The sequence below is a fragment of the Chlorocebus sabaeus genome, chromosome 10, assembly GCF_047675955.1.
Source record: "Chlorocebus sabaeus isolate Y175 chromosome 10, mChlSab1.0.hap1, whole genome shotgun sequence".
Taxonomy (NCBI): domain Eukaryota; kingdom Metazoa; phylum Chordata; class Mammalia; order Primates; family Cercopithecidae; genus Chlorocebus; species Chlorocebus sabaeus.
In genome coordinates this window covers 93,602-236,530 of record NC_132913.1, presented here as the reverse complement: position 1 = coordinate 236,530, position 142,929 = coordinate 93,602, and the positions used below count along the sequence as shown (strand labels likewise).

Below are 142,929 nucleotides of genomic sequence, written 5' to 3'. Positions count from 1 at the left end.
CCTTGCGCCTCCGCAGAGCTGAGGAAAGAAAGGTTGGAGTAGGCTGGGATCTTACTCCCTGGCCTGTATCGTCTTGGTGACAATGTTGAGCTTGATCTGAGCTCATGATTCTAGAAAACACTGTTGGTTGGAAAAATTCCAACTTTGGGGTTCCAGGAAACAGCTTACCACAAAACACAGCCTTTCCCCTTGTGATTCAGATGAGACTGTTTGTCCACTCTTTCCCATGACTCCTGTAGGCCCTGCCGATGACCCTGTTTGCCTGTGACACTGACCTTACCCATTGGACCTGAACATGCTGACAGACCAGACACAGACGTTCCAACTCCCCATTCTTTGTTTCAGGAATGATTAACTGGGATTAGAAGTTTGTCCCTCTGAAACTAGCTAGACACACAGATGAATATTTTCTGTTCAGCTGACTGAAACTTAAGTGATTGTAAAACTATTCCCAGTGTAAAGCAACTCCCCAACTTCTCTACTCCTCCCTACAAAAGTCGAAGGCAAAACCACTCTACAAAAACATTCTGTTCTTCAGCTCTGGGATGCTCTCTCTTATCGCAAAAACCTAATTAAAACCATCTCCATTATTTGCATTTTGTCTTTGACTTTGGGAAGGGGTTCTGCAGAAGGAAGAGGGGGCTCACCTGCTTCGCGAGGCCCCACCTCCTCCGGGGCGTGGACACCAGATCTCACCACCTTGAACTTCTGGAGTCCCTCCTGGGCCTCGCTGAAGGACAAGAAGGGAGGACGGAGCTTTGGCAGCCGAGGCCTGGAGCGCGCCCGCCCACCCAGCCCAGCACGGACGCTTCCTCACCTGGCCTGGAGGCAGACCTGGGGCTCCATGTGGGAAGCATACTGCAGGGGCCCCACCGACTTGGTGCCCATCGCGTAGCGAGCCTTGGCCAGCGAGAGCCAGCCCTGCAAGGAGAGGACAGCGGTGAGCCTCAGTTTACGCCCGTGTGCCCTCCTGCCCGCCCCAGGCGCCTACCTCCTCCACCCGGGCGTTCAACACCGCTCGCTTCCCCTCCAGCTCCTCCAGGTCCCCCAGCAGCTGCAGGAGCAGCGAGTCCAGGTCCGCTCGCAGGTCAAGCGCCGCCATGGACACACATTCACATCCAGACCCGCCACCTTCCCCGTCACCGCCCGCGGTTGGCAGGACAGCCAATGGGCACACGAGATCTTCCATGGAGGGGCGTTCCCAGCTGGGGATCCCCACGCCGGCAGCACCTAGGCCTCCGGGTCAGCTCCTGTAAGGGCAAGCGCACTTAGGGAAGCAGCAGGGAAGCAGCCGATCGACTGGTTTCTCCAGTTAGCCCCCACATGGATCAGCCAGCCGGACTGTCGGCCGGGGCCGCAGGTGGTTCCCAGTCCTTCCGGAAGCTGCCCAGTCTTAGAACTCGGGCCCCTGCTGTGGCGATGGAAGAAGGCGAAGCTGTGCAGAAACCATTTTGGTTGAGGGAAGAGTGGTTTTAAAGTTAATTTGGAAAGGAGCCGGCAAGCAACCTCCAGGTCAGTCGGTGTGCCATTTTTACAGCTGATGAACTGTGTCGAGCTGCTAATTATGATTGTTTTGGCGGTTCATCATCTTGAAACCGTGCATTCTGCACGGCGGTGGCGGGGGAAGGGCGGGGATGGGGCAGCCTCTGGCGGACATCTTTATTAGCTGCAGTCGGAAGTCACGTGTGACATTTTGTAACCAGTCTATTGGTTGTCCCAAGGAGAACGCGCCCTGGAACGGCCAATCGCCTTGCCATGCCCCCTCCCCCGCCCCGCCCTATTCGCCATCTTAACAGGGCATTCCCGACGGCTGCAGGCGCCGGTGAAGCGTCTAAGGGACCATCTTGGTTGAGGGCGGAAGTGAGGACTGCGTGGCGCCAGAGGAACCCACAGAGTCTCCGGGACCCACGTGGAAGCGGCGCTCAAGATGGTAGGAGGATGTTTGAGCTCCTGTTTCGGAGCTGCGGGACGCGTGAAGTGCTAGGGATGTGGCCCTGGGGCCTTGGAGCCTCGGGGGCTCCGGGGCTCCGGGGCTCGGGAGCCAGTAGTGACTGGGCCCGCTGTTCCTGCAGCTGCGCCGCGAGGCCCGCCTGCGCCGCGAGTACCTGTACCGCAAGGCCCGGGAGGAGGCGCAGCGCTCAGCGCAGGAGAGGAAGGAGCGGCTGAGGCACGCGCTCGAAGGTACGGTGGTCGGCCCCGTGGGCGTCTGCGCGGTAAACCCCCCGCACTTACTTGTGTTCGGATATCCAAGCGTCTTTCCAAATGCTTGCCGGCCGTTTTCCTTGCCCATTGGATTCTCCTGTTGGTTTTGAGGGTTCCTTCCGTGTGACAGTGGTACTTGTCGTTGACGTTGCAGTACCCGGGTTTTGCAGCTTGCCCGCTGTGTACAGTGTGTCAAGTTCGTCCCCAGTTTTAAAGGCTTTACCTTGTCCTATAGAAATTCTCTCTAGAGCGGTGGCTCACGCCTGTAATCCCAGCACTTTGGGAGGCCGAGGCGGGCGGATCATGAGGTCAGGAGTTCGAGACCAGCCTGACCAACATGGTGAAACCCCGTCTGTACTAAAAATACAAAAATTAGCTGGCCGTGGTGGCACGCGCCTGTAATCCCAGCTACTCAGGAGGCAGAGGCAGAAATCACTTGAACCTGGGAGGCAGAGGTTGCAGTGAGGCAAGAGCGTGCCACTGCACTACAGCCTGGGGAAAAGAGCAAGACTCCGTCTCAAAAAAAAAAAAAAAAAAAAAAGAAAGTTTCTCCAAAGACTATCTGGATAGCGCGGGTGCCGCAGACTGCACTGCCCATTCTCCCTGCCAGAGTTCTTCTGAGCCCCGTGGAGAACAGTGGTGCCCGAGTGCGTGCGTGGAGCGCTCTGCTCGGCAGTGGGCAGCCTGCGGCCCAGAACCCGCTGAAGCCATGCCCTTGAGGCACTGTGGGCATCATGACTAGCGGTTTTGCTGTCTTGAGAGCTTAAAGGTCTCTGGTTCACCTTCATACATACAGAACAGTCTATATTTCTTTTCAAAAGTAATTTTTAAAGTCCAGCGCCGTGGCTCACTCCTGTAATCCCAGCACTTTGGGAGGCTGAGGCTCACAGATCACTTGAAGTCAGGAGTTCGAGACCACCTTGGCCAACATGGCGAAACACCGTCTCTACTGAAAATACAAAAATTAGCCGGAAGTAGTGATGGGTGCCTGTAATCCCAGCTACTCTGCAGGCTGAGGCAGGAGAATCGCTTGAACCTGGGAGGCGGAGGTTGTAGTGAGCTGACATCACGCCACTGCACTCCAGCCTGGGTGACAGGGTTAGACTCTCACAAAAAAAAAAAAAAAAAAAAAAATCAATTTTTAGGTTTCGACCTGATTGTAAAAGCAATACAATATGTTTAGATATTTTAGAAAGTCTTCAAGTTGTGAGACTAAAGAAAATGAAGTCCTAGTAACCACTGTTTATGGGCTGGCCTGTAGAAAGTTTTGTCACCTCTATCCCTGCTGTATCCAAGCCCAGAAAGGACTGAGATATTTTTATTTCAAGCGTGTACAGGCTTGTAAGCTGTGGTGTATGGAGTGAGCTGAGGGCTCCATGCTTGTGACCCACTCAGCCCCTCTCTCTTCTCCCTGCAGAAAACCGCCTGATTCCCACTGAGTTACGCCGAGAGGCTCTGGCCTTACAGGGGTCCCTGGAGTTTGATGATGCAGGAGGTGAAGGTAACTATACAAGGTAGCCCTCCCCAACACTGAGCTGGCTGGTCTCCCGTCGTTCCTCAGACACACTGGGCACTGTCCCATCAGAGGGAACTGCTCCTGGAACTGTCTCCTATGCCCTTGTCACTGCACAGATGGCATCGCAGGGCTCTCCCTGAGTGTGCCCTGTCCCACTTACATGGCACACGTGGGCCACTGACTCTGCGCCTCGCTTGTTAATTCCCTCCCCCACCGGAGTGCCTGCCGGGGCAAGATGGTGTCCCTCGCACATCATTGGTGCCCATACGTTTAATTCACTGCATTATTCAAGAAACAAGAAAGGAATTCCAAACATTATAGATACTTGTTTTGAGGGAAAAGAGTTTGCCACTGTTCACCTTAGCAGACTGTGGACTTTGTTGTGTAATACAGTAGCTGCTAGCCCCATGTGATTCATATAGCTTAAGTGAACTACAATTAGACAAAAGATTCTGTTCCTCCGCCACATTTGTGCTCGGCAGCCAGAGTGGTTGGAGGCCGCCCTCTTGCCCGTTGTGCATGTGGAGCATTCCTATCCTTGAAGGCTTCAGCAGACAGCACCATCCTGGCGGTCTTGGCTGCCCCCAAGTTAGCATTTCATTCCCGAGACTGTCATGTTCTTGCCCCTCGTGCCCCTGACAGGCGTGACCAGCCACGTGGATGATGAATACCGATGGGCAGGAGTCGAGGATCCCAAGGTTATGATCACTACCTCCCGAGACCCCAGTTCCCGCCTCAAGATGTTTGCAAAGGTACTGGTGAGCAGGGAGTGAGGGGGAGACGCCCAGGACACACAGCCCCCGTCCTCACTGCACACTGCCATCCACGCCCAGGAGCTGAAGCTGGTGTTCCCAGGCGCCCAGCGAATGAACCGAGGTCGACATGAAGTGGGGGCACTGGTGCGAGCCTGCAAAGCCAACGGCGTCACCGATCTGCTAGTCGTTCACGAGCATCGGGGCACACCTGGTGAGGCCAGAGGGAGAGTCGGGGTGGGAGCCATCTGAGGGCAGACGGGGTCTCTGACAGCCACCTTTCCCCGCCAGTGGGGCTCATCGTCAGCCACCTGCCCTTTGGCCCTACTGCCTACTTCACGCTGTGCAACGTGGTCATGCGGCATGACATCCCAGACCTGGGCACCATGTCAGAGGCCAAGCCCCACCTCATCACACATGGCTTCTCTTCCCGCCTGGGCAAGCGGGTGAGTCTGGGGGCCTTCAGGCTGGGGCTGCGGGCCAGGCCAGGCATTTGCCACTCTCTTTCCCTGTGCCCCAGGTCTCTGACATCCTCCGATACCTGTTTCCCGTGCCCAAAGAGGACAGTCACCGGGTCATCACCTTCGCAAACCAGGACGACTACATATCGTTCCGGTGGGTCCCCAGGCCATGCCCTGGGAGAGCGTCCCCACCCTGTGTACCGCGTGCTGCTTGCCTTTGACCCATAGCTGTTTCCTCCCAGGCACCACGTGTACAAGAAGACAGACCACCGCAACGTGGAGCTCACTGAGGTCGGGCCTCGCTTTGAGCTAAAGCGTGAGTTTGAGGCTGAATCCCATGTCTGGGGTCGGGAGGCGAGGCTGGCTGTGCCAGGGCTAATGGCCATCCCTGCCTGCAGTGTACATGATCCGCCTGGGCACGCTGGAGCAGGAGGCCACAGCAGACGTGGAGTGGCGCTGGCACCCTTACACCAATACCGCACGCAAGAGGGTCTTCCTGAGCGCCGAGTGAGCCCGCTCACCACTCAGTCAGGACGTGGACTTGGAACTCAGGATGGGGCTGTCACAGACAGGCCTGCGGAGCTGGGATGCGGAACCATGGTGGGTGGAGAGCTCTGAATAAACCATCTGTGTCATGGCCGCGCCTCGTCTGAGTGGTCAGGCCACGTCTGCAGGGCAAAGCCCATCGGGGTCCCCTTGGGTGGGGACCTGATGGCTGTGGGACGTGCTTGGCCTGGCGTCAATGTGGGGTTAACATAGTCAGATATTTGATGCTGACATCCCCTCTAGTCAGGGTCCTATGAGCTCTTCAGCAGGTGCATGTGGGTAGCAGGCCCAGTCCGTGTCATGGGCAGCCCACCAACCTAACTCAGTGGGAGCTGCCAGTGTGCCAGCGCCGACGGGACAGGCCCAACCCGGTGCTCAGCGGCTGATTCCTCATGTGAGTGGCATCCTGTGGTATTTGTCCTGTGTCTGGCTTATTTCTATTAACATAATGTCCTCCGGGTTCCTCCATGTTATTGCAAATGATAGGATTTTTTTTTTTTTTTTTTTTTCTGAGACGGAGTCTCACTCTTTCGCCCAGGCTGGAGTGCAGTGGCCGGATCTTGGCTCACTGCAAGCCCTGCCTCCCAGGTTTACGCCATTCTCCTGCCTCAGCCTCCCGAGTAGCTGGGACTACAGGTGCCCGCCACCTCGCCCAGCTTTTTTTTTGTATTTTTTAGTAGAGACGGGGTTTCACCATGTTAGCCAGCATGGTCTCGATCTCCTGACCTCATGATCCGCCCGTCTCGGCCTCCCAAAGTGCTGGGATTACAGGCGTGAGCCAGCACGCCCGGCCGATAGAATTTTTTTTGTAAAAACTATATATGCCACATTTTCTTACCGATCCATCCACCAACAGACACTTAGATCGTTTTCATAGTTTGGCGGTTGTGGAAATGCTGCAGTCATCATGGGAGTATAGCTATCTTTTGAAGATAATGATTTCGTCTCCTTTTTATATGTATTCCCAGAAGTGGGATTGCTGCATCAAATGGTGGTTATTTTTAACTTTTTGAGGAACCTCCATACTGCTTTCCATAAAGGCTGTACTAATTTCCATTCCCACCAACAGTTCACTAGGGTTCCCTTTTCTCCACATCCTTGCCAACATTTTTTATCTTGTGTTTTTTAATAATAGCCGTCATAACAGGTATGAGGTGATCTCACATTGCGGTTTTGATTTGCATTTCCCTAACAGTTGGTGATACTGAGCATTTTTGCATACACTAGGTCGTTTGTTCTTTGTTGTTGACTTGAGTCCCTTATATAATTTGGATACTGCTGTGGCCTGATGGTTTGTGTCCCCCAGAAATTCATATAGTGAAATCTCATCCCTATGGTCAACAGTTTAGGGAAGCGATTAGGTCATGAGGACTCTGCCCTCGTGCTTTTATAAAAGATGGCCGCGGGAGCTCTTTTGCGCCTCCTGCCTTGTGAGGACACAGCTAGAAGCTGCCATCTGTGAACCAGGAAGCCCCCCCTCACCAGACACCGAATCTGCTGGAGCCACCATCTTGGACTTCCCAGCCTCCGGAGCTGTGAGAAATAAATGTCTGTTGTTTAAGCTACCCAGTCTGTGGTATTTTGTTATAACAGCCCAAATTGAGTCAGATAATAACCCTTTATCAGATACATGGTTTGCAAATAGTTTTCCCCATTCTGTAGATGCAGCCATCGAGAAGCTCCTCAAGATAGACATTAAATACAAAGAAGCATGGTGTGAAACGCCATGTGTAATATGCTGTCAGTGTGCAAAAGGCAGGGAGGCCCTGCACTTGTGTGTATGTTCTGCATCGTCCCCCAGAAGGCTGGACGCCTTGCTGGAGCACTGGGCACCCAGGGAGCAGGGAGGTTCTTTACCGTAATGTTAGTGGGTGAACATTTTACCCACTTCTTGACCACGGAGACCTGCTCTCTGAGTTCTCTGCCCATTTTTCTTTGGGTGCAGGTAGACACTTGGAAGACATCCTTATGATAGAAAAGCATACAAAAGGCCTGGTGCAGTGGCTCACACCTGTAATCCCAGCACTTTGGGAGGTCAAGGCAGGAGGCTCGCTTGAAGCCAGGAGTTTGAGACTAGCCTGGGCAATATAGGGAGAGCTCATCTCTACAAAACAGTTTTAAAAACACACACAAGTGCACATGGTGAAAAGTAAACCATCATCCTTCCACCCCATACAATCCATCCCTGCTCTCCAGAGGTCGTCGGTATTGACTTTTTAAAGAAGCTGGACTGGTATTTTTTATTCATAGTATCCATAAGTTTGTTGACTGTTTGTTATATTTTAACCTGAAAGGGATCACGTGCACGTCACTCTGAACCTTGCGTCTTACTCTTTAATGACAACTGGATGCCACAGGCTGCCAGGGCTGTCTAGTACCCCTGAATCTGCCTCCTTCCACAGGGTGCCAGGGCTGTCTAGTACACCTGAATCTGCCTCCTTCCTTGTGGCTACATTGTTGGGTGGCTTCGTGTTTTCATCCCCACAAACACTGCTTCAAGAGCATCATTGAACGTACCTCTGTGCGTATTTGTGCAAGTGTATCTGATGAATACATTCCTACACGGGGAATTCTGCCTTTAAAATGATAGAGGCCGGGCGCCATGGCTCACACCAGCACTTTGGGAGGCAGAGGCGGGTGGATCACCTGAGGTCAGGAGTTCAAGACCAGCCAGGCCAATGTGGTGAAACCCCATCTCTACTAAAAATACAAAAAATTGGCTGGGCATGGTGGTGGGTGCCTGTAATCCCAGCTACTCAGAAGGCTGAGGCAGGAGAATCGCTTGAACCTGGGAGGTAGAGGTTGCCGTGAGCCAAGATCACGCCACTGCACTCCAGCCTGGGCAACAAGAGCAAGACTCCGTCTCAATAAAAGGAAAAAATTAAAATAAAATGATAGTAGAGGTTGTGTCTCTCCACAGGCACCATCACAAGATGTGAGCACCTACCCCCCAGGTCAGCCCTGGGCATCATACGAGGTTTTAACCTCTCTGTCAAGCGCTAGGTGCAAAATGTTTTCCCCCAATTGCATTTGCGTTTCTTTAGTTACTCTGGAGGTTGTGCTCTTTTCAAATACTTGCTGGCCGTGTGTGTATATATTTTCTATGACCGGTCTGCTCTCCTTACAGATGCAATTGTTCACCTCTAGATTGATGGTTTTAAATCTTGTTAGTTGTGGAAAATTTGAAACATACAAGGGCAGAGAAGATGGTATAGTGAGTTGCTGAGCTGGTTTTGATATGAGCCAGTCTTCAGAGCCCACCCATCCCTGTATCCACCAGTTTATTTTGAAGTAGATCTCAGACATCACAGCATTTCATCCATATGTATTTCCATGTATATCTCTAAAAGGTAAGGACTCAACAACAACAAAAATGACATTTAAAATTATCAATGATTATTCCTTAATATCATCAGATATCCAGTTAATGTTCAGCTTGCCTTGATGACAGTGTGTTAGTTTCAACTAAGATTGACATCAGGTCCATTCATTGCAAATGATGGACAAGTCTCAAGTCTGTTTTTAAAAACAGCTTTATTGAGATAGTCAACATATTACACAATTCACAGCGCAGGCTGAACTCACAGCCTTGTGTGCCCGTCCCTGTGCATCAATGATTTTTTAAAAATCATATTCACAGGGCTGTGTAACCATCACCACGATCTAATTTTAGAACATTTTTTGTACCCCCCTGCCCCACCCCGGAGAGAAACCCCATACCCATTAGCTGTCACTCCAATCCCCTCCCTCCCACCAGGCCCCCAGCCCCTCTGGCAACCATGAATCTACTTTTGGCGAGATTCTGCTGAGACATTATAACAAGAATTTTTTTTTTTTTTTTTTTTTTTTGAGACAGATTCTCGCTCTGTCGCCCAGACTGAAGTGCAGTGGTGCGATCTCCACTCACTGATAGCTCTGCCTCCCAGGTTCACGCCTTTCTTCTGCCTCAGCCTCCCGAGTAGCTGGGACTACAGGTGCCTGCCACCGTGCCGGGGTAATTTTTTGTATTTTTAGTAGAGATGCCGTTTCACTGTGTTAGCCAGGATGGTCTCAATCTCGATCTCATGATCTGCCCGCCTCAGCCTCCCAAAGTGCTGAGATTACAGGCGTGAGCCACCGCACCTGGCCTTAGAACAGGATTTCTTTTGTTACATGAATACTTTTGGTCTCTATGGATTTGCCGTTTCTGAACATTTCATGTAAATAGACTAATGTGGCTTTTCTGACTGGCTTCTTCCACTTAGCATAATGTTTTCTAAGCTTATTCACAGTGTAACTCATGTCAGCACTTCATTTCTTTTCATTGCCAAATAATATTCCATGGATGTCCCTCTACGTGGGGCATTATTCTATGCCACATTTGATCCATCAGTTGATGAAATTTAGGTTGTCCCCCACATTTGGGCTATCGTGAACAGTGCTGCTATGAGCATTTGTGTGTTATGTTCTGAGTCTCTATAAGATTGTCTGTTTCTTTGCAGTTTACTCAATTAGGAAACTGGTTTGTCTTAATAGACCTTTCACTGTCTGGATGTTGCTGATCTCAACACTGTAGTGTCATTTAACATTTTTGTGTGCCGTCGTGTTTCCTCTGAATTAATATTGAGATCTAGAGGCTCGATCAGATATACGTTCAAATTTTTTTTTAGCAGGAATACTTGATGGGGGTGTTCTGTTCTTTCATTAGGAGTCGCAGTGCCTGCCTGGGAGTTGTTCTTCTGATGTCAGTAGGCAGTGTTATCGCTTAACTCCATTAATTTATTAGGGGTTCAAACTTGGTGCCTATTTCTCAAGAAATTAATATGGGAGCTTTTTGCATTATAGTTTCAAATTCATTAAAATGGTGTGTGGAAGTACTTAGTATATACTTTTTTCTTTTTTTTGAGACAGTCTCGTTCTGTCACCCAGGCTGGAGTGCAGTGGCGTGATCTTGGCTCACTGCAAGCTCTGCCTCGGGGGTTCAAGCAATTCTCCTGCCTCAGCCTCCTGAGTAGCTGGGACTACAGGTGCGTGCCACCATGCCCGGCTAATTTTTTTAGATTTTTAGTAGAGATGAGCTTTCACCGTGTTAGCCAGGATGGTCTCGATCTCCTGACCTCGTGATCCACCTGCCTCGGCTTCCCAAAGTGCTAGGATTACAGGCTTGAGCCACCATGCCTGGCCTACTTAGTATATTTTAAATAGCTACCTTATTAAATTTTCTTGTAAGTCCTTACAGCTTTTCATAAGAGTTTCTAAAACTTTGTAGCTGATTATGCTATATGCCAATGAGCATTTCTGATGGGCCCCTCCCTCCTTTCTCCTTGCCACCCTGCATTGCCTAGGACTTAGAACACCCTGGTCAGCAGCAGCAGTGAGGGTGCCCCCTCGTTACAGGAATCCTTCCATCGGTGTTTACACTCACCCAAGCATGGATGCACACTCGTGTCTCTCCGGGGTTACAACTGATGGGCAGACAGCCACGCACACGGATCCATGCATCCCTTTGGCTGTCCTGGGAACTACACTCAGCTGTGATCCATGGGCTGTGCCATCAGGGCCCGCAGATGGCCCTTATCTGTGCAGGACCCCGGCCGGCATTTACTGACAATAACGTGGCCAGTTGGTCTTTTCTTTTTTTTTTTTTTTGAGGCGGAGTCTCGCTCTGTGGCCCAGGCTGGAGTGCAGTGGCCGGATCTCAGCTCACTGCAAACTCCGCCCCCCGGGTTCATGCCATTCTCCTGCCTCAGCCTCCCGAGTAGCTGGGACTACAGGCGCCCGCCACCTCGCCCGGCTAGTTTTTTGTATTTTTTAGTAGAGACGGGGTTTCACTGTTTTAACCAGGATGGTCTCGATCTCCTGACCTCGTGATCCGCCCGTCTCGGCCTCCCAAAGTGCTGGGATTACAGGCTTGAGCCACCGCGCCCGGCCGGTCTTTTCTAAATAAAGCATACAGAGGAAGTGTGCTGAGGCTGGGCCAGCATTAGGTATAGAACCTGCAGGCCGAGGAGGCGGCAGCCTGACCCGCCTGTCAGTCATGGAAGTCCCAGAGTGCTACCAGCGTTGCTGTTAGAGCACTTGTCTGCCCGAGTTTATTTCCTCCAGGGGCACATCAGGGGCCTGCTCTGGGCGATGCAGATGCCCAGGCTCTGCCCTGGAGAAGTGGGGGAAAGCTGTTTTGAGCATTTTAAAGATGGGGAGGAGGCCTTTCCCCTCTACTCCCAGTGGTTTCCCCTCCTTTCTGAAGCAGAATTGCAGGACAGCTCCTGAGAGCAGCAGCCAGCCTCCACAGAGCGGGGGGTTCTGGGGTTTGGTCCAGCGCTGAGAAGGGAAAGGGTGGCTTTCTCTTTCGCCTGTTTCCCCGGCGCTGAGCTGCTGACCCTTTCTCAGGGAGGGACCAGGAGGCGTCTTCGATTCGGAACACTGAAGCCTGGCACACATGAGGGGAGTTAATGGAGATGGGAACAAAGGCTCTCCCAGAGGACTTACAGCTCTCAGGCAGCGGACAGGAAGGGGCATGGCCACGGCTTCCTCTTGCACTGAAGAGGGGTGCATTTTTCCTGTTTGCTAAATGCCAGACTTGGGGATGGACCAACAGGACAGCTCGACCAGCTTGAAGGTTTTTAACAGAACAAAACAATGGGAAAATGTTTTCAAATTTCTACCCCCCCTTCTGCTTTTGTTTTAACTTAGAGGAGGTGGGCGTGGCAGTCTGAGAAAAGGAAACTAGCAGTGTAATAATAACATTAATGGCACCAAGTGTATACTGCAAGCCAAGTGCTGTTCTATCTAAATGCTTTATATACAATGATTTCCTTAAATTCTCACAATAAAGCAACAAGAAGAGACACAGTCCTACAGAAGAGGAAAATGGGACACAGAAATTAAATGACTTGCCCAAGGTCATACTGAGAAAGTCATGGTGCCAGAATTCTGACTCAAACATTTTGGTTCCAGTCTTCTGCCCTTTTTTAACTAAGCAAAAAAGGAAGCTAGAGAAGAACTGTACTCTGGAGATGCCAGCAGTCTCCAAGGAGCTCCCCGTAAACATGCCGGAGGAACAGATGTCTGCCAGCAGTCTCCACCGTAGTTTCTCTTTTCCCCTTTGCAGCCTCAGAGCAGGCTGAACTCACAGCCTTGTGCACCTGTCCCTGTGCATCTTTCTCTCGGCTCTGTTGAGCGACCCATCTGGCCACACTGACTGGTGGGCAGGTGACAGACTGGCACGTAGCACGTGGGCTTTGGCATGCTTGGGGTCTCTGCAGCAGTGCCAGCTGCTCCCGTTGTGCGAGACGGCTGCCGGCAGTGTGAACAGGAGGGCCACCAGCAGCCGTGAGTCTCATCGTAAGAACACAGCCGGCAGTCCTCCGGGAGAGAAAAGCTGGGGTGAGCCAGGGCCTCTGGAAGATGTGGGGTCTTCCCATCCCCCACACCCAGCCTGAGCTGAACGGAGCGAACTAAGAGAGACATGACGGACGGTCAGCTGTCGGGAGGACAGGTGGGTTTAACAACAAGGGGGGCTTGGAGTGAGCGTGAACACCAGGCCAGGAAGACACTCAAAGCAGCTGGAAGTAGAAATGGCAGACCACGGCCTCAGCCACTTAATGTTCACAGGCCACAAGGCAGCATCTGGCTAGTCACTCAGATCCTCTAACAGACAAACCACCAAACACACACACACACACACCCTGGCTGGACAGACTTCCAGATGGACAGGATCCCAGGGGAACACCCAGCGGGACCAACAGACGGATTACTGACAGATGGGAAGACCCTCAGCCAGACATCCAAATAGACCTATGGCCAGAGAGACACCTGAGCCCCCCAGCCAGGCAAAGGTCAGAATCCCTCAAGGACAGGCTCCCTCCCCGAAATGGACAGAGACGTTACCCCAGAGGAGAGAACACACCACCCACCTAGTCAGCCAGACCTTCAGCTGGACAACATGCCCTCCACCAGTCAGACAGACCTCAGCCTATGAGGACAGACCCTCAACAGGATCCCTGCTGCTGGACAGAGATCCTCTAGCCCATGATGACTGCCCTTAATAACCACGTGTGCCCAAGGGACCCCAGCTGACTTCCAGTGAATTCCCTATCACCACCATCCTAAACGACGACTATTGTCCTCCGACCTCCCTTAGAATGCTCCAAGATGAAACTGAAAAATGATGACCATGGATTTCACAGCGACCCCTGCAGACCTCACAATAAATCAAACAGCCCTAGCTGCTGACCCCACAGACCCGCTTTGATCCCTCCATCCCTTAAGCCAAGGTCAGCAAACCACAGCTTGTAGGCCCCACACACACACTAGAATAATTCATGACACACGAAAATCACATGAAATTCTAATTTCTTTGTTCATAAAGAGTTTCACTGGGACACAGCCACACTGTATACTGTCTGCTTTCACGTGCCACAGCTGAGTTAAGCAGCTGGGGCAGAGAGAGCAAAGCCAAAACCACTTCCTCCCGGGCCCTTTAGGAACGTGTGCCTTCAATACTCGGATGGCTCCTAGTGAATTAAATTCACCACCTGACATCCTGCCCCTGTTGACCCTTCAAAGACTCAGGCACACATGCAGGCCCCAATGCTACCTTCAACCCCTCAAGGACCTCAAGCCAGTGTCCACGGACGCCCCCTCCACTGGCACCCCCTCTGAATTCTTCCCACTGGGCGAGGAGGGGGCTGACCTAGGCCTGTCCTTGAAGAGACCCCGGTGCCAGTCGGTTCTCTCCAGCCTCCCCTCGGCGATCCCGGAAGCCGGCTCGTCTCTAACCTCCGCACACTTTCCGCGGATGGGCGTGAAGGCCGAGCGCCCGGGGTGGGGCCGCGCGGGCTCCGAACACCGAGGCTGGGGCGCCCTGCTCGCCGCTGCGCGCGTCCATTGGCTGCCCAGGCCAGGGCGGGGGCTCCGTCTCCGGCCTCCGCCTCCCGCGGCGTCCACACTCGCGGCGGCCGGGCTGGACCTCGCTGGCCCGCGGCGCCATGAGCCGCAGTCTGGACGCCGCGCGGAGCTTCCTGGAGCGGCTGGAGGCGCGGGGCGGCCGGGAGGGGGCCGTCCTCGCCGGCGAGTTCAGCGTGAGTGGCGCGCCCCGGCCCTGGCCCCGCGGACTCCGGTCCTTCGCCCCCGGCGGGCTCTGCCTTTCCGTCTCGGCGTCCCGGGTGTCTCCCCGCCTCGGGGATCTCTCCGTGTGTCTCTCCCCAGCGCTTCTCTGTTGCTCTTGCTGTCTCCGTCTTCGCCCTTTGCCCACCGCGGCCCGGCCTGGACGGACCGTGCACACCCTCCTGGTGTCCTCGCGCGCCCGGAACAACCTGGCTGGGGCGGGGCGGGCGGGGCGGGCGCCGCAGGGAGGGGGGCGGCCTTGCTACGCCGGACAGCCCCGGCCCCGCCGCTCCTGGCGACCTGACTGTCCCCTGTGACCGCAGGAAGGAAGGGGCTGCCGCAGGCGAAGAGGAACGCGGGGGCCGTGGCGTGGTGAGGGGGTGAACGCGGGGCCCGAATCCGCGTCCGGGCCCGAATCCGCGTGTGGTCCCGGCGGTCTACCTGGCCCCTCTGGCCTCGGCTTCTCCCTGGTGAAATGGGGACATGAATGACCAAACTGGCCTGAGGATTAAATGGTGCGGGTGGAAAGCGCTTAGCACACACTGGGCGCGCACTTCGCAGGGGCCAACGTCACTGCCTATAAAGATTCTAAACGTGGGCTGGGTGCGGTGGCTCACACCTGTAATCCCAGCACTTTGGGGGGCCGAGGCGGGAGGATCGCTTGACCTCAGGAGTTCAAGACCAGCCTGGGCAACACAGCGAAACTCCTTCTCTACTAAAAATACAAAAATCAACTTTGCGTGGGCACGTGCCTGTAATCCCAGCTACTAGGGAGCAGAGACGGGGGACTCGCTTGAACCTGGGAGGCAGAGGTTGCAGTGAGCTGAGATGGTGCCACGGCACTCCAGCCTGGGCGACAGAGTGAGACCCCATCGCAAACAAAATCAAACCAAACAGAAAGTCTAAACGTTACAATACGGGTAGTGCAAGCCCAGCGTTAGGAAGGTGCACGCAGCATGCTAGGCGCTGCACACTACGGTCAATGATGTGTTTGAAATGTAATATCTTATAGCTTACGTACCAGACATAGAAACATACCTTACAAATGCATAAACTGATATATGGTGATGCATATCAAGTTTAGCAATATATGACAAATACATAAAAATAGTATAAAAGACCGTTTATACAATAAGCATTATATAACTGCATAAAACAATACAAACGAATATAACAAAGATTATAATTTATAAAATGACCAAAGTTATTTGATAACTTCGTAAGTAAATATACAATATGTAACAGATAATTATCAACCTAAGTAATTTACACACATGTAGAAACATTGTATATAAGAAACTAAGAAATGCATAATAAATGTAAAATACATAATTACACAATATAAGAATGTGTGTAACAAACGTAAACGTAATACCCATGTGATATATGACATCAGGCGACTGGGTGGGTTCTGAACTGTGCACAGCGCCCAGGGCCTCACATGCCGAAGGCTGGGTGGTGAGGGCACCCCTATCCCCCAAGCCTGCCTCCCGCATGTGCAGGAATCACTGGGCTCTTCTAGGTGTTCCCACTACACAAGGGCATCATGAGGGCTTAAATGACCCAACACACCAAGTAAAGCACTTAGAAGAGTGGCTGGCACACACTATTCTAAGTGGCATGGGTGTTACTTATCATTGAGATTATGAATACCTGACGATGATGGTAATACACAATTCACTAATTATTATTATAATCTCCCAGTAACACAGTGCCTATGGTATCTTGTACATAATATGTTATCCATTATAATGCCTATGCATTGTACATTCTCTTAGGTTTAGTTATATAACCCTTAATTTATTTCATCGCAGTTATTGCTTACAGGACAGTGTTACAGATTGAGTGTGCAGGGGGTGGGTGCCGAGAGGTCTGAGTTCGACCCTCACCGTGTGCCTTCCTGGTTGGGAACTTCCACAAGTCGCTGAACCACGTGGTGCCTAAACTTCCCCGCCTGCACAATGGGGGCCTCAATAATAGTACCCACGTCGTAGGAACCTGTGATTATTACCTGCCCTTAGCACAGAGACTGGCACAGAGAAGGTGCTCTGGGTCGCTATTTCTGTATCATTATTATTAGGCAGGCCCGGTGCCATCGGGGTCTGCACTCACCTCCCCAGGCCACTGGCTTTGTATCCTGCGCGTGCCTAGGTGGCCCGGGACTCTGACCTGGCTCCTCTCCTGTCTCCTCCCCTCCCCGGCCCACTCATGATGCTCTACCAGGACATCCAGGCCCGCTCGGCCGCCTGGAAGGCTGATGGCATATGCTCCACTAAGGCGGGCAGTCGGCCAGAGAACATGAGGAAGAACCGCTACAAAGACGTGCTGCCATGTAAGTCGGGGCTTCCGTAGGGAGCCGGTGCAGCCGCGCACACACCGCCACTGTCCAGGCATCAGTGTGCACTGGAGTCACCCACTGCGCTCTCCTCCCAGAGCCTCACCCTCTGCACTGCTCAGCAGCCCACCGGGGCACCTTGGTGGGATCTCTGCAGGTGTGTGGTCCCCTGCTGGCTTTCAGCCAGGGGGCTGTCAGACCCTCGGTCACCCTATCCTCCCCAAACTCCACGTTTCTCACCTTATCTGCTGACAGATGATCAGACGCGAGTAATCCTCTCCCTGCTCCAGGAAGAGGGACAAAGCGACTACATTAATGGCAACTTCATCCGGGTGAGGGTTGGGGTCAGGGAAGGAGGTGGACTGGGAGTGGCCGGGGGGTGGGCAGCAGAATCTCAGTAGTGAATTCGGCCTTCACCAGGGCGTGGATGGAAGCCTGGCCTACATTGCCACTCAAGGACCCTTGCCTCACACCCTGCTAGACTTCTGGAGACTGGTCTGGGAGTTTGGGGTCAAGGTCAGCACTTGGGGGCAGGGCACAATGGTGGGGTCAACATCTAAGTAACCCCTCAGCGTTTCCCTGGCCCCCTCACCCAAATCACCTTCCTCTCCCCTGACCCACCTTGTCTAGGTGATCCTGATGGCCTGCCGGGAGATAGAGAATGGGCGGGTAGGTGTCCTCTGTCCCCGGGTTTCATGTCCTCATGCAAGGAGGAGGGAGGAGGGAGGAGGGAGGAGGGATCTTGCTAGCTCCTCCTTGACCCCAGGACTCGAGGGTCCAGCTCTTGGAGTGGCCTTACTATGGCTCTGTGGGAAGCCCCATTGTTGCTCTAAGTTTCTGTTGATCTGTTATTCATCCCCCAGTGTTGGCAACCCCTCTCCTGCTGGGTTTCCCAGCCATTTCACACCTTAGACCATAAGGCCCTATTCTGACTTCTTCCCCTGTAGGCTGTGATCTCTCTTTCCACCTCTCTCCTCCTTATTCACTCCACTCTAACAACTCTGGTCTCTGCTGTTCCCCACATGTTCAGGGATGGCTCTGCCTCAGGGCCTGTGCCTTGGCTATTCCTTCAGCCTAGGACATCCTTCTCCATGGCTTGCTTTATCACCTCCTTCAGGTTTTTGCTCAAATGTTAACTCCTCAGTGAGACCTTCCTGGGTGGCTCTTCACACCATTTTAAACTCTCAGAACTTCCACTCTCCCTCCTTTGTCCTACTTTTCCTTTTTTCTTCACAGCTCTTGCAAACTCCTAACACACTGGATAATCTACAAATGTATTATGAACATTGTTTATTCTTAATCTCCCGATTTAGAAGGTAAGATCCGTAAGTCCAGGGATTTTTGTTTTGCCTGTTAACATAAATTAGTTAAATAAATAAATGCATGTCAACAATGAAGGCTGAAGGCACATAGCTTCATGTGGTTTCTACATTCTTGCCTGCTCCATGGATGGGGTGGGGGTTCCCTGGGGTGACTAGCTGATGGTGGAGACTGTATGATCTGTAGTGATGTCTCTTTCTCATTCCTGATTTTGGTAATTTGTGTTCTCTCTCTCTGTCTTTCGGTTTCATCTCTCTATCTTGCTATCTCTTTTTTCATGCTCCTACCTCTTTTTTGTAAACATGTATTAGAACACAGCCACACTCATTTATTTACATATTGTCTATGCCTGCTTTTATGCTACATTGGCAGAGTTGAGTAGTTGCAAGGTGAATAAATTATATGGCCTGTAAATTCTAAAGTATTTATCTGACCCTTTATAAAAGTGTCAGCCAATCTTTGGACTAGAGATTTTTTATTATTTTTCAAAGAAACTGCTTTGGTTGTATTCATTTGTATTCATTTTCTCTATTGATTTTTTCATTTTCCACCTTTTTTTTTTTTTTTGAGACAGTCTTGCTCTGTTGCCCAGGTGGGAGTGCAGTGGTGCAGTCTTAGCTCACTGCAACCTCTGCCTCCCAAGTTCAAGCAGTTCTCCTGCCCCAGCCTCCTGAGTAGCTAGGAATACAGGCACATGTTACCACGCCCAACTAATTCATTTTCTACTTGAATTTCAAGTGTACTTGAAAACAACATGTATTCTGCTTTGGTTGGCTGGAGTGTCCCATAAATACCAATTAGGTCAATTGACAGACTTTTTTGAAAGACACTTTTGTATCTTTACTGTGTATTTTATATCTTTACTGATTTATTTTCTCTAAATATATCGATTGCTTAGAGAAGAGTGTTGAAATTACTGATCCTCTTGTTCAATAAATATCGATTAGGTCAAGTTTGTCAACAGCACTAGTCAAGTCTTATTTCTGACAATTTTTTTGGTCTGCTTGTCCTATTATTTGCTGAAAGAGGAATGTTGAAATCTACTTTAATATTCTTTCAGTTTTACTTTCCATGTTTTGAAACTTTATGATTGAGTACATATACATTTAGGATTATGTCTTCCTAATGATTGGATCCCTTTTCTAATATGTAATGACTGTCTTTATTTCTGTTAATATTTTTTTCTGAAGTATACTTTGATATTAATATAGCCATTTAAATTTCTTTCTTTTCTTTTCTTTTTTTTTTTTTTTTTTTTTTGAGATGTAGTTTCCCGCTTGTTGCCCAGGCTAGAGTGCAATGGCATGATCTTGGCTCACTGCAACCTTTGCCTCCCAGGTTCAAGTGATTCTCCTGCCTCACCCTCCCAAGTAGCTGGGATTGCGGGTGCCTGCCACCACGCCCAGCTAATTTTTGTATTTTTAGTAGAGACGGGGTTTTACCACGTTGGCCAGGCTGGTCTCAAACACCTGACCTCAGGTGATCCACCTGCCTCAGCCTCCCAAAGTCCTGAGATTACAGGCAGGAGCCACCGCCCCCTGCCTTAAATTTCTTTAGAGTTTGCATATGTCTTTTCCCATTCTTTTACTTTATATCTATGTTCATCTTTAATTTTTAGTGTGTTTCTTGTAGGTGGTGTATCATAGGGACTTTTTTTTTTTTTTTTTTTTTTAAGAGAGAGAGGAATGGAGTGGTGCAATCATAGTTCACTGTAACCTCAAACTCCTGGGCTCAAGTGATCGTCCTAGCTCAGCCTCCCTAAGGAGTTGGGACTGCAGGCATACATCACCATACCTGATTAATTGTTTTTTATTTCTTGTAGAGATTAAGTCTCACTGTATAATCCAGGCTGGTCTTGAACTCCTGGCCTTAAGCTGTCCTTCCACCTCAGCTTCCCAGAGTGCTAAGATTACAGGCATGAGCCACTGCATCTAGCCAGGACTTACTTTTAAATCTAATTTGACAGTCTCTGCCTTTAGTTGGAATATTTAGCCTTTAATGTAATTATCAATAATGTTGGGTTTAGACCTACCTTTCTTGCTATTTGTTTTCTATTTGCTCTGTTTGTTCTTTTATTCTGTCTTTCAGAGTGAGAATTTTTTATTAATCTATTGCATAGTAATTATTCCCTTATTAGCTATACATCTTTATTTTAAATATTTAGTGGTGGCTTTAGGGTTTACAATATATATCTTTAACTTATAGTCTATAGTCAAATAATATTATACATTTCATGTAAAATGTCAGAACTTTACTGTAGTATATTTCAATTACCCCTTTCCATACTTTGTGCTATTGTTACTATATATTTTAGTTCTATATATAAAATATACACCAAAGTACACTGCTATTATATTTGCTTTAGAATATCCTTTTTAAACATCCGTATTGATTGATATACAATTCAGTCATTGAAAGTGTGCAATTCCATCATTTTTCTATATTCCTGAGTTATGCAACTATTACCACAGTAAGTTTTTGAACACTTTCATCATTCCATAAAAAAATCCAGGCCAGGCATGGTGGCTCACGCCTGTAATCCCAGCACTTTGGGAGGCTGAGGCCGGTGGATCACGAGGTCAGGAGATCAAGACCATCCTGGCCAACACAGTGAAACCCTGACTCTACTAAAAATGCAAAGATTAGCTGGGTGTGGTGGCACGTGCCTGTAATCCCAGTGACTCAGGAGGCTGAGGCAGGAGAATAGCTTGAACCAGGGAGTTGGAGGTCACAGTGAGCCAAGATCACCCTACTGCACTGCAGCCTGGCGACAGAGCAAGACTCTTGTCTCTCAAAAATAAATAAATAAATAAATAAAAATAAAGAAACAAATAAGAAAAAAGAAAAAGAAATCCTATATCCATTAGCAGTCACTCCCCATTTCCCACCAACCGTTACAGCCCTAGACAATCCCTATTTTTGTCTTTATAGATTGGCTTACTTTGGATATTTCATATAAATGCAATCATATAATATGTAGCCTTTTTTTGCCTAGCATGTTTTTTTTTGTTTTTGTTTTTGTTTTGTTTTGCTGAAGACTATTCCATTGAATGGATCTGTCACATTTTACTTATCAGTTGATAGAATTTGGGTTCTTTCTACTTTTTGGCTGTTATGAACAGTGCTACTATCAACACTGATATACAAGTCTCTGTGTAGATGTGTGTTTTCACGTCTCTTGCGTATTGCTGGGAATTGTTGGGCCATATGGAAACTCTATTTTTAACATTTTGAGGAACTGCCAAACTGTTTTCCACAGTGGCAGCATCATTTTACATTTCTTCGGCAATGTTTGAGGGTCCCCATTTCTTCTCCCCGATGCTTGTTACTGTCTTTCTGTTTTTATAGCTATCCTAGGGGATGTGAAGTGGTATGCCATTGTGTCTTTCTTTAAATGATGCGGTAAAATATACATAACATAAAATTTGCCATTTTATAGATGCTCAGTGAGCAATGTTAAAAATAATTTTGCCATTTAAACAATTTCAAGTGTACACATAAAATTTGCCATTTTATAGGTGCTCAGTGAGCAATGTTAAAAATAATTTTGCCATTTAAACAATTTCAAGTGTACAATCCAATTGAATTAGGTACATTCACAATGGATGTAACCATTCCTACTATCTATTTTCAGAACATGTTCATCATCCCAAACAGAAATTCTGTACTCATTAAACAATAACTCCCCATTCCCCCATTTCCAGGCAGCCTCTATTCTCCTTTCTGTCCCTATGAATTTGCCCATTCTGGGTACCTTGTGCAAGTGGAATCAGGAATACACTTATACAATACTTGTCCTTTTTTCAAGGTTCATCCATGTTGCAGTGTGTATCAGAATTTCACAATTATCAAGGCCAAATAATATTTCATTGTATATATATATCACATTTTGTTTATCCATTCACCTGTTGGACATCTGGGTTGTTTGTACCTTTTGGCTATTGTAAATAATGCTGCTACAAACATTGGTATACGGGCTGGGCACGGTGGCTTACGCCTGTAATCCCAGCACTTTGGGAGACCAAGGCAGGTGGATAACGAGGTCAGGAGATGGAGACCAGCCTGGCTAACATGGTGAAACCTCATTTCTACTAAACATACAAAAACAGCCAGGCGTGGTGGTGGGCACCTGTAGTCCCAGCTACTCGGGAGGCTGAGGCAGGAGAATGGCGTGAACCCATGAGGTGGAGCTTGCAGTGAGCCGAGATCACGCCACTGCACTCCAGCCTGGGAGACAGAGTGAGACTCCATCTCAAAAAAAAAAAAAAAAAAAAAAAAAAAATTGGTGTACAAGTATCTGTTTGAATCCCTGTTTTCAGTTCCTTGGGTATATACCAAGAGTGGAATTGCTGGATCATATGATAACTCTATGTTTAACATTTTGTTTTCCACAGTGGCTGTACCATTTCACGTTCCCATCAACGGAGAGAGAGAGAGGGAGGGATATTTGTAGTTTAATGACAAGGATACGGTCTACATTGTTAGGCTATCTTCTCTTTGGGAAAATCATAGAGTATACTTACACAAACATAGAGGGTATATACATTTTTTTTAATATGTATTTTTTCATATGGAAAACCAAATGTCCCAGCACCATTACTGAGTATCAGTCATTTCCCCAACTAAATATGCAATGTCAATATCAAGTGCCATGTGTCAGGTTTCTACATATACTCCATTATAATCTATGGCACCACCATCGTACATGTGATCTGTTGTTAACCAAAACATCGTGTGGCATATGACAATGAGATATATGTCACCCTAATGGTGGTTTTGGTCTTCATGTGCTTATTCGTCCATTTGTATATCTTCTCTGGACAAATGTCTATTCAGGTCATTTATTCATTTTAAAATTGGGTTTTTTGAGGTTGTCTTTTATTATTGAGTTGTAAGAGTTATTCTGGGTATAAGTCCCTTATCAGTACATGATTTAAAATGTCTTTCCCATTCTGTGGGTTGTCATTTCACTTTCTTGATGGTGTGTTTTGAAGCACAAACATTTTGTGAAATTTTAATTCCAATCTATTGTGTTGCTGTGCTTTTGGTGTATCTAAGAAGCTGTCGTCTAATCAGAGGCCATAAAGACTTACTCCTGTTTTTCCTTCTAAGTGTGTTGTAGTTTTCTTGCTTACATTTAGGTCTCAGATTTACTTTGGGTGAACTTTTCTACGTGATGTGAGATAGGGGTCCACATTCACTCTTTTGCAGGTGACTATCCAGTTGTTCCAGAACCATTTGTTGAAAAGACTATATGCTTTGCCCATTGAATGGTCTTGGCCCCTGTGTTGAAAATTAATTGGCCATAAATATAAGGGTTTATTTCTGAACTCTCAATTTTATTAAGTTGATTGATGTGTTTATCTTTGTGCCAGTATAACAATAGTTTTGATGATTATACCTTTGTAGAAGTTCTGAAATCAGGAAGTATGAGTCTTCCAAATTTGTTCTTTTTTCAAGATTGTTTTGGCTATTTTGGGTAGGTCCCTTGCTGTGCAGAAGAGTTAAACATAGCAAGCATAACTGTTTATGCTTAGGCCTTCCTGTAGACTCTTGGGCAGCCTCTAGAAACCTAGCTTTCTGATAACTGTGCTCACTATGCCTAAACTGTTAATACAAACAATATGCTTTATGCAGAACACCTGTTCTCCTGCTGGTAGTCTGACATTTTGGTACAACCTAGGCAGAGTGTGCCTACATGCTGTGCAGAAGGCGCCCCAATAAAAAGCCTGAGCACTGAGTTTCTAATGAACTTCATTATAAAAGACCGTTGGGTTTTGTCAAATTTTGTTCTTCACATCTATTCAGATGATCATTTGTTTTGTATTCTACCAATATGGTGTATGACATTGACTTTCATACACTGAAACAATCTTACATTCCTGGGATTAACCCCACTTAGTCATGGTGTTTAACACTTTGCCAGTATTTCGTTGAGAATTTTTGTTTCTATGTTTGTGAGATATTGGTTAGTAGTTTTTTTTTCTTGTGATGTCTTTGGTTTTGGTGGCAGGGTAATACTTGCCTCACACAATATGTTGGGAAATGGTTCCTCTCAGTTTTTTGCAAGAGTTTGTGAAGGGCTGGTATTAATTCCTCTTTGATAAAATTCACTAGGTTATTTTTTCAAAGATGTTTAAAATGAGAGAAATGTCTTTTACATTTAGCCACTTACTTTTCTCCCTACTCTGCTACTTTGTGTGGATCTGTATTTCCATTTATATCATGTTCCTTTTGTATGCAGAGCTTACTTATTCTATTTATGTAAGAGTTAGGGTCTCACTCTGTCACACAGGCTGGAATGCAGCGTGCAGTCCCTACTCACTGCAGCCTCAAACTCCTGGGCTTAAGCCATCTTCCCACCTCAGCCTGCCAAGTAGTTGGGAGTACAGGTGTTCCACCACACTCAGCTCATTAAAAAAAAAAAATTTTTTTTAGATACAGTCTAGTTATGTTGCCAACACACCTAGCTAATTTAATTTTTTTTTTATTATTATTTTTTAAGATACAGGCTGTGTTGCTCAGGCTGGTGTTGAAGTGGCCGTAAGCAATCCTCCTGCCTTAGCCTCTCAAATAGCTGGGATTACAGGGAGCAGCCACCATCTGTAAGCATCTGAAGAGCTTACTCTAGTATTTCTCAGAGTGCAAATTTGTTTGTGATGAATTCCCTCAGCGGTTGTCTGAAAAGGTTTTTAGCATTTTTAGGATATTATACCATTGACTTGCAGTTTCTGACAAAATGTTGCTATAATTCTTAACTTTGTTCCTCAGTATGTGATGTGCCTTTTTGTGCGTAATGCTTTTATGATTTTCTCTTCTGGGGCCGGGTGCAGTGGCTCATGCCTGTAATCCCAGCACTTTGGGAGGCCAAGGCGGGTGGATCACTTGACGTCAGGAGCCCAGACCAGCCTCGTCAACCTGGTGAAATCCCGTCTCTACTAAAAATACAAAAAAAAAGTTGGGTGTGGTGGTGTGTGTCTGTAATCCCAGCAACTTGGGAGCCTGAGGCAGGAGAATTGCTTGAACCCAGGAGATGGAGGTTGCAGTGAGCCGAGATTGCGCCACTGCATTCCAAGCCTGGGTGACAGAGCAAGTGTCTCAAGAAAAAAAAAATCTTTTTCAGTAATTTGATCATGATCTGCCTTGGTGTGACTTTCTTTAGGTTTATTCTCCCTCTGATTCATTGACTTTCTTGAATTTGTGGATTCATAGTTTCATCGAATTTGGGAAAATTTTCACCTATCATTTCTTCACATAAATTTCTGTTATCCCCACTTTCTCCTTTCCTTCTGGACTCCACGTGCACATACACTAGACTGTCTGGTATATTTCTACAGAGAACTGATTCTCTTCATTTTTTTCATTTCATTTTGAATTATTTCTATGGCTATGTTTTTATGTCTATTGATCTTCTAGTGTCTACTCTGCTATTAGTGGTTTTTTCATTTCATACATCTTATTCTTCTTCTTTATAAATTCCATTCAGGTATTTTTTCTGTCTTTCATTCCACTCTGCAGCATGTTCATGTTTTCCTTTTCATCTTTGAGTATATTTATACTAGCTCTTTTAAGATTTTTCGCTTCTTTCCTGAACTGTCATTTCTGGGCCCTTTCCTACTGACTGATTTTTCTCCTGGTTATGGGTCACAATTTCCTGCTTCTTTGTATATCCAGTACAATTTTATTGGATGCTTGATATTTTGAATTCTGCACAGGTAAGTGTTGGATTGTTTTCTTTAGAGTGTTTTGCCTTTTCAGGAACTTTTGGATGGCTGATCAAGTAGCCTCTGTTCTAGAATTAATTTAGCCATACTTCTAACGTGTGGTCATTCTAGGTTCCCTACTAAATGCCCCTTATAGTTGATAATGCCTCTACACTCTAGCTAGAGGGAATGTGAATTCTTTCTCATAGTGAGCTCAAGGAAATGTTCATCATACAGATCCCTACTATTCTTTCATGGGAAGTTATTCTTGCCTGGCCTCATGGGGTTTCATGCTGTATATATTCAGATTATTCAACCAAAGAATCAAGGAGGGGACTTCTATGCAAGTTTTTCTTTTGTTTTTATTTGCATAGCTCTGTTCCTTGCAGGACTCAGCCCTGCAAATTCTAGCTGCCTTGACCTCCTTGAGCCATGGTCTCTGGCTCAACTCTGTGGGATCATTAGACTCATGTCTTACAGCCTGGTGACACTTCCATGCAGTAAGCCAGAGTGGTCTGTTCAGTGACCACAGTACTGCAACACCTGCCAACCAGTGTCTGAAAAGAGCGGCTCATGTATTTTGTCCAGTTTCTAGCTGCTTACAGTGGGAGGGTATCCTGGACTGTATTTCTCCTGCATGGTCAGCAGCGCACCTCCATTGAGTCTGCATGTGTTTAATCTGATGGCTCTGTTGGCTGGCCTCTGTTATAGGTTATAAGTATAGCTGCCTGTGCTTACACCACGAGCACTTGGGGTGTCTTGTGGCAGGATTGAGCTAGCTCTAAAGCTGACTCCCTCTTCTCACTCCCTGCCTTTTCTCCCTTCCCTTCTGCAGAAAAGGTGTGAGCGGTACTGGGCCCAGGAGCAGGAGCCACTGCAGACTGGGCTTTTCTGCATCACTCTGGTGAGCTGTGGGAGGTTTCAAGGAAGATGCCCAGGGTGGAAAGGCTTTGGGTTGGGCCTAAAAGGATGAATGATTTAACCCACAGTCCACTCACACTGCAGGAAACCCTCTGGTGTTAGCCTGCAAATAGTTAGAACTTAATATAGGGATAGCCTTTGCTTTTTTATTTTGGCTACAATCACAGTTATCTCTGTCATGTAAATGTGCCTGGTTAGGTTCTTGAAAGTCTTTCTTCTCTTACCACTTCAAAAGAGCTTGGGGGAACTCTCAAGTCATACATACCGTTAGTACTTAATAAATACAATAGAAGTTTCAGTTTAGAACAAAATAATCTCTTTTCACTGCAAAAGGGCTTGTGTTTTTATAATAGTTCCTCTTTTTCTCCTGTGTCAAATGTTTCCTTAATGAAAGCTTTGGGGAAGTTTGGGCTATATGATTTTTTTTTTTTTTTTTTTGAAACGGAGTCTTGCTCTGTCACCCAGGCTGGATTGCAGTGGCACGATCTCCGCTCACTGCAAGCTCTGCCTCCCGGGTTCACACCATTCTCCTGCCTCAGCCTCCTGAGTAGCTGGGACCACAGGCGCCCGCCACCGCGCCCAGCTAATTTTTTTGTATTTTTAGTAGAGATGGGGTTTTACCATGTTAGCCAGGATGGTCTCGATCTCCTGACCTCGTGATCCGCCCACCTTGGCCTCCCAAAGTGCTGGGATTACAGGCGTGAGCCACCGCCCCCAGCCGGGCTATATGAATTTTTAAAATGTTTTCTATATTTGATTTTTTAATCAGGAATGCTTTGCTTTCTATAAATGTCTTTTGGTACCTGTGATCTTTGTTCTCCTCCCTCTTCTTACTTGCCCCACCCCCCTTACTCAGATGAAGGAGAAGTGGCTGAATGAGGACATCATGCTGAGGACCCTCAAGGTCACATTCCAGAAGGTACTGTGACAAGGAAGGAGGAGGCAAAGGGGTTCCTGAAAGGGGAGAGATTTCCTCCCCTGTAAAAATGGGCATCATACTAGTACCACCTCCTCAGTTATTCTCTGGTAGATACTAGTACCCACCTCCTCAGTTATTCTCTGGTAGATACTAGTACCCACCTCCTCAGTTATTCTCTGGTAGATACTAGTACCCACCTCCTCAGTTATTCTCTGGTAGATACTAGTACCCACCTCCTCAGTTATTCTCTGGTAGATATAAATGGAAGATGCCTAGAAGTGGGCCTGGTGTCTAGCAGGTACCCAATTAATGCTTTTTTTTTTCCCTAAGTCTTTTGCTCATCTTTTTCTGTGTTTCAGGAGTCCCGTTCTGTGTCCCAGCTACAGTATATGTCCTGGCCAGACCGTGGGGTCCCCAGCAGTCCTGACCACATGCTTGCCATGGTGGAGGAAGCCCGTCGCCTCCAGGGATCTGGCCCTGAACCCCTCTGTGTCCACTGCAGGTTCTGGAAATGGGCTTCAGGAGGGTCTGGTGAGGCAGAGGCGACAGGGCAGGGAGGGGAGTGCAGGGCGTGGGGCTAGTCTTGTAGTCTGAGTGCCTATTTTGAGAACCTTGCTCACCTCCATGGACTATAATTGTGAGCCCTTGTTCAGCATAGACTCAGCTGGGGAATAAGCACACAGCTGCTGCTCAACAAAATGTAAGTGATTAAAAAGGTCTTCCTTGCTCAGATATAATCTGGAGATTCTAGGAATCAAGAGGCTCTGCAAGGGATCCATTAGGACCCTCACCCCCATCCCCAAATGCCCTGTCTAAAAGGGGTTGTGGTCAGGACCTGACCAGGCACGCTCTGATTCTCTTGTCAGTGCGGGCTGTGGGCGAACAGGTGTCCTGTGCACCGTGGATTATGTGAGGCAGCTGCTCCTGACCCAGGTACGATGCAGGCATCCTGTGTGTGCAGTGTGCTGCCCATGACCTCGTGTCCTGCTCAAGTGCCTTGTCTGTCTGCCCCAGATGATCCCACCTGACTTCAGCCTCTTTGATGTGGTCCTTGAGATGAGGAAGCAGCGGCCTGCGGCCGTGCAGACAGAGGTGAACGCTGGGTCTCCTAATCTTCAGGGACAGTGGCCCGCTGCTGTCATTCCCTGCCTTCCCTTCCTGATGGTCCCTCACCCCAACAGGAGCAGTACAGATTCCTGTACCACACGGTGGCCCAGATGTTCTGCTCCATGCTCCAGAATGCCAGCCCCCACTACCAGAACATCAAAGAGGTACAGAGGCCCCTTTCCCACTCTCCTGTCCGCCATCAGCACCCTCAGAGACCAGGACCCTAAGCAGGGTCCAGCCCCCGGGACTCCTGGGAGCAGGCACTATGACATCCACCTGTGCCCTCCTCCGGGCATCCTTATCAGGCTCTGCCGTCTTAAGCTTTTTCCCATCAGGAGCCTCCCCTCCTGTTTTTCCTCAGAATTGTGCCCCACTCTACGACGATGCCCTCTTCCTCCGGACTCCCCAGACACTTCTCGCCATACCCCGCCCACCAGGAGGCGTCCTCAGGTACCCGGCTCCATTCCCACATTGTTCCCTGCCCAATTTCTCAGGCTAACCCCTTCCTCATCCTTGGAACACCAGTCCGTTCCTTGTTCACTTCGCCAAGTGCTCTCTGGCCCTTTCTTTAAATTGAGCCCTGGGAACCCACTCCAAGATGATTCATTTATCACAGTGGTCCCCTTGCCTCTGCCTCTAAGGCTTGCCGTGCCTTCTGAGTTAGACCTTTCCTGGATCCTCCAATCAAACCTTAATTCAGGTAGCTCACACCTGTAATCCCAGCACTCTGGAGGCCAAGGAGGGTGGATCACTTGAGGCCAGTTGGAGACCAGCCTGGTTAACATGGTGAAACCCTGTCTCTACTAAAAATACAAAAATTAGCCAGGCGTGCTGGCGGGAGCCTATAGTCCCAGCTACTTCGGAGGCTGAGGCAGGAGAGTCCCAGAAGGTGGAGGTTGCAGTAAACGGAGATTGCACCACGGCAGTCCAGCCTGGGCGACGGAGCTAGATCCTGTCTCAAAAAGCAACAAAAAACAATTCAGCAAATAATTCTAGATGCCGCCCTCTTGTCAGGCTGCACGTTGAGTGCTGCGGGCATGGGACTGAGCCGCCTTTGCAGCGGAGACTTAAGGCTCTTGTCCTTGCGGCCATCCTTCCCTGTCCTCTATGCCACTTCCGCACTCTCGTATTCAGTAGACACTGACACAGAAATGACCACCCCTCAAACCAGCACTGCTCCAATATCCTTTCAGGCCGACCCCGTTCCTCCTTCATCCACCTAACGTGCAGGGCGCTAGGGACACACAAGCGAGGCCCCCCACCCAGGGGCCCTGCCTCCCGTCTCCCGCCTCGACGGGAAGGAAGCCCGTGGTTTGCGCACTGAGCAGCCTCCCCACTCCCGCCCTGCCCAGCGCCGCCGTTTCACTTCCTCCCGGCCCTCCCTGCCTGCAGGAGCATCTCGGTGCCGGGGTCCCCGGGCCACGCCATGGCTGACACCTACGCGGTGGTGCAGAAGCGCGGGGCTCCAGCGGGCGCCGGGCCGGGGCCGGAGACCGGGACGGGGGCGCGCAGCGCGGAGGAGGTGCCGCTCTACAGCCAGGTGACGCCGCGCGCCCAGCGGCCCGGGGCGCACGCGGAAGACGTGCGGGGCACGGTGCCTGGCCGCGGTGAGTGGAGGCTTGCCCCTTCTCAGGGCATCACCTTGCTGTGGTCCGCGGGGCCCCGGCGGCCGCGAAATCCCCCAGCCCCCATACTAACCTGGCCACGCCCCGACGCTGACGTCGCGGCGTCCCTGGCCACGCCCCGGAAGCGCCCCCTGGCGGTCGCGGTCCGGGTCCCGGGGCAGGTTCCGGGTGACACTAGCGGGCTTGTCTCGGCCGCGCCCAAAGGCTCGAGGCTGCGTTCGGGGTGTGCGGCTTAAACGCGGCTTCTCCCGCCAGGCGCCCTCGGCCCTCCTCCTCGGGCCTCGGGGGAAGCATCCCCGCCAGGGGTGGGGTCTTGGGGCTCCCTGGGGCTTCCGGAGCTGACTCGTGTGGGGGGTCTCCTGCCCGCAGTTCCTGCTGACCCAAGTGCTGCCGCATCTGGCGCCTACGAGGACGTGGCGGGCGGAGCTCAGGCCGGCGGGCTGGGTAAGTCGGGGAGAGCCTGGGCTGCCGGGACTTTGCGGCTTTGAGTGAGCCCCGGGAGTCTGGGGTTGAGGGATGGGGCATGGAGCTCAGTCCTGTGGATGTGGCTGCAGTGAATCAGAAGCACCTGGAGGCAGGGGGATGGCCGTCTTCGTGTTTGCCAGCCTCCGCACACCTCAGCTTCGTCATGAGACCCACGGCACCCTTCCTCTCCCAGGTTTCAACCTGCGCATTGGGAGGCCGAAGGGGCCCCGGGACCCCCCTGCTGAGTGGACCCGGGTGTGAGTCTGCGCCAGCTCCTGCCCGTTGCCTCGTGTGAGCTCGGACTGCTTTGTGCAGAATGGAAACAGTGCGCCTGAATCAAAATAAAAGTTTCTCAGGGTGGGAAATGCGGGGACTTTGCCCCAGTGACTGTAGCATTCAAGGCTTGAGGCTGGAGGAGGTAGGTTTGGTATAATGGCTGGTGAGGCTGCACGGAGCAGATTCAAGAAAGAAGGTCGGGAAGGGGCACGGCCCCTGAGTTATGAAGGGGAGAATGGACAGATGAGCTTCCAGAGACTGCTCTCCTCACCACATAACGCACTAGTCCATCCTCAGCACCTGAGCCTGCCTCACTTGAACACTCAGGGGATCACACAGAGAAATGGATGGACCCCTCGCCATCCAGGCAGACCGATAAAAAGACCTCCAGATAGGCAGACAGACGGATGGACCACCAACCTGGATAGGCAGCCACACCTTCAGAGATACAGTCCACAGGTGGACAAAGGGACCCCCAGCCAGAGAGACCACCAAACAGAGCCCCCAAAAGACAGACACCTCTGCCAGCTGGACAGCCGGGTGGACCCCTAAGTTAGCCAGATGTAAACAGATCCCCAGCTGAACAGATACACAGACTTCTCAGACCCTACCCCCATCCCCCAGGTGGGCTGGCTGGCTGAAAAGACCTTCTGGCCAGACAGACTCCTAACCAACCAGATGGACTGCCAGACAGACAGACATCAGCCACATGGAATCCTGACATCCCAGCCAGCCAGTGAGACTCTCATCTTGATGGGTGAACCCCAGGTGGTTGGTCAGACGTGATCCTCCAGATTGACAGAGAAGTCCTCCAAATGAGTACATATCTCCAGCTATTCAGACAGATGGACCCCCAGCAAATCAGGCCCTATCTAGACCCCAGCCAAACAGACCCCCAACCAAACTGACCCCTTGCTGTTCACACAGCCTCCCGAGTAGCTGGGACTACAGGTCTAATTTTTTTTTTTATTTTTTAGAGATGAGTTTGCCATGTTGCCCAGGTTAGTCTCGAACTCCTGAGCTAAAGCAATCCTCCTGCCTTAGCCTCGCAAAGTGCTGGGATTATAGGTGTGAGCCACCAGGCTCAGCCCCCTAAGATTTGAAACACTTTAAATGGCCCTAGCAGGTTTTATCCTGCTAGGATAAAACATTAAGCAGCTGTTAAAAAAAATAAAAAAAAAAAAAGAAACCGCCTCTGTGCACTGGTGTGGACAAATCTCCAAGTCACTGCAAAATGGAAAAATATAAGATGCTCTCTCCTGGAACCTCAAGGGTCCCGCCCCTCTCACCTTCAGGTCTCTGGACCTCTGACTGACACTGTGCCTGCCCAGGTCCCTGTCTGTACCGCCACAGTGCCCTGGGTCCCATGTCCACCCCTGTCCTGCCTTCTCTGGGTGAGGGCTGGCCTTCCCCTGCCCCTGCCTGGCTGCATCCTTGTTCGATCTCAAGTGCCTTGGCATGAACTCCACTCTCCTGCAACCTTTAATCAGGGAATGATGGGGGATGTATTCATACCCCCACCCCCCCACCCCTTGGCCAGGTGATGCTGAGATGTGGATTTTTAACAGTTCCTAGACTTTTCCAGGAGACTTGGGTTTGGGTGCCCACAGTGGGAGCTGGTGTGATATACCTTCGCTGGCTGCCTTTCCTTCCTGTTCTCTGTGCCCCTACTTCCCACTCTAGAACTGCCCCGTTTCTCTGTTTTCATGAAAGAGCTGGCCCTGTGCTGCCTCCCACTCTCCCAATGCCCCTGCCTCTCCTGTGAGCCTGCTGCTGGTGAGGTCGGTGCTGACCTCTGTGTTGCTGGATAATGAGTCATTTATCTCTGGAGGAGAGGAAAGGCAGGTCCTCCACAGCCCTGATAAAATCTCCAAGTCTTCCAGTTTCAGGTCCTTCTCCTGGGAGGCAAACCTACTGCCTGCCCAGGTGGCACGGTCCACATCCCCTCTTCTTGGGAATAGGGGCATGGGAAAGTGACAGAAGATACTGTTCTGGCTGCTGTGTTCACTGTGAGTAATAAATTGTCCATTTCTCCGATTCAGAGGTCTGTTTTTTGTTTGTTTGTTTGTTTGTTTGTTTTTCTCCCAAGATGAAGTCTTGCTTTGTTGCCCAGGCTGGAGTGCAGTGGCGTAATCTTGGCTCACTGCAACCTGTCTCCGCCTCCCGGGTTCAAGCAATTCTCCTGCCTCAGCCTCTGGGCTGAGTAGCTGAGATTGAACGCATGCACCACTATGCCCAGCCAATTTTTGTATTTTTAGTAGAGAGGGGGTTTCACCATGTTGTCCAGGATGGTCTCGAACTCCTGACCTCGTGATCTACCCGCCTCTGCCTCATGAAGTGCTGGGATTACTGGCGTGAGTCACTGCGGCCGGCCTTGGTCTGGTGTTTTGTCCACATGTGCATGTGATGTGGAGCTGTGCAGGCCATCTTGTCAGCGTTCGAGGAGGGTTCAGTCTCTGAGCCTTCTTGGCTTCTGACTTCAGACCCAGTAGCCTCCCTCCTGGCCCAACATGGCAAGCACAGTTTCCACTTAGACATTTCCCCTGGTTATTCTCTCTGCCTTCGATACTTTTCTTCCAGATTCTGCCTCTCATATATTTGAACATTTACCTCTTAATATTGTTTCCTATCTGTCTCTCCTGACAAGATTGTAAGCTGCATGAGGGCAGGAGTTTGTGTTTGGTTTACGGCCACTGTCCCAGCTCCTAGAACAGCGCTGACACATAGGAAGCGTGCAGGCTGATTTATCTCGCACCATTTACTCCAGGCTTCCTCACTTGTAGTAAAATAGGATACCTTGTCTCAAATGTTCTCTTCCCCTTTCCGGACCCATGTCTTTACTCATGTAGATCACTGCTTCAGGCTGATATAAAAACCATTCTCTTGTTAGGAAAGCTCAGCAATGGGAGTGGCAATCCACCACCCGTCTCTTGTTAGGAAAGCTCAGCAACGGGAGTGGCAATCCTCCACCCATCTCCTGCTCTCCTACAAGTCTTTCCTGGAGGTAGTGGGTTGAATGGTGGCCCCCAGAAAGATAGGTCCAAGTTCTAACTTCCAGAACCTGTGAATGCAACCTTATTTGGAAAAAGGGTCTTCGCAAATGTAATTACAACACCTAGAGATGAGATCATCCTGGATTTAGGATGGGCCCCAAACCCAATGACTGATATCTTTATAAGAGAAAGGAGAGGGAGACGCAGAGACGGAGAGAGGAAGGTCATTGGAGATAGAGGCAGAGATGGGGGTGAAGTGTCTGCAAACCAAGGAATGCCAAAGATTGCCAGCAAACCGCTGGGGGCCAGGAGAGAGGCCTGGCCAATTCTCCCTCACAGACTGTGGAGGGAACCACCCTGCTGACACCTCAGTTTCAGGTTTGGGACCTCAGAATTGTAAGAGAATAAACGTCTGCTGTTTTGAGCCACACGGTTTATAGCCATTTATTATGGTGGCCACAGGAAACTCACACACTGGGTATCCAAGAATGCAAGGCCTAGCCGCTCCTGAACTGGGCATCTCAGGGCTGTGTTTGCAATAGGACACCCGCAGTAGGTGATGTTTCCCTCTGGATATGCCCTGAGCTCAGGGCTCCTCTTCCGCAGTGCAGCCCACTGGGTGCACCCATCTGTCTGGGCTCTCACAAACCCCCATGGGGCACCATATTTGTGTTGCTTTGTTTCTGACCCAGTAGGGGCAGTGAAGGCTCAGCTGTCAGTGTCCAAGTAGGATCGGATCTGATGACGCCTCCTTTTCACAGGAGTTAGTTACTCCTCCCTCCTTTCTGCTTTCAACATCCCCTGCCTTGACTTTGCTCCTTTGCATGGCATTCGTTTGTCTTAGACCATGACGTCCTGAGAGAAAACTAGGCCCTGTTTGTGGCTAGGTTTGTTTTCAACCCCAGGGGCAGAGAGCTGCTTTACATAATCGATGAAAACTTTGTTTCTGTTTTCTAACTCTCGATTCAGTGCTCTTTTCACATACTCCCAAGCTTACATGTCCCTGCTACCTTCAGAAACAAAACATGATATTAAAAGTTGCTGCTGGATATTGGGCAGCTGATATCTGACCTCATGCAGCAGAAGGGGAGGGTGAGGAATTGCCACTTGACATAGGGATCCCCTGAGCTTCCCTGATATTAACATGATGCGGGGGGCAGGGGGCTTGATAAAAACCAAAGCGCAGTCGGGAGCTCAGGGCTGCTGCTGAGAGTCTAATGGCTTCTCAGCCCCTGGTAACCTTACCCTTCAGGCCCTGCTCCCGCCTCTTCTCCTGCCTCCCACCCACAGCCAGTGCTCCACCAAACTTCACTGCCTTCCTGGAGTGCTCCTCCCTATTGTCTCCTCCGGCCCAGTCTCCTTCATCCCAGGAGACCCAGCTCACATCTCACCTGCCCTGGGGATGTGGGGCCTTCTCCCTCCCTCTCCAGAACTTCTCTTCCCCAACACTGCTCTGCAGAGCACTTGGTGTCCACCTCATCACACCCCTGCCCTGCGCCGGCAGGGTCCGGGGCTACAGGCAGGTTCTGTGGGTCAGGGATGGGTCTTGCTCCTCTTCATCACCTACGTGTTTGGAGCTTCCCCTGCACAGAGCAGTGCTCCGCAAATGATTGTGGATTTTAACTCAGTCAGGCTGATTGCTCAGTTGTGTACCAGAGAAATGGTCTTGTTGGAAAGAGCCTGCAGAATGCCAACTGTAGCCTCAGTGAAGATGATAGAAGACGTCACTGAGCAACGATGGCTTATAACTCGTTCAATAATAGCTAAGTTTGGCCCAAACAAGGTCAATATCTGAATAAACTATGCAGTAAGTGAAAATTGTTTTATTTATTTTATGGCATGTTTATTTTAGAATATACAAAATGGTCGAGGAGTCATGAATCCTCAAGAAAATATGAAAAAGACAAGTGTTTATAAAGCCATACCAGCATCCAATCAATGTCAGAAGCTTTAAGGGCTGAGAAGTGTCCAAACATCAAGTGTACTTGAGAAGTGATTTCCACTGGATTCCATTGCTCTCAAGTCGACCCTGGCCCTGCAGCCTTACTTTTGAGGATGACTTCTCCAAGAGGTCTGTCTGTTTGGGGACAGATGATTGATGAGGTCAGCAAGCTGAACGTTGTGACCTCTCCAGCCCGAAACCTTTTTCAGGTACCAGAAATGGGAATTTTTTTTATATTATCTCATTTAACATGCCTTGGAGAGCAGGACCCCAGGGTTGTTTTTTGTTTTGTCTTTGTTTTTGTTTTGAGACGTAGTCTCCCTCTGTCGCCCAGGCTGGAGTGCAGCGGCTCACTCTCGGCTCACTGCCAGCTCCGCCTCCCCGGTTCACGCCATTCCCCCGCCTCGGCCTCCTGAGGACCCCAGGTTTTTAAGTCTTTGGGTTCTCTCATAGGTTTCGCACTGAGTTGTTGATCAATAAACATTTTTTGAATCTAACAAGAAAACTCTTGGTGGGAAAGAGTTCTAAAGTTGAACTTTCTCCACCCTGACCTTGAAATCGGTCAAAGAGCCCCACCAGAGTGTGGGATCAGTAGCTCTGCCGCTACCAGCCAATGTTTCAAACTTGCATTGTCGTATGTACAGCGGATGCCTTTAAGTAAAGCAGTCAGCATCCAGAATATCAACAGTTACTTGGAATATTTTGGTGAGATAGCCGACTTCCCCAGAAATGAGCCTGATGTATACACACCATCCCCAGTGTTGACACTGGGAAAATGGGAGAATCTCATGTTCTCCCTGAACCTGGGGCAAACGTGTTTGGTCCCTTCTTCACTGAGGCTGAACAAAGCCCATTCCAACCCTGCAGTACAGAAATGTGGCCCAAGGTGCTGAGTGAGTGGGGAGGAAGGAGTCACTGCATAGGCCGCTGGCAACTGTTCGTTCAGAGTCCTTTCTTCGTTTGTTTTTGCATAGACAAACCTGACCCCATAGGCATACTCACTTCATCAGCTCCTGTGTCCCACTTGCCAGCAACAGAATAATGTGCCTGAGAAGTGTTCTCTTAGTGACTGAACTTTCCTGCTGTTCAGGCAGTCTAATGATGGGTCAGGAGAGCCTAAGAGGTATTTGAATTGAGGAGGATTTTGATTTCACTAGAATAATCAGACTTCAAGATATTCACCATTAACACCAACTATGTGCAGCTCTCACCGTGTGTGTCTCTCTTCCTACACAAGTTTATTGTTAAACTATATTTGTCTTTTTTTTTTTTTTTCCTGGAAAGGCAAGCGAGATGTCTAGGGGATTTTATGTCTGATAAATGCTTCTAGTTGAAGATGTATTACCAAGAAATTTAGACTCCCCAGGACTGAGTGGGGTGATGAGTGTATTTCTAGAATGGCTTCACCATTTGCTGGAAGACAGAATATGCTTCATGGCCATCTCCTACCAATTTTTGGCTCCTTACTTCTCCCCAATGCCCCACCCCTACTCTTTCCAACATCAGCTATTTTTATGTTTTCCCCAAGTCTGAAGCTTCTCGATATATGCAGTTTTGCAGAGACCCACAATACTGTTTTCTTCTAGATAGCTGAGTTCTGTGGTTCTAAGATGAATAGCTAGTTCTACCTTTAATGTGGAATTGAGAACATGGTGTTTTGGGTAGGTGAGAGACAGAAAATCATGATATGTTAGAACTGGAAGCACCGTGTTTCCTAAATGAGGGAAAGGGGAGAGGAGGCAGGTATTAGTGGTGAGGAAATCAGTCAGGAGACAGTTACCAGTGGATGCGAAGAAGGATAAGGGCACCAGAAATGGAGGTGCGACTACAAAGTGGTAAAAGAATGTTGACCACCTGCTCAGGGCCAACGACCTGAAGGCAAGCAGGTCAAAACAGGGAGCTCCTGGCAGGTGAAATTTGTGACAAGATAGAGTGCTTGTTGCAGTGTCTATTCTTTTTTTTTTTTAGAGACAGGGTCTCATTCTGTCACTCAGTCTGGAGTGCAGTGGCTGGATCATGGCTCACTGCAGCCTTGGCCACCTGGGCTCAAGCAGTCCTCACACCTCAGCCTCCCCGGTTGATGTGACTGCAGGCACGTGCCACCATGCCCAGCCTAGTGTCTGTTCTTCAGGTTAGCAAGAGCAGGGTGGGTCTAGGGCTCTGAGCAGGACTGGCTGATTAAATATCTTATTCACACTGCGGAAGCTTTTCCCCGGCATGAGAGCAAGGGATAAGCCCACATCCTGTGTGGCCTCTGGATGCCCTTTGAAGCTGTATCTGAGTTCCAGCTTAGGGAGCTAGAGCCACTGGGAGGGCAGAGCAGGCACGGGAGGGTCAGAGTTGCCAGCCTTGCTTTGGTTCCACAGGTTTAAGGGACAGAATTTGCTTCAGTGGCTTTGTCCCCACCGGGTCTCATTCCCACATTCACACCCACAGGGTGACACTCAGAATGCGTGGGAGGAGGAGCCAGGGGGTTGGGCCAGGGCAGGCTGGGGGCAAGGCCAGTTTTCTACCCCAAGGACCTGCGAGGGAGTGGCATGCATGCAGCCCCTGCCTGTGTCTCTGGTCTGGAAGGAATTGTTGGCATTAAAGGATGTGCCAAGGGCTAGGCACACTCAGGGAGCAGGGAGCAAGTGGGAGGCATAGGAGAGGATGCTGCGCAGGGTGCTGGGGGCATGCGCAGCCGCTCACCTGACCCGCTGGACAGGCCTTGGCTCAGGCACTGACCTGCGACCAGCACAGGCGGATCAGATTGGTCTCCCAGTCAAGAGTTAGGAAGTTGAGGACCAGGAGTTACTGGATTACCTAGAATACTCAGACTTAAAAAGCAAGCTGAGAAACTTGCTGTGTGTGCTTAGATGTGGACATGTAAAGGCCTTGATGGAAAAAAAAAAAAAAAAGAGCAGAATGTAAAGTATACGTTGCAGGAGATGCGTAGACCCAGACCTGGGGTTGTACTGTGCGTGAGGCGCCATGAGACACCCTGTTCTGGAGGACCCCGAATAGCCACACCCAGATTCCTGACTCAGGGAAGCTGTGAGATAAGAAGTATTGTTGTTCAGGCTTCTAAGTTTGGGGATAATTTGTTTTACACAGTAAATATGAAATGTAAAGCATGTCACCTGAAGGGACATGGCCTATTTGGGGACTCCCCCAAAATCCATCCTTTCGATCAGGAGCCCGCCCAGGGTTTGCTTTCAGCCTCCGGGGCCTGGTGACTCTCGTCCAAGATGCTCCTTCTCACCCGGCTTTAATTCCAGGGCCAGCCCGAGCCCTGCCAGGGCCAGATCAGGTCTTCCTGCTACCAGAAAGTTCCTGAGCACGACTGAGCTGTCCTCTCACTGGAGAAGTCGTCCCCAGCTGGCAGTCAACAGAGTGGATTTACAACTGTGCCCATGCCCTCTTGGCAGTCACCAAAACATGAACTTGGTTGTCACTGTTTGGTCCTCAGAAGCGCCGTCAGTTTGGAGTACATGGGAAACATCCAACTTCTGGAGCTCAGCAGCTGGTAGTTACGCCTCATGAAGCCAGGCCCTGGAGCTTAGCCAGCCGCCTTCTAGGACATGTTGTGTCATCTCCCTATACCATCGTCGTGAGTCACAGAGAAAAGACAGACAAGGGCAGGTCTGTTCCCTAGGGAGTCAGTCCTCAGGAAGTATTTATTGAATAAATAAAGATTTTCCCTTACATGACTGATAGTATGCTGTATTTATAGTCATATGTCTCAGTTCTCTATTTAGCACTGTCCTTGAGTGTCTCCGGGCCAGTGAGCCATCTTTGTAGGGCTGCATCACACACCAGCTTATGGCGGCCGCTCGTGGCCATGCCATTCTCAGCCTTGTCTGCACTCTGCCCTGCCCAGCATGGCCTGTGGCACATATTTGCTTTGTAAAACTTCTTTACTGCACCTATATTTGGAAGGCATTTTCTCTATTAATAATAATGGTGAGATGTACATACACTTTTCTTATTTTTTCTCTCTCTTTTTTTTTTTTTTTTTTTTTTTTTTGAGTCTGTTGCCAGGCTGGAGTGCAGTGGTGTAATCTCAGCTCACTACAACTTTTGCCTCCCGGGTTCAAGCGATTCTCCTGCCTCAGCGTCTCGAGTAGCTGGGACTACAGGTGCGCACTACCTTTCCCAGCTAATTTTTGTATATTTAGTAGAGACAGGGTTTCACCATGTTGGCCAGGATGGTCTTGATCTCTTCACCTCATGATCCGCCCACCTCGGCTTCCCAAAGTGCTTGGGATTACAGGCACAAGTCACTGCGCCTGGCCTTACGTTTTTCATTTGCGTGTGTATCTATTTGCTTATGATTGATGCCCAAAAGTGGATTCCTTGGGTTAAAAGGCAGTGAGAAAGAGAATAGCAGCCCCTGACATGCAGGAACTGGGTCCTGTATTCTGCTAAATATAAACTATGTCATGGAACATAATGTGTCAGGCAAGTCCACCCTGACCATGAGGGATCAAGGCAGGACTAAGCCCCTCCAGACTCACCTCTGAGCACAAATGCACCATCCCTGCCACAGAAGCCCCGATGCCCCGTGCTGGCTGCCTGAGCACTGCGGCTGCCTTGCTGGGCAGCTGTCGCTTGGCTTCCTTCCTCCTGCTTGTAAAGAAAGACTGCTGATCCTGGAGCTAGCCCCACATCCCGACAGCATCCATCCAAGCAGAGCCTGGGTTCCTCAAACCCCCTTGCAGGTCACCCAAGCCCTAATCCTATCGTCGTGTCTTTCTAATGACCTTACTGAGTGGAACGCATGAGGCTCCCCAGGGCATGCGTTCTTCCTTGCTGCAATGAGAAACAAGCCCAGTCTATTAGCCCACAGTGTGTTCTGGTGGTCTCTGATTGAGGGGTAGGGGAAAGCATGATTAAGACATGTTAAGCCAAATTCTTTTTCCAAGAGGTTGCACCAATTTACATTCCCACCTGCAGCTGAATCTGCATCGTCTTCCTTCTAGAATTGTTGAGAAGATCAAATTAAATGAAATGATGTGGTTTGACCAAACAAAGGCCTTTCTCCGTGGGGAGGTTACTCTTCCTCAACAGAGAGCACCTTTCCAGGATCTTACACCTGGAGGGGAGTTAGCCCTAAAGACCAAGGTTGGTGTTCAAATGAGATGGCAAATTTGACATCTCAAACGCCATCGCTCCAAATTCACTCATTCAATGAATATCAGTGTCTATGATGTGCCTTGGGGATAGATCAGTGAATAAATCAGTGAAAGCTCTGCCCTTTTTAACTAAGATTTATCACAAGAAAGACGGATGATAAATCTAAAATATGCATAAATAATGTTGACATAGCACTTCATAAAAAAAAAGAACGATAGCAATTAAAATGGCAGAGACGGAGCAATGGAATAAAGTGCAGGTCTGAAAAAAGCCCATGTATATTGGGGATTATGGGATGTTTTGAATGGGTGGGAAAAGGGAATAGATTGGTGTTTAGAGAACTGATTACAAAGGTGGAAAAAAATAATTTGGCAGCTCTGTTTTTCACCATTAACAAACATAAATTTCACAAGAATTTTTTATTTTTTCTTTTTGAGATGGAGTCTTGCTCTGTTGCCCAGGCTGAAGTACAGTGTGGCATGATCTTGGCTCACTGCAACCTCTGCCTCCCAGGTTCAAGCGATTCTTCTGCCTCAGCCTCCCAAGTAGCTGGGACTACAGGGCATGTGCCACCACACCTATCTAATTTTTGTATTTTTGGTAAGGACCGGGTTTCACCACATTGGCCAGGCTGGTCTTGAACTCCTGACCTCATGATCCGCCTGCCTCGGCCTCCTAAAGTGCTGGGATTATAGGCGTGAGCCACCACACCTGGACAGATTTCACAAGGATTTTTAAAAAGCTAAACATTTAGGGCCGGGCGCATTGTCTCATTCTTGTTGCCCAGGCTGGAGTGCAATGGCACGATCTCACTCACTGCAACCTCCACCTCCCGAGTTCAAGTGATTCTCCTGCCTCAGCCTCCCAAGTAGCTGGGACTACAGCCACCACGCCCGGCTAATTTTTTGTTGTTATTGTATTTTTAGCAAAGATGGGGTTTCACCATGTTGGCCATGATGGTCTCAATCTCTTGACCTGTGATCTGCCCCCCTCAGCCTCCCAGAGTGCTCGATTACAGGTGTGAACCATCGCGCCCAGCCAGGAAGAATTTTTTAAAGGTTAAAATATATATGTGTGTGTGTATATATATATATGTCAACTAAAATTGGCTTACAATTCTAACTCTCTTTAATAATTACAGAACACTTAACTAGGGTCCCTAAATGAATTATCAGGCATTGTCAAGACTATTTGCCTTGAAAAGGGTCCAATATATTGCTCCCTTTGGGAAATGCTAGTGCGCACCACAGATGGTGCAGGAACCCACTGGCAGAGTGGCCACTCTCTCTCCCACCCCCGTCATTGACATGACAAACAGCGTCCCCACTTTTTACACTAGACCAGACCATGAAGAAACTAAACTATGCTTCATTTTGTGCAAATCCATTGCAACCAGATTTATAAGCCATCATGTGCGAAGTAATGATTTGTTTTTACCAAACTGTACAATAACATTTTTGGTTCCACATCTAAGAGCCAGGAACAGCCAGAAAGTGTTGGTTACCTGATCCAGCTGTCAGGCACAGTCCCCTGCTCCAGTTCTGACAAGTACTGATGGCCACACCTGGGACCTGAGGCAGCAAAGACCTTTCTCGGTGGCCACTCAGCCGGACGTCACGCAGGCCTGCAGTGCTGCTCATGGCCATTCAGTTACAGCTGCAAGGCCTGGAGGCCACACTTCAAAAACGGCAACAGGCAATTCTCATTCTTCTCCTCTGCCTCTTCCCACTATTTCTCTGTTTTCAATTCCTCTTTCTTGTTTTGCACACAGAGTTCCCTGAGATGTGCTTAACTCAGCTGGCTTAGCCATAGTCCAGCACCGGGCACTCAGCTGTGCCCTGTTCTCAGAGCAGCCCCATCACAGGCTGCTGGGCTTCCTAGAACCAGCATCCTTATGCAGCTGTCACTTACCTAATACAGGTGCCACTAACCATGTGTGGCTATTTCAATTCATTTATTAAAAGCAAATGAAAATTTTAAAAATTCGGTCCCTCCATTGCACCAGTCACATTTCAAGTGCTCAGTAAGCACACATGGCTTGTGGCAGCCATGCTGGATCCAGGTCCAGAACATTCCACGGTGGCCGGAAGTGCTCCTGGACAGTGCTGCTGCTATCCCCAGCACTGAGGACAGTGATTGCAAGTTATCCTCCCCTACAGCTTTGTTGATTGGCATGTCTGCAGAGCACAGTGACAGTGACTGTTCCCCAGACCTTACCATTGGGGCTATTACCAAACTTGTCAGTCCTTGCTTATACTTACAAGAAATTTTTTTTTTTTTGGCATGAATTTGCAAGTGTTTAATTATCAGTGAGGCTGAGCATGTCTCATATTCTTGTGGCCAAGTGTATTCTTTTTTTCTGAGGTAACATTCATATCCTTTGTCATTTTTCCACTTTTTTTTTTTTTAATCTCATTCTTTGAAAAGTTTCTTTGATAAGGTCCTGTGCATATTGAGAACAAAGGTCACCATTTTTTCTATGAGCTAAGAGGCCTCAAGCTTAGTGGGGTGGGCAGTTAAGAAGTGTGAATATTTATGTGCTTTGACCCACTTGCAATAATTTATTCTCCAAAAATAACTAAAAGTTCAATAGAAGGCAAGAGCTGTGTGTCCAGTAGTATTCATTTAAAAAGGAAAAAAAAAAAAGGAAACAGGCTGGGTGGGGTGGCTCATGCCTTTGGCAGGCTGAGGCAGGAGGATGGCTTGAGCCCAGCAGTTTGAGACTAGGCTGGGAAGCATGGTGACACCTCGTCTCTATAAAAACTTTAAAAACTTTTTTTTTTTTTTTTAGACGGAGTCTCGTTCTGTCTCCCAGGCTGGAGTGCAGTGGCGCGATCTTGGCTCACTGCAAGCTGTATGTCCCGGGTTCACACCATTCTCCTGCCTCAGCCTCCCGAGTAGCTGGGACTACAGGCACCTGCCACCACGTCCGGCTAATTTTTTGTATTTTTAGTAGAGACAGAGTTTCACCATGTTAGCCAGGATGGTCTCCATCTCCTGACCTCGTGATCCGCCTGCCTCAGCCTCCCAAAGTGCTGGGATTACAGGCGTGAGCCACCGTGCCCAGCCAAAAGATTTTAAAACTTTTAAAGAACAGGGAACAACCAACCTCTACAGTTGAAAATTATTTTGGGATAATATGCACTATGGAAAATGCTTCCGATACAATATTGAGTGAAATAAGCCAAATGCAAACTCGCTACATGAGAATAACAGCCACAGGGAAATATGCAAATTTCCTCATTCAAACAGCCTCTTCCTGGAAAAGAATATGGAAAAACAGAAGCAGTGAGATGTGTAACAGGTGGAGTTGCAGGAGACCCTTCTACCAATAAACTTAATCAATCAGGAGATAAAGTGCCCAGAGGTGGAGAGGGGTGGAAGCAAGTGGGCAGAGGTGCACGTGGGCCCCGAGAGAAGGTATTCACTGGGCATTGCCCCACGTACTGGAAAGGAACCCTCCACCCCATCCTGGTGCCCCAGCGTCAGTCACAGGGCACAACTTTGTGATGTTTGTCATGACCGTCTTTGATTTGTTTCTATTTTTCTTAACATTTTTCTTTGAATTGACTTTACATCTGATCCTTGTTTTTACTTTTCACATCATAAATACCAGTACAATTAATAAAATAAAACTTTTCGTCAGAGTACTCTGTAATTATTACATCACCCCCAGAAGTGCCAGGGTCTGGGAAACGCAAGAGAATAAAGGAACTACATGTTGGCTTGACACTTTTGGTCTCTTGAATGAGCTCAGTTTAGATGGCGCTCAAGCCAACAGAGGAGCTTCCTGGACACAGCCTGTTTGTGGCTTTGCCCTGAGGCCCCTTCCAGGTCGGCAAGGCTGCAAATGTCTGGAGCCACACTGAGAAGATGCTGGGCCTCCGGCTCGGCAGGGCTCTCAGCCATGGACACTGGGTGGAGAGCCTGGTGTTAGAGGCCACTGACTACTGATGATGATTTAGCAAAGTACAAGAAATGGTTTCTTTCCGGAAAGAGTCTCTTACCCAAAATTAAGTAGTGGGTAAGATAAATATTCTTAGGAATGAAGCTCCTGGGTAAAAGCACCAGTTCTGGGAGAACTCTGACCAGCAAACGGCACAGATGTGGGTGACAACCATGGCCCCCAAGCCTGGCTGCAGCTCCCCAGCATCCAGAGTACACCTATTTTCTAGCTGGAAAAACTGAAGAAATTGTTACTATTGGAAGTGGGGGTACGAGTCTCCAGCTCCCATTTCCACGTTCCCACATTATCTGCCTGGCTGTTCTCCAGAGAGTGGGTGGACATGGAGAAACAGGAGCACAGCATTCAAAAGGGATTCGCTCGAATCCAAGGTTATCTGTGGACGGGACTTACCTTTTCCTTGGGTTAGCACACGCTGTTTCATTGCCAGAAATATTAAAAATAGGATCTGGGAAAGAGGGGCCTGGTTTGCCAGTTTGCACGGCAGCAACAGTGAGCACCAGCTCGTGACTTTCTGCTCCCAGCGGCTGCTGTGGTTGGTTCCGTGACAATTCGGAGGGAGACTGTGTGCTCACGCCGTGGGCACCTCACACACAGATGTGTCTCAGGCAGGCAAGCTGCCTGTGGTTCCTGAGTTCCATGTTGGTCTCAGACCGTATCTTCATGCCTGCCGTCGATCCCCATCTGAGCTCTAGGTCAAACGTCTGGTGTGTTGTCTAGGCCCCCGATTCTCTCCCGAACGTGTGGATGCAACACTGGACATTTGACCTGGGGATCCGAAGTCCTGCATGCATCTCACTGGGCTAACTCAAGGAATCAGCAGGCTGCGTTCCTTCTGGGGGCTCTAGGGGAGAATCTGTATCCTGTGCCTTCCAGCTTCTAGTGGCTGCAGCAGTCCTTGGCCTGTGGCCCCTTCCTCCATCTTCAAAGCTAGCTGCATAGCATCTTTAACTCTCTCTCTGACCTTGCTTCCATCATCATCTCTCCTCTGACTGACCTTCTTCCTCTCTCTTCCACGTTTGAGGACCCTTGTGATTCCACTGGGCCAACCTGAGTCATCAAGTCTACCCTCCTTATCTGGGGTCAGCTAGTTGGCAACCTTAATCTTACCTGCAACCTTGATTTCCCCTTCATTATATAAACCACTAGTCACAGATTCCAGCAATTGTGACAGGGACATCTCTGAGGGGCCATTATTTTGCCCACCACAGATGTTAATATTACACGAAAAAAAGGGATGGAGTTTTCTGTTAAACAGTTTTATCTTCAAAGGGACATACAGCTGTTGATACATGAAGGTACCTTCCAAAAGAGGAATCTCATATTCAGAGTTCTCCAAAGTGATGTCACCACAGAACCTCCTTCCACAGAGTTGCTCCCAGGCCCAACTGTTGGGAGGAACATACTTTGGGAAAGACTGTGACAAAGCCAGAGTGCCCCAAGTTTTCAACAAGGCACTTACAAGGTTCTCTCATGATAGCTCTGTGTGTGACAAGGAGAAACGCGCTGGATGACCTTATTAAAAGAGTGGACTTTCAACTATTGGAGAGCCAATAAACAGAACGATGGCAATCTGGGAGCAGAGTCTACAGTGGGTGCCACGGGGCTTCCTCCTTGTCCAAGGGATGAATGACGACTTTCTCATTCACTTAAGTATTTGCAGTTAGTGCCAACAGTAGGCCATCAATAATCTGGGTAACTAGGATCTTGACAAGCTTGGGAGACCATGACAGTGCTCTGGGCCCGCAGCACCACTGACCATAGTGTAACTCGCCCACCTCTAAAGCCTTTGCCTTTAGATGGTGTCCTGCCACGCGGCTTTTTTGGGAAGAGTTTGACACGCGCTTGGCTCATGTGGGGTGGTTAGTTGGGTGGATCGCTCCCCCCTCTGAAGGCTCAAGCCCTGCAGAGGAGCCTAAATCTTTCATGCTTTTACAGCTTTGTACTTAGGAGGAAAAAATGCTAGAAGATGAACTAACGTGGCACTTTAGAATCACTTCAGTTGTAACTAGGATCTTTCTCCAAGCCCAAAATGTGAGTATTCCCATTTCCCAGTCCCAGAAGCCCCAATAGTGGACCGCATACTTTCTGCCCAAATGACAAGCTCCCATCGACTGAGCGGCATCATCATTTAACCTGTGTTTAAAAGCAGATTCTTTGCCAGGCATTCCAGGGCACTGAAAGACTGTGATGAGCAATGCACACTTCCTACCTGGAGTGCATTGCAGTCTCTGGGGTCACTGGTGACCCAGGCCCTCACAGAGTCCTCCCACCCATCGGGCAGCAACCGTGCCAGCCTCAGCTGGGAATCGAGGGTGTGCCTATCAGGACTGCCCACTCTTCTTGCAGCTGAGAGGAGTCAAGTGACTTAGTTCTGGTCTCCCAGGAAAGTGGTTTCTTCCACACAAGACAGGCTCACAAGACGGCTTGTGCTCCTCCTCCTTCCTGGTGGAGTGCAGCCATCTGTGGCCCGAAAGGGCCAGTCTCAAAGACCAGATGGCTTCCAGCTGCTTCCTGCCAAGCAGGAAGAGAGAAACACACAAGGTGCTGGTGGCCTTGGGCAGCTGAACACACCCAGGGATGTCTTCCAGCTTCCTTGTTCAGGGAGGCTGAGTGGCTGGGGGAGCGGCACAGACCTGCAGGGGTTTACGGGCTGCAGCCAGCACGCCCTGGCTGGGGTCTCCCTTCAGACCCACCCCCACCCTGGCCATCTGCCTGAAACCCAGGAGGTTGGCTGGGGAGCCGGTGAGAAGCTACTCCGGGGTCGGGGACAGGGGGTCACTTGCACCCTGTCCTCAGGGTCCCCGTGCAGTCCCTGCCCTTCCGGCCCGGGGAGGGAGTGTGCTGCAGCCTCCGGCGCTGACCTGCAGCCTGTCACCCGCGCCAACGCCCCTTAACGCCTTCCTCCTCATCCCCATTTTCCGGTGCCCACCAGTCTCCTCGTGCTGACGGAGGACTCAGTGTGGCTCCCCAGGAGCTGCTCTGCGGACTGCACGGGTGGAGGAGCCCATACTTTCTGAACAGCCGCTTGGATCTACTGAATACTCAAGCACTGCTGTGTTTTCATAGCGATGGCCCAGCTACATCATAGGACACATGTCCTGTGTCATAGGACAGCGGTGACAGCAGCAGCGGCCTTGGGGCGGGGCTGGGCGGGGCCAGAGGGTCGAGCAGCCCCGCGGGGCCCGGGCCCCTCCCCGCAGCCCCTGAGCCTCGAGCGGCGCCGCTGTCCCGGGGCGGCCTGCCGCTTCGCTGCCGGCACTGTGTCCGTTTCTACACGGCTCCTCTCCCAGCCCCTTACGTGGCTTATTTCGTGTCCATTCTAGGGACGTTCTAACGTTTCCGTTTGCCGGGGGTCTGGACCGCGCATCGGCCCTGGGCGAGCCTCCCCGAGCGCCGCGTGGCCCTCGCCGTCCCCCAACCCTGACCCCGCTCCCCGCGAGCGCCGCGTGCGTCCTCGCCGTCCCCCCACCCGGACCCCGTTCGCCCCGAGCGCCGCGTGCGCCCTCGCCGTCCCCCCACTCGGACCCCGCTCCCCCTGAGCGCCGCGTGCGCCCTCGCCGTCCCCCCACCCGGACCCCGCTCCCCCTGAGCGCCGCGTGCGCCCTCGCCGTCCCCTCACCCGGACCCCGTTCGCCCCGAGCGCCGCGTGCGCCCTCGCCGTCCCCCCACCCGGACCCCGCTCCCCACGAGCGCCGCGTGCGCCCTCGCCGTCCCCCCACCCGGACCCCGTTCGCCCCGAGCGCCGCATGCGCCCTCACCGTCCCCCCACCCGGACCCCGCTCCCCACGAGCGCCGCGTGCGCCCTCGCCGTCCCCCAATCCGGATCCCGCTCCCGCGCCTCCTCCCTCGCGCTGTGTTGACGCTTCTCTGTGTGGAGGGTGCCTCGCCAGTTCTTCAGATTTGGGAACTGGGCTCTTGGCACCTAGAGCGCCTGCTCAGGATCGGGCCGGCACTGGACAGACGCCCAGACGGAAAGCCCGAGCCCTGCTTGACACTCTCCGGGCTCCTGGCGCGGCCGCACAGAAACGCCAGCGTCCCGGACTGAGCGCCGAGAGGGGCAGGCTTCGAGCAGCGCCGTCCACGGAGAAGAAGGCACAACCCACATTTTTAGATTTTCCAGTTTCCACGTTGAAAAAGCAAGAAGACATGAGATTGATTTGTAACTCAGAGTATCAAAAATATTATAATGTAACCGATGAATAAATATGAACAATTATTTATTAGCTATTTTACTTGTTAGAACTACATTTTCAAAATCCGGTGAGAATGTTATACTCACAGCACATCTCAGCGCTGCAGCTCACGCAGGGGCGCCTCCAGCGCCAGGCTTTCGGGGCTCCCTCCTGGCTGCGTGTTGCTGGGCACGTTACTTAATATGGCAAAGTCTCCATTTTTCTCATCTAGAAAATGGAGATCAAAGTACAGGTGCCAATTTCGTAGGACTGCAGTGAAGATCAAAAGACAGCTCAGCCAAGGATATAAGACCCATGCATGGTCTATGGAAGCCTCATGGTCTTTAAGGTAATTTGCGTGATTTTGGGATTCTGAAAGATTTTGGAGTCAGGACAGATTGAGATTCTGGCACCACTCTGCCATTCACCGATCACTTATTAGGCTGGTCACCTCCTCTAGCCTGCCCCTTCCATCTGCACAGCCTTTGGCCCTGGGCAGTGAGCACTGGGTCTCCTTCCCAGCACTTTGGGAGGCCAAGGCAGATGGATCACCTGAAGTCAGGAGTTCGAGACCAGCCTGATCAATATGGTGAAACGCCGGCTCTACTAAAAATACAAAAATGAGCCAGGCATGGTGGCGTGTGCATATAGTCCCAGCGACTTGGGAGGCTGAGGCAGGAGAATCGCTTGAACCGGGGAGGCAGAAGTTGCAGTGAGCCGAGATCGTACCACTGCACTCAAAAATAAAAAAAAAACAAAAAAAGCAGAATCACGTAGAAGGGTTTTAAAACACCCATGTCAGGGGCCCACCAACTAAACAGAATCTCTGGAGTTGGGGCCAGGCCAGTGCCAGCCCGTTCTAATGAGTGATGCTAACATGAGCCAGGGCTGAGAAGCATTAGCCATTTTCAGAAAGGCATGGGTATATGTGCATATTTTTACTTAGAAATCACTGGATGATGAGGAAGAAACAGCCAAAAACAAATGTTCTCTCCAAAAAGATACATTTTGTGACTTTTTTTTTTCTTTTGAGACAGAGTCTCACTCTGTCGCCCAGACTGGAGAGCAGTGGCACCATCTTACTGAAACCTCTGCCTCTCGGGCTCAAGCAATCCTCCCACCTCAGCCTCCAAAGCAGCTGGGACTACAGGCACACACTACCACATCCAGCTAATTTTTTTATTTTTTGTAGAGACAGGGCTTCACCATGTTGCGCAGGCTGGTCTCAAATTCCTAGGCTCAAGCAATTTGCTGGCCTCAGCCTCCCAAAGTGCTGAGATTACAGGCGTGAGCCACTACGCCTGGCCTTACCTTGTGGCTTTTCAAAGTCAGGTCATGGCCAAAAATCAGTTTTAAAACTAAAGAGTTTGGAGTTTCCTTGGTTACCTCCAATTTCATCTCACTTCTAACTGATGGCAGGAACGGGGCGGGGGGGGAGGTCTGCCCTGACCCAGGGTCCTCCCATTCAGGACCCTCTCAGATCTGTCTCCTGAAGTCTTGGCCTAGCCTTCTCCTTAAGATTTTGACGACACAATCATTGGTTTCCCTGCAGCAGTCAGATGTGGCTTCCCTTTTACAGGACAGTCAGGTAGGGTGCTTCCCCGGTGTCCCGGCCTCTACGGGCAGTCAGCAGGGAGGGCTTCCAGGTGGCCCAGGGCTTATCACAGCTTCACTCCTCAGACCATCAACAAATGCCTGAGATGACACATTTCATTGGCATTTCTTCTCTCTTAAATCTTCCATAGCACTTCCCAGTTTACAACGCACCTCCTCCGCAGGTGTTCTCCAGCTACACAACTTTAGCTCAAGTCACAGGAATCTGAAGGACACCACAGATGCTGCCAGCAAGGGCATCTGGAAGGCCTGGGGTCCACGGTGGCTCAGGAAATTAACTGCATTCTGATACCCACTAGCCTGCTCACCTGGGCCTTCCAACTCAGGCTTCTCACCTGTGAACAAGGACAGTGGGAGCAGTTCCTTACAGGACTCTAATGAGAGCTGTTGGGGAGATAAATCCCTAGCAAGGCAGAGTCCTCTCCACAGAACAGAAAAGGAAGAAGGCAGTTTTGTTAATGACTAAGCATATCTAACTACAGCGTGTTGCAGCTCACCTGTGAAGAGAGCACACACAGAAATCCCAGCAACCTTTTTTTTTTTTTTTTTTTTTTTTTTTTTAGATGGAGTCTCCCTCTGTGGCCCAGGCTGGAGTGCAGTGGTGTGATCTCGGCTCACTGCAAGCTCCGCCTCCCGGGTTCCCGCCGTTCTCCTGCCTCAGCCTCTGGAGTAGCTGGGACCACAGCCGTCCGCCATCATGCCCGGGTAATTTTTTTTTTTGTATTTTTAGTAGCGACAGGGTTTCACCATGTTAGCCAGGATAGTCTCAATCTCCTAACCTTTGGGAGGCCCACCTTGGCCTCCCAAAGTGCTGGGATAACAGGCGTGAGCCACCATGCCCAGCCGACCCCCCTATATTTAACCACGATATTCATAAGCTGTCAGGATTTATGGCCCCTTGTCTTCCCATAAGAAGCTCAACAGTGCCCTTTACTGCATGTTTTACAAAGTTCATCCTAAACTCACGCGGGAATCCAGGCGACCTTTTGCTTTAGTCGATTGCCTTTATCCAGGAAATAATAAAACTTCAATTACCGTCCCTGCTAGCAGATGGTTCCAGCTGCAACCATCAGGTTCTCAGATGCTTATATTTCAAAAAGGGATGCATCCCCGACATTTGCATAACATTTTTGGGTTGTAAAATTAGTAGGTGGCTTATCTTTACCAAGATTTATCTACATATGGAAAGATGAGAAAAGATTCGTAGTCACAAAGTCAAAAATGCTCTAGGAACGTGGGGAAAAGTCTCCCTCTTCACAACAAGGATAATTAATTTGTTAAATGTACCCTTACAGTATTAAATAATGCGTGTGAAGTGCCTGGCCCATAGAAAGAGCTCAGTAACAACAGAAATGCTGAGAAGGCATATGCTGACTTTCCTCCCATTCATGCTCATTAGAGGAGATTTCTTGGGTGGTGATGAGAAGCACAGCTGACGGCATAGGCAGGAGTTCCCCTGGGTCCTTGGGGGTCTTGGCTGGGACCCTGGCACAGAAACACAAAGCTTTTCTGACTTATAAAAGTTTTTGCCCTGGTGTGGCAACTGGTGAGTGTCTGAAAAGAAAAGAAATGACCCTTGTGGGGAAGCAGGAGATGAACCCACAGTCCCCACAAGGCACGCAACCTGTGGCTGCCTGGACACAGACCTATGGCTGCATCCCTTCCTACCCACACCTGCATCTGGCACAGAAGCTGAGGCTGGGGGAGCTAGGCCTGTAAGGGATGGCACATCCGGGGCTGAGTCCCTGTGTGTCCTGTCCTTCCAGACATCAGACCCCTGGGGACAGGGGAGGCTGGGAACTGGCTTTGACCGACACCATTTTTCTCCTGTCATTAAATCCTCCCGCAGACTCTGAGAGGTAAAAATCACCTCGGTATGGAGAAGATGAAGGATGACCTTTCAAGAAACAGTCACAATCCCAGGACGAGGGAGAAACACACTGTACCCGTGGGCTTCCCTGGAAACGGGCCGGGGGGCCTGGGATAAAGATATTAAAATTCCTACAGACTCTTCTGTGAGGCTGGTGCAAAACCTTGTGCACCAACTTAGTAGAAATTTTGCTGAACTCCTCAGTGTAGTAAATGTCCATTTTGGACATGCAGAGCAGGTTCTGCCTTCAGATGCATAGATGATAATGTTGGGGGTCTATTTTCAAAACAATGTTTTCATTTTTTGCCTGAATATACTGAACGGTGTCTGTTACTCTGCATGGCTCCCCAGGCCCTCAGGGGATGACTCCTGCACCAGTGCCCTGGCTTCAGCCTCGCTCCCATGAGCAGCCAGGTGGGGTGACTTTCTGGTCAGGTGGTCGAGGGCAGAGGTGCTGTGATCCCGTCATTACCTGGCAGAACCACAGGCCAGGAGGCAGGCCGGTGGCCCAGCACAGGCTTTGTCAGGGTGCAGGGACAGGGATATTGGATGTTAAGTTATTTTTACAGCAGCACAGTTTTCTCATAGGCACACTTTAGACACCACCTTCCCATTTGCTGGATGGAGGAAGGGGACTGATGCTCACTGAACAGAGGGCACCTGCAGGGCCTTAGCAGGCACAGAGAGGGACTGCCTGGAGCCTGGATGGGGCTCATCCCTCTCTCTACCCAGTCCCTGAGCCAGCTCCAGGCTGGGCAATGCTCCTTGGGGTCAGTCTCTGTGGTAACAGGAAAGGGCTTCATAGCTTTCACCTCCTTTCCCGCCATCTCCTGGGTTCACAGTGAGAGCTCAGCCCAGACCCTGGCAGGTCTCGATTCTGGGGATGTATCATCCGTGCCATTATTATGGTTTGTTGCTAGGTGGGAGGACGAGAGGGTTGTGCTGAGCACAGGCCCAGCTGTCTTTCCTCCAGCTGCATCAGGGAAGCAGGGTACAGGGTCACAGAGGACTTGGGCTGAGCCAGGCCCTCCTCTCTCCTCTTTGCCAGCAAAGGGGCTGGTCATTTTTGTTGAAGCATCGGTTTCCCTGTGCCAAGTATGAAAGAGTGCCCCCACAAGGCTACCATGGGGGTGCTGGTCCCTCGTGTGCCAAGTTCCAGGCCTGTGAACCCGCATGCTGGTGATGCTGAGTGAGCATGGGTGCTCTGCCCCCTTCCAGACAAGTCCCCAAGTGCCTGGGGCCTGGGAGCAGCACACCCTGCCTGCAGCAGCACCGGGGCTGCCACAATGGTGAGGCCAAGGCGAGGCCAGGTGGGCAGCCTATGAGGAGAGGGGTGCACCTGCCCTGCCTGGGCTGGGGTGTGCTACTATAGAATGAGACCACCACTTCTCCTGCTCTTTCCCAGCTTTTCCCTGTCTCCCCTTTTCCCTAGTTTATAAGACAGGAGAAGGGGGAGAAACCAAAAAGTTGGAAAGAAACAGAAGTAAGATAAATAGCTAGATGACCTTGGCACCACCACCTGGCCCTGGCGGTTAAAATAATAATGATAATATCAACCCCTGACCAAAACTACTAGTGTTATCCCCTTTTCCCTAGTTTATAAGACAGGAGAAGGGGGAGAAACCAAAAAGTTGGAAAGAAACAGAAGTAAGATAAATAGCTAGATGACCTTGGCACCACCACCTGGCCCTGGTGGTTAAAATAATAATGATAATATCAACCCCTGACCAAAACTACTAGTGTTATCTGTAAATTCCAGACATTGTATGAGAAAGCACTGTAAAACTTTTTGTTCTGTTAGCTGATGCATGTAGCCCCTCGTCACGTTTTCCACGCATGCTTGATTTATCATGACCCAAAAAGGCCACGTATTTCTTCTTCAGGGAGCTCGGCTCTTAAGACGCGAGTCTGCCGATGCTCCCGGCTGAATAAAAAACCTCTTCCTTCTTTAATCTGGTGTCTGAGGAGTTTTGTCTGCGGCTCGTCCTGCTACACTGTCATCTAAAGGAAGAGATGATGATACTACTTCCACTACTGGAGAAGGTACACACCCCCCATGTTATTGTTCCTCATAACTTGTGGGGGAGAGCATGATATTACTTCCAATATGACAGTGGCTTGACATCCAGTCTGTGATATTGCTCCTAATTTCCAATAGGTAAAGTATGATGTTCCTGCCAAGAGAGTAGTGGGTGTACAGCCGCCCTGTGATATGTCTCCAAATATTCAGGGAAAAACAGGAGGACATTACCCCAAATCTCCCAAAAAGTGTACACCCATTGTGTGGTATGGTTCCTAATAGCCGGAGGTGTGATAGGAGAAGGATGGTATTCTTCTCCTATCGCAGGCTGTGTACACAAAACCTGTGAAATTGTTCCTAATATCCTGAACAAAGGAGATTGTTAGTAATGGACACACATTGCAGGGGGAGTAATGATTACGATCCACATCGTAATGGTGAGTAATAGCAACCCTCTCTCTCCCCCTCGCTGTTACGATCCTCATCACAGTGGGGTAAGGCACCCCCCACGATATGGGGAGTAATAGCATCCCCCTCTCTCCCCCTGGCCTTATATAAGGATGCTGGCCTTATATAAGTGCCCCCCAATGCCATCGTAGTCTTTAATGTATTCACTTAAAGTTTTTTCCTCATTTAGATCTGCCAATCCCTTAATAGGTCTAATTGCTGCCTGACATTCTGTATTAACATTTTCATGAGCAAGCAGCTGAACGATCACTTTCTTGGCATGAGAATTGGAAATAGCCTTTTGAGCCGCATCCAGCAAAGGAGTGATAGAATCTGGAAAAGGCTCCCTTGGACCCTGTTGAACTGTGTTAAAAGAAGGACAAGCAGAACTAGCGTCGTGAATTTTTTCCCAGGCTCTTAGGCATGTAGTTCTGAGCTGATCAACAGCCTATTACCATCTGTTGATTTAGAGTACTCCATGCCTGTCCGACTCCAAGCAATTGATCAGGTGTGATATTAACGGGACGTTGGGCTTGAGCATTTCTGCCTGATTTGTTCCTTCATCCGTCCACCAGGTTTTCAACTGGAGAAATTCACAGGGGGACAGGGTGGATCGGGCTAGTGCTTCCCAATCCATAGGTATTCAACGTCTGTTATAAGCCACACATTGTAACAAGGAATGAACATAAGGGGAATTTGGCCCATATTGTCCAATTGCTTGCTTTAAGTCTTTTAATATTTTAAAAGGAAATGGCTCTCAGCATGCTTGAGCAAGTTCTCTGGCCTCCTCAGCTGGCGAAATAATTACCAGAAACTGCCAAGCATTCAAATTCCCCATTTCTTGTGCCTGGCGAACGGATGCCTGGATTGTCCCTGTGCCATAATTTGTATTTGGACCCGCTGGCAGCACTCCTCTACCAAAATTAACAGGTGGGCAAGCCTAGATCATTCCCTCATCCTAATTGGCTGTTGGACAAGCCTGAAGCTTCCCTTCGCCATAGTTACTGGCGGGACCTGCAACAATGGGAGCGGCAAGGCCAGTCTCAGGCTCCCCTTCCAAAAATTCCTAAGGCTGGCCTGGGGGTGGCCATTCCAGATCTTCCCCTAAAGGCGCAGTAGGTGGCACAGTTTCTTTTATAAGTCTTTGGAGATTAGCATACATACCTTCGCGTTTCTCGCCCTTTTTTAAACGAGACTGTCATGGTTCACTTAGCTGATAATTAGACTCCTGATTATTCAACTTTCCTATGTCATCCTGAAAATCCTCCTTCTCCTCCTGAGTGTGGAAGGGCTCCAGGGCTGTTTTAATTGCAGACCACACAGACCAAGCAGAGACTGGAATATCGCGGCCCTCTTGTTGTGCTCGTTTTAAGTCTGATCCGACCTTGTCCCAATCTTCTACATTCATGGTTCCATATTCTGGGAACCAAGGAGAATACTTGTCTACCAGACGGAACAAAGATGTGAGATTTTGGGTACTGACAATTACCCCTCCGTGGCGCAGTAACTGCTGCACAAGGCTTAAGTAATTAGCGAACTTACTCTCAGCTCGACCCACATTTTCCCGAGGTTTCCCTGGAATTCCCCGAGTGCCCTCCTTACCCTAGAGCTTGAAGTGAAAACCTACTCGGGAGTCCTTTGTCGGTCGTCCTCAGCTTTCCACGCTCTGGTGTTCCTTCACTGGATTATTTGTAGGGATTACGGGGAGCCCTGCGTTGGGCACCAGAGACAGCCTGGGCAACCGAGGGAGACCCCCGTTTCTACCAAAAAAAAAAAAAAATTAGCCAGGTGTGGTTTCGCGCGCCTGTAATCCCAGCTACTCCACGAGAAATCAAACAAAACCTGCCACCAGAGACTGATTTTCTTCTAAAATGCTTTCTCCAAAATATTTTTAAAACAAAAGGGGGAAATTGGAAAGGAAAATATTTTGGACCCCCAAATCACTAAGATAAAGGGAAAAATCAATCTGGAAACTGCTTAGGGCAAACCTGCCTCCCATTCTATTCAAAGTCATCCGCTGCTCGCTGAGAAGAATGCATATCTTATTGCCTTCTTTGGAAAGGCTCATCAGAAACTCAGGAGAATGCAACCGTTCCTCTCTCACCTGCCTGTGACCTGGAAGCCCCCTCCTGGCTTCGAGTTGACCCACTTTTGCTTCAGGTTGTACCGGATCGAACCAGTGTTCATCTTACATATGTTGATTGATGTCTCCTGTCTCCCTAAAATGTATAAAACTGTCAGATACAGTCAGTTTCTCTTCCAAGGTTTGGCATGTTAACGTTCTTGTGTTTTGTTCTCGAACTCAACTTTCTTGTTCTCCATGCCTCCTTGCCCTTAGTTACTGTAAACAACCTTCCCCCCGTCAGTTCTAATCAATCACTCACATCTGTTCCCTTGGTTACCTGCTCTGCACCCATTTCTCCCTTCCAAACCACACGTCCCACCGTTGTAACTCACAACCCCCTTCCCCCTTCCTTATTTGGGAAAATATTCACAAATAGCCAACGGGGTCAGTGTAGATCTTGAGGTCTGGCCCCAGCCCATGCCAGAGGTAGGGATTGCATTAGGAATAAAAATCCCTGCTTTCCTTTGTTCCGTGTGCTCTTGCGATTGTGATTGATGCGAGCAGCACGCTTCCGCAGAGGTAAATTGCGTTGCTGAGAAAACTTTTGCTTAAGCAAAAGTGCTGGTTTCACTTTGCATCACCGAGCATTTATCTCCAACAAAACCAAGCTGTGCTCTGACCACCTTGGGCAACTGTCATCAGGACATCCTGAGGATGTGTCATGCACAAGCATCCCCAACCTTGGCAAAATAAACTTTCTAAATACTCTTATCCCCAAATGCTCAGGGAGACTGGTTTGAATAATCATAAAACTCCGAGGCTGCACTCCAGCCTGGGCGACAGAGCAAGACTCTGTTTCAGAAGTAATAAAATAAAATAAAATAAAAAAAAAATAAAAATCAAATCTCCGGTCTCCCGCACAGCCGACTCTGCATGAATTACTCCTTCTTTATTGCTATTCCCCCCGTCTTGAGAAATCGGCTGTCTAGGTAGCGGGCAAGGTGAACCCACTGGGCAGTTACAGAATTGCCATTATATTGCTTGCAATTTTATATCTTATTACGCAAAATAGCTATAATCTTGTATACAAGGTTAAATGCGAATGTGCTCCTTGCGTGGTCAGATCCCAGCGCAGGAAGGACGCACCGCCTACAAACCGCTGGGCCAAAACGGTCATTCTGGCCTCGTCCAGCCTCACGTGAGATCGCAATCTCCTGTCACTCAGGGCCTGAGGGGGCGGGGCCTGAAGCCCCTACAATCAGGGAAGCTGGGGTGGGGATCCGTCAATCAGGCGCGCTGCCGGAAAGGAGAGGGCGGCTTCCGGGATCTGGCTGGCGGCCCTTCGTCTCGCCTTCGCCACCGTAGGCTCTTTCTCTGAGTATCCGCTGCTACTTCTTGGCTTTGGGAGGCCCGGTGGCTCTGCAGCAGCCTCGGCCACCCTGTGACCTGCGGGTGTTGGGACATCCCTAGCGGACGCCAGGACACCCGGGAAGCCGAGGAACGGTGAGTGGACTGCGCCTGGCTTCCCGAAGTGGGGAAGAGAGCTGAGTGAAACCTGCTGGAACCAGCCATGGGCTGCGGAACCTGCGGACCGAGTCTCCGCGGCGCAGCCGGGCCTCAGTCCCCTTCTGTGCAGGGCCGGGCGGCGCGGGCAGCGGGACCCCTGCGTCCTGTCTGTACCTGCGGGCGCCACTTCCGCCGGCCGGAGCCCTCTCCGTAACCCGCGCCTCCCCCACCCAGGTAGTGCGGTGACCACGGGAGGGTGATCCGGGAGAGCCCTGACGGTGAGCAGAGTTCCAGCGTGGGAGGAGCTGTGGTTCATGGAGCTTCCGGTCCCACCTTTCTCCCCCTAAAATTAACCTGAGGCTTTGTTAAAACGTTAAACGGCGTGTTTGAGCAAACGCGATTCTTAAACGGGTACCGCAGTCATGGTTTATGGTTTGGGGTCCACGGGAGGGGCGTAAATGAGAGGCTTTGATAAGGTGAATGAGGAAGCAAACCATACATATATATACACACACACATATATACATATATATACACACATATATATATATATATTTTTTTTCTTTTTTTTTGAGACGGAGTCTCACCCTGTCGCCAGGCTGGAGTGCAATGGTGCAGTCTCAGCTCACTGCAACCTCTGACTCCCGGGTTCAAGCGATTCTCCTGCCTCAGCCTCCCAAGTAGCTGGGCTTATAGGCGCCACCACCACGTCCAGCTAATTTTTGTATATTTAGTAGAGACAGGGGTTCGCCATGTTGGCTAGGTTGGTTTCGAACTCCTGACCTTAATTGATCACCCTCCTCGTCCTCCTAAAGCGCCGGGATTACAGGCGTGAGGCACCTTGGCCAAAATATTTTTCTGTTTCCAAACATTTTACATGAGAGGAAAGCGGAGAATAAATCATCTGACACTCTACTGTAAAAAAAATCTTTGTACCTCTCTTCTTTTCATCTTTCCTAAGTGTACATATTACCAAAATGTCTTTAGGTTGAGGTCCCCCCGTGAAAACTTGACAGGGTGTTGTGTCCTCAGCCACTCTCCTGTCTTTTCCTAGTCCTGGCATTTTAGAACTGTCTGGGGATGACCCAGAATACCCACAGTGGCCATGTCTATTGGAGGGTCTAGTGAGTATCAGCCCAGGGGTCATCTCATCCCCAAGGACAACCTGAGGTAGGGGGTAGAGTCTCTCAGGGGAGCAGCTGGATGCTCTTGGCCTTAGAGGAATCTCCTGGTATAGTTTCATCTAAAATGGTGACCCCTTAAGGTCATTAAAATTTTAGGACATTAAAATTAATGGACAATACAATGTAATGTCATGAAAGTTAGGTCATTAAAATTATTCCTCCAGCCCGAGTTTTTATTCCTCGAAGACACATTGATGGTTTGCCAGTTGGATGCTGATATTGAGAGGAAAAGGCAGAAATGATTTCTGCTCTCTAGCTTGTCTCAGACTTGTGAAGAGAGAAAAACCGTCCCAAAGGACAAGGAAAACCCACCCCAGAGAGGATGTGCAAGAATATGAATATTAAAATGCACTTAAGGCCCACAGGAGGACAAAGAGCAGTGCCAGTGCCTTGTAGGTGGTCATTGAGTACTTTGCTGAACAGGATGGGTGTCCTAAGGGATAGAATGGCCTGCCGTGACACTTAGAAAGGTCTGCGTTGGAGTCAGCACTGCCTCTCCCTGAGTTTGTTACCTTGAAAAGGCTTGTCCGCTTATTTGAGTTTCAGGTTTTCACTGACTGTAACATACATTTTGTCAGTACAGCTTGAAAGATAAAAATACTATTTCCAAAGAGGCAAGGTAAAATGATGTATTTCATTTGCTAAAAATTCATATTTATTTCTCCCCAGAGTGAGTGTAGTAAGTTTTAAAGTTCTGTTCTTTTTAAGGGTAATTTCAAATGGAATTGTAGGACTTAGCTTTGTAAATGCTACTGGTGAAATAAAAGTGTGTTAGATAAATTGATGATTTATAAAGATTCACCAAAATGTCAGTTCCCCTCTTGTAGCTTGGTGAAGAATTTATGACAGTGGACACATGTGTATCCTCTTATCTGGGTGTCTGAGTGTTGTTGTTTGTTTTTAGGAGATGCAGTCTTGCTATGTAGCCCAGCTGGAGTGCAGTGGCGCGTCTCTGCTTACTGCAACCTCCGCCTCCCAAGTTCAAGTTATTCTCCTGTGTCAGCCTCCCGACAATTTTTCTCCTGTGTCAGCCTCACCACACCCAGCTAATTTTCATATTTTTAGTAAACACAGGGTTTTAGGCCTGGCACGGTGGCTTATGCCTGTAATCCCAGTCCTTTGGGAGGCCAAGGTGGTCGGATCACGAGGTCAGGAGTTCCAGAGCAGCCTGGCCAACATGGTGAAACCCTGTCTCTACTAAAAATACGAAAAAATTATCTGAGCGTGGTGGCAGGCACCTGTAATCCCAGCTACTCGGGAGGCTGAGGCAAGAGAATTGCTTGAACCCAGGAGGTGAGGTTGCAGTAAGCCAAGATCTGGCCACTGCACCCCAGCCCAAGGGACAATGCGAGACTCCGTCTCAAAAACAAATAAACAAACAAACAAACAACAAAAAGACGGGATTTTTGCCATGTTGGCCAGGCTGGTCTCAACCTCCTGACCTCAGGTGATCCCCTGCCTCAGCCTCCCAAGGTGCTGGGATTACACGTGTGAGCCACGATGCCTGGCCCACTCTATTTTCTTTTTATTCCCTAAATTTTAATATGTTTGAGTTTGTCTGTTCCTTTATCACTTTTTTCTTACATAAAAAAAAATTCTGCCTAATCCTTCGTTAAAAAAAAAATCTTCCTGTGACTTCTGAAAGTGTTCTGGTTTTATCTTTTGTATTTGAATATATAATAAGATGATTATTGTTCATGGAATAGAGAAGAATGGAATGCATTTTCCCAAGTAGATGCCAGCCTGGTTTGCCTCGTATTTTAAAGTGCATGTGATTTCTTTTTCTATTCTATAGTGCCTACTCTATCATTCCTCAACTTTCCATATAGATGCTGGGTCATTAAGACTTTTTTTTTCCTTTGGTCTGCTTGCTCATCTCTCTGCTAACACTGTGCTGTCCTGAATATTTTTGTTTGAAAATCTTAGAAGTATGTTAGACAAGCCATCACTCTTTTTTTAGATGACTAAAAATCATTAGACATTGGTCATTTTTACTGCATATAAAAGAGTAGCTTTTCTTGCCTAAAACCACCTGATTTGGGAATTTATGTGGTTTCATAGGAATAGCATCTGGAAGTGGTAACATTAATGTCATTTTAAAAAGCATGTGTCCTATTTCCTCTTATTCCTTTCTGCCTTGATATTGTGCAATAGAAATTTGAAAAATTGTTGTATTAGTATTGTTAAATATCAATTATTGGTTTTATTTACTACTCAATTAAATTTAATAAGCCTATTCTCTCTTGGTGTAATCACGTGGAATGGGTTCACTTCCACAGTTAACAAGTGACAGCACATGTAAAATATTGTCTACCAGGGAAATTCATTGAACACTTAGTGTTCAGACTGTGTTTTTGTGTCTGGTTCCCTAAGCACCACTGCAGTGACACAAAATAATAGACTTTCAGCAGAAGAAGTTTTGGAAAATATACTGCATAAGCCATTTAGATGCAGTGAGTCATTCTTATTACTTGGGTTGGTGGAATCCCTTTCAAAATGTAAGTTCCTAATACAAACAAAGATTTAACTTTGCGAGCAGGTATTTTTAAGAATAAGTAGTCTCGCCGGGCGCGGTGGCTCAAGCCTGTAATCCCAGCACTTTGGGAGGCAGAGACGGGTGGATCACGAGGTCAGGAGATCGAGACCATCCTGGCTAACACGGTGAAACCCCGTCTCTACTAAAAAAAATACAAAAAACTAGCCGGGCGAGGTGGCGGGTGCCTGTAGTCCCAGCTACTCGGGAGGCTGAGGCAGGAGAATGGCGTGAACCCGGGAGGCGGAGCTTGCAGTGAGCTGAGATCTGGCCACTGCACTCCAGCCTGGGCGACAGAGCAAGACTCCGTCTCAAAAAAAAAAAAAAAAAAAAAAAAAAGAATAAGTAGTCTCAGGACTGATAATATTAACTCACTTACGCACATCAGGTAGGACTTTAGTATGACAGATACTAGAAATGTACAAAGTGAAGTTAAAAGGTAACTCCTGGCAGCATATCGTAATCTCACTCCCTGGATTCTCTAATGAGATGGGTGTTTCTACTTTGCTGTTGCCTTTTTGAATAGTTCAATTCTAGCATTAGTACTGCTGTGTGGGAGGGAGTATGTGTGAACAGAGTAAGACTTGTGACAATCAAGTCATAGAATAAATGCTTGGAAATTTGAGAATCATGTAAACAGCTTATGAATTGAGTATACATTCCCAGTGCTCTCAGTCTCACTTATCCTTCTATCCACATGTGTGGAATGTTCTAGGACTCCATGGCTTTTGAGGATGTGGCTGTGAACTTTACCCAGCAGGAATGGCCTTTGCTAGATTCTTCTCAGAAGAATCTCTACAGAGAAGTGATGCAGGAAATCTGCAGGAACCTGGCTTCTGTAGGTAAGAATGACAACACATTTCACTTAATTACAGAAGTATTTCCCTATCATCAGTGCTATTTGTGATTTGGAATGGGGCAAGGGAATGATTTGGTGAATAAATCAGACATGGGCACTGTGTACAATGAACATGAAATCTAGTCATGTTTCTATCGTTTGAAATAATTCATGATAATTTTGTGCATCTGCATTTTAGGAAAAAATGGAAAGACCAGAATATTGAAGATCACTTCAAAAAACTTGGGAAAGATACAAGATAATTTGCACCGAGAAGAGGAAATAAAGTCCTCTGAAGGAATCTTAGCATGTCAGGAATTTAAAAACAAGCAATCAAAGCAAATAAGAGTCACTTGAAATTCATTTCCTTTTAGAAAAATTTCACCCAAATGGTAACGTACACCAGTGTAGCAGTCAGTGTTTGGAAAACAGTTCACTTGAAAATAGTACTACAAAATTGTGTATATGAATGTTACTATTTTGGTCATAGCCATGCAGGTGGTAGCTGTGTTTTCAGTAGTAGCCCATTTACTTTCAAATAATTCAGTCATGGCACAAAAACAAAAACAAAACAAAACAAAACAAAAATGCATTTTCCCTAGTATTGGTAGCAGTGTAAGTCGAAGACCTATGAATGAGTAGAAAGTTATTAAACCAACCAATAGTAATGTGCTTGTCATTTTTTTTTTACAGAAATCATATGGTACAGAGACTGTGTGAAAGCAAAGAAGGTAGTCAGTATGGACAAGTTGTCAGCCACATTCCAAATCTTGATCTGAATCAGAACATTTCTACTGGATTAAAACAATGTGAATGCAGTATTTGTGGAAAAGTCTTTGTACATCATTCCCTCCTTAATAGGCACATCCTAGCTCACTCAGGATACAAACCATATGGAGAGAAGCAATATAAATGTGAACAGTGAGGGAAACTCTTCGTTTCTGTTCCAGGTGTTAGAAGACACATGATAATGCACAGTGGGAATCCAGCTTATAAATGTATGGTATGTGGGAAAGCTTTTCATTTTCTCAATTCAGTTGAAAGACATCAGAGAACTCACACAGGAGAAAAACCCTATAAATGTAAACAATGTGGTAAAGCGTTCACTGTTTCTGGTTCTTGTCTAATACATGGACGAACTCACACTGCAGAGAAACCCTACGAATGTAAGGAATGTGGGAAAACACTCAGATTTTCTTGTTCTTTTAAGATGCATGAAAGGACTCACACTGGAGAGAGATGTACCAAATGTGATAAAGCCTTCAGCTGTTCCACTTCCCTTCATGACCATGGAAGCGTTCATACTGGAGAGAGACCCTATGAATGTAAACAATGTGGCAAAGCCTTTAGTCGTTTGAGTTCCCTTTGTAACCATAGAAGTACTCATACTGGAGAGAAACCCTATGAATGTAAACAATGTGACCAAGCCTTCTGTCGCCTCAGTTCCCTTCACCTCCACGAAAGAATTCATACTGGAGAAAAACCCTATGAATGTAAGAGATGCGGTAAAGCCTACACTCGTTCCAGTTACCTTATGTGCCTCTAAAGAAGTCATGATATAGAGGTTGGGTGTAGTGACTCAGCCTGTAATCCCAGCACTTTGGGAGGCCAAGCTGTGTGTATTGCTTGAGCCCAGGAGTTCATAACCAGCCTGGATTAAAACAATGTGAAACAACCTGGGCATCGTGGTGAAACCGTGTCTACAAAAAATAAAATAATGCCGGGCCCGGTGGCTCACGCCAGCTACTCGGGAGGCTGAGGCAGGAGAATGGCGTGAACCCGGGAGGCTGAGCTTGCAGTGAGCCGAGATCGCACCACTGCGCTCCAGCTTGGGCGACAGAGGCAGACTCCGTCTCAAGACAAAAACAAAGAAAATAATTAGCTGGGCATGGTGGCACATTTCAGTTGTCTTAGTTCTTTTTCAAGGACATAAAAGGCCACGGGGTGTTGGGGGGAAGCCCTGTGCATGCGGATCACGAGGTCAGGAGATCGAGACCATCCTGGCCAACATGGTGAAACCTCGTCTCTACTAAAAATACAAAAATAGCTGCGTGTGGTAGCATATGCTTGTAATCCCAGCTACTCAGGAGGCTGAGGCAGGAGAATCACTTGAACCCAGGAGGCGGAGGTTGCAGGGAGCCGAGATTGTGCCACTGCACTCCAGCCTGGCGACAGAGTGAGACTCCATCTCAAAAATAAACAAAGCCCCTTGAATGTAAGGAATGTGGTAAAACATTGACTCTTTCCCATTCCCTCATAAACATGAAAGAGCTCACACTGCTGAGAAACCTTAAGAAGGTAGGAAATGTGGTCAAACCTTCAGATTTTCCCATTTTTGAAGATTTGGGAGGACTCAGAGTGGAGAAAAGGCTTTTGAATCTAAATTTGTGGTAAGGCCTTCGGTTGTGTTAGTTCCATTTGAAGACATCAGCTCAGTCCTGAGAAAAACCCTATGAATGTCCAGAACGTGGGAACGTTTCATTTCTCTCATCCCCACTCCAGGACCTATGAAAATGCACCCTGCAGCTGGCTGGACCTTGTAAACACAAGAACGTACACAGGATTAAGACTCTAATAGTTTAGAAACTGCAAGAATATTTTCAGTTTTAACATTTAATTGAAACGTCATGTGAAAACTGGAAAGAAGTTCTATAAGTGAAGCTTTTCTAATTTGGAAAGCCTGATGCAAATTAGTTATTGAGTAGTGCTTGAAGAAATGTATGAAATGTTACACAAGTTACAAGTATATTTTTATCAGTGACTCATTCTTAAAGAGTCTTGAGTGTGCATTTCACCTTGTTTTGCAGGGGAACCTTGAGGTGAGAGTTCTGTAAATGCTCTTTAAGCAGTAGTACTTGAGTTTCATAGATAATGAGATGAAGTTTGTTGGTAGAATTTTTGTCTATTCATTTGATAATGTGCTGGATTCATGGTTGAATTTTGATGTTTTTCTAACATGGAGGTAAGTTTAGTTTTTTTATTTCATTATTATCTTTTTTTGAAATGGAGTCTCACTCTGTTGCCCAGGTTGGAGTGCAGTGGTGCGATCTCAGCTCACTGCAACCTCCACCTCCTGGGTTTAAGTGATTCTCCTGTCTCAGCCTCCTGAGTACCTGGGACTACAAGCGCCCAACACTACGTCCAGCTAATTCTTTGTATTTTTAGTGGAGACAGGGTTTCGCCATGTTGGCTAGGCTGGTCTTGAACTCTTGACCTCATAATTTGCCCTCCTCGGCCACCCAACATGCTGGGATTACAGGCATGAGCCACCACACCTGGCCAGGTAAGTTTCATTTGTATGTATTGCCCTATGATTAATCGACCAGTGAATAATGATTGTCAATTGTTGGGATAGTCTTACTAGCCTCATTTGGAAAATTTTGATTATCCCTTGTTCATTATACACATTCCACCTTTCCTTGTTAAAGGAAAAATTACTCTTGATGTAAAGATTTTTTTTTTTGCTAATAATGAGTTGGTATTAATTCCTAAGTACATAAAGTTTACCATAGAGTATCATCTCGTGAGTTCTTTGCATCTGTTGCCCTTTATTCTTTATCATTTCTGTCTGTTATTTGGATCGTTCACTTTGAATGAAGGAGAGAGGACTGTGATAGGGGGATATGTTTTAACCAATCTGAGGGAGGAAGCATTCAGTCTCTCAGTCACATATGATAGCATTGGGCTTTTCATCGATGCCTTTGGTATTGTAATAGATCGTATTACACCATTAAGGTATGGTAGTTTACATATTGTATTTTAGAGTATTACAGTCTTACCAGTCAGTGTCTCATGATTCAGTTCCCTACCAGCCAACAGACAAACCAATCACGTACTCCTGTAGGAGCAAAGGAACATCTTCGGCCGGGCGCGGTGGCTCACGCCAGTAATCCCAGCACTTAGGGAGACCGAGGCGGGTGAATCACGAGGTCAGAAGATTGAGACCATCCTGGCTAACACGGTGAAACGCCGTTGCTACTAAAAATACAAAAAATTAGCCGCGCGTGGTGGTGGGTGCCTGTAGTCCCAGCTTCTAGGGAGGCTGAGGCAGGAGAAGGGCATGAACCCGGGAGACAGAGCTTGCAGTGAGCCGAGCTCACACCACTGCACTCCAGCAAGGGTGATAGAGCGAGATTCTGTCTCAAAAAAAAAAAAAAAAAAAAAAGGAAAATCCTCACTTTTTTAATGTGATACCACTCTCTGCTCTCAAGTTAATCCCTGTTTGGGCATGTGGGAACTTACACCATCCTTCTATATGTAATTAATAACTGATGTCTGGTTTTTCTGTTTAGTAAGAGATGTTATGTGTTTAACGGTGCCAGTAAAAGTAGGGTGCGAATTCCTTCCTCACCAGTGGGGTGCATGAGACGGTATTGAAACAACCGACAACACAAATGGAATGGACCAGCCCTCATGCAGGACACCTGCTCAACTTGACCTACCTGCTGTCGGCTGATGGTTCCGTAACACATCAGCAGTCACCTGAGTCAGAACCGTGAGCTGATGATGGGCTTTCCGTTTGGTCTGCACAGCGTTTTGTTTTCTTCAGGTGTTGTCATCTTCTCCCACACTAAAACGCTCTCATCTCCTGGACATGAATGTTTAATTGCACCCCAGCATGACATTTGCCCTGTGCTTAGCAGGCAGTTTTGAGGCCCTGGCTTATTAATGCAAAGAAGCACAGCACATAAGCCAACACTTACGTCCTAATTAGCAAGAATCAGGCTGTATCTCTGTAGTTCCTGCATCTACTCTGGTCACCATCTCTGTATGCTAAGAGCAGCCATGTGAACATTATTAAGTATTGTACACTCCAAGACAATAGTCATTATGTAGGCAGAAGTAGTGGCCTTGTTTGTTTCTTGTGCTACTTCTCCCCTTGCCGCTGTCCCATACACCCTCCTGATGAGGTGTACATCCATGGTGCCTCATGGTTCAGTCACTGATGAGTAATGAAAATGGGAAGAAAGAGTTTGATATTAGCCCCTATCGAAGCATATGAAGAAGCATCTCAGCTGCTTGCATTGAAAAATTCCTAGCCAATGTGTGGGCTTTTCTTATCACTGCTGCTTATCAGCATGCCAAAAGTCGAATCTTCGGACTGCAAGTCTTGCCGGCCTTAGACATAATGGCCTTACTGCATGTGGAGCTAACCCTAGGAAGATGGAGTGACTGTCTCCGGAGGATTAGGTGGTCTCCTTCAATGTGGCTTGATGGGCCCCTGAACTCTTTCCTGTAAATATACAGAGAGTCTACACTGCCAGCGATCGTGTGCCTCAACTCTGTAGATGTAGAAATTCAAAATATTCAAAATATTCTGAAACAGTTTCCATTGAAAGGAAAGAGAAAAGCAGTCAGGTGCCACGCTCTGGTCAAGAGAACTAGTAGATGGCTCACAAGAACACTCTGTTTTTACTGTCTGTGCTTCTTTCACAACAAATATCCTGATCCTTCAGTTTTAAGGGTGTAGTTCTCAAGATAACTGTATGATATGCTGGGAATGCAATATCCTGATAATCAGGTGACATTGGTCAGAACAGCCCAGGCCCTGTTAGAGTCCCTGCTCGAAACAGAACGGCCTTTAACGCTTGTGTCCAGCAAACCACATCGTAGGAGAAAACCTAAGATGAGCTGCTTTCTGGGGTCCCTCAGTTGTAGTGCAAGTGAAGCATTTACAGTCAAAACTCCATCCATCTGCTATGGGTAGCCTTCCTGATCTTGTGGTAGCGGTTCATATTGAATCCTAGGCTTCTGTTGTCTTTTGTTTGCTATTTGTAAGTAATAAATTCACTTCATGGAATTTATGTATGAATGTGTTTGGTCTCACTGTACTCAGAAAAGTTGGTAGCCATTGCACAGTGAACACGCTTCATAATTGGTGAAAACACCTATGCCCCCCTTGTGCCACAGGAAGAAGGTTAATTCAGCCAAACATAAACTTCATGTTCGAAAAACCCTGTAGCACAATTATTACCATGTGGGAGGCCTTTAACAATGGTGATGCTGATTTGAAGAACTCTGAAGGAAGAAATTTATACAAATGGGTTGGGTACACAGGAGTCCCACCTAACTTAAAGAAACCCTTACTCCCCTCCGTTTAAAAAGAGTGGAGAGGCCAGGCACAGTGGCTCAGGCCTGTAATCTGATCACTCTGGGAGGCCGAGGTGGGCAGATCACAAGGTCAGGGGTTCAAGACCAGCCTGACCAACATGGGGAAGCCACATCTCTACTAAAAATACAAAAATTAGCCGGGCATGGTGGTGGGCACCTGTAATCCCAGCTACTTGGGAGGCTGAGGCAGGAGAATTGCTTGAACCTGGGAGGTGGAGATTTAAGTGAGTCAAGACCATGCCACTGCACTCCAGCCTGGGTGACAGGGCAAGACTCCGTCTCAGGGAAAAAAAGAAAAGGGTGAATAAGAACTGAAGCAGGTTTAAAATTTCACCTAATTGGAACTGCAAAGTTTACAAAAATAATATTTAAAGTAAAAGGTTAAGTGAGTGCTCACTGAATTTTACGCCTCCACAAAGTAGGTTGTGAATTAACTTCCACATCTGTTGAAAGCCACCAAAGTTGGGAAGCCTCCGTGTCTGAAATTCACATGTGGCTCAAACAAGAATTATACCTGGGGATACCCCAAAGTTTAAATATGGTATCCCCTGTGATATTATGAGGAATTACTGTACATAAAACAGGTTGTCTTCCTTTAACTCTGTAAATAATATTATCTTGCCTAAATTCTCCAAAACGCATCGCTCTGCAGTATCCTATAGTGGACATAGGTTTCCTGACCAATGAGCACTAAAAGTACGTGTGTGCGACTCACCTATGTTCTTATCAAAATGGAAATCCCCGAATCCCACCAGTTAGAATAACATGACAGAATATCAGATTTTTGGAATATATAGGTTTTCTGTCAGGTTATTAGGTATTGATTCCATTTTTTAAATAGATATCAATATATTCAGATTGCCTATTTCTCCTGTGTTTTAGTATTAATAGACTGTGTCTTTTAATTCATCCAGTTGGTCTAAGTTACCAAGTTTGTGACTTATGGAGATTGTAATATTGTTTATTATTTTATCATCCATGGGCTCTCTAAAGTAAAGGCCTCTTTTAATTCTTCTATTATTAGGTTGGTGTCAAAGTAATTGTGGATTTGGACCATGAATTTTAAATTTTTATAACTAGGCTGCAACACATCTTTATTAATCAAAATAGAATCCATTAAAATGGACTGGGCACAGTGGCTTACACCTGTAACCCCAGCATTTTTGGAGGCTGCGGCAGGTGAATCAGGATGTCAGGAGTTTGAGACCAGCCTGACCAACATGGTGAAATATCATCTCTACTAAAAATATAAAAAGTAGCCGGGTGTGGTGGCATGTGCCTGTAATCCCAGCTACTCAAGAGGCTGAGGCAGGAGAATCTCTTGAACCCAGGAGGCAGAGGTTGCAGTGAGCCGAGATTGCACCTTTGCACTCTGGCCTAGGCGACAGAGTGAGACTGTCTTAAAAAAAAAAAAAAAGAAAGAAACCATTACATTGAACACATTTTTGCCAATGAGAAATAAACTTGTTTATTCCATGCTTTCAGGGTTCGATGAACTCTTTGAAAGCATTTTCCGCATCCTGCTGGATGTGTAAGTGTTTTCCCTGCAAAAAGTTGTCAAGATGCTTAAAGAAGTGGTAGTTGGTTGGCGAGAGGTCAGATGAATATGGCAGATGAGGCAAAACTTCATAGTCCAGTTTATTCAACTTTTGAAGCCCTGGTTGTATGACATGTGGTCAGGCGTTGTGGAGAACTGGGCCCTTCCTGTTGACCAGTGCCGGCTCCAGGTGCTGCAGTTTTCCATGCATCTCATCGAATGGCGTGGCATACTTCTCAGATGTAATGATTTCACCAGGATTCAAAAAGTGTAGTGGATCAGAAGACCGGCAGCTGACCACCAAACAGTGACCATGACCTTTTTTGGTACAAGTTTGACTTTGGGAAGTGGTTTGGAGCTTCTTTTCAGTCCAACCAGTGAGGTGGCTGTTGTATGAGATCCACTTTTTGTGGCATGTCACAATCTGATCAAGAAATGGTTCATTGTTGTTTCATAGAATAAGAGAAGATGACACTTCAAAAGGATGATTTTTAAAATATTTGGTCAGCTCATGAGGCACCCACTTATCAAGATTTTTCAGCTTTCCAATTGGCTTCAAATGCCAGATGACCATAGAATGGTCGACATTCAGTTCTTCACCAACTTCTCGTGTAACTGTAAGAGGATCGAATTCAGTGGTTGCTCTCAATTGGTCGTTATCAAATTCCGGCCCAGAGCCTGGGGCTGAGGCTGCCATGACCACCCTGTTCTCTTCCTTCTGGCATCCCCAGGAAGCTCCCAGGACTGAATGATCCCCACAAAATACAGTGGCCAGGATGGGAGGGCTGGAGGTCAACTCCCCCCCGCCCCTACCACCACGACCAAGAGGCCCACATGGAGGTTGGCCCTGAGCTGTGGGTCCCTGTGGGATGCAGGCTCCCATGGAAACTTCAGGGGATGAGCATGGGTCCTCCTGGCTGACAGAGCCTAGTGGGCACTGGGTGTGTGGGGCCTGTGTAGGTAGGTTGGACAGCACTGGGCCTAGCCAGGGAACCGGGGACTGATGTGGCCAAAGTGAGCAGCAATATGTTGCCAGAACCAAAACTACAGTGCAACCAGCCCAGCTGGTAGGGAGAAGGAGGCCTGCCTAGCAGGACCATCCACCCCTGTCCTGGCCCCAAGTCCAGACTGCCTGCCTGTACTGGACATTGCCTGGTCCAGGAAGCCTGGGCATGATGGTCAGGTGGTGTGTCCCTGGGTTCCAGGCCTTGGTGGTCCCTTGGGAGCTGAGCATCCTGTGGGCAGGAGGAGGGCCCGAGGTCCACTGTTTGCATCTGCCCCTGGGCGTGAACCCCCACCCCAGCTTCTCAGCGCATACGGGGACATGGCCAGGACTCCTCACCTGCTCTGTGGCTCCAGCTCTGAACAGCTCACTGGGTGACTCTGACAGCTTCCTCCCTAAAACTTGGGTCCTCATCTGTGGGAATGCGGTGTCCCAGGCCCCCTGCAGGCAGGAACCCACCCCCAGCTCCTCTGGTGGGCCCTCCTGGGCTTTTTTACCTACTGGCTTGTGAGACCCGGTTGGCCAAACTTGGTGTCCTATTTTTATTTTGGCCTTTTTCTTAGTGTGTGTTTTCTGTAACTACTGCTGTGTAGATCTTCTATATGAGTTTTAGGTTGTGAATCTTGCCCACCCAGAGGTTCCGCACCCCAGAGAGCCTCCACTTCGACCCCCCGGGCTGGTCCTGCCTGTGCTCCGCTTTGTGTGAATGTTGAGTGTGATGGATCCACACGGCTGCTCGACCTTGCATCTCCTTCCTTCTTGTTGCCGAGGCCAGTTCTGTTCTCTCTTTCTCCACCTGAGCTGCACTTGAAGCCAAGGTGAAGGATGAGAAGTGGTTGCTAAGAAGGACCCTCCTGCAGTGAATCCACTGTGAGGAGGCTGTGCTGGCCCAGCCTGTCATTTCCTTCTCTAAGTTCATTCCAGAGGTCGGCCAGGGACAGCCTGTCCCTGCCTGCTCTTGTGTCCCCTGAATCAAGAATGGATTTTACATTTCCAAAAGGTTGAACAAATAAAACACTAACACTTCATGACACTGAGAAGCTTCTATGTTCATAAGTAAAGTTTGATGGGGGTGCAGTCATGTCCATCTCTTCACAGGCCACCTGCAGAAGGCTGCTGTCATGCAGCCATGGCAGAGTTGCATCCTTGAGGCAAAGATCAGTTGGCAAAGCTGAAAATACTGACTCCTGGCTCTTTAGGGAAACAGTTTCCAGTCCCTGGTTTAAGGGCTATGTGGCAGAACCCCAGGATCTTGGTCAGCTTGTTCCTCACTCAGCGCCTGCTGTGGCCTTTGCTAGTATGTCTGTAAAGTTTGCGTACTATGGTGCCTGTCATGGGGCGTTGAGGTCTGTCGTGCTAGATTTCAGGGTATCTGACTCATGGTCACCTGTCTCACCAACAGAGACCCTGTGGCCAGATTCAAACTAGCAGGAACAGTTGGTCTTTGGTAGCAGGGATACCTTCGAGCTGAGCTGCCACCCACCCTAAGGTGGCCCCATGACACCCACTGTCTCAGTCAAGGTTGGGGCAGAACTGGTGTCCTGAAGTGCCCTGCGATGTGGATCGTAATAGCCAGTGGGGAGAGGGGGTTGCTTTACTCCCCATATGGCGGGGAGTGTCTCACACCCTGCAATGTGGATTGTAATAGCCAATTACTCCCCCCTGCAATGTGTGTCCATTATTAGCAGTGTCTTTTGTTCAGGATATTAGGAGCAATTTCCCATGTTGTGTGTAAACAGCCTGCGATCGGAGAACGAATACCATCCTCTGCACCTCCGGATATTAGGAACCATATCACACAATGGGTGTACACTTTTTGGGACATTTGGTTTAATTTCATCCTGTGTTTCCCTGAATATTCGGAGAAATATCACAGGGTGGCTGTACAACCACTAATCTCTTGGCAGGAACATCATACTTTACCTACTGGAAATTAGGAGCAATATCACAGACTGGGTGTCAAGCCACTGTCATATTGGAAGTAATATCATGCTTTCCCCCACAAGTTATGAGGAACAATATCACAGTGGGGTGTCTACCTTCTCCGGTAGTGGGAGTAGTATCATCATCTCTTCCTTTAGATGACAAGAACAATATCACAGGGTGGGTGTACAATCCGTGTGTTTTTGGAAGCAATGTCATTCTCTCTTCTTCTAGGTTTTATGACTCATATCACAGGTGGGGTGTACACCCCTTGTTATATTGGATGGAATCTCATCCTCTTTCCACACGTATCTTTAGAACAATATCCCATGGGGGCTGTCCATCCCTTCAATATTGGTACTAATACCATCTTCTCTTTTCCTGGATATGAGAAACAATATCACAGGAGGGGTGTACACCCCTTGCAATATTGGTAGTAATGTCACCAATCCCCTGTGGTTATTAAGGAAAAAATCCCAGGGTGGCTGTACGGTTCCTACTTTATTGGGAGTAATATCATCCTCTCACCCCCTGGATAAGAGGAACCGTATCACTGAAGAGGTGTCCACCCCCTTCCATATTGTCAGCCATGTCATCTTCTTCCCGCCTGGATATTAGGAATGATACCCTGGGGTTGGGGGCGGTGTACACCCACTGCAATATCGAAAGTAAAATCAGCCTCTTTCCCGCTAGATATTAGGAACTACATCACAGGTGTGTGTGCACCTTCTGGGATATTGGGAGTACTATCAGCCTCCATGCCGCTGCGTATTAGGAGCAATATACAGGGTACAAGGTGGTTACACCCCCTGCGATATTGAGAGCAATATTCTTCTCTTTCCCCTGTACATTAGGAACTACATCACAGGGGTCTGTACGCCTTCTGTGATACTGGGATTCATGTTATCCTCTCCCCCACTGAATGTCAAAAACAGTATCACAGATGGGTGTACACCCGCTGCGATATGGCCAGTAACATCATCGTCTCTATCTTTGGATACTAGGAACAACATCTAAGAGGGTGTGTACACTCCCCTGCGATATTGGGCATAATGTTATCCTCTCTTCCCCTGGATATTAGAAACGATATCCCTGGCGGACAGAGGTGGAGTACATTAAGAACAATATCACCGGGTGAATGTACACCCCCTGCGATATTGGGCGTAGTGTCATCCTCTCCTGCCTAGGATATTAAAAACAATTACACAGGAGGGGTGCACAGCCACAGCCCCTGCGTTATTGGGAGTAATAACATCTTCTCCCCCTCTCGATATAAGGAACAATATCCCAAGGTGAACGTACATCCCCTGCGATATTGGGTGTAATGTCATCGTCTCCCAAAGTGGATATTGAACATAGTGTCACAGGGGGTTGTACATCTTCTTCGATATTGGGAGTAATATCATCCTCTCCCCTCAGGATCGTAGGCAAAATATCGAAGGGGTTTTACAACTCGTGCGATATGGGCAGTAATATCATCCTCTCCCCACCTAGATGTTAGGAACTATATTACAGGCGGTAGTACACTTCTTGTGATATTGGGAGTCATATCAACCTCTCCCACTCAGGATATAAGGAACAAAATGACCAAAGGGATGGACACCCACTGCGATAGTTTCAATAATGTCATCCTCTACCCCCTGACTATTAGAAATAATATCATAGAGAGATGTACATTTTCTTCGATATTGGGAGTAATATCATCCTCTCCCCGTCGGATATCAGGAACAAGTCTGTTAATTATTAATATTAATAAATATAATAAAAATTGATAGCAATCATCAATATTAATAATCACAATAAAGATAGTATAAATTAATACTGGTAAAAAATGTTAACGATTAGTATAACAATTAATCATAATATCACTATTAATAAAATAATGATATCAGCAATTCATGTTACTTAAATCAATACTAAGTGATGTTGGTAATAAAATAATTATTAATATTAAGAACTAATAATATTGTTAAATGACATTAATATTACTAATTATTTTCAAGAGTACATAATCATATATTTAAAATAATTATCCATAGTTAATAATGGTATCCTATTAATTGTGTCATTGATAATTATTAAAACCGACATAGATGTTTAATAATTAATCATATTATTACTCCTAATACCGCAGGGAGTGTACACCTACCTGTGATGTTGTTCCTAATATCCAGGGACGGAGAGCATGATTTTAGTTTTAATATCGCAGTAGGTGTGCACTCACCCTGTGCAGTGATGCTAATATCTAGGGGGTAGAGTATGACATGACTCCCAACATAGCAATGAATGGACAGCCACCCAGTGATATTACTCCTAATATTCACGGAAGAAGTGTATAATATCTCTCCCAATATCGCAGGGCGGGTACAACTCATCTGTGATATGGTTCCTAGTATCCAGAGGGGGAGAGGATGATAATAATTCCAGTATCGCAGGCTGTGTTCACCTGCCCTGTGATATTGTTATTTATATCATAGAAGGGAGAGGATGATATTACTCCCCGTAGAGCAGGAGGCATACACCCAGTCTGGGATATTGTTCCTAATATCCATGGGGGGGTAGGCTAATATCACTTCCAATATGACAGGGGGTATACATCCACCCTGTGATACTCTTCTTAATATTCCTAGGCTGAGAGGTTGATATTACTCCCAGTATCACAGACACTGTACATCCCCGTGTGATATTCCTCCTGATATCCGGAACAGGAGAAGATGGTTTTAATCCCCATATCGAAGGAGGTGAACACCCACTCTGTGATCTCTTTCCTAATATGCAGGGGGAGAGAGGATAATATTATTCCCAATATTGCAGAAGATGTACACATGCCCCCGTGATATTGTCCTTAATAATCCAAGGCACAGAAGATAATGTTACTCCCAATATCGCAGAAAGTGTACCCCCCCACAGTGATGTTGTTTCCATGATCCAGGAGGGAAGAGGATGATATTACTTTCAATATCACAGGGTGTGTACACGCCCCCGGTGATACTGTTCCCAATTTCCACCCAGGAGAGGATGATACTACTCCGAATATCGCAGGGATTAAAAACACGGGGGTGTACAGTGTCTGTGATACTAAGAGTAATATCAACCTCTCGGCCTTGGAATATAAAGAATATCACAGGGTGGATGTACACCCCCTGCCACATTGGGAGTAATATCCTCTCCCTTCGAAGATATTAATAACAATGTCATGGGGTCAGTGAACACAGCCTACGACACTGGAATTATTATCATCCTCTCCTCCTCTGGATATTAGAAATCATAACACAGAAGACCTGTACCCTCCCTGCGATATTGGGACTAATATCATACTCATCTTCCGTGAATATGAGGAGCCATATCACCGGGTGGCTGTCTATTCATGGCTATGTTGGGAGTCATGTCATACTCTACCACACTGGATATTAGGATTGGTGTCCCAGGGTGAATGTGCGCTTATTGCGATATTAAAACTAAAACCATGCTCTCCCTCCCTGGATATTAGGAATGACATCACAGGTAGGTGTACACACCCTGCGGCATTAGGAGTAATAATATGATTAATTATTAAACACTAATGACCAATTTTAATAATTATCGATGACACTATTAATCTGGGAAGTAAACTCCCAGATTTGGGATGTACTTCAGAGGTAGAATATTCATCCCGTCTTCTTTCCGGATGCCTGAGCACAGGGCCTTTCCGTGCTTCTCCCCCGATCCTAAGAGTAGCTGAGGTCGAGCCTCACTGAAAGCTCTAGGTAAAGATATCCCACCATGCACAGACTATCTCCGTTCTCTGACCTGGGAACAACTCTGACAGGATTCCACATCTAGGAGGCCTGGGAACTGAGTGGGATTTTCTGAGCAACGCCAAATGGCTGCTCCCTTTCCGCCGCCGTTGAGGGTCGTTACCTTGGTTATCCAGATCACCTAGAAACTATCAGTATCCAGAATCAACAAGATCAACTCTCTGCTCCTCTGACAGCACAAGGAGCATGACCAAAATGAACCAAAGGGCATGGCAGGAAACGATGTGACCGGAAAGCTCAGAGAACAGCCACAGGGGGATGTAAGCAGGCGTTCCCACCTGAATCATGAATAATTAATGAAGCGCAAATCCAGGGGAAATCGAGTTTCAGCAGGTGCAACTCATCCAACAGGAGATCGCCAGAGGGCCAACAAGATTCAGCAACTGAGAGTCGGGTGTAGTGTCAAGTGGGACGCGACTGGTTCCAAAGCTCTAGAAGACCATGGGGTCACTTGGACCAAGTGAGAAAATGCCCCCAGTGTGCTGGTTCACCATTCCGACTCCTGCCTGTCTCTTCCTGTCCAGGGAACTTGGACCCTAACTCGTGCAGGTGCAGATGACGAAGGGCAGAATGAGGGGACGTGGCACCCAAGTTCCCCGACAAGAGAGTTCCACAGGAAGTCCGCTGGATCTTCACAAATCCAGAGAAATGGCAACAGGACCCAAGGAAATAGAGCCCCACCGGTGTCCTGGAGACTCTTCAGGCATAATGCCTGGAGCCGCAGGACGAGCTGAAAAGGAGCCAGGCACCGAAGGACAAAGAGGTGTTGACTTTCTTCATCTGGGTTTCCCAGTGCAGTCCAATTCACGGTGGTTTCCAAGGGCCTCCTGGAGGAGAAAACACGTGAGGGTGTGGTCAGGGTTTTGTGCTGATGCACTTACTGTGGGGAAGAAGGAGAAGCTCTGAAGATGGATAACGATCGAGATTGCATGTCAAGGTGCACCTCCTTGATGACACTGAGGCCTATGTTGAAATAGAGTAAATATGGTCCAATTACACTGTGTCTATTTTAGCACCTTGTTTTAAAAAAAAAAAAATGTAAAACCAGACAGGGGTACATGCACCAGTGCTACATACCTGACGGGAAACATCTATTCTTCAAAACTTGCAGCTGTACAGGTAGGTTTTAGAATGTCTGTCCATAGTGAACATCGTCTTAGAGTGGGCTGGGCAAATAGACCTTTCCAGGTCATGTAATTGGATTAAGTTGATTAGGTTAGGGTCCATTTCGCGTCAGGGGTCCAGAGGCAGTATAAAAGGCAGCCTGGAAAGCAAAGGTCCCTCTCTGCCCCTTCCTTCGGCTTCCTGAAGGCTGCACCGCTTCCAGCAGGGCTGCTCCAGCACCTGCCCATCTGAGCGCCAGCGCACCTGTCCATCTGAGCGCCAGCCGAGGAAAGAAAGTAGACCTGTAATTTCAGGTTAGTTTCCCTGAACGACAGGTTGTTTCACGTAATCCCTGAGGGGTTGGGGGTAAAGAGACAAAGGAAAGTGAAAGAAACAGATCACACTGGGGCTCGCTGATGCGGTAGGATGTGTTCTCCTTACCCGTAATTCTTGGAACAGAAAGCGAGAAAACATTTCCATCTCCGTGCCTGGGAGAAGAGCCAGATGGAAATGCAAAAAGAAATTTACTCCAGCATGCTGAATTGGTGGGTAAATGGAAAAAGAACTTTGGAAAAGGGGTGGTTTGCCCTTTAGCCATGTAAGAAATTCATATGCCACTTGTTCAGCGTTTGTTTAGATGAATTCGTATGGCCTGTGTAAAATACCAGAAAAATAAATAAAGAGGGGCTGGAGCTAAAGCCAAAAAGACAGAGCAGGAAAGACCATCACCTGCTAGTGTGGTAGAGAGGGAGATAACTTCTCTCGATGAATTTGTGTTTGGAAGTTGCCTAATGAAATGGCAAGAGTAGCAATTTGAGTTCTGATAGGAAGCATCCCTTATCCCTGACTTCAAGCAGACCTGCCAAGGGGTGACATCGGCCATGCCCTGTAGCTTCTATTCTTTTGTCCCTCAGGGGAGAGAGAATCATTGTGTCTTCTACTGGAGTGAGTGGTGATAGACCTAAGTCCAGTCTCCAGAATCAGTTGTTTGGTTGGGATTGAAATCTCAACTCCAACTCCACATACCTAGGCCGTGGGCCATGTGGCAGGCAAAGTTTACTCTTGGACCAGGTAGTCACGGCAGAGGAACACACAATATCTGAGGATGCACACACCACATTGTGATCCACAGATTTGACCGACGGGTGGTGAGGTCTCCTCATGACCACACCGTCATGGAATTAGCTGATGGTTTCTTGTGGGTGTGTGAATATCCAATGTGCCTAACCATCGCTTTGTGTGTGTTTGTGTGCGATTCAGGTGACCCAACCATCAACCCCTGAAAAAGGCGGCCATAAAACGCCCAGGAGACGAAGATGATGGCACGTCGTGACCCCAAAAGTGGGGCAAACAGACTCGTGAGAGCCCAGACCCTCCAGAAGCAGCAGAGGGCCCCAGTTGGGCCAAGGGCTCCCCCACCCGATGAAGAAGATCCCAGGGTATGTCTAGCCCTGGAATCTTTTGGGTATCGAGGGGGGAGGAGGGGGCGAGTGTCACACGGTCCTTAGAGACTGGATTGGATTCCAAAGAGTTCTGCCAGCACCACCCGGGTTGCTTTTCCCATCCAAGGTGGGACTGGCTTGGGACCTCCTCCCCAGCCCGACAGGTCCCTGGAGAGACTCTTGGGAGCAACCTCCCTTTCCACTCAGAATCCTGTGTAGCCAGGTTGGGCTGTGTTGTGGACATCGGGTTCACGATCGTCCCCGCTAGAACCCTGAGTCCTTCCTTTGAGAGTTCCTCCATCACATGGGCTTTGGGAGGGAACATCGTAACCGAACCCTCCCGCCACTTAAGGGCCCCCATGCCGGTGTCCCCGCTTTGGAATCCTCACTCAGTTCTGAATTCACAATCCGTCTCAATGTTGACATTGGATCACTGCCTGTGGCTTCAGCTCATTCACTGACATCACTTCCTTTCCACCCACAGGTCAAGTGCAAAAACTGCGGGGCCTTTGGCCACACGGCCAGAAGTACCAGGTGCCCCATGAAGTGCTGGAATGGAGCCCTGGTTCCCCAGACCTTTGGGAGAAAGGAAGGGAAGGAAAACCGGAAACCATGGAAGCCCCAGGTTCGAAGGAACCCTGGGCCCTTGAACAAGGAAAAGGGAGAGAAGGAAGCGAGACCTAGGTGAGCAGTGGGAGGGGTTTTTACCACCCTTAGGGTACTGCCACCTAAGGACACAGTGTCTTTGCACCCGCACACCGTGTGCCTTTCCGTCTCTGGGACAGGGAAGGAACGCTGCAGAGAAACAGACCAGAGCTCCGTGTCCTCCCGGGTTCCCCATCCGGGAGCTCCTTTGGCTCTGGGAGATTCAGGGACGGTGGAGAGGCGGGGGCGCTTCGTGCAGGTTCCCCATGACAGGGGGAAAAGCAACGGAATCCAAATGACAGTCCTTACTTGGGAAGCCTAGAGGGCCACCAGCAGGATGGGAAGGTTGGCACATGAGGGAATGTGCAGAGGCGGAAAGGGCACAAAAGTTCCATTTATGTATCACAAAACACAGAACGGGACTGGGCCCCAGACAGGGTTCTCCCTGTCTCCTGGGGAGAACCAGGGGGCAGGGCCTGAACTTTTTCTCTTCTGCAGGCAACAAGACCCGCAGAGGAAGGCTCTCCTCCAGATCTTTTCCGGGACACCTCCGGAGAAGCTGCCGCCAAATCGAAAAGAATCCATGGAATCTTGTGATCATCTGAGGGTGAGTGTCACCCTGGGCCACTGGTCTTTTTCTCCTCTAGGTCACCCTGGTTGATTTCCTTTGAGGTTCCCGTGTGTGTGAGGGGATCGGGGAACCCTTCTTCCCTGCCTTCTTGGGGTCAGGGACTCCACCATCCTTCCAGGTCCATTTGATTCCAGATGAAGGCATCTGAAGATGCCATATTTCCTGTTGCTTTCTCTCTGTGCAATGATGGCAAGCCTGCCAACAACATCTTCCTAGTGGCGTGAGGAAATTAGTCCCTCAGGGGCCCCAAACATGGAGGCGGCTCACCCCAGGAACATGCATGTTTTCAGAAAAGACGTCCTGGGAACCCTTGAAACACCGACTTGCCTTCAGAAGGGCATTAGTCCGTCCCACTTCATGGGAGGCTGAGTGGAGGCGCTTTGATCCAGTGAATGCCCAAGACACAGTCTTTAGAAAAATGGTATTCTCAGATCATAGCTCGAGAGTGCATTTTTCATGGGTCTTGTCCCGATCAGCACTCACCTTGAGGATCTGTCCCTACTTCCAAGGACCGCCTGTCCGTACCGTATTAAGAATTTCCTGCTGTGTGCACCTTGTCTTTGGATGTGGTTGATTTCCATGTTGGCTTGATGCCGAGGAACTTCTAACGTGTGTGGTCTCCTTTCTTTCAGGTTGCAAGCAGGCCAGTGCCGGTCCACACAACTAATAAGAGGCCACGCGTGTACCGTGCCCAAACTGATGGCTCAGCTACCAAAATGTCTGACACGGTATCCGTCTTGGCTTCACTGTCTCCCCTCAGAAAAGCCAGTCTGAGCTCCTCGTCAAGTCTCCGACCAAAGGAACGACAGACAGGGGCTGTGGCCGACATCCCTCAGCCTGGAGTCAAGCAGCAGGGCCTGGAGCCTCTCGTCGTGGTGAAGCCGACACACAGCAGGCCTCAAGGTGGCTATGGAGAAGTTCCCCAGGCTGCCTCCAAGCCCCATGGCCTGATCCGGGTCATCAGCCCCCAGGCACAAGACAAACGTCCTGCAGTGACCTCACAGCCCTGCCCACCAGCCGACACACACAGCTTGGGCCTTGGCTCCAATCTCAGTTTCAGGCCAGGAGCCAAGAGACCTGCCCAGGCTCCGACTCAGGCTTGCCTGAACTTCCCCAAGAAACCGAGAATGGGTCCCTTCCAGATGCCCGAAAATGCCATCCAGGGAGGTGAGCTGGGGGCCCCGGAGACTCTCCAACCTCCGCCAGCTGCAACCGAACTCAGACCAAGTCCGTCGCCCCAGATGAGCAAGGGGACACCTGCCCAGGCGCCCAGCAGCGATCGGCAGCCTCCGCACAGCAGACCTTGCCTGCCTACTGCCCAGGCCTGCACCATGTCCCATCACCCAGTGGCCAGCCACTATGGGGCCCAGCCTCTCAGAATGCTCTTCCGGAGACTGGAAAACGGATGGTGGAGCTCCAGCCTCCTGACAGCTCCCTCGTTTCCCTCTCCTGAGAAGCCGGGAGCTTTTCTCGCTCACAGCCGTCATGTCTCAGAGAAGTCTGAGGCTCCCTGTGTTCCTGTCCCCCTGAGTGTCCTCTATGAGGACCTTCAGGTTTCCTCCTCCTCAGAGGACAGCGATTCTGACCTGGAGTGAGACTACAGGTGGCTAGGGCTCCATTGCATCCAGCTCCCGTGATTTGGAGGGGTCTGTGGGACTGAGGAGCACAGAGCAGAGAGCAGACTGTGTGTGGTGACTCCCAAGCTCCCCAGCTGTGGTGCTTCTGGGGATGTTGGAGCCCAGGCCAGGCAGGGACCACATGCAGAGACTCTGCCTCATCGAATTCTGGTGAGGGACATTGTAGTTCGCAGGGCGCTCCGGAAACCCACCACCAGAAGCTTCTGTGCCAGTGATTCGTTGCCTCAGAAACTGGGTGACGGTGACGCGTGGGAGTCAGACTTCCGCTGTGATGTCAGTAGGAAACTGGGGAATGACTGTGCATTTGCTCTCTAGATGACTGAATCAGGGAACAGTTAGGGAACCCTGAGAGATGCAGGCCTTCAGCTGTGCCCCGCCCTGACAGCAGTGTTTTGGACGCTGTGAAGCGTTCTGCGCAAAGCGTTCTTGGGGTGTTTCCTCAGCCTCGAAAATTGGGCTCTGGAATGCCATTGGAAATAGGTGTGTTTAATTTGTTTTGAAGTGAATAAAATTCTCAAAAAGATGACGTACTCTCTTTTGACTTTCATTCCGTGTTTGTGTGTAACTGATTTTCCAAGGGCTTGAAAATTTCTTGACTGGTCAGCAATCCAAGTCATTTTGTCTCCGAAACAGAGTTGATTGAGGGGACCGCAGGTCTTCGCAGGACCTGTGACTTCTTAAGCATCCACAGGGGCAAGAGAACCTCAGCCCCACTCTACCAACACGCACCTAGTCAAATTCCGCCAAGTGAATCTCACGCACACTAACACATGGGGAGTGTTGCTTACACCACGAGTCCCCATTTGGCTCACGGTGATGCCACATATGGGGTTTCACACGTATGTGTTGCACCGCAGTCCACTTTACAGTGGAAGAATAAATGTATTGGCTTTCTGTCGGTTTGTTGGAGGCAAAAACCTGTGATGTTGTTGGTTTTTGGTGGGAGAGTTTCACTTTCGAAAAGAAAATACTCTGAAAATGGAGGTTGTCCTAGATTGTATTTCAAGGTGAGTCTACTTGATGCCAGTGAAGCATATTTTGGCATATAATACATATGGTTGTATTATATTTTGTCTATATTACCTCATTTTAAAAAAACATTTTGTGAAAAATGTCAGAGTTAGATATACCAATGTTCAATTTCTGATCACGTGTCCAGAAGCACTGTAAAATGCAGCCTAGAATGCAAAATTCCCAGCCACTTCTTTGTTGAACTCTCTGCAGAGCGGCATTGCATTCAGGGGTTTTCAAGGTGCACTAGTGTGGCATGAGCTGGTCTTTGGCTTCCTGCTGAAGTTAGAATCCTGCAGATTGTTTAGGGGTGGTGTCTGCTTGTCCCATCTTTCCAGGTCATCATTAACCTTTCCTTGGCACCCACGTGGACTCAGAACTTACCTAGAGTCACAGGCAGGTCTGGGAAGCTGGCCTTGAGCCTTTGTGCAGTCCATGATGGTTCCATGCCTTTGATCTGCTGAGGCACATTCTGCAGAGGGATGGGCTGGCATAAGCTGTCCCTGCCTTTCTGAAAGTCACGGAGATTCCTGGTACCTGAAGCCACACAGAAATATCTGTGGAGTTTCAGGCAGGACAAGGATGCCATTCACAGGCTCCTGTTCTTCCACTTAATGGCAGCAAGAGTGATTCCTGGGTTTCCTAATTGACTTCAAAACAATTTTGGTGACTTTGTTGTGTCAATGACCACTCCTGTTTCTGTGGCATCCAGTTCTGTAAGGTTTTTGGGGATTTTGTGGAAACTCGTGCATTTTTCCAGAGCCTCACTTCATCCTGAATGCTCTCAGGCATGCACAAGCACATCCCTGCCTTGGTGGCATCTTGGAGCATTGCAGGAGACCCCTTAGGTCTAGGAGGCACTAGGAGGTCCATCAGGAATTGGGAGGGCACGTGTCTGCCCATCTGTAGCATGAACTTCTATTCACCTTCAGAATGCAGATTCTTCCTGAACTAATAAATTATCTTCATCTTGGTGTAAGTAGCCACAAAAGAATAATTCATATTAACTCCATGAATAAAAATAACTGAAAATCAACAATGAAGTTAATAACGACAATGTTAATTATTATAATAGTGATAGTAATAATAAAACAAAGGCATTAGAGATTAGAGATTCCCTTAAGTGAAGGACAAGGTGAAGATATAGGGATACATGAGTTGTTTGGACTCAGAGTCCAATGAAACGTGTTCCTCAAAGGCAAAGACAAGAAGCATAAGGAAAATACAAACTTCAAGGATGACCACCTGGGCTACCTTGGAACTCATGTGGGAACACTGCAGGCAAAGTGTACCTCGTCTTGGGACTGCCCACCACCCAGCCCCCACTCACCTTCATGAGGTAGGACAGCAGGATAACGGGGAAGGAGTCCATGCAAGGGATGCAAGACTTCTGTCACACCTGATTCAAAGAAGCACTGCTTATGACAGCTGTTTATCTCCTAACACTGTGGCACCTCTAACTGCCTGGCTGCATGTCTGCCACCTGTTCTTCTTAGGTCACAGGAGGGACAGACATTACTGTCCACCCATCTGCATACAGAGCCACTGGAGGACATTATCCTTGTTGCTTCCTCTTTGGAAAGGGGCAACATACATGGCAGATGCCATTCTCTGTCTCTTTGGAAAACTTTGCCAGCACATTTAAGGTTTTCTTCAGCCACAGAAAGCCACCTGCTTCAAAGTCTCACCCTCCACAAGTGGCAAGCACACAATTATTAATGGAGGCAAGGGATGCGTAGACTTTGCCATTTGATTCGATTGGGACAAATAGGGGAGGCCTTCTTAGCTGAACAGCTCTGTCTGTGCGGCCTGTTGACAAAGTCAGGCTGTGTTGCCATTAGACTTGTCCCTTTGCACATAAGGCTTCACTCTAATCCTTTCCACAGATGTGGATCCTCACATTACTTCCTAATAAACATCCTGCACACTAAACTTCATCTATATCCAGCTCCCTGGGAACCAAACCTGTGACAAAAGTGAAAAGTTTCTAGGGAAATTATGGTTTCCTTATCAGACAGGGATCAAATTCTGCTGAGCTAGAACGTAAGGTAAAGTCTGATGCCATCTCATGATTTTTTTTATTAGGACATTACCACTGCCAGCAAAAATTATGTGCATCAATTCATGGGGACAAAAATTATATTGGAATGGGATGAGGTTGTTGTGAGTTGAGGAGAAATTTTGACGAATGAACTTTACCCTCAGTTGAGTTCAGGAGAGGAGATGAAGATGAAAACAGCTGGAAATAAAAGATGCCCAAAAACATTTTTCTGGTTTTTTAAAAATCAAATTTCAGGTTGGGAGACACTATGTTTAAATTCTAAAAGGATGTAGCATACTGAGAGGAAATAACTATAGATAAATTGTCCTTTTTGTAAATAATACACTTTATGGTACGACAGGAGACCAAGGGACACAACACAAATTTGGAGTTAAAGAAACTAACAGACATTCTCGATACTCAGCTGTTATGGCAGAGATGCCGGAATGATGGATGTCCATGTAGCAGTATTTTTTTTTTTTTAGACATAATCTTGATCTATAACCAGGCTGGGGTGCAATAGTGTGATCTCAGCTCACTGCAACCTCCGCCTCCTTGGTTCAAGAAATCGTCCTGCCTCAGCCTCCCAAGTAGCTGGGACTACTTGCGCACCACCACACTCAGCTAATTTTTGTATTTTTAGTAGAGATGTGGTTTCACCATGTTGGCTAGGATGGTCTCGATCTCCTGATCTTGTGATCTGCACCTCTTGGCCTCCCAAAGGGTTGGGATTAGAGGTATGAGCCACTATGCCCGGCCCATGTAGCAGTACTTTTGAACTTAATGGCTGAAAGCATCCACCTCCAAACTTATGTATTATATTTGCAAAAGAGTACAAACCACGTAATGAATTTTAAGGGGAAGACAAGCCTGTGGGAATTCAACAGCCATGGCAACGTTTTGAACTTCTTTTTATTAAACATATAAGAAGTAAGTGAAGTTCAAGGCCTAACAGAATTGCCAGGAATTATTTGAAGAATTACCAAGATGACTTAGACACTATGAAATCCTTACGATGCCCTCTGGTGGAGTTTCCTCCTGGAGCCAGTGATTTTAAGCCAGAGGCAAATGTCTCTGCAGGCATAAGAATTCGACCCAAATGTACTCTTCAATTTTAAAAGAGAGGACAATAAAATTGTCTCCTATATAGTAACAACTTTTTTTTTCTTTCAGACAGAGTCTTTTTCTGTTGCCTAGGCTGGAGTGGAATGGGGCACTCTTGGCTCACTGCAATCTCTGCCTCCTGGGTTCAAGTGATTTTCCCACCTCATCCTCCTAAGTAGCTGGGATTATTAGCATGTGCCACCATGTCTGACTGATTTTTGTATCAGCAAAATTATTTCTGGGGTGGAGAGTTAGGGACCTTTATTCTGCCACATCCAAAAACGTGTTCTCCAAATGATATGTCAATAGAAATAACTGATACCTATATTTGCTAACCTATCTTTTTCTGTCTTTAAATTCAGAACTAGAGTGTGGAAAAGTTATATTAAGAAGGTTTTCTCAATTTTCCACACAAGTGATGGGCTAGGCAGTATTCTAGGTGCTACAGACACACATTCACATACCCACAATAGTTTTGCCTTATTACCTCCTACATTCTAATAATGCACCAAAAGAAAAGTATAGATTAGCTTTTTGTTTTTTTGAGATGAAGGTTAATTCTATCACCCAGGATGGAATGCAGAGGCGCAATCTCAGCTCACTGCAACCTCTGCCTCCTGGGTTCAAGCGATTCTCCTGCCTCAGCCTCCTGAGTAGCTGGGATTGCAGGCATGTGCCACCATGCCCAGAAAACTTTTGTATTTTTCAGAAAGACGGCTTTCATTATGTTGGCCAGGCTGGTCTCAAACCCCTGGTCTCAAGTGATCCCTGCACCTCGACCTTCCAAAGTGCTGGGATTATAAGCATGAGCCATAGTGCCCAGCCAAAGAGAATAGCTTTAAATAGAAAGCATGAAAACAAAAGAAACATATGCCCATCTATTTTATACTGTATTTGGCCGGACAAGTCACCAGAAACCAAAAGTTGGAGGAGTTGTATCTTTTGAGGTGGGTTGCACAGGCAAGCAGCAAGTTGCTACCTCTCCAAAGTCCTAAACTGTTCTATGTCTCCTACTGTGGAAAAATGCATCTTCTACTTCATTTCAATTTATATAGGAAAATGCTTAATAAAACTAATAAGGGCTACATTCTTGGGACACAGCTAGACCACACATATACTGAATCTTGATTCTGGAAACACATCTTGTTCAATGTAATTGGATTTTCATGACAACAAAAATGTAACCCTGACACAATATTGGAGAGTCAAAAGGAAAGGACATTTTGGATTGAATTTTTTTATTTTGAAAAATGTCCTTGAGTTCTATTAACAATAGCTAAAACCTGGGAACAACTCAAATGTCTATCGAGAGGAAATCGATAAACAAATTATACGCATATTATAGAGTAATATTGGGCAATAAAGGGGGATGATCAACTCTATTAATCAACATCTTGGATCAATATAATCTTTCTCACCCTGAGTGGGGAAAGCTAAGCTAAAAAGTGTCCTATAATATAAATAAATGTGCACAAAATTCTAGAACAGACAAACCTAACATAAGCTAAAAAAAATTCAGAAAAGCCAGGTACAGTGGCTCATGCCTGTTATGCCAGCACTTTGAGAGGTGGGTGGATCCCATGAGCTCAGGATTTTGAGACCAGACTGGCCAACATGCTGAAGCTACTCCATCTTTACCAAAAATACCAAAATTAGCCCAGTGTGGTATTGTGTGCAGGAACAGAAAACCAAATACTACATATTCACCGTTATAAGTGAGAGCTAAACATTGGGTTATACATTGCTTAGCTCTCACTTATATGGAAACAATAGACACCGGAGATTCTTAGAGGGAGGAGGGAGGGTTGGGTACAAGGCCTTAAAAACTGTCTATTGGGTATTATGTTCACTATGTGTGTGATGAGATCATTCATACTCTAAACCTCAGCATCACACAAGACATCCATGGAACAAACCTGCACATGTATCCTCTGTGTATAAAATTAAAATTAAAAAACTAAAATGAACAAACAGATATGAGTAGGAATTTCTCAAAAGAGGAGATACAAATGGACGATATATATATAAACAATTCTTACCCTCTCTAGTCATCACGGGAATGCAAATGAAAACTACCATGAAATATCACCTCACACCTGTTAGAATAACTATTATCAAAAAGATGGATGATAACAAGTGTTGGTAAGGATGTGGAGAAAAGGAAGCCTTTGTATACTGGTGGTGGGAATGTAAATTAGTATGGCCATCTTGGAAAATAGTATGGAGGTTTCTCAAAAAATTAACAATAAAAATACCATTTTGTTTCAGCAATCCCACTTATTTTATATATATATATATAACATATAATATATATATGAAGTCATTGAAATCATTATGTGAAAGAGATATCTGCACTCATATGTTCCTTTCAGCTCTGTTCACAATAATCAAGATATATGAAGAAGACACACATGTTATCATTCATGCACGGACGGATGAATTAACGTTTTATATATATATATGTATGCACAATGGAATATTATTCAGTATTATATAATAATGAAACCTTGTCATTTGTGACAGCATCGGTGGATCTGAAGGGCATGAAGTCATGTGAAATAAACCAAACACAGAATGACAAATATTGTATGATTTCACTTGTATTTGAAATCTCAAATAAACTCAGAAGCAGAGAGTAGACTGGAGGTTGCCAGGAGCTGTGGTGCAGGTAAATGAGTAGGTGTGATTATAGTGCAAAGTTTTAGATATACAAACATAAATAAGTTCAGGAGGTCTAATCTACAGCATAGTGCTTATAGTTATGAATGCTGTATTGCATACTTAAAATATAATAGGAGGGCGAATTTTATGTTAATTGTTCTTACTAATAGAAATAATAATTCGAATGGGAGGGAGAACTTCAGCAGGTGATGATTATGTTTATAATCTTGATGGTAGTGATGTTTTCACAATGTATCCTTATCTTCAAACTCACTGAGATATACACATTAAATAGGTACAGCTTTTTGAATGTAATCATATCTCAACAAAGGGTTTTTAAGGGAGGTTGGTTAAAAAATTTAAAAAGGAAGGGTAGATGTTCCTTTGCCCTTCTCCCACACCTTCTTTCTTCCTCCTGTCTAGAATTCAGAAATAATAGGTGGGAATTTAGCAGCCAATCTAGGGTATTTTCTAAAGTATAGCAGAGCAGATACCTGGAAGGGACCTGCATCCCTAATGATATTAGAAAGTATCTGTACTAGCCCTGAATGGTGTAACTACAGGTTAATTTTAAGTGACAAAGAAATCAACTTCTGTCTTGTTTAAGCAACTTCATTCAGGCATTAATTTTATAAACATGTAGAGAATACATACTCCTTATGAGCAGAAACAATGTTTATAAATAAAAGAATGGTGATAAATAAAAGAAAATAAAAAGCAGTGAAACAAAGTGGTTTAATAGCTATACATAGTTATTTGGTTGAAAGATTCTGCTGCTAATATTATTCAGTATTTTCGTATGCTGGTGCAAGTAAGGAAATTTACATTGTCTAATAAAAATTATTTATCAATTTATAAAACAGTAAACATTTCATAGAATGGGGCTAAGAATCTGCATTGTAAAATAACTTTCAGTTGATTTTATGCACAGTAATTATTGAGAATCCCAACAGATCTGGACCTACATAGGTGCTATCAAGACTTAAGGAAGAAAATTTTCCTGACTCTATCCACACCTCCAGTTAGTAACAGATCTAGAGATTCAGAACTCAAATCCAGATCTCCAGTGGCCTTTCACTGTCCTGTTTCGCTTCACTTGTTGAAGAGGATTTGAGAATAAATGACCACGTGTTTCAACTCTCTCCTCAGCTCTGAGGAATATAGCCCTGTCCTGGCAAACAAGAAGCTCACACAGTAGTAGAGGAGGCAAATAGACATTCACTAATCTAGCATACAAGCAGTAGGCACTGTACCATAAACAAGGCACTGTGGGGGTTCAGACCAGGAGCAAAGCAGGGATTAGCAGGGCTAGTAAAGTCTGGGAAGTGTTCACTAACAAAATGTCTAATCATTAACTAAACCAAATTATTTCTCAACATGGCCTAATTAATTATAACTTAATATAAATGGTTGGTTGCTCATAAACCTTAATCTTTTGCCAAAATATTTGTAGCTTATGTTCCCATTTAACAAGGTTTTCTGGTCAAAACTGTGTACCCACATCTTTCTAATGAACTTAGTGTCCAATAAAACATGGACTTTCAGTCATCCCATGAAGGTGATTTTGCGTGCATAGTACATCTCTGTCTGTGAATATGCCTAATGAGGTATGGAAGGACATTTATTATCCAAACAAATACATTCCACTGGTGCTAGAGAGCTACAGACAGAAGTTTTTTCTGCCTACTGGAAATAAAGCCAAGCTTTCTTCTTCCTTCAGCAGTGAGGATTGCTGTCCTCCTCTTTATCATTCTCTCTCTCTCTTCTTTTTTTTAATGGGCCAAACTCTACCAAATAACAAGATAAACTTTGTGTAAGCCTTGGTAAGAGCAGAGTATCTGACACCTTATGGTGCTATAATACTCAAAGCAAAAGCAAAATCACCTATGACCAGAAAAGGGAGTCACAGGACATCTAGAAGACTTATTGGTCAAGAGACCTGTAGCCTCGTAGTTCATTAGCTCTCCATAAGAACTCTCACGTGAAATGAAGTCAGTGGTGGTTCAAGTGCTTGAAACCCTCATTACTCTACCTCTAAATGTGAATTAATTAGGCAAGTTTACTAGCAGTTACTAGACCTCAAAAGCAAGAGAATCAGGCATTATTCTACTAAATATTGGTCTCCATAACTCCTCTATTTTCTTTAGGAAAAGTTAGTTAGCCTAAGACATTTAGCATAAGAGCTATGCCAAAGCTATGTTGGGGTCAGCCAGGAAGGATTCATGGGGGTCTCCTTGAAAATATTACAGTAATCGAATAAATCTTCAACCTATTGCCCCTCAGTACTGTTGGTCCCTTGTACTTGATTTTTCCCCTTAAGTTTTATTCCAATTTCTAATATTATCATTCCCTCTTCCTTCTCAGCAACCAGTCCTTCAAAGTAGAACTTAAACAATGACCAGACATGGCCCTGCAACAGAGCATATCCTTCTACATTTAGCATGCAATCATGAATCACAGGTATAAGACCCCTTGAACAGACATGGTTTTGGTGACTACATGTAGGACTTATTGCTTTTACCCAAGAAGAGGATCAGACATCCTAAGTAGCTCAGAAATTTTTCTGGAGCTCTTGAATGTGTAGAGGCAAGAAAGATTAAGCAACCTGTTGCCTTACATGAGGCATACTATCTTCTTATGTTTTCTTTTGAATTCAGGATTTCAAGGTTGGGGAAGGAGTGGGAAAGTAGCCATGGACATGTGAGAATGTAGATGATCCTTTTACATTGTCAGGAACGGTCAAATTCTATGCTTTATGTTGTTTGCTAAAAGACACTTTCCAAAGCTTTCAACAGAAAATGTAATGGCACACATGCCTATTCTTGGTGAACCCAGACTTTTTGTCTAGTCTGTGATAGTCAATTTTGAAGGACTGCTTAGGGTAATGAATCCTTCAAGTTGTAAAGATGAAGGGCAGTTTTTGGACAATTCCCATTTTGCTGTAGGAAAACTAATCTGGAAGAAGTAAAAGGGAGAGATTGAAGTGGGAGAGAATGGAGGTGGAAAATGAGTTCAGTTGATCAAATATTTGTTAAGCACCCACTGTATGTCGGGCTCTTACAAGGAAGCAAGCAAAGAACAAAAGCATGTGATGGCCTTGCTCCTAAGAAGCTAGAGACCAGTAACCTGGATTGCTATAGAGCAGAAAAACGTCCACAAGCCCCTACAATACAGCACTGGCATAGGATGAAGAAGAAGTTTCTTTCTATGAGATCAATAGCATACAACCAAATAAGAAAGTCAAAAGTTACACAAAGTTCAAAAACCTAAGGCACCAACCTTTAAGAGATCTGACTGTTGGTGGTGACTTTGGAAGGAAAGTTATTATTAGGATTATTTTAGTACTAAGAGTTTTGAGCTGTCTATCCAATATTTTCATCTGCACCTCTGCTTTGGTAATACTGTGTGTGTGCGTGCGTGCGTGTGTGTGCGTGTGTGCACATGCGCCTTTTCATGTGTATGAAATATATTATCTATACCACACTCCACATAGGTTTGGGGGTTAATTACATACAGGCTGATCTGAATCTATACTCTTAGGGACGGGGTTAAGCTACTCTACCACATTGTGAAGAGTTGATATGTAAGAGACCCTGAACATCTTATAAATTATCTTTAAAATGTTTCCTTTTTTGGGAAGGGAGGAATAAATATTTGTAAACAAATGCAGAAATATCTTTACCTAAACAAAAGAACAGTTAGTTAACCTTGTTGTGATTAGCAGAGAGGATAGCTGCAGACACTATAAAATCACTCAGCAACAAGATTTGACAAAACCTTAAAGATGGCTCTATTTTTCCTGTTTTATACAGGAAAATATTAAGGCCCTGGGAATTGAAGTACTTTTCCCAGCAGTGGAGTAAAAGTCAGAGTCAAGGCTGTGTTTTACATCTCGGTTTCCCCACACATCCCACCCTATGGTTCTGTTGTGCTGTTCCTTTGTGTAACTCCTCAAAGCCTGGTTAAAGGTGATACCATATCAAATTGTATTAACTCAGTAGCACAAAACACCAGGGAATTGATTTATAAGTGTATTAACCTTGTAGCATTACTGAAGACCTATCTGATTAGTAGTTATCAAGTAGTCACCCTGGCTAAATATATAGGTTTGATTTTTAATTTTGAAAATGAAAAATATTTTAAAATATATGTCTTACATCCATATCTCCAGGAAATTTTAATCAAGTTTTAAAACTTTCAAATTTAGATAAACTCACGTTTTTTGTTGTTTTAATTTTCACTCAATGAAAATAGAAAAAAACTAATTGGATAGAACAGCACAGCAGAAGCATTACTTATCGCCAAAAATGGGATGCAACAAGACTGAAGAAGAAAATGCAGGACAGTGCTTAAAAAAGCAGTCTAATGAAAAGTGGGGTCTCCTCAGGATGTCCTTAGGTAGACATTGCAGCAGAACTGCAAAGTTTTCTTTAGAAGGCTGGGGAAGAGAGGAGGAAACAGAGAAGGGGCAAGAGTGGAAAACAGAATGAGGCTCAGAATACCAAGCGTTAGTGCTGTCCCTATCACCTTCCTCACTTGATCACTGGGTGATCTTGGGCAAGTTTCTTCCTTTCCCTCAGCTCATTTCCTCATCTGGAAGGTAAGTTACTAGACAAGATAGCCTTTGATGTTCATTGTAACTCTCACTGATCTTCCCCAAGCAAATAGCTGGGAAAGACACTGTGCTCACAATATGCAAGACACAAGGTTTACAAGCAAAGAACAAATCAAAACAAAAGATGTTTTAAAACCCCTAATGTCACTTGAATTCTTACAACTAAGCAATGGTACATCATACTTTTACAAAGCCCTTCTGTGATTTCATTTTTAAAATCATTTCAAGTTTTATTTTACTTCATATTAAGATAATGGGAGATAAAGTGTTAAATGTGTTCATGCAGGAATATATGTAAGAGACACAAAAATCCAAAATAGGTAATTGTTATGTTACTAGTTCCCTTTACTGAGGGGGAGCAGACAAAAGAATGTTAGAAAAAGCTTCATAAAGTGGATTATATAGAATGTGCTTTAAAAGAGTTTTGTATTTTATTGAGTGGAAAAGAGCAATATGGGGAGTTATTGTTCAAGGGTTAAAGCTATGCAAAATGAGTCAATTACAGAGATAGGCTCTAAAACATAGTACGTATAGTTATTACTGAGGTATTTTGTATTTAACAATTTGTTAAGAGGGTCGAACTTAGGGGTTCTGACAACAACAACAACAACAACAACAACAACAACAACAATAAAGGGACATAGGAAACATTTGGAGGTGATGGATATATTATTACCTGGATATTTGTTGCGGTAACAAGAGTAATATCTATGTGCAAATTTGCCAAACTATATGCATTAATTACCTACAGTTTTTGTATAACAATTTTACTTCAGTTCCTACTATATTGCCTGGCAAACAATACTTTATACTTAAAGTAAGAGCAATGATTATTGCATGTGTATGTTGAAAATAATAAAGAAAGCAGGTGACAATAAGACATCCTGAGTCTTTTGGAAATAAATAGCATTCACCTGCTTTCTCATCCATTGAGCTATCACCACATTTATGTACTTGTGTGTCCCTGGAAGTTTCTTGTGGGAGATTTAGTTATTCTCTTTTCGTTAGGCTCTACTAACCAAGAACAAATCACAGACTCAGACAGCATCATAAAAAGGCCCAGACCCACGATGTCCAGAGACTCCAGGCTCAACCCACATTGATGCTGGCCCTTCAGCCATGAGATTCCATTTGCTTCTTCTTATTCTCCTTCTTTTTTCAATTCTTTTATCCCCAGGTAAGTTGGTAGCTGATTACTCTAAGGTTCTGCAGATTAGAAGGCTATATCCCTGGCCAGACAAGATCCTAGAATCAGTCCTGTGGGTTCAAGAACCTAATATTTACAGCTTCACTAGGATTATAATAGGGAAAAATAGAAAAGAGACTCATTTAGCAGTAGCTCCTGTTGATAAGATTCCATCCATGTTTTTTGATCTAGTGAGTGGATATAATAATGGATGCTGCTGAAATTCAATGCTGTCAGATCAAACTGCCTACATATAAATTTCCATGCCCCACCAAGGCATCTCAAGATACAAAGTAAGGATACAACAGAATGTGACCTCAATGAGATGCCTTTGTGGGACCTGGAAATTTATATGCAGGCAGTTAGATCTGACAGGATTGAATTTCAGCAGCATTTATTATTATATTTGCTCACTAGGTCAAAGGAGATGGATGGAATTCTATCAACAGGAGCTACTGCTAAATGAATGCTGACAAATCTGAAAGTTTTATTCAAAGAGACAAACAGAAAAATCATAATCCTAGAATAAGTGAAAATTATATCAGAGACTTCAAAGTAAATTCTATTTTACGTGTCTGTGAATAAAAAATGATTCACAAAGTGAAACTTAGGACTAGAAAGGAAAGTTAAAGGAACTTCAGACAAGTGAATTAATAATAAGTAAAGACACCAAGAAGTGCCGCTCCTGGTATATTACAGGTAACCACACAGAAATGGGTAACATCACTTTCAATACTAAACGGGCTAAAATTTAATGGTCTAAGCATGCATTTTGAGGGCTTTTGGGAAAAAAAACAGCATAATACACCTAAAGAAGATAAAGGGAAAGTTATAAATACAAAATATAAATTAATGAAACAAATGAGAAAAAAACTAATATTTTAAAAAATGTTTTTCATAAAGTCTAATATACTTTATAATAACCTGGCAACACTGGACAAACGAGAACATGCTTAAAATAACTTTTGCAGGAATGAAAGGTTAATGTCAAAACAGATGTTTCAGAGATTCAAATAATTTTTTAAAAAATATATTTGTATATTATCTTCCCTCTTTGCTGTGTACTTGGGGATTTTTCTGTTGCAGTTCACTATATCATGTGTCATCAATTGTGACTGTGTCATCAATTTTTATGCTAGTAAATTATTACCATCAGCATACAAATATGCTGTTAAGTATGTCCTTGCTTTTCTTCTGATGTCAGCTGTCATCCTATTTTTTGCTCCAGTTTTCAGCAAAACATCTTAAAATCGTTGTCCATACTCTCTGCCTTCAATTCCTCTCCTCTCATTGTCTCTTAAATATATCCCAGTTGGGCTCTCTCCCCTTTTTTCGATCATGTTATTGACACCACTCTTGTCAAAGTTACCAATAATCTCCATATTGCTAGATCCAATGATCATTTTTTACTACAACTTTAATTGGCCTATTAGCAGCATTTGACCCAAATAATCACTTCCTTCTTCATAGTATACTTTCTTCACTTGGCTTCCAGGACAGCACATTCACTTGATTCTCAGCCTATCTCACTGGAGCTACCACTTCAGCTTCCTTTGTTTCTTCCTCATCTTTTCCCATCACACTTCCTATTGGAGAGCTCCGGAGCTCAGTTCCTGATTCTCTTCTCTTCTCCCTCACCACACACTCTGGAGGGGCTCAGCAAGTCTCATCCTTTTCAATTCTCCTTTTGGACCTCCTTTTGAACTGCAGGCTTATAATAAATTATCCAACTGCATAACTGGTATATCTACTTGACACTTAATTTCAAAAGTCATAGATATCCAAAATTGAACTCATGATTTTCCCTCATAAACCACTACCTACAGATTTTCTCTTCTTGCTGAATGCCATGGTCAGCACTGGAGCCTCTCTTAGCTCTCCTGTACACTTTCATCCTCAGCAAGCCTCTATCTCTGCACAAGAATCTCTCAGGGCTCCTATCCCTTGCCCAGCCTTGGGCAGTAGCTGCCTCACACTCAGTGAAAGACCAAGAATCTGCTTCTCTCATCTACCTGCCCTGCCCTGCCTTCAGACCTCATCAGGCCCCTCTGCTTATGCACCTGTGAGAGAAGAGAGTGAAGGGGGCATTGTCTCTGCTCCCCCACCCACTCCCCAGTAACAGAGGATTTTACCCGATTCTCACAGTAAGACCTTTACCTTACTCTCACTTCAAATTGCAGCAGTTCCTACATGCCTGTCCCTCAAAAGTGTCTCAGGTAATTCTGCTCTCCATCCGATCTTACCTAGGAGCACACAAGATAGGTCATGAAAAAACCATTAGTGGGGCCGGGCGCTGTGGCTCACACTTGTAATTCCAGCACTTTGGGAGGCCGAGGTGGGCAGATCACGAGGTCAGTGGCTAACACGGTGAAACCCCGTCCCTACTAAATACAAAAAACTAGCCGGGCATGGTGGCATGAACCTGTAGTCCCAGCTACTCGGGAGGCTGAGTCAGGAGAATTGCTTGAACCCTGGAGGCGGAGGTTGCAGTGGAGGCGGAGGTTGCAGTGAGACAAGATCACGCCATTGCACTCCAGCCTGGGCAACAGAGTGAGACTCCAAAGAAATAAAGAGAGAGAGAGAGAGACAGAGAGAGAGAGAGAAAGGAAGGAAGGAAGGAAGGAAGGAAGGAAGGGAGGGAGGGAGGGAGGGAGGGAGGGAGGGAGGAAGGAAGGAAGGAAGGAAGGAAGGAAGGAAGGAGAGAGAAAGAAAGAAAAGAAAGAAAGAAAGAAAGAAAAAAGGAAAGGAAGAGAAAGAAGAGAGAAAGAAAGAAAGAGAAAGAAAGGAAGAAAGAAAGAAAGAAAGAAAGAAAGAAAGAAAGAAAGAAAGAAGCAATCGTGAGTGAGAGTGAGTGAGAGTGAGTGTGTTTGGGTCCCTACTGATGATGCTAAACTATCACAAGCCCACACTCAGCCTTTCAACATTTGCTGGAGATTCACTTGTTTCCTTGTTATCTCCATCAAGGGCAGCTTCCTCCTGCTTCTGCTGCTGCAACTCAGCTAGGCACAAAGCATCTGTGGATCTGTTCTTTTTTCAGCAGGGCTTCATCACTCTGAATTTAAGTTAATTAGCTTTTTTTGAGACCTCAGTTCTGTGTTTTAAAATGAAATCTATGATCTATAGATTATCCAGCTTATTCTCTTTGTCAGGGCAAGAGCATTTTTCTATAACTTTCTAAATTCTAAACAAAAGTAAAAGTTCACTTCTTTTCAGAATCCCCACGTGTTAGAAAGTGTTACTATTATCATCAGTTCAGTGATATTTATGGAATTCCAAGTTGACTCTAATATCAGCTTTTGGTATAAATTCTTTCTTTCTGATATGTAGCCTTTGAAATTTTATTTGCTGCAGATCTCTTGGTAGTGAACAATTTTCATTTTTATCTGTCAGTTTCATATTGTGATTTTTGATCTTGAAAGACAGCATTACTGAGTACCCAATTCTATATTAACAGTTATTTTCTCTCAACATTTGTTGATACTAGTTTACTCATTTTTAGTTTTTGCTTTACTATAATAATCAGATAAATATTATTTCATTATAAATTATCCTTTTTTTCAATGTTTGTATGGTCTGGTGTTTGGTTTTAATGTTTTATAATTTAACTAAAGTGAGTTTATTTTTATATCATCTGTTAGAAATATACTCTTTGAATCAATGGATTTATACCTTTTCTTAATTTCTTTTTGAGAATCTCTTGAAGTGGTGAATCATTTTACACTTCTCTCCCCCCATATTCGAATTAAATAAATGTTAGACCTTGTGTTTCCATGCTACATTCTGGGTATATCATTTAAACATTTTTTCTTCACTAGTTATCCTCTTACCTGTGTCTAATATATCATTAATAACTTGCATTTATTTTTAAATTATTTTTTGTTTCAGACCTGCCTTTTTTTTTTTTTTTTTTGGAGATGGAGTCTCGCTCTGTTGCCCAGGCTGGAGTGCAGTGGTGCAATCTTGGCTCACTGCAACCTCCACCTCCCGGGTTCAAGCTATTCTTCTATCTCAGCCGCCTGAGTAGCTGGGACTACAGGCACCCACCACCATGCTCGGCTAATTTTTATATATATATATTTTTAGTAGCGACAAGGTTTCACCATCTTGGGCCTGCTGGTCTTGAACTCCTGACCTCATGATCCACCCATCTTGGCCTCCCAAAGTGCTGGGATTACAGGTATGAGCCACCATGCCCAGCCAGATCTGCCCATTTTTTCTATCAACTATATTGTTTTACTATTGTTTTTACATCTTTGTAATAGTAGATTGCTTCTTTAAACAATTGATACATACCTGCTTAATTATTTCTCCACATTGACGATTTCAATACATCTAGTTTTAAAGGGTCTAGATATGCTATTCATTTCATTAACTTTTATTCATGGTGTCTTGCTTACCTGATCATTTTTAATACTGAACTCATTGTTCATCCTTAACCTGACATCATTTTATGGTCTGAAATGAGAATGCTATTATCCAGACTTCCTCTGGGAAGCTGACTCAATGCTTTAACTCAATATAGACGTTTCAGCATTAACAAACTGGAACTTCTGATGGCCCAAGGGTCAGTAGTACCATCATTAGCATTACTGATCAGAGCAGATCTTCCCAGAGGATCTGGGAAACCTTCACCCCCCTCCATCAGCTCTCCAATACAAAGTGCCCACTGCTCAAGCTCCAGTTCACAGACTATTTTTGTGTTTGAAAGAGGAGATATTTTAAGAACTTGCCTAACCATTTTCAGGGATAGAAATGTTTCAAAGAGATCCTCTACTATACATATGTTCTATAGCAGCAGTCACTTGAGAGCAGCTCACTTGCAGTCATGGCCAAAAGCCTAAATCTTTCTTTCATTCTAGTCACACCTATTTTGTATCTTTTGGGGATATCTCAGATTCAGATGCATTCATAGTATTCTATGATTTGCGACACTACTATAGATTCTTCAAAATGTTACAACATTCCAATGGTATCTTGGGAGGTATAGAAGGAGAGGAAAAACAATGGGCTCAAATCTCCTCTGACTTCTCTTCTTACAATATGTTTCATTGTTCAAAACTTTTAGAACTATATTAATACAGCATTGACAGTGGGCATTCTTCTTTTCCTTCTGACTTTAATAGGATTGAAGGAAGTGTTTTGCTATGAAATTGCTATATGGGTTGTATTCAGATAAATTTTGACTTTATAAAGCCAATATTCTCCTCATTATTTTTAAATGCTTACCAGGATTCACAGTATTATTTTCAGTTCTCCCTGTTTAAAGCCATATTTAAATAACTTGATGACTTGGATATACTATATATGTTACTCTGCTACAGAAACAGAAAAACCACCACCGAATTATATTCTAAGATACTTGGTACACCAATTGCACCATCGTTTTTTATCTAAGACATTCAATTCTTCCACAGGTGGGAGCACATGAATTAGCATCATTTACTACTTGTAGCTTTCACTACAGACTTTCAGACTTATGGTGCCTAAAAGAAATAGAATACTTCTAGCTGGGTTTAAAAGCTACAAATAAACAGAGGAAATATACACTATTTTGAAAGTACCACTTGAGTGTTATGCATGTATTTCAATATTATGTTGCTAATTTTAATTGTTCAAAGTTAAAGAGCTTAAACCTCCCCCTCATGCATTCCTGAATCACCCATTACTCCCACACATATATTGTTCGATACAGCATAAACCTAAGTAAATAAAGATGTGGCAAAATGAAAAAAGTAAAATAACGTTATACCATTCTCATCTGTGAATGACATCAGTAGACAGATGTGAATAAAAGTAAGGTGATTATAATTTTAAAAATCATATTTAATAGGATCCATTTATTATTAAATGAACATTAGGCTACTTAATGAATAATAAATCTTTGACACAATGAAAACTCTTAATGCAGAGTGAGACCAAAATGAAAGTAATAACTGTTTTTCTCTTAACCCTTGCTTTAGTTGGTCTTTCCACCAGACTGTCACTTTAAGGATATTCTAATAGCACAAAGCCACCAGCTTTACCATTAGAGAGATCTTCATTAAATTATCTTTGTTGTAATAAAGGTCATCTGGAGGAAATACTGGTCTGGACACAATAATAAATGTCAAGCTTTCTAATATTTTCCAGTTTTAGACACAAATTGAAAGGATCATTTATAATGTCAAAAATATACTTTTTTCTAACTAATCTATCCTATGACTAAGACACTATTAGCAATTAAAGTAGATAGAGCAAATATAAATGTGGAGAGAAAAAGTAATTTCCACTTGTTTGAACAGATGAAAGCACGAATAAATTGAAAGTCTGAAATATTAGCTTGGGGGAATAAAATCACTTGGGGGAGCAAGAGCAGGATATACCAGCCTTTAACTCTACACTTCCCCCAAGAAAAAATTTATAGATAGCTATGTACAAACCAAAATAGTGCTGGGAGGGTTCAAGGGACCACTTAAGAAACTACAGCAACACAGTGAAGCCAAAAAAAAAAAAAAAAAAAAAAGAGAGAGAGAGAGAGAGTGAAAGAAAAAAAAAAAACAAAAAAACAAAAACGAATAGCCATATAGAAAAAACAACTCCTGAAATCAGCATACCTGAGACAGCAGAAACATCTTTTTTAGCTAGGAACGAAAAAAGCTGAAAGGGACTATCAGTATCAGCCACAAGGTGGAACCACTATGGCCCTCAGTAACCCTCTCTGGCAGAAGACACTGGCATTTTTGCCCTGCAGTAAGCAACAGCCATTTCTGAGAGAAAACCCAGAGGAAAAGATGAAGATGTACCATCCCCTCCCACATCCCTTTTCCCCCACCAAAAATACCGTGACTGTTGTGCCAAACCAGGATCGGAACTACTACCTTTCTTAATCTGCATGTGTCTCTGACATATGAGCAGCAACCATTTCAAAAGCTCCCACATAGAAATGCTCATACTCAATTTATTCTGTTACTTAAGAGTGTTCATGGATTTACATTCCATTTGTGGACTATCTCACTGGATCTTCTTTCCTGCAGTAAGAGGTGGTTTGGGTGCTGCTGAAGGTCATTGTCTCAGTTTGTCTGGTGTTTGCAGAAGAGATGTCTGCAAAGTAGTAGAAGATCAAATTGGTGCCTGCCGAAGAAGGATGAAGTGCTGTAGAGCATGGTGGATTTTAACGCCAATTCCAACACCACTTATCATGTCAGATTATCAAGAACCCCTTAAACCTAAGTTGAAATGAAACTGATGTAAAATAAAAATACATCAAAAGTGAAGTTATTTGCATCTAAGAATATTGAAATATACATATTAAGTACTTCCATCTTGATAACCATCTTGTGTTTTCACTTATCAACATAAATGAATAAATACTAATTTCAAATATACCCAACACTATTTCTTTGTGAGTCATTAACAGATCTTAACAAAACCTTTAAAAATGAGAAATCTGTTACTTTTGTTTTCCAAGATGGTGGATTGAAGGCATTGTTAGCCTGCCTCTTGCACTTGGAAAGACAAAATGGTGTGTAGAGATTCACACTGAACTTTCTTTCAAGGAGCAACACAGGAACTTAACAGGAAAATTGAAATAAGCCACAGACCATTTGAAAGAAGCAGCAGGATGCAGCTTACACCATAAGCTAGGCAGAAAATTTTGAGTTTCCAGGGTGTGAGATGGGGATAAACTGACTGTAAGATATACACTTCCATTGGGAAACCTATCAATCTAGGCCATAGGGGAAGGCCTTAATCGTACTCAGGGCTGGAGTTGATTCAGTGAAGAGTGACGACTATATGAGGAGTGGCATTGGGATGTGCTTTGAGTCTCCAGCACGTTCCCAGTTTCTGGCAGGATGGAGGGAAACCATTTCTGATTCTACCTCAGAGAGGACCTCCCAGAAGTCTGCCAGCTAACTCAAATGGTGGTCACAGGTTGAGAGAACCTCCCAACTGAAATGTTTGATATAATTTCCTATGGGGACAAACTCCCCAGGCCAGAACTGAGAGGTGAGTGGGACGTGTGATGCAGCAGCAAGCACAGGAGCTGGATGCCCCAGCTCTGCAGGTGGATCAGGAGGGGTGTGGCCTGAAGGCTGCAGTTACTGTCTCAATAGGAGAGGCTTATGGTATGGGTCAGTTTTGAGCTCTGAGTTCAGACTTCTTGAAACTTAGCTAACTACTCCCAGTGGAACACTGTGGGTGTGAGACCTGCCTTGCCAAGGGTGTGGGAGCTGGATGGGGCTTACCGCCAAGCTGCTACTCCCCATTCTTCATATGGACTCTCCTTGTACAGAGGCAGAGGCAGCTTCACTTCTCTCTGGAAAATTACCCCAGTGGCCCAAGAACTGCCTTCCAATTCCCACTGGAGCCACTGCTTGTCCCACACGTAGAGAGCCAGAGCATCACTTTACCTGACCTAGTTCCCACCTGGTTTTGCTCAACCACCTACCCTGGTAGATTAACACAAATAACAGAAGAATCTTTTAGAAGCCCTTTCGCTCTACCCGTTCCCTGAGACACCAGAGTACCTCCCATGGGTAACATAAGGCAAGTCCAAATCTCACCACTACCACCACAGCTGGCAGTCTTTTGCAAGTACCACCTCCTGGCTGAAGGCCAACTGACACAGTCCATTAGAGCATCTTAAATTCAGAACATTCAATGTCATGACAGGCCGGGGAGCCTCCTCTGCCTTAATTTGGCTCTCTATCACACATTCACACACACACACACACGCGCGCGCGCGCGTCACACACACACATCAACCTACTGGCAAACCGAGGAAAACACACACACACACACACACACACACCTGCTCAATTCAGGCCATTATCCCTGATGAACATCGATGCAAAAATTCTCAGTAAAATACTGGCAAACCGAATCCAGCAGCACATCAAAAAGCTTATCCACCACGATCAAGTGGGCTGCATCTTTGGGGTGAAAGGCTGAGTCAACATACACAAATCAATAAATGTAATTGATCACTTAAACAGAACCAAAGGCAAACACCAGACAATTATTTTGATACATGCAAAAATGCCTCTGATAAAATTCAACATCCCTTCCTGTTAAAAACTCTCAATAAACTAGGTATTGATGGAACATACCTTAAAATAATAAGAGCTATTTCATACAGCCAATATCATAAAGAATAGGCAAAAGCTGGAAGCATTTCAATTGAAAACTGGTACAAGACAAGGAAGCCCTCTGTAACCACTTCTATTCAACATAGTATTGGAAGTTCTCGTCAGGGCAATCAGGCAATAGAAAGAAATAAAGGGTATTCAAATAGGAAGAGAGAAAGTCAACTTGTCTCTGTTTGCAGATGACACGACTTCATATTTAGAAAACCCATCATCTCAACTGAAAAACTTCTTGAACTGATAAGCAACTTCACCAAGGTCTCAAGATACAAAATCATTGTGCAAAAATCACAAGCATTCCATTACACCAACAATAGTCGAGCAGAGAGCCAAATCAAGAGTGAACTCCCATTCACAATTACTACAAAGAAAGTAAAATAGCTAGGAATACAACTAGGAGTACAAGGGATGTGAAGGACCTCTTCAAGGACAACTGTAAACCACTGCTCAAGGTAATAAGAGAGGACACAGACAAATGGAAAAAATTCCATCTTCATGAATAGGAAGAATCAATATTGTAAAAATGGCCATACTGCCCAAACATTATAGATTCAATGCTATATCCATCAAAATACCGTTGACATTTTTCACAGAATTAGAAAGAACTATTTTAAATGTCATATGGAATCAAAGAATACCCCATATACCCAAGAAAATCATAAACAAAAATAACAAAGCTGGAGGCATTACGCTTACTTCAAACTGTACTAGAAGGCTACGGTACCAAAACAGCAGGCTACTGCTGCCAAAACAGACATATAGACCAATGGAGAAGAGCAAAGACCTCAGAAATAACACCACACATCTATGACCACCTGATGTTTGACAAACCTGACAAAAACAAGCAAGGGAGAAAGGATCTCCTATTCAGTAAATGATGCTGGGAAAACTGGCTTGCCATATACAGAAAACCAAAACTTGACCCCTTCCTTACACCTTATACAATAATTAACTCAAGCTGGATTAAAGATTTAAATGTAAAATCCAAAACCATAAAAACCCTAGAAGAAAACCTAGGCAATATCATTCAGGACACAGGCAAGGACAAAGATTTCATGACAAAAATGTCAAAAGCAATTGTAACAAAAGCCAAAATTGACAAATCGGATCTAATTAAACTAAAGACCTTCTGCACAGCAAAGAAACTATCATCAGCATGAGCAATCAACCTACAGGACGGGAGAAAATTATCACAACCTACCCATCTGACAAAGGTCTAATAACAAAAATTGACAAGGAACTTAAACATATTTACAAGCAAAAAAACAAACAACCCCATCAAAAGTGAGCAAAGGATATGAACAGAAACTTATCAAAAGAAGACATTGATCTAACCAACAAATATATTTTTTAAAAGCTCAACAATACTGATCATCAGAGAAGTGAAAATCAAAACTACAATGAGATACCATCTCACACCCATCAGAATGGTGATTATTAAAAAGTTAAGAAACAATAGATGCTGGTGAGGCTGAGAAGAAAGAGGGACGCTTTTACACTGTTGGGGAAACTGTAAATTAGTTCAACCATTGTGGAAGACAGTATGGTGATTCCTCAAGGATCTAGAACCAGAAACACCATTTGATCCAGTAATCCCATTACTGGCTATATACCCAAAGGAATATAAATCATTCCACTATAAAGACACATGCACATGTAAGTTTATTGCAGCACTATATACAACAGCAAAGACATGAAACCAACCCAAATGCGCTTCAGTGCTAGACTGGATAAAGAAAATGTGGTACCTATACACCATAAAATACTATGCAGTCATAAAAAAGAATGAGATCATGTCTTTTGCAGGCACATGGATGAAGCCATCATACTGAGCAAACTAACACAGTAACAAAAAAATCAAACACCGCATGTTCTCACTAATAAGTGAAAGTTGAACTTTGAGAAAACAAGGACACAGTGAGGGGAACAACGCACAACACGGTCCCCTGGGGACTGGGGGTGAGGGAAGAGAACTTAGAGGATGAGTCAATAGGTGCAACAAACCATCATGGCAAAGGATACCTATACAACAAACCTGTACGTTCTGCACATGTATCCCGTATTTTTTAAATTTAAAAACAGGAAATACTTATGGACACACGTACATACATACATACACACATACATTCTTCCCGGATCTTCATTCCTGGCAAGCCAAGGAACCTGGAGAAACACCAGAATTCTGTCCCTCTGAAAATGCAGGACAGGTTTACCTTCATCAGCATAAAATTTTGGACCAAATGTGGTAACTGCAGGTCCACCCCACAATGAGTAACTGAAAATTGAGGCAGTATTTCAGATCCAAAAAAGCTGATGAAGCAATTCGTGACACATTTGGGTTGTTTTTGCCTTTTCCTACTATGAAGAGTGCCAGTAGGAAGAAGGAAGAACGGTGTACAAATATCTGTTTGATTCTCTGTTTTCAGAATCCTTTGCTTGTTTGTGTGTGTGTTTGTTCTTTCTTGAGACAGGACATCACTCCAGTCAGCCAGGCTTTTCCAGTCTGTAATTTTTGTTCTTTCCTTTTGTCAAGTTTTAGAAGATTTTACTTTCTATTGAATTTTAAGGCATTTTTAGATGTGTATTAAAACATTATCTCCCATGCTGTGTGTTACATTTCATTTATTTTCATCGTCCCTTTTTTATTTTATTATTTTATTTTATTATAGTTTATATTCTAGGGAATATATGCACAAAGTGCAGGTTTGTTACATATGTATACATGTGCCATGTTGGTGTGCTGCACCCATTAACTCGTCCTGTACATTAGGCGTATCTCCTAATGCTATCCTTCCCTCCTCCCCCCACCCCACAACAGGCCCTGGTGTGTGATATTCCCCTTCCTGTGTCCAGGTGTTCTCATTGTTCAATTCCCATCCATGAGTGAAAACATGTGGTGTTTGGTTTTCTGTTCTTGCAGTAGTTTGCTGAGAATGATGGTTTCCAGCTGCATCCATGTCCTTACAAAGGACATAAACTCATCCTCTTTTATGGCTACATAGTATTCCATGGTGTATATGTGCCACATTTTCTTAATCCAGTCTATCATTGATGAACATTTGGGTTGGTTCCAAGTCTTTACTGTTGTGAATAGTGATGCAATAAACATATGTGTGCATGTCTTTATAGCAGCATGATTTCTAATCCTTTGGGGATATAGCCAGTAATGGGATGTCTGGGTCAAATGGTATTTCTAGTTCTAGATCCTTAAGGAATCGCCATGCTGTTTTCCACAATGGTTGAACTAGTTGACAGTTCCACCAACAGTGTAAAAGTGTTCCTATTTCTCCACATCCTCTCCAGCACCTGTTGTTTCCTGACTTTTTAATGATCACCATTCTAACTGGTGTGAGACGGTATCTCATTGTGGTCTTGATTTGCCTTTCTTTGATGGCTAGTGATGATGAGCATTTTTTCATGTGTCTGTTGACTGCATAAATGTCTTCTTTTGAGAAGTGTCTGTTCATATCCTTTGCCCACTTTTTGATAGGATTGTTTTTGTTTTTTTTTTTCTTGTAAATTTGTTTGAGTTCTTTGTAGGTTCTGGATATTAGCCCTTTGTCAGATGAGTAGATTGCAAAAATTTTCTCCCATTCTGTAGGTTGCCTGTTTATTCTGATGGTAGTTTCTTCTGCTGTGCAGAAGCTCTTTAGTTTAATTAGATCCCATTTGTCAATTTTGGCTTTTGTTGCCATTGCTTTTGTTGTTTTAGACAAGAAGTCCTTGCCCACTCTTGTGTCCTGAATGGTATCGCCTAGGTTTTCTTCTAGGGTTTTTATGGTTTTAGGTCTAACATTTAAGTCTCTAATGCATCTTGAATTAATTTTTGTATAAGGTGTAAGGAAAGGATACAGTTTCAGCTTTCTACTTATGGCTAGCCACTTTTCCCAGCAGTATTTATTGAATAGGGAATCCTTTCTCCATTTCTTGTTTTTGTCAGGTTTGTCAAAGATCAGATAGTTGTAGAAGTGTGGTATTATTTCTGAGGGCTCTGTTCTGTTCCATTGGTCTATAGCTCTGTTTTGGTGCCAGTACCATGCTGTTTTGGTTACTGTAGCCTTGTAGTATAGTTTGAAGTCAGGTAGTGTGATGACTCCAGCTTTGTTCTTTTGACTTAGGATTGTCTTGGCAATGCGGGCTCTTTTTTGGTTCCATATGAACTTTAAAGTAGTTTTTTCCAATTCTGTGAAGAAAGTCACTGGTAGCTTAATGGGGATGGCATTGAATCTATAAATTACCTTGCACAGTATGGCCATTTTCACTATATTGATTCTTGATTCTTCCTATCCATGAGCATGGAATGTACGGAGTGTTCTCCCATTTGTTTCTGTCCTCTTTTATTTCATTGATCAGTGGTTTGTAGTTCTCCTTGAAGAGGTCCTTCACATCCCTTGTAAGTTAGATTCCTAGATATTTTATTCTCTTTGAAGCAATTGTGAATGGGAGTTCACTTATGATTTGGTTCTCTGTTTGTCTGTCATTGGTGTATAAGAATGCTTGTGATTTTTGCAAATTGATTTTGTATCCTGAGACTTTGCTGAAGTTGCTTATCAGCTTAAGGAGATCTTGGGCTGAGAGGATGAGGTTTTCTAAATATACAATCATGTCATCTGCAAACAGGGACAATTTGACTTCCTCTTTTCCTATTTGAATACCCTTTATTTCTTTCTCTTGCCTGGTTGCCCTGGCCAGAAGTTCAACACTATGTTGAATAGGAGTGGTGAAAGAGGGCATCCCTGTCTTGTGCTAGCTTTCAAGGGGAATGCTTCCAGTTTTTGCCTATTCAATATGATATAGGCTGTGGGTTTGTCATAAATAGCTCTTATTATTTTGAGATATGTTCCATCAATTCTGAATTTATTAAGTTTTTAGCATGAAGAGCTGTTGAATTTTGTCAAAGGCCTTTTCTGCATCTATTGAGATAATCATGTGGTTTTTGTCTTTGGTTCTGTTTATATGCTGGATTACGTTTCTTGATTTGTGTATGTTGAACCAGTCTTGCATCCCAGGGATGAAGCCCACTTGATCATGGTGGATAAGCTTTTTGAAGTGCTGTGGATTTGGTTTACCAGTATTTTATTGAGGATTTTTGCATGGATGTTCATCAGGGATATTGGTCTAAAATTCTCTTTTTTTTGTTGTGTCTCTGTCAGGCTTTGGTATCAGGATGGTGTTGGCCTTATAAAATGAGTTAGGGAGGATTCCCTCTTTTTCTATTGATTAGAATAGTTTCAGAAGGAATGGTACCAGCTCCTCCTTGTACCTCTGGTAGAATTCGGCTATGAATCTTTCTGGTCCTGGACTTTTTTGGTTGATAGGCTATTAATTATTGCCTCAATTTCAGAGCCTGTTATTGGTCTATTCAGGGATTCAACTTCTGGTTTAGTCTTGGGAGAATGTATGTGTCCAGGAATTTATCCATTTACTCTAGGTTTTCTAGCTTATTTATGTAGAGGTGTTTTTAGTATTCTGTGATGGTACTTTGTATTTCTGTGGGGTCAGTAGTGATATCCCCTTTATCATTTTTTATTGCATCTATTTGATTCTTCTCTCTTTTCTTCTTTATTAGTCTTGCTAGCTGCCTATCAATTTTGTTAATCTTTTCAAGAAATCAGCTTCTGGATTCATTGACTTTTTTAAGGGTTTTTTGTGTCTCTGTCTCCTTCAGTTCTGCTCTGATCTTAGTTATTTCTTACCTTCTGCTAGCTTTTGAATGTGTTTGCTCTTGCTTCTCTAGTTCTTTTAGTTGTGATATTAGGATGTCAATTTTAGATCTTTCCTGCTTTCTCTTGTGAGAATTTAGTGCTATAAATTTCCCTCTACACACTGCTTTAAATGTGTCCAGAGATTCTGGTATGATGTATCTTTATTCTCATTGGTTTCAAAGAACATCTTTATTTCTGCCTTCATTTCGTTATGTAACCAGTAGTCATTCAGGAGCAGGTTGTTTAGTTTCCATTTAATTGAGCAGTTTTGATTGAGTTTCTTAATGCTGAGTTCTTGTTTGATTGCACTGTGGTCTGAGAGACAGTTTGTTATAGTTTCTGTTCTTTTATATTTTCTGAGGAGTGCTTTACTTCCAACTATGTGGTCAATTTTGGAATAAGTGCAATATGGTGTTGAGAAGAATGTATATTCTGTTGGTTTGGGGTGGAGAGTTCTGTAGATGTCTATTAGGTCTGCTTGGTGCAGAGTTGGGTTCAATTCCTGTATATCCTTAACTTTCTGTCTCGTTGATCTAATGTTGACAGTGGGGTGTTAAAGTCTCCCATTATCATTGTGTGGGAGTCTAAGTCTCTTTGTAAGTCTCTAAGGATTTGCTTTATGAATCTGGGTGCTCCTGAATTGGGTGTATATATATTTTGGATAGTTAGCTCTTCCTGTTGAATTGATCCCTTTACGATTGTGTATTGGCCTTCTTTGTCTCTTTTGATCTTTCTTGGTTTAAACTCTGTTTTATCAGCGACTAGGATTGCAACCCCTGCCATTTTTTGTTTTCCATTTGCTTGGTAGATCTTCCTCCATCCCTTTATTTTAAGCCTATGTCTGTCTCTGCACGTGAGATGGGTCTCCTGAATACAGCAAACTGGTGGGTCTTGTCACCACCAGGCCTGCCCTATAAGAGCTCCTGACTCTTTATCCAACTTGCCAGTCTGTGTCTTTTAATTGGAACATTTAGCCCATTTACATTTAGGTTAATATTGTTACATGTGAACTTGATCCTGTCATTATGATGTTGGCTGGTTATTTTGCTCATTATTTGATGCAGTTTCTTCCTAGCATCGATGGTCTTTACATTTTGGCATGTTTTGGCAATGGCTGGTACCGGTTGTTCATTTCCATGTTTAGTGCTTCCTTCAGGAGCTCTTGTAGGGCAGGCCTGGTGGTGACAAAATCTCTCAGCGCTTGCTTGTCTGTAAGGATTTTATTTCTCCCTCACTTATGAAACTTAATTTGGCTGGATATGAAATTCTGGGTTGAAAATTCTTTTGTTTAAGAATGTTGAATATTGCCCCACCCCTCCCTTCTGGCTTGTAGAGTTTCTGCCGAGAAATCCACTGTTAGCCTAATGGGCTTCCCTTTGTGGGTAACCCGACCTTTCTTTCTGGCTGCCCTTAACATTTTTTCCTTCATTTCAACTTTGGTGAATCTGACAATTATGTGTCTTGGAGTTGCTCTTCTAGAGGAGTATCTTTGTGGCATTCTCTGTATTTGCTGAATTTGAATGTCAGCCTGCCTTGCTAGGTTGGGGGAGTTCTCCTGGATGATATCCTGCAGAATGTTTTCCAACTTGGTTCCATTCTCCCCCTCACTTTCAGGTACACAAATCAGACGTAGATTTTGCCTTTTCCCATATTCCCATATTTCTTGGAGGCTTTGTTCATTTCTTTTTACTCTTTTTTCTCTAAACTTCTCTTCTCACTTCATTTTATTCATTTGATCTTCAATCACTGACGCCCTTTCTTCCAGTTGACTGAGTCGGTTACTGAAGCTTGTGCATTTGTCATGTAGTTCTTGTGTCATGGTTTTCAGCTCTCTCAGGTCATTTAAGGACTTCTTTACATTGGTTATTCTAGTTAGCCATTCAGGAAATCTTTTTCCAAGGTTTTTAGCTTCTTTGCTATGGGTTCGAACTTCCTCCTTTAGCTCGGAGAAGTTTGATCGTCTGAAACCTTCTTCTCTCAACTCGTCAAAGTCATTCTCTGTTCAGCTTTGTTCCATTGCTGGAGAGGAGCTGCATTCCTTTGGAGGGGGAGTGTTGCTCAGATTTTTAGAATTTTCAGTTTTTCTGCACTTCTTTCTCCCTATCTTTGTGGTTTTATCTACCTTTGGTCTTTGATGATGTTGATGTACAGATGGGGTTTTGGTGTGGATGTCCTTTCTGTTTGTTTGTTAGCTTTCTTTCTAATAGTCATGACCCTCAGTTTCAGGTCTGTTGGAGTTTGCTCAAGGTCCACTCCAGACCCTGTTTGCCTAGGTGGCAGCAGTGGAGGCTGCAGAAGAGTAAATATTGCTGAACAGCAAATGTTTCTGCCTGATTATTCCTCTGGAAGCTTCGTCTCAGAGGGGTACCCGGTTGTGTGATATGTGAGGTGTCAATCTGACCCTAGTGGGGGTGTCTCCCAGTTAGGCTACTCCAGGGTCAGGGACCCACTTGAGCAGGCAGTCTGTCTGTTCTCAGATCTCAAACACCATGCTGGGAGAACCACTACTCTCTTCAAAGCTGTCAGACAGGGACATTTAAATCTGCAGAGGTTTCTGCTGTCTTTTGTTTGGCTATGCCCTCTCCCCAGAGGTGGAGTCTACAGAGGCAGGCAGGCTTCTTTGAGCTGTGGCGGGCTCCACCCAGTTCGAGCTTCCCCACCACTTTGTTTACCTACTCAAGCCTCAGCAATGGTGAGCGCCCCTCCCCCAGCCTTGCAGCCTCCTTGCAGTTAGATCTTGGACTACTGGGCTAGCAATGAGGGAGGCTCTGTGGGCGTGGGACTCTCCAAGCCAGATGCGGGATATAATCTCCTGATATGACGTTTGCTGAGACCCTTGATAAAGGACAGTGTTAGGGTGGGAGTAACCCAATTTTCCAGGTGCTGTGTATCACGGTTTCCCTTGGCTAGGAAAGGGAATTCCCTCCCCCCTTGCACTTTCTGGGTAAGGTGATGGCTCACCCTGCTTCGGTTGCTCTGTGTGCTGCATTCACTGTCCTGCCCCCACTGTCCAACAAGCCCCAGTGAGATGAACCCGGTACCTCAGTTGGAAATGCAGAAATCACCCGTCTCCTGTGTCACTCACGCTGGGAGCTGGAGGCTGGATCTGTTCCTATTTGGCCATCTTGGAACTACCTCTCATCGCTCCTTTAATGAACAAAAGGTTTTAGCTTAGATATCTTCCTGTTTGTCAAGTTTTTCTGATTTTGACTTTTCAAAATATGCTGTCATATACAAGAAACGCTTGGATATAAAATTCCACGAATATTTCTCTTTTCTTGCACTCATCACTTCGGTGGATGTCATCAATTAATCTCTGGGTTATAGCATGTTTTCTTGAAAGTGTTCTGTAGTCTATTTTGGGCATTGAGAATTTCATCAAACTTAAGTGAATATTTCTACAAATTGAAGGCATAGTCCCTTTTGATGCTTTATTATTTGCATATATTGCTTCCACAAGACCATTTCATGCAAAGACTTGTCTTGTCCTCACAGCCAGATCATTACAACGTGATATAGAATCAATTGGTCAAAAATGGTAAGGTTATCTCTGGAATGTCAATTTGACTCCATTGATCTCTCCATTTTAATTAAGACACAATATGCTGTGTTAATTACATAACATCGCTACACATTCTCAAATCAGAAAATGTAGTTCCAACTTCTTGTCGTTCAATTGTGGAAAGAATGATCTTATCTCCCAGATGCACATGCTTGGAAGTACTTCTCAACACACACACACACACACACACAGTCACATCCAGACACAAAGATACAAATACACACACAGACACAAACTGTTTAATATGTACACAATTGTTAACTGGCATTGTTTTACATGAAATAAGGCAAATGTGTAGCCACTGTCCTAACCCAGTTCCACTCCTATCATATTTGCCCATAACACTGATTAGTAAATCTGATTCAACTGTTCTATAATCACAATTTAAGTTGTGTCCATTAAATTCCCTGAGGAATGCAAAAGGATACAACCTAAGACACAAAACTTAATTGACTGCTGATATTTCATTGGTAAATTGGGTAATTGATGGGTAAATGTAGTGGAACCAGTGGGTGGGCATTAGTTATATAAGCGGTGAAGCAGCAAGATACTTCATTATTAAAAGGTGTTTGAAAGAAATTGAAACACAGTAGTGTGTGTATTCAGCTGAACTAAAATTAGAAAACCCAGAAATAAATCTCACTTGGGGTGTAAAAAAATGGCATTAGGGGAGATTCTGGGTCAATCGTCCAACTGTGCAAACTGGATCTTGGAAGCAGGATCCCTTTCCTGCAATGAGACTTGTTTATTGGTGGTGGTGTTTCAGTGGAAACGATTTTGGAGAATGGCCCCTTCCTTTTGTGTATCTGCTGATTAGATTTCATGGCTGATTAGATTTCATGGGAAATCAGGGGTTTTAAACTCTATTTAAATGTTAACATAATTCATTCAAATGACAAAAAATCAACAGGTTCTTTGATGTGGAATCATCACAGATCCCTTTCTTCTTAGGTACAGTTATTAAAGTTGACCTACCAGAGTGAAACAATTATGGAGAATGGCCCCTTCCTTTAGTGTATTTGCTGATTAGATTTAATGGTACATTTATCATTAGGTATAGTGATCAAAGTTGACCTACCCAAGAGCAGAGATGTCCAGGACAGAACTCAGGACTCTGTAGAATCACAGAATCTTGGGTGCAACACTGTTCAAGCACATAAATATGCTCATTCAGAGGGTTTCGGTGTGACGTGTGTGTGAATTGCAGTGTAATGAGCATGACACGCAGACAGGTTATCAAGTGGACTCACCTCAAAATCAGTTATGGGCATTACAGAACACTGATGCCAAGTTCCCGGATCCAGAGGAAAGAAACTCCAGCATCCTGTGTAAAGCCACGGCATCTGGATTTCTCATGCTTCTGGGGATCATGCCCCTGAAAATAGTGACTCCTTCCTCCTTGTGGAGCATCTTTCTCAGCAGCGCTCATTTCTTCTTCCAGGACTCTGTCCAACAGAAAGGGGAAGCCTTCTGATAGAGCACACCTGACCCATGAAAAGAAAAGGGAAAGAAAGGAGGCCAAAGGTCACACTCTCCTCATTCCACCATCCTCCCTAAAATCATCCTGATTTCATGGGCCCTGAGACCAGGGATGCTTCTGTACACCTCGAGGCCTTGGCACCTGGCCTAAATTCTATTCTCTTTCTCATTATCTGAAACATTTTAAGAAAATCCCTAGAGCCAGGATCTTTATTCCTAGTAAGCCAAAAGTCCCAAAGAAACACCCAAATTCTGTCCCTCTTAGTTTGGGAAACAAGTCTACCTTCATCAGCATGACATTTCCACCAAATGTGGTAACTGCAAGTCCACCACACAATGCTTAACTGGAATTGGAAGCAACATCTCAGACGATGAAAAATACACGCAACAATCCCTAAGACAAGTGGTTTATTTTTCCCTTTCTTACTAAAACAACCGCCAGTTTTAACAATGGTATGCAAATCTCTTTTAGACGCCCTGCTTTTAAATCTCTATGTTTCCTCCTGAGACAGGGACTCACTCCCATCACCCAGGCATTTACAGTGTTTAATTCTGGTTATATGCTATTCTCAAATTTACAACTATTTATTTCATCTCTCTCAAATGTTGATCCATTATCACATACGTATTAAAATATTATCTCCCATGCTGTGTGATATGTTGTTTTTATATTCATCCTTTCTTAAATGAACCAAAGGTTTTAGTTGGATTAAATTGTGATTAGTCAAGTTTTCTGATTTCATGATTTCTTAAATTGCGGTCATATGACCTCAATCACTGGAAATAGAATGTCATGAGTATTTCTCTTTACTTGCAATCATAAATACGGGGAATGTCATCAATTGGTATGTCGGTGATTGCATGATTTCCTGAAAGTCTTTCACAGTCTAATTTGGACACTGAGTATTTCGTCTAAGTTCAGTGCATGTTTCCGACACTTGATGCTTTATGATTTCGGTATATAGCTTCCACAACAGCATTTCCTGCAAAGACATGTCTTGGTCCCCACTGGTAAGTCATCTCACTCGAACACAGAATCAATAGGCTGAACATGGAAAGGTTATCACTAGAATACTTATTAGACTGCACGGATTTCTTCTTTGATATTAAGGAAACAAATACACTGTGTTATTAACTGTACTTCATTGATGATTCTCAAGTCAGAAAGTACAGGTCTGACTTCCTGTCCTTCAATGCCTGAAAGGATGATCATATCTGCCAAAAGCACATAGTTAGAAGCACATCGCAGCTCAAACACACACACACACCCAGACATATAAACAAAAACAAAGAAACACTCACATGGGCATGATTCCGCATGCCCACAAGTTCACGCAAGCAAACACATACACACAAACACACACATTGTTTTGTAAGGACAGAATTATTCCCTACCACTGTTTTAAGTAAACTAACGCATTCCCCAGGAGTTTTAAGTGAACTCCCTGGGGAATACAAGGGGACACACCCTATGACTCATTCTTTAACTGAGTGCTGATATTGGATTGGTGGACCGCGTACCTGATGGGTGGGTGGGGTGTTCGCGGTAGGCGGGGGTGAGTTATATAAGGGCTGATGCAGCCAGATGGCGCGTCATTTGAAGACTCTCTCGGAAGAGATAGCGTCTTTCTGCAACGTGTGGTCCCAGCAGAAAAAGCTTGTGATCCTTGCTCCTGGCGACATGGAGGCCGATTCACTCCACTTGGGAGGTGAGTGGCAGTTCAACCGCTTTTCAAAACTCATATCTTCTCGGCCAGATGCAGCTTTTGCTGAAATTCAGCGGACTTCTCTACCTGAGAAGTCACCACTGTCATCTGAGACCCAAGTCAACCTCTGTGATGATTTGGCTCCTGTGGCAAGACAGCCTGCCCCCAGAAAGAAGCTTCCTCTCAGTAGCAGGAGACCTGCTGCGGTGGGGGCTGGGCTCCAGAATATGGGAAATACTTGCTACTTGAATGCTTCCCTGCAGTGCCTGACATACACACCACCCCTTGCCAACTACATGCTGTCGCAGGAGCACTCTCAACTTTGTCAGCGTCACAAGTGCTGCATGCTGTGTACGATGGAAGCTCACATTACACGGGCCCTCCACTGTCCTGGCCACGTCATCCAGCCCTCACAGGCATTGGCTGCTGGCTTCCATCGAGGCAAGCAGGAAGATGCCCATGAGTTTCTGATGTTTATTGTGGATGCGATGAAAAAGGCATGCCTTCCCGGGCACAAGCAGGTAGATCATGACTCTGAGGACACCACCCTCATCCACCAGATATTTGGAGGCTGCTGGAGATCTCAAATCAAGTGTCTCCACTGCCAGGGCGTTTCGGACACCTTTGACCCTTACCTGGACATCGCCCTGGATATCCAGGCAGCTCAGAGTGTGAAGCAAGCTTTGGAACAGGTGGTGAAGCCCGAAGAACTCAATGGAGAGAATGCCTATCATTGTGGTCTTTGTCTCCAGAAGGCGCCTGCCTCCAAGACGTTCACTCTACACACTTCTGCCAAGGTCCTCATCCTTGTATTGAAGAGATTCTCCAATGTCACAGGCAACAAACTTGCCAAGAATGTGCAATACCCTGAGTGCCTTGACATGCAGCCATACATGTCTCAGCAGAACACAGGACCTCTAGTCTATGTCTTCTATGCTGTGCTGGTCCACGCTGGGTGGAGTTGTCACAACGGACATTACCTCTCTTATGTCAAAGCTCCAGGAGGCCAGTGGTATAAAATGGATGACACCAAGGTCACTGCCTGTAACATCGCTTCTGTCCTGAGTCAACAGGCCTATGTCCTCTTTTACATCCAGAAGAGTGAACTGGAAAGATGTAGTGAGAGTGTGTCAATAGGCAGGGAACCAGGAGCCCTTGGCGCTGAACACAAAGACAGGCGAGCAACGCAAGGAGAGCTCCAGAGAGAACCCTGCCTCCAGGTACCCGACTTGGAGGAGCACTTAGTGGAAAGAGCCACTCAGGAAAGCACCTTAGACCACTGGAAGTTCCTCCAAGAGCAAAACAAAACCAAGCCTGACTTCAACGTCAGAAAAGTCGAATGTACCCTGCCTCCCAACGTGTTTGTGATTCATCCATCAAAATACAAGAGTGGGATGAACAACCATCATCCTGAACAGCAAAGCTCCCTGCTGAACCTCTCTTCAAGGAACCTGACACCTCAGGAGTCCATGAACACTGACACACTCACTTCTCTGCAAGGGAGGACCAGGAGATCCAAAGGGAGGAACAAACACAGCAAGAGGGCTCTGTTTGTGTGCCAGTGATCTCAGGAAAAGTCTCCACCCAAACGCAGGAGTGCATGCGCACACAAACTGACACACACACACATACACGTACACACACACACACCCAGGAGGGGGTTCACGCACGCACACACACACACCATCACATACTCAGTCAATCCGACATAAAGTAATGAGGAGCCTAGGTTTCTGTCTACACAAGAGGGACAACTGGATAGTGATGGCTGAGTTTCAGGATGAGCCCAGACATGGGAAACATCGAGTTTTGCCGTCGTGAGTCTTCTGAACCTGTGGGGGGATTGTCTGTGTGTTTGTGTTCATGGTAGATGACATTCAGTGTGAATTTCTGAATAGGACATATTGCGGTGTAGGGTTGCGCGTGAGGTTATTGCAGGGGACGGGGTTGACTATTTTCTCTTGGGGTGTGTTTCATTCGTCAGTTGTTGGTGAGCACCAGAAGTTGAAATTTTGCGAACGTGGGACTTCTGTGGATCCTTCTCCCTACCTTGAGTAGTGGAAACTGGAACGCATTTGAAGAGAGGAAGGGTGTTTTTCTTTTGAACCTGCCTCGCCGTTTTTACATTGCTTGTTGAATGGACCTCAGGCGCCCTAGGACTTGTGCCCTTGGTGGAACCCACAGAATGCTGGAAACAGACAGACAGACACACTTGCCTATTGAATGCTGTCCATTTCCAATGAATTGAAGCAGAAAATCATCCCACTGGTATGTGAGTCATTTGGAAGTAAGTCGTATTGATAATAAAGGAAATCAAACACAGGAGCGTGTGTGTATTCAACTAAAATAAAATCAGCAAGCACTGAAATAAATCTCATTTGGTGTGTATCAAAATGGCATTTGGGAGATTCCGGGTCAATTGTCCAGCTGCGAAAGGTGCATCTCTGAAGCACAGTCCCTGACCAGCAATGAGACTTGTTCATCCGAGGTGGTGTTGCAGTGGAAATGATTGTGGGAAATGGCCCCTTCCTTTTGTGTATTCGCTGATTGGATTTCAGGCTCCGTTTCTCGTTCGGTACAGAGATCCAAGTTGACCAACCCGAGAGTAAAGATGTCCAGGGCATAACTCAGGGCTCCGTACAACCACAGAATCTTGGGTGCAACCCTGCTCGAGCACACAAATGTGCGTATTAACAGTGTCTCTGTGTGACGTGTGTGCAAAGTACAGTGTGATGAGCATGACTGGCAGACAGTATGTTACCATCGTATGTCCCCAACCACCGGAAATAGAATGTTATGAGCATTTGTCTCTTCTTGCAATCATAAATTCGGGGAATGTCATCAATCAGCCGGTCGGTGATTGCATGATTACCTGAAAGTCTTTCACCGTCTAAACTGTGCATTGAGTATTTCGTCTAACTTCAGTGCATGTTTCTAACACTCGATGCTTTATGATTTGAGTATCTAGCTCCCACCAGAGCGCTTCCTGCAAAGACTTATCTTGTTCCCCACTGGCAAGTCATTTCACTCGGATATAGAATCAAGAGCCTGAACATGGAAAAAATCAAGAGGCTGGAATGTCTATTGGATTCCCCGGATCCCTACACACACACATGCACACAGGTGTACAGTCATTTCTACATAACATAATGTGGTCCTCAGGTTTTTGTCTATGTGAAAGGGACAACTGGTTAGTGATGGCCGCATTTCAAGATGATCCCATATCTAATATGTTGTTGTGGAGTTGTGAGTATTCTGATCATGTGAAGGGACTGTCTCTGTGCATGTGTTTTCACAGTAGATGACATCCTGTGTGAATATCTGTAGACTACATTTTGAGGTGTAGGTTTTCCCCTCAGGTTACTGGATGAATTTGAATTTATTGTTCTGTCTTGGTTTGTTTTGATTAGTCAATTGGTAGGCGAGAGTCGGTGAAATTTTGCTAAAGTGGGATATAGGTGAATCATTCTCGTGAATGTGAATAATTGAGACTGGGATGCATTTGTAACATTGGAAGGGTGTTCTTACTTTTTATTCCAACTTTTTTTGCATTTGTTTTCAACTGATCTCAGGTGCCCTGGGTAGAACCTAGGTAATTCTTGGAACAGACAAACAGATGCTGCTAATTTTATGGTATGAGTTTAAGTTTAATTTAAAGGGAAAGTTTTCTCACCAGTACGTAATTCATTTTCAAATAAGTTATACTTATCATCAATGGAATAATACACAACACACTGAAGTGTGTGAGTATGAAACTACAGTCAAATTAGAAAGCTCTTAAATAAACTGCATTTCATGAGTAAAGGATGGAATTTTCGGAAATTCGAGATCAACCATCCAGCTGTGAAATCTGTGTCTTTGAAGCAGTATCCCTGTCCTGAGAGTTGTTTCTCTCTGGTGGTATTTCCGTGGAAACTAGTTTGGGGAATAGCCCCTTCACGTTTTATATTTGCTTGTTACTTTTCATTGTAAATCTGCGTTTTTAAACTGTATTTAAATGTTAATAGAATCCATCCCAATAAAACATAACCAACAGATCTTCTCATTTCTGATCATCACAGATCAATCTCTTGTTAGTTATGGTGATCAGTTTACTTACCTGAGAGTAAATGACACCTGGGCAGAACACAGGGCTCCATAGAAGTACAGAATCTTGGGTCCAACCCTGTCCAAGCATCAAAATGTGTATATTAACAATGTGTCTGTGTGAATTGTGTGTCGAGTAAACTGAGTTTAGTAAAACTTGCAGTAGATTATTAATTTGGCTCACTTTGTAATCAGCGAATAAGCTTTAAAGAGTATCAATGACCAGTGCCTACCCCCTAGATATAAGAACTTCCAATGTCTTGTGTGAAACCATGGCATCTGGATTGCTCATGATTCTGAAGATAATTCTGTCCCCCATGGTTTCAGAATCACTGCAGGAGGTGGAAACAGATAACACATCAGTCCCTTGCTCTCTCTGCTCTCTTCACTCAGGAAAAGTCTCACTGGGACCAAGGAAAATCCTATGGTTTCCTAGGGAGAAGGATTTTTCTCAGGAGAGAAAATGGTGGCTCCTTCCTCCCTGTTGAGCCTCTTCCTCAGGATTGCCCCTTTGTCTCTCCAGGACTCTGTTCATCAGACCTGAGATGCCCCGTGGTTGAGCACATCCGGCCTATGAACAAATAAGGGGAAGGAATGGTTCCAAAGACTGTACTATGCTCACTCCACCATCCCCTCTGAAACTATCCTGACTTCATGAGCCCTGTGTCAGAAGCTGTTTCTTTATATCTCTAGGCTTTGCCTCACAGCCTAAATCCTGCCCCATTTCCTACATGATGTAAATTTTGACAAAACCTGTAGAGTCTAGATCTTTATTCCTGACAGGGCAAAGGGAGACACACCAGAATTCTGTCCCTCTGAGACTGCAGGACATCTCAGCTTCCATCAACATGAAATTTTGCATCAAATATAGTTACTGCAGGTCCACCTCTCAATGAGTAATGGAAGTTGAGACAACATCTCAGACCCTGTACAGTTTTTGACCAAGCTCATTTAGTTTGGCAATGCTTTTACTCTATAAATCAGTTGTGAAAACACTTAGGATTCATGTTATTTAGTCTTTTAATCAGTCTGTTATTATTTTCAATGTATTTACTACACTTTAGCTTAATATTTCTGATAAACTTTGTTGCAAAATTCTCAATATAATAGTGGTAAACCAAATCCAGCAATACATCAAAAGCTTATCCACCAAGATCAAATCGGCCTCATCCCTTGGGTGCAAGGCTGGTTCAACATATGCAAATCAATAAATGTAATTCACCACATAAACAGAACTAAAGACAAAAACCCCATGATTATTTCAGTTGACTGAGAAAAGGTCTTTGATAAAGTTCAACATTCCTTTATGCTAAAAACTCTCATGAAACTAGGTATTGATGGAGCATGCCTCAAAATAACAAGCGCCATTTATGACAAACCCACAGTCATTATCATATTGAACAGGCAAAAGCTGGAAGTATTCCATTTGAAATTTTGCACAAGGCAAGGATGCCCTCTCACCACTCCTATTCAATATAGTGTTGGAAGTTCTGGCCAAGGCAATCAGGCAAGAGAAAGAATAAAGCATATTCAAACAGGAAAAGAGGAAGTTGGACTTTCTTTTCTTGCAGATGGCATGATCCTATATCTATAAAATCTCATCACCTCAGCCCATAAGATTCTTAAGCTACAAGCAACTTCAGCAAAGTCTCAAGATACAAAATCAGTATGCAAAAATCTCAAGCATTCTTATACACCAACAATAGACAAGAAGAGAGCCAAATCGCAAATGAATTCACATTTGCAATTGCTACAAAGAGTATAAAATACCTACCTAGGAATACAGCTAACAAGGCAAGTGAAGGACCTCTTCAAGGAGAACTACAAACCACTACTCAAGGAAATAAGAAAGGACACAAACAGATGGAAAAACATTCCATGCTCATGGGTAAGAAGAATCAATATCATGAAAATGGCCATACTTCCCAAAGTAATTCATAGATTCAATGCTATTCCCATAAACTACCATGGACATTCTTTACAAAATTAGAAAAAACTACTTCAGAATTCATATGAAATGAAAAAAGAGCCCATATACCCAGGACAATCCTAAGTAAAAATAACAAAGCTGGAGGCATCCTGCTACCTGACTTCAAACCATATTACAAGGCTACAGTAACCCGAACAGCATGGTAGTGGTACAAAACAGACACATAGACCAATGGAATGGAATAGAGATATCAGAAATAAGACTGCACATCTACAACCATTTTATTTTGGATGAAAACAAACAATGGGGAAAGGATTCCCTATTTAATAATAAATGGTGCTGGAAAAACTATCTAGACATATGCAGAAAACTAAAACTGGACCCTTCCTTATACCTTATACAAAAATGAACTGAAAATGGATTAAAGATTTAAATGTAAAACCCAAAACTATAAAAATCCAACCCCATATAAAAGTGGGCAAAAACTGGGTGCAGTAACTCATGCCTGTAATCCCAGAAGTTTGGGAAGGTGAGGTGGGCAGATAACTTGAGGCCAGGAGTTTAAGATCAGCCTGGCCAACCTGGTGAAACTCAGTCTCTACTCAAAATACAATAAATTAGCCAGATGTGGTGGCAAGTGCCTGTAATCCCAACTACTCAGGAGGCTGAGACAGAAGAACCACCTGAATCTGGGAGGTAGAGGTTGCAGTGACCCGAGATTGTGCCACTGAACTCCACCCTGGATGACACAGCAAGACTCTGTCTTAAAAAGTGAAAATAAAAATATTTTAAAAAGTGGGCAAAGGATATGAACAGACACTTATGCAGCCAACAAACATATGAAAAAAAAAAAGCCCAACATTACTGATCATTAGAGAAATACAAATCAAAACCACAGTGAGATGCCATCTCATGCCAGTCAGAATGGCGATTATTAAAAAGTCAAGAAACAACAGATGCTGGTGAGACTGTGGGGAAACAGGAACACTTTTACACTGTTGGAGCGAATGTAAATTCAAACGCTGTGGAAGACAGTGTGGTGATTTTTCAAAGACCTAGAATCAGAAATACCATTTGACCCAGCAATGCCATTACTGGGTATATACCCAAAGGAATATAAATTCTTGTATTATAAAGATACTTGCATGCATATGTTCATTGCCACACTATTCACAATAGCAAAGACGTGGAATTAACCCAAATGCCCATCAGTGACAGACTGGATACAGAAAATGTGATACGTATACACCATGGAATACTATGCAGCCATAAAAAGGAATGAGATAATATCCTTTGCAAGGACATGGATGAAGCTGGAAGCCATTATTCTCAGCAAACTAATGCAGGAACAGAAAACCAAATACACATGTTCTCACTTATAAGTGGCAGATGAACAATGAGAAAACATAGACACAGGGAGGGGAACAACATACACTGGAGCCTGTCTGGGGGTGAGTGAGGAGGGAGTGCGTCAGAATAAATAGCTAATCCATGTGGTGCTGAATACCTAGGTTACAGGTTGATAGGTACAGCAAACCACCATGGCACACACTTACCTATGTAACAAACCTGCACGTCCTGCACATGTATCCTGGAACTTAAAATGAAATAAAATAAAATTTTTAAAAACTTTATTTTTTCTAAGTCGTGTTTGCAATTTTCAACGTGAACTTTCTAGTAGACATTTATCATATATAGAATTATATAGTTGATTTTTGAACAACTATGGGTCTGCCATTCTTTAAAATGCAAATTCTTTATGAGTGTGTGTATATGTACACATATGTGTGTATATATATTCGTGTGTGTATATATATGTGTACGTGTGTGTGTGTGCAGATAGATAGATAGATAGACAGACAGATAGATAGATAGATAGATAGATAGATAGATAGATAGACAGATAGATAGATAGATAGATAGATAATGCTCCTGGTCTTCTGTTTGAGTAGGCTGAGAAGGAGGAGGGGGGGAGTGATTGTTCTTGCAGTCTCAGAGGTAGCTAGGTGGAAGAGAATCTGTACAAATGAACACATGAAGTTCTCATTTGTAAGTGTGATTTAAATAATTGTACACCTGGACATAGAAGTGGAATGATAGACACTAGAGCTCTGGAAGGGTGAGAGGGTGGGAGGGGCTAATAATAAACAATGGTTCAGATATCTGGATTCCTTGATCCCAAATGGTGTACAATTATTTCTCTTTAATTTGTGTCCATTTACCAGCAAGTTTGAGAGGAGTGAACCAAGCTCAGAAAGACATTCAGCTCTAAAATCAGATGTGCATGGCAATGGGCAGAAGTACCCTCTCCCTTTCTCAGAACAAATCCAAGCTTCCTTTATACCCCTTACCTACAGGAAAGTTATGTTCCAAAACGTATTTCTGCTGGAGGCAAAACATTTTATATTTTATGGAAAAAAAAAACTTGTAACTTGGTAAAACTTAGAAATTAATATTGGAAAAACAGTAGGGCACTCACGGCCGGGCGCGGTGGCTCAAGCCTGTAATCCCAGCACTTTGGGAGGCAGAGACGGGTGGATCACGAGGTCAGGAGATCGAGACCATCCTGGCTAACACGGTGAAACCCCGTCTCTACTAAAAATACAAAAAACTAGCCGGGCGAGGTGGCGGGCGCCTGTAGTCCCAGCTACTCCGGAGGCTGAGGCAGGAGAATGGCGTAAACCCGGGAGGCGGAGCTTGCAGTGAGCTGAGATCCGGTCACTGCACTCCAGTCCGGGCTACAGAGCAAGACTCCGTCTCAAAAAAAAAAAAAAAAAAAAAAAAAAAAAAAAAAAAAAAAGAAACAGTAGGGCACTCTCTTTGGGACTTAAACTTTGAGACACTTCAGCAGCATATACAGCTTGTAATTCGTCCTGAGAAAATCCAGATAGTATAAACTTGAGAATGTTCATGAGGAACGGAAAAGTACACAGTTACTCACATATTTTACATTAAAGTTTATCAAGGGTAGAAATTCAAAAATCTGTTTTACTATGAATGTTCATATGAAAGTACATTCACCTGAATTTTCCTGAAATTATTTAAAAATTAATTTGTCATTGGTAACAGAAACTTCCAAACATCTCCATTTTACAAGTTTCATTATCCATATTTTCTATAAAATATTCAGAAGTAGAAAAAAATATATAGATTAAAATAGCTCATATTTTTCAAATTTAAAATAATTGTTCAGTAACTGGGAAGAAAGCTTTACACAAATTGGAAATTCTGTATGTATATAGAAATTAATAAGATGAGAAAATTATGGCAAATACTAGGGGGCTTCAATAAGTTCATGCAAAATAGCAATTATGAAAAAACTATGCATGAACTTTTAGCTTTTGCATCAAAACACACATATGCTAGTTTATTTTAACTTTTTTTTATTTTTGAGACAGGGTTTCACTCCTCTCACCGAGGTTGCAGTGCAGTGGAGCAATCTTGGCTCAAAGTAACCTCTGCCTCAAAGCGATTCTCCTGCCTCAGCCTTCCAAGTAGTTGGGACCTAGTCTGGTTAATTTTTGTATTTTTTGTAGAGGCTAATTTTTGTATTTTCTGTCGAGGCAGGGTTTTGCCATGTTGCCCAACCTCCCAAAGTGCAGGGATTACAGGCATGAGCCACCATGCCCGGCCCTGTTTTAACATATGTGAACAGGATTTAAAACATCAGTCTGAAAAGAGCCACATGAATTCTGCCAAACTTGAATTCTGCCAAACCTGAAACAAGAACAAACATCAAATTTATGGTGAAGCTGGGGTACAAAAAACGGTGAAATAAATTATTCTTTAAGAAAAGTCTATGGGAAAAATGACCTGAAGGATCAGTCGTTTACAAAGGGATACCTGATTCTAAGAAGAGATAAGACAATGTTGAAGATGAAGCCCACAGCGGAGGGGCATCCATTCCAATTTTTGAGAGGAAAAAAAAAAAATTGTTTCTATGCCCTAATTGAGGAGAACTGACAATTAACGAGAGATATTATAGCCAACACCACAGACATCTCAATTGGTTCAGCTTACACAATACTGACTATAACGTGAAAGTTGAGAAACTTTACATTTGATGAGTCCCAAATACCCTTGTGCCTAGATCAGGTATGGACAAAAGTAGAGCTATTAGTGACTATTTTGAACAAGCAGAATCAAGATCCTGAAGCATTATTTTGAAAAATTATAACAGGGAGTGAAACTGACTTTATCAATAGGATCCTGAAGGCAAAGCACAATTAAAACAATGGCTACCAAGAAGTAGAAGTGGTCCAGTCAAAGCAAAAGCAAACTTCTCAAAAGCAAAAGCCATAGAGGTTTTGGGGATGCTCAAGGCATTTTGCTTGTTGACGTTCTGTAGCATCAAAGCACCATAATATTTGCTTAGTAGGAGAGTTCTTAGAGAAAATTAGCAAATACTTTTGCAGAAAAGTGTCCTGTAAAGCTTCACTAGAGAGTCCCTCTGCACCACAACAACACTTCTGTTCCTTCCTCTCGTCAAACACCGGTAATTTTGAAAGAGTTTTCATGGGAAATTATTAGGCATCAACATTACAGTCCTGATTTGGTTTCTTCTGACCTTATTTTTCCTAATCTTAAAATAACTGTAAAGGGTACCCATTTTTCTTCAGTTAATAGCAGAAGATTGCATTGACATGGTTAAATTCCCATGACCCTCAGTTCTTTAGCAATGGACTGAATGGTTGGGATCATCCCTTAATGCAGTGTCTTGACCTCAGTAGAGATTATATTGAGAAATAAAGTTGATATTTATATTTTTATTTTTAATTCCATTTTTCACTGACATTTTTAAATCCCTTCACAATTCATGTTTGTCTCAAAGGTATTTAAATTTAGAAATCATATCAAGTGAGGTTGGTGCCACAATGGCCAAATAGGAGCAGCTCCAGCCTCCAGCTGCCAGCGTGAGCAACACAGAAGATGGGTGATTTCTGCATTTCCAATTGAGGTACCGGGTTCATCTCACTGGGGCATGTTGGACAGTTGGTGCAGGACAGTGGGCGCAGCCCAACGAGTGAGAGCTGAAGCAGGGCAAGGCATCGCCTCACCTAGGAAGTGCAAGTGGAAGGGAATTCCTTTTCCTAACGAAGGGAAACTGTGACACAGAACACTGGAAAATTGGGTCACTCCCATCCAATACTGTGCTTTACCAAGAGTCTTAGCAAACAGCACACCAGGAGATTATATCCCACGCCTGGCTCGGAGGGTCCCAAGCCCACAGAGCCTCTTTCATTGCTAGCACAGCAGTCTGAGACCTAACTGCAAGGCGGCAGTGAGGCTGGGGGAGGGGTGCCCACCATTGCTGAGGCTTAAGTAGGTAAACAAAGCAGCCAGGAAGCTCGAACTGGGTGGAGCCCACTGCAGCTCAAGGAGGCCTGCCTGCCTCTGTAGACTCCACCTCTGGGGACAGGGCATAGCTAAACAAAAAGCAGCAGAAACCTCTGCAGATGTAAATGTCCCTGTCTGACAGCTTCGAAGAGAGTAGTGATTCTCCCAGCATGGATGTTGTGATCTGAGAACTGACAGACTGCCTGCTCAAGTGGGTCCCTGACCCCCGAGTAGCCTAACTGGAGAGCCTAACTGGGAGGAGCCTACCTGGAGTGGACCTCAAGCAAACTCCAACAGACCTGAAGCTGAGGGTCCTGACTGTTAGAAGGAAAACTAACAAACAGAAAGGACATCCACAACGAAACCTCACCCATACATCACCATCATCAAAGACCAAAGGTAGATAAAACCACAAACAGGGGGAAAAAGCAGTGCAGAAAAGCTCAAAATTCAAAAAATCAGAGCACCTCTCCCCCTCCAAAGGAACGCAGCTCCTCACCAGCAACAGAACAAAGCTGGATGGAGAATGACTTTGACAAGTTGAGAGAGGAAGGCTTCAGTTGATCAAACTTCTCAGAGCTAAAGGAGGAACTACAAACCCAGCACAAAGAAACTAAACACCTTGAAAAAAGATTTGATGAATGGATAACTAGAATAACCAATGCAGAGAAGTCCATAAACGACCTGATAGAGATGAAAACCATGACGCAAGAACTACATGACAAATGCACAAGCTTCAGCAACTGACTTGATCAACTGGAAGAAAGAGTATCAGAGATTGAAGATCAAATGAATCAAATGGAGCAAGAAGAGAAATTTAGAGAAGAAAGAGTAAAAAGAAATGAACAAAGCCTCCAAGAAATATGGGATTATGTGAAAAGACCAAATCTACATCTGATTGGTGTACCTGAAAGTGATGAGGAGAATGGAACCAAGTTGGAAAATACTCTGCAGGATATCATCCAGGAGAACTTCCCTAACCTAGCAAGGCAGACCAACATTCAAATTCGGGAAATACAGAGGATGCCACAAAGATACTCCTCAAGAAGAGCAACTCCAAAACACATAATTGTGAGATTCACCAAAGTTGAAAAGAAGGAAAAAATGTTAAGGGCAGCCAGAGAGAAAGGTTACATTACCCACAAAGGGAAGCCCATCAGACTAACAGCAGATATCTTGGCAGAAACTCTACAAGCCAGAAGAGAGTGGGGGCTGATTGTCAACATTCTTAAAGAATTTTCAAACCAGAATTTCATATCCAGTCAACTAAGTTTCATAAGTGAAGGAGAAATAAAATCCTTTACAGACAAGCAAATGCTGAGAGATTCTGTCACCACCAGGCCTGCCCTACAAGGGTTCCTGAAGGAAGTACTAAACATGGAAAGGAACAAACAGTACTAGCCATTGCAAAAACATGCCAACATGTAAAGACCATCGATGCTAGGAAGAAACTGCATCAACTAACAAATAAAATAACCAACTAACATCATAACGACAGGATCAAGTTCACACATAACAATATTAACTTGAAATGTAAATGGGTTAAATGCTCCAATTAAAAGACACAGGCTGGCAAATTGGATAAAGAGTCAAGACCCATCAGTTTGCTGTATTCAGGAGACCCATCTCACGTGCAGAGACACACATAGGCTCAAAATAAAGGGATGGAAGAAGATCTACCAAGCAAATGGAAAACAAAAAATGGCAGGGGTTACAATCCTAGTCTCTGATAATACAGACTTTAAACAAAAAGATCAAAAGAGACAAAGAAGGTCATTACATAATGGTAAAGGGATCAATTCAACAAGAAGAGTTAACTACCCTAAATATATATGCACCCAATACACGAGCATCCAGATTCATAAAACAAGGCCTTAGAGACTTACAAAGAGAGTTAGACTCCCACACAATAATAGTGGGAGAATTTAACACCCCACTGTCAACATTGGACAGATCAACGAGACAGAAAGTTAATAAGGATATCCAGGAATTGAACTCAATTCTGCACCAAGCGGACCTAATAGACTTCTACAGAACTCTCTACCCCAAATCAACAGAATACACATTCTTCTCAGCACCACATTGTACTTATTCCAAAATTGACCACATAGTTCGAAGTAAGCATCCTTCAGCAAGTGTAAAAGAAGAGAAATTATAACAAACTGTCTCTCACACCACAGTGCAATCAAACAAGAATTCAAGATTAAGAAACTCAATCAAAACCACTCAACTACATGGAAACTGAACAACTTGCTCTTGAATGACTACTGGGTACATAACGAAATGAAGGCAGAAATAAAGAACTTCTTTGAAACCAATGAGAACAAAGATACAACATACCAGAATCTCTGGGACACATTTAAAGCAGTGTGTAGAGGGAAATTTATAGCACTAAATTCTCACAAGAGAAAGCAGGAAAGATCTAAAATTGACACCCTAACATCACAGTTAAAAGAACTAGAGAAGCAAGAGCAAACACATTCAAAAGCTAGCAGAAGGCAAGAAATAACTAAGATCAGAGCAGAACTGAAGGAGACAGAGACACAAAAAACCCTTCAAAAAATCAATGAATCCAGGAGCTAGTTTTTTGAAAAGATCAACAAAATTGATAGACTGCTAGCAAGACTAATAAAGAAGAAAAGAGAGAAGAATCAAATAGATGCAAGAAAAAATGATAAAGGGGATATCACCACCGACCCCACAGAAATACAAACTACCATCAGAAAATACTATAAAAACCTCTACGCAAATAAACTAGAAAACTTAGAAGAAATGGATACATTCCTGGACACATACACTCTGCCAAGACTAAACTAGGAAGAAGTTGAATCCCTGAAGAGACCAATAGCAGGCTCTGAAATTGAGGTAATAATTAATAGCCTACTAACCAAAAAAAGTCCAGGACCAGAAAGATTAATAGCTGAATTCTATCAGAGATACAAAGAGGAGCTGGTACCATTCCTTCTGAAACTATTCCGATCAATAGAAAAAGAGGGAATCCTCTCTAACTCATTTTATGAGGCCAGTATCATCCTGATACCAAAGCCTGGCAGAGACACACCAAAGCAAGAGAATTTTAGACCAATATTCCTGATGAACATTGACAGAAAAATCCTCAATAAAATACTGGCTAACCAAATCCAGCAGCACATCAAAAAGCTTATCCACCATGATCAAGTGGGCTTCATCCCTGGGATGCAAGGCTGGTACAACATACTCGAATCAATAAACGTAATCCAACATATAAACAGAACCAAAGACAAAAACCACATGATTATCTCAATAGATGCAGAAAAGGCCTTTGACAAAATTCAACAACCCTTCATGCTAAAAACTCTCAATAAATTCAGTATTGATGGAACGTATCTCAAAATAATAAGAGCTATTCATGACAAACTCACAGCCAGTATCATACTGAATGGGCAAAAACTGGAAGCATTCCCCTTAAAAACTGGCACAAGACAGGGATGCCCTCTCTCACCACTCCTATTCAACATAGCGTTGGAAGTTCTGGCCATGGCAATCAGGCAAGAGAGAGAAATAAAGGGTATTTGATTAGGAAAAGAAGAAGTCAAACTGTCCCTGTTCGCAGATAACATGCTTGTCTATTTAGAAAACCCCATCGTCTCAGCCCAAAATCTCCTCAAACTGATAAGCAACTTTAGCAAAGTCTCAGGATACAAAATTAATGTGCAACAATCACAAGCATTCTTATACACCAATAACAGACAAACAGAGAGCCAAATCATGAATGAACTCCCATTCACAATTGCTTCAAAGAGAATAAAATACCTAGGAATCCAACTTACAACAGATGTGAAGGACCTCTTCAAGGAGAACTACAAACCACTGCTCAATGAAATAAAGGAGGACACAAACAAATGGAAGAACATTCCATGCTCATGAACAGGAAGAATCAATATTGTGAAAATGGCCATACTGCCCAAGGTAATTTATAGATTCAATGCCATCCCCATTAAGCTACCAATGACTTCCTTTACAGAATTGGAAAAAAACTACTTTAAAGTTCATATGGAACCAAAAAAGAGCCCGCATTGTCAAGACAATCCTAAGTCAAAAGAACAAAGCTGGAGACATCACACTACCTGACTTAAAACTATACAGCAAGGCTACAGTAACCAAAACAGCATGGTACTGTTATGAAAACAGAGCTATAGACCAATGGAACAGGTCACAGCCCTCAGAAATAATACCACACTTCTACAACCATCTGATCTTTGACAAACCTGACAAAAATAAGAAATGGGGAAAGTATTCCCTATTTAATAAATGCTGCTGGGAAAACTGGCTAGCCATAAATAAAAAGCTGAAACTGGATCCCTTCCTTACTCCTTACACAAAAATTAATTCAAGAGGGATTAGAGACTTAAACGTTAGACCTAAAACCATAAAAACCCTAGAAGAAAACCTAGGCAATACCATTCAGGACATAGGCATGGGCAAGGACTTCATGTCTACAACACCAAAAGCAATGGCAACAAAAGCCAAAATAGACAAATGGGATCTAATTAAACTAAAGAGCTTCTGCACAGCAAAAGAAACTACCATCAGAGTGAACAGGCAACCTACAGAATGGGAGAAAATTGTGGCAATCTACTCATCTGACAAAGGGCTAATATCCAGAACCTACAAAGAACTCAAACAAATTTACAAGAAAAAAACAAACAACCCCATCCAAAAGTGGGCAAAGGATAAGAACGGACACTTCTCAAAAGAAGACATTTATGCAGCCAACAGACACATGAAAAAATGCTCATCATCACTAGCCGTCAGAGAAATGCAAATCGAAACCACAATAAGATGCCATCTCACACCAGTTAGAATGGCATTCATTAAAAAGTCAGGAAACAACAGGTGCTGGAGAGGATGTGGAGAAATAGGAACACTTTTACACTGTTGGTGGGACTGTAAACTAGTTCAACCACTGTGGAAGACAGTGTGGTGATTCCTCAAGGATGTAGAACTTGAAATACCATTTGACCCAGCCATCCTATTACTGGGTATATCCCCAAAGGATTATAAATCATGCTGCTATAAAGACACATGCTCATGTATGTTTACTGAAGCACTATTCACAATAGCAAAGACTTGGAACCAACCCAAATGCCCATAATGACAGACAGGATTAAGAAAATGTGGCACATATACACCATGGAATACTATGTAGCCATAAAAAAGAATGAGTTTGAGTCCTTTGTAGTGACATGGATGTAGCTGGAAACCATCATTCTCAGCAAACTATCACAAGAACAAAAAACCAAACACCACATGTTCTCACTCATAGGTGGTAACTGAACAATGAGACCACTTGGACACAGTAAGGGGAACATCACACACTGGCGCCTGATGTAGGGTGGGGGGAGGGGGGAGGTATAGCATTAGGAGGTATACCTAATGTAAATGACGAGTTAATGGGTGCATCACACCAACATGGCACATGTATACATATGTAACAAACCTACACATTGTGCACATGTGCCCTAGGACACAAAGTATAATTAAAAAAATCATACCAAGTGTGAAATAAAGAAAATTATATATAGAGAGGGAGAACAGAATCTATAAATATGCATATTTGTGTACATACATCCATATACATACATATGTGTGTGCATGCAGTAATTTTATTCTCCTAAAGCAATTCCTCTGCCTTCCACCCTCACTGTACATGTCCTAGTCCTGTGATGTCCCTAGAACTGAGCACCTGATTTCCTTCTCTGCCTCCCACATGAACAGGGAATAGAAATGAAAACTACACTCTGTGGTTACTGTTGTGAAAATCCATGTCCCCCACAGGCTAGTTTGGCATCTTACATTCCAGTTCCCATTGTAAAAAAAGCAAGCAACAAACAAAAACTACAAAAGAAAAAATGAAATATTGGAAAGTCTAGAGCCACAGAGGTTCCGGATTCACCCACCACCCACAGTGACCTCCGCCGCCCTCCAGACCTGAGGGCAGTTGCGCCTGAACAGCCTGCCTCTTCACCATCCACGAAAAGAGGTGACCTTAAACTACAATAGATTTTACTGTGTTCAAAAGGAACCAGGTCAACATTCAAAGTCAGTGGTCTGGCAACTCTAAACTTTGGCCAGAAAGTATTGGAAACATTTAACGTGCAGTGGATGAAGCAGCCTGGCCCCACTGCACACAACACACTCGTGGGGACTCAAAGGAGGATACTCAACATCCGCTGGGTGGAAGTGAAGACAGACCCAGAAACACGGGGGGTACGGGGGTCAAACCAGGAAGGCTCAGGCCCTGACCTCCTCCTAGGCCCTGCCCCTCCAGAACTTGCAGTTTTTTCTGACCCGGAAGTGGATTTCACTGATGGAAAAGAAGTTCAGTATTTCTGGTCCAGCCCAGTAAGCTGCTTCCGTCGCCCAGCCTTCCACACCCCTGCAGACGTCACAATGCCTACTCCCACTAACCCCACAAGGGAGCTATGCATCGCCTAGAGACAGTCCTTGGCCTGCAGCCCCGCGATGGGGTCCAGGGTCTGTGTCCATTTCTGGTTAAAACTGCTCTAAGGCTGGTCGCTGTCTTGGCCTTCCCTGCTTCCTCTCTGTTTACTTCTCCCCTCCTCACCCCCTATGAAGCTTTTACTCAGGAGATGGATTATCGCCCCTCTTCAAATATCAAGGACACCACCAGGACAGTGCACTGTCTCCTTGACCCTGGGATTCTGCAGACCTCAGTCTTCCTCTGAGGTCCCCTCACTCCCCACCTCATTTTTTCCATCCTTCTGGGGCCTGGGTCTGCTATACCTCAGGCTTCTTCTTCACAGTCACAGACGGAAGGAGCCCCCTTCATCCTTGGGCTCTGGCCACAGTTCACCTGCTGCAGGACACTCAGTGGCTTTCAGTAGTTCATCCAGACATCCAGATGGAAGTGGGATTTCCTGGAAGAAAAGCAGGACCCCAGAATTACACTGAATTCTAACACAAGAGCCCAGAGTCCCCTTCTGCATGGGACATTAAGCTGCAAACACTACATAGGCACTTAATACTCAGCTGCCCTTTTAACATCTGGTACAGTTGTGTCCCTCCTTTTTGGAATATCTCAGAAAATATATCTCCACATAGAGTTGTTTAAACGCATCATCCTATGTGATTCCAGACCATCGGGGGTACAATGGGTCCTCACCAGAACTTCCACTCTGCTTGGAAGACTTAGAAAATCCTGGGGCTGCTCAGAGGGTCAGATTCCCATTTCTGTGTTTCAGAAAAACTTCAGTCTTCCCCGGGCAAGATGAGGAGACAGAAAATATCTAGTCTCTGGCACATCTTTTGCAAGCAATGGCGGCTCCCAGGAATCAAAACTATCAATGAATATATTTTTGAGACTCTGGTCAAAAGAAGAGTCATTCTGCAATTTCAGGTAGGATGGAGTGGTTCTGTGGCTCCTGAGGTGATTTTGAAAAGATCTAGACCCTCACAAGAACCATGGAGGACATTTCTGGCATTTCCAGACCAGGAGGAGTGACTGATGGACCTCCAGTGTTACTAGGAAAACTTTTCATTGAACAGCTTTGCTTTGGCTTTCAGGCCTTCACATAGGTTGCTTAGATCATGGAAGTGCGTCTGCATTTCTGCATAGGCTCAGGATGCCTTCTCAAGTCGTCCCTGCAATTATGAGACAGTTTCTGTCTCCAGAGGTCACTTAGAATAACACAAGAGGCTTCACCTTCAAAGGGACACCAGACAATATAGCCACAGTTCAGTCAAGATTATCTGTGTTTACATACCTGTAAAGTAACACTCCTAGTTACTTCCATTAACGTGGACATCTTTCATGAATACAGAAACTCTAGTGATTGTTATATAACAGCTACCATAAAAATTAACCAATAAAAATAAATGATAAATGAAAAATATTTGATAATTATGATAGTGAACGTAATGACCTAAATAGTAAGAATTTGAATACTGGTGACAATATGAACATAAGGATACAAAAATCAATGTGGAGATTCTCCTAAATATATGAAAAGTTCACAAATTGGGTCCTCCTTGTGTAATTTGGAGTCAGAGTCAAAGAATTTCACCATGAAATGTATTCCATGACGGCAAACATGAGAAACAGGAGGTAAAAGGAAAGCAAGCCACAGGAGAGCATGGGCTAATAGGACCACTTGTGTGCAAACCTCTCTAGTCAAGGACTACCAGCCAGAGGTGAAGAGAGTTTGGCTTGTGTCTTGCCTACCACTGGGCACACAAAAGGTTTCAGTAGTGCAACCAGATGGCTGGTTTGGCCTGGCTCCCTGCAAAGAAGACATGTATCTCATCCCCACCAGCCCATCAGTCCTGGAACTCAGAATCCTACATGCAGTAAACATGAAGCTCCACCTCCATAGCTGACTTCACCTCCTTACTGTCCTTCTGCCATCTGGTGTTTCAGGTGCTCTCCAGATCTGGACTTCTTGGCTCCTCTACCTTTATCAAGTGAAGTCAGGATGTATCATTCTCAGAGTTCTCGTGCCAGTCCAAGGTGAAACTCACCAATACAGGAATACCCTGGATGGACTTCCTTGGGATATTTAGAAAACCATGAGCTTGCTCAGGGGTGATGTGAGCTCTAGGAGTAGAGTTACAGTCTCCCATGGAAACCTGAGAGGACTCAGAATAGTCCCAGAGGCCTAAGCTGTCCAATCTGTCCTAGAAACATCAAGAATGATATACTTGGTCTTCCTGAGGCTCTAAACTTTTTCTAAATAAACTCAGAGGTTACAGAACTATTTTTCTTTCAGGAACTGAAGTGGAGTTATTTGCCTTCTGCCAGCATCTCACTTTTTTTATTTTCTAAGTTAGCTTTGAGCCCAGAAGTAGATATTCCTTGTATTTGATTTACACAGGGGGCTTCCTAGAATGCCCATGCGTCTGGATACTTTCTGCATTCACTCAGGTATTCACAAAATGCTGCAGTTCTGCTGAAAATCTATGAGATGACCATTTGATCACCTGAGCAACTTTAGAATGTGTCTTCTATGGAAGCCCTGGAGCCTCCCTTCTGGTATTTCATCCATTGCTGGTACTGAGTACCCAGGGTGAAACCCTCCGTCAGACATTTTCAGCAATTCCAGTATGAAGATGGCACTTACGTGATGGGGCTCAAGAATCAGATGGTAGAAGACCAGCCAGGAGGTGAAGTCTCAGTAGGCTTAGGGGCTTAATGTTCGATGCACACCAGACTTCTGAGACTCAGGAAGCGAGTGTGGATCTGTCTGCCCAGTGCTTCTCATCTACAGCCTGGACCAGCCATTTCTTGGGGTGAACTACTGAAAGTTTTTGTATGACCTGTGTCAGGCAGGACTCTGGCCAGACCCTTTTCCATAGTCCATTTGTAATGTATTTCCACGTGGCACAGGCATCTCCACTTTTGCCCAGGTCCTCATGTGGCTCAGAATTATTCTCCCTACTGCCACTCTTCTTTGCCATCACAGAAGATATTCCAAGATGCAGCTCCAAGCCTCTCCCTGTAATCAATAACATGAGGGCTCATATGGGAACAATGTCACAGGCTTATAGGAATATGCTCTTAAATATCTGCTTTTTATTATTCTCTTCATTAAAATGACATTTATATCATCACCATTGTGATTGCTATTAATGTTATTATTATGTGGGTACAGTTCTTTATCATGGATATGTTTATGGTAGTTATTATGCAATGTTGAATAATTTTTTTTTTATGTTCTGAAGACTGTTGAATTTGCTGAAGATGATTAAAAGGCAACCTTAAAACATACATACCACAGCAACCCCCAAGACTCCTACTGTATCACCTGGTGTCCTGTAGAATGGGCTTCCTGAGTTATTCTTTTATTTTTGGGGCAAGTACCTATTCATATCAGCATAGGAGATGGATGAAGTGCACCCTGGTCTTGCCATGGGCTCAGAAAGAATTCATACATATGCTTTATGTGCTAGCAACTCTATGTGTAGGCCTGTGAGCCCTAGAATGCACTTTCTTTCACCAACTAGTCCACCTAAAAGTTTTCTAAGTCAAATTCCCCCTCCATGCTTGGATAGGTCAAGAATGGCTTTCTGTTACCCACCTAAGATGAAGGGATACTGCTAAATCAGGTTTGTGGCCAAGAAACTTTTACCTGGAGTGGCAGGAGAGGGACTACCTGTTCACCAGAGTCTCTGCAACATTTTCTTTTTCTTCTTCTTCTTCTTCTTTTTTTTTTTTTTTTTGTGACAGAGTCTCGCACTGTCGCCCAGGCTGGAGTCCAGTGGCACAATCTTGGCTCACTGCAACCTCCGACTCCCAGGTTCAAGCGATTCTCCCGCCTCAGCCTCCTGAGTAGCTGGGTTACAGGTGCATGCCACCACGCCCCCCTAATTTTTGTATTTTTAGTATGACCTCAAGATCTGCCTGCCTCGGCCTCCCAAAGTGCTGGTATTACAGGCATGAGCCACCGCGCCCAGCCTCTGCAACATTTTCTAAGTCAGAACAGTAGTTTTTTGAACCACCTTTTCAGTCAAAGAACTCATGAAAAAGTCCTCCAAGAACTTGTGACCTTCTGGAAATTGTCAAAATCTCTACAGGTGTCCAGAGTCATCCAGAGCTGTATTGCAAACCATTGACTGGGTTCCACCATTAGTAAAGCAAATGCGAAATATGCCATGCCCACCAAAAAGAATCCAGAAACCATGGTATTTAGTTCTTTCCATCTTTCTTGCCTCCTGCAGGTGGGTGAGTACTGAGTACGATGCCCTCCTACAGCCTCTGGAGGACATGCCAGTGCCTAGAGGTACCAGTAGAGAGGGGCCATGAAAGAGCAGATGACAGTCAGGTGGCTGGGAATGACATTATCCTGGGGTTTATTGCTTGTCATGAACTCTGCCACTGGGCAACATGTACTGGTCTGGACACGTAACTTCTCTGGATCCCTGTCCCATCAGCCAGCTATCTTATCTCCTGAAAGCTGGTAGGTGTTGGTCAGCATGGTGTTACAGGACCAGGGTTATATTAACATTCCCTCTTAGGCTGAAACACCAGAAGTTAACACAGGAGTCCCCAGGTGTGCACATGCCAACCTCCAGATTGTTTTTCTTCTCGTTCTAGATGTTCATCCTTGCTTTCTGGGACTTGAAATAACCCTACACCACCAAATATTTATGCCTATTATCCACTTAGGGAAAACTTGTGTGTCCCAAGTCCATAGGGTTAGTATTATTATCAGTATTATAACCATTGGTACTAGTATGATGATCGTCATTCCTGTTAATATTCATCAATATTTTTATTATTACCATTGTTAATATGAATTTTTCACTATTGTACAGCAAGGAATATAGTTTATCCATTCACAAATGGTGTTCAGTTACTAAAGATGACTACAAGGCATGCTCTGCAGACATATACACACACAGCTGTCCTGGAGACACAGCTTTGCCACCAATTGCTCTTTCATAAGATGAGCTCCCCCAATACCCACCAGTTTTTCAGGACTCGACCTGAGCTGGCTGGGCTAGACCTGGAAAAGTTTCCTATTCTCAGCTGTACCCTGAAAAATTTTAAAGACTCTTCAGAGGCCCAGTAATAGCTTTTGGCAGCTTCCAAGACCAGGGAGGATTTCTTGGCCATTCAGAGCCATTCAGATATTCTAAGTAAACTCAAGGAACCAGAAACCCAACTTGCAGTCATGAAATACCAGTGAATGGCCTCTGTGAGTCTCTTCAAGTTTTTCAAAGATAACTGCCTGGAAAGGCTGGCCAGGAAGTCACCCAAGCCCATCCCTCTGCACGATGTTCTATGTCAGCCAGGGACCCAGTGAATTGCCATTGAACAGAAGGGTGGAACAGAGACAGCATGCCTGAGCTTCTGGAAACATTCTAAGTGCCCTTGTTGGCCCAGAAAAGACTGGTGCTGCCATACGAGGCACAGATATGGCAACTTAGCCACTCTAGGAACCACACAAGGTTTAAAGGCTCCCAGGAAGACCAGGAAGGGCAAACATGGCCTTTTAGAGCCATCAGAATTTATTCTAAGTCTACGTGGGAGACAGTGCACTGGCTTCATAAAAACATCAGTGGAGGTGCTATCACTTGCCCCAGTATCCGGTCTTTTCCACCTCATCTCAGAGCCAGGCAGCCACCATTTCCCAAAGCTGCTGTGCAATGAAAGGGGAATATTCTAGGTGCTCTCCTGTGCCCACGAAATTCTGTGGCTGCACTAAAGGCAGGGGTTGTCCTCCGGAATGCTCTTCAGGAATCTGACAACACTAGTCAAGATTAAAGAAGCTCAATTCAACGTCATACAAAACCAATCACAAAAAAAAAAAAAAAAAAAAATGCATAATGAGACAAAACGATGAACACACCTGCTAATAATCATGAATGACAATAACAACAATGATGATCTTAGTGATAATGCCACCAACACAGTTAATGGCAATAACAATAAACCTGAGGTAATGGGTGTTAGGGTCCCGATTCACCGATGTGAAGGATGGCGCCAATTTCTGGCCTTACAGAAATAAAGGAAAAGTAAACACCTGAAGGAGGAGGAAATGAACCTGGAGATCCCGCCGGCCTCTGGGCGCTCCTTGGTGGAAGGAGAGGGACTTGGTCCTGAGCCTGCCCAGGATCCACCCGCACCAGAACCCGGGAGTCCCAGTCCCTGGAAGGGCTCAGTCCCATCCAGGCCAGACGCCCCGGAGCCCCGGAGCCCGGGTCCTCCAGCCCTCGCTGCCGCCGCTCCTCGCGGAGCCCAGGCCCCCGCGCCACCTCAGCCTCAGTGCGGCTCTGCGAGGGCAGCGCCAAGGATGCTCCGGGCCCAGCGGGGGCATCCGGCCCCAACGGGATACTGACGCCCTGAGGGCGCGGAACAGCGCGGCCTGTGCAGGGCCCGCCATCTTGGGCCTTGCAAAAAGAGCGGCCTCTTCAACGCCCCCACTCGGAACCTCCCCGGAGGCCCCAGCCCCAAAGCCAGGGCGGCGGCGCCTTCCTCACCCTGGGTAAAGAAAACTCAGGTCCTCCCTGGAGATCTGGCTCGCGCGGGAAGCAGACCGCGCATGCGCCCTGCATGGCCGCAACGATGGATTTCATTGCCCTTTGCCGGCCATGAGGTGGCAGCACAGGACGTTTGGCCTTTATTGCTGAGCGGTGGACCTGTGTCTGAATCAATGAAATTCAGGTATGGATTATTCAGTACCTTTCTTTTGGAAGATCAAATGGAAATTGATTACGATATCTTGTGCTTTAATTAAAGAAGATGGGAATAAAGAAACAAATTCGAAAGTTAGTATACAAAAGTCGATTGATTCCCTCTACGTGAAGGGAAGAAGAGCTTGAATAAAAGAAGCATTCTGTATTATGCTTTAATGCTGGAGATCTGCCACCATGCACTTGTCAAATCCCGTAGAATTTCACAGCACAAATAGTACATCTTAATGTGGCTCAGGACTACATATAATGTCAGCCACAGTTTGAGGGTAAATTACATGTTTAATTAAATAGATTAAACAATAAATAATGTTATGAGCTCTACCTGGACACAATCCTTGCCTCTCCAACCAGTTTGCCAAGGGCTTGAATTTCTTGCTCGTTATCCTCACACTTGACATAAACCCTGGCTGCTGAGTAAAATCAATCACTTGTGGAGATTTTTTAATATAATGATGTGTCAATTTCAACCATGGATAAGGCCATTTAGCCTTAGTAAGGCCTATCGTATTAAGATTGTGCCTGTTTTGCAAAATTTCAAGTCGTCACCCACTTATTATTCAGGAAAAGTTTTCTCTTGAGTTTTAGGTTTAGTACTGAGGCTCCTCGATGGACAATACATTTTCCAATTCTGAGGACAAGGCAGAGGAGGCCCCATCTGTGAGAACTTTCATTTTGCTTCTGGAAAAGTACATTGAATCAAATATAGGAAAGGCTTGCATGGTGGCTGACAGGTTCGGCTGTTTTATCATGCTGGTGTTTTATCTTCTGGACAGAAGTAAAAGGAACACAGCTGTGTCTGTCTCTGTGTAATAACTCAGGACTTACCTGAGTAAACTCTGGGGTGTCATGA

General features: G+C 45.3%; 5 protein-coding genes, 1 long non-coding RNA gene and 1 pseudogene across 14 annotated transcripts in view; 5 read left to right on the top strand and 2 right to left on the bottom strand.

Annotated features, from left to right (window-relative positions):
• VMA22 (vacuolar ATPase assembly factor VMA22) overlaps positions 1-1,189 on the bottom strand; it is a 4,285-nt gene extending 3,096 nt beyond the window's left edge. Inside the window, exons 1-4 of the mRNA XM_007964553.3 lie at positions 992-1,189; positions 818-921; positions 648-730; positions 1-18 (exon numbers count right to left, since the gene is read on the bottom strand). The exon at positions 1-18 is cut by the window's left edge and continues 114 nt beyond it. Of these exons, the coding sequence (XP_007962744.1) occupies positions 1-18; positions 648-730; positions 818-921; positions 992-1,189 (403 nt within the window). The remainder of the gene's footprint in view (positions 19-647; positions 731-817; positions 922-991) is intronic.
• Positions 1,190-1,401: 212 nt separating this feature from the next.
• IMP4 (IMP U3 small nucleolar ribonucleoprotein 4) lies at positions 1,402-7,042 on the top strand. 3 transcript variants are annotated; one of them, XR_012094151.1, is made up of 11 exons: positions 1,402-1,512; positions 1,722-1,930; positions 2,073-2,181; positions 3,620-3,703; positions 4,361-4,470; positions 4,552-4,684; positions 4,762-4,916; positions 4,991-5,085; positions 5,174-5,247; positions 5,330-5,871; positions 6,822-7,042. XR_012094151.1 is itself a non-coding variant. In XM_073019568.1 (10 exons), exons 2-10 carry the CDS (start codon positions 1,928-1,930, stop codon positions 5,440-5,442), a joined length of 876 nt encoding a protein of 291 aa, XP_072875669.1. In that variant the 5' UTR covers positions 1,402-1,512; positions 1,817-1,927; the 3' UTR covers positions 5,443-7,042. The 3 variants fall into 3 exon arrangements, 2 of the variants coding, with proteins under 2 accessions (XP_072875669.1, XP_007962745.1); XM_073019568.1 differs by having other exon boundaries at positions 1,817-1,930; positions 5,330-7,042; XM_007964554.3 differs by having other exon boundaries at positions 5,330-7,042.
• A 7,323-nt stretch (positions 7,043-14,365) lies between these two features.
• Positions 14,366-39,867, top strand: PTPN18 (protein tyrosine phosphatase non-receptor type 18). 3 transcript variants are annotated; one of them, XM_007964550.3, is made up of 15 exons: positions 14,366-14,539; positions 16,788-16,896; positions 17,155-17,231; positions 17,320-17,415; positions 17,530-17,568; positions 26,758-26,826; positions 27,700-27,762; positions 28,122-28,264; positions 28,629-28,695; positions 28,777-28,854; positions 28,944-29,033; positions 29,231-29,319; positions 30,262-30,476; positions 30,864-30,938; positions 39,431-39,867. In XM_007964550.3, exons 1-15 carry the CDS (start codon positions 14,447-14,449, stop codon positions 39,487-39,489), a joined length of 1,362 nt encoding a protein of 453 aa, XP_007962741.1. In that variant the 5' UTR covers positions 14,366-14,446; the 3' UTR covers positions 39,490-39,867. The 3 variants fall into 3 exon arrangements, with proteins under 3 accessions (XP_007962741.1, XP_007962740.1, XP_007962743.1); XM_007964549.3 differs by lacking the exon at positions 39,431-39,867 and adding an exon at positions 31,153-39,078; XM_007964552.3 differs by lacking the exons at positions 16,788-16,896; positions 17,155-17,231; positions 17,320-17,415; positions 17,530-17,568; positions 39,431-39,867 and adding an exon at positions 31,153-39,078.
• An 18,816-nt stretch (positions 39,868-58,683) lies between these two features.
• LOC119620178 (uncharacterized) lies at positions 58,684-69,308 on the top strand (annotated as a pseudogene).
• Positions 69,309-76,208: 6,900 nt separating this feature from the next.
• Positions 76,209-141,929, bottom strand: LOC119625916 (uncharacterized). 4 transcript variants are annotated; one of them, XR_012094149.1, is made up of 6 exons: positions 141,864-141,929; positions 135,669-135,802; positions 121,629-121,694; positions 115,595-115,828; positions 113,824-113,929; positions 102,424-103,062 (listed from the first exon to the last, which is right to left on the bottom strand). It is a non-coding gene; the product is annotated as an uncharacterized lncRNA (long non-coding RNA). The 4 variants fall into 4 exon arrangements; XR_012094150.1 differs by lacking the exons at positions 102,424-103,062; positions 113,824-113,929 and adding an exon at positions 76,209-78,702; XR_012094148.1 differs by lacking the exon at positions 113,824-113,929 and having other exon boundaries at positions 102,424-103,157.
• LOC140708531 (protein FAM90A5-like) lies at positions 78,691-83,830 on the top strand. 2 transcript variants are annotated; one of them, XM_073019567.1, is made up of 4 exons: positions 78,691-80,418; positions 80,906-81,105; positions 81,565-81,673; positions 82,330-83,830. In XM_073019567.1, the coding sequence occupies exons 1-4, from the start codon at positions 80,296-80,298 to the stop codon at positions 83,290-83,292; spliced, it is 1,395 nt and encodes a 464-aa protein (XP_072875668.1). In that variant the 5' UTR covers positions 78,691-80,295; the 3' UTR covers positions 83,293-83,830. The 2 variants fall into 2 exon arrangements, with proteins under 2 accessions (XP_072875668.1, XP_072875667.1); XM_073019566.1 differs by lacking the exon at positions 78,691-80,418 and having other exon boundaries at positions 80,516-81,105.
• On the top strand, positions 117,505-119,097 carry LOC140712655 (ubiquitin carboxyl-terminal hydrolase 17-like). Its single transcript, XM_073020258.1, has one exon. It carries the CDS (start codon positions 117,505-117,507, stop codon positions 119,092-119,094), a length of 1,590 nt encoding a protein of 529 aa, XP_072876359.1. The 3' UTR covers positions 119,095-119,097.
• Positions 141,930-142,929: the final 1,000 nt, after the last annotated feature.

Bases quoted from the DNA above. Each gene is read 5' to 3' on its own strand.
- IMP4 (XM_073019568.1), top strand. The intron at 4,917-4,990 runs GTGAGTCTGGGG...CCTGTGCCCCAG, and splicing joins CTTCCCGCCTGGGCAAGCGG to GTCTCTGACATCCTCCGATA. The intron at 5,086-5,173 runs GTGGGTCCCCAG...GTTTCCTCCCAG, and splicing joins GACGACTACATATCGTTCCG to GCACCACGTGTACAAGAAGA.
- PTPN18 (XM_007964549.3), top strand. From the start codon at position 14,447: ATGAGCCGCAGTCTGGACGCCGCGCGGAGCTTCCTGGAGCGGCTGGAG. The intron at 17,232-17,319 runs GTGAGGGTTGGG...GGCCTTCACCAG, and splicing joins TTAATGGCAACTTCATCCGG to GGCGTGGATGGAAGCCTGGC. The intron at 17,416-17,529 runs GTCAGCACTTGG...CACCTTGTCTAG, and splicing joins TCTGGGAGTTTGGGGTCAAG to GTGATCCTGATGGCCTGCCG.
- LOC140708531 (XM_073019566.1), top strand. From the start codon at position 80,726: ATGGGCTTTGGGAGGGAACATCGTAACCGAACCCTCCCGCCACTTAAG. The intron at 81,106-81,564 runs GTGAGCAGTGGG...TCTCTTCTGCAG, and splicing joins GAGAAGGAAGCGAGACCTAG to GCAACAAGACCCGCAGAGGA. The intron at 81,674-82,329 runs GTGAGTGTCACC...CCTTTCTTTCAG, and splicing joins AATCTTGTGATCATCTGAGG to GTTGCAAGCAGGCCAGTGCC.
- LOC140712655 (XM_073020258.1), top strand. From the start codon at position 117,505: ATGGAGGCCGATTCACTCCACTTGGGAGGTGAGTGGCAGTTCAACCGC.